Raw genomic sequence first — 144,179 nt, 5'->3', positions numbered from 1 at the left:
AAGCCCATGGTGATTTCTTCCAGATTTGCCATGGTTCAGTGATTCTCAACACTTTGAAGCAACAAATCTTAGTTTTAATTTTACTTTCTTGTAGGTGTCCCTGCAACCTCCTTGCCCATCTCTTAACCAGAAACCTCACAATGGCCCTCCTTCCTTCAGTCACTCCTTACTGCTCTGTGGGCCATGGCTCTGGGGACAGTGTCACAGGTCTCCAAGCCACCCCTCTTCAATTCCTCCTGAACAAGATTCAAACACAGAGGCTTGTCCTAACCCAGTGTCAGGTTTCAAAGGAAAATATGGGATTCAACAGCCAACAGAGCTGATAATAGCTAAGGGGCTTCAGGTGGAAGTCTGGCACTCCTCCCTGCCCACCATGATACCTCTTTGTGGGGATGATGGAACAGGTTGGAATCCCCAAAATCTAGCTGAAGAGTCCAAGCATTGCTTCCACCAGACAACAGCTGTCCAATGGGCTCTGCATCCCCTCTGTCTGCAGAAGAGGAGGGCGATAGCTTCCCATTCCACCACAACCTGCCGGATGCTGTGGGAGGTGTCCCTATTCCCACAGCTCTTTCTGGCCCTTCTCATTTTGCAAGTTGTCTTTCCAACCAGATTTGTCTACTGCCAAATGCTGCTCACCTCGCTGAGTCTGTAGCTCATGCAGCTGCTAGATTTTCACAGGGGTTCAGAGTTTTTACCAGGAGTAGCAAAAAGTTGACAAGACATTTGCAGTTTTGCCGTGGCTGACAGAGTGCTGAGCTGCAGCACAGGAAACAGGAAGGTTCTTGTTCAGCTCGCGCCCCTGATGCATGGAAAGCTAAGAATTAGCCATGCAGGTGGGGGAGCGATGGCTCTATATGGAGACTGGGGATGCTGAGGGTCAGCTCTGCGATTAAGAGATGTGGAAGATGGGGATTTTTAAGAGAAAAATGGCATTTTACAGAAACAGACGTAAGTAGTTTCCACACAAGCACCAGGAAAATACTTTCCATATGCCCATGCCAGCTGGGCAGAGCCTCACCTGGAAGATGTGCACACACAGAGCCCACCATGGCAGGCACCAGATCTGCAAGGCAGGAGCCACCACATGGGTGCTGGTGGCCTCCCCCAGCCCTAGGCTTCAGCACTTCCCACGAGAAAGAAGAAGCTGCTGTTCTGCAGGGCTGGGGAGGCCAGGTGTCAAGGCACCTTGAGGTTCCTGTTGCATCAAAGACTTCCTAACCAATGTTGCAGTCACTTTGTCTGCTTTCAGCATGCAAACAACTGCTGCCACCCATGCCTGGTGGCTGGCTTCCCTTTCCCTGGGGGGATGGCAGGCACTGCAGTATGGCAGCCAGACAAGTTGAGTAGAACCCCCTGCAGAAACACAAACCCTGCAGACAAGCCATCTGCCTCCTAGGGTTCTCCTGACTTTGGTTGCCTCAGGATTTGTTCCCTCGTACTCCCATCTCCTCTTGAAAAAGCAGAGATTAAAAAGGGAGACAAGCCTGCCACTTTGTTGCCCCTTATTGAGGGTGCAGGGAGTGGGAAAGGCTGTATTTAAAAATGTACCTGAAGGATTTTGGATATCCCACCCACATCCTCATTCAGCTGGTGGATCCAGACTTCTCTGTGTCATTTATCCTAATCCGTCCCCTTGCGCTGCGCAGCAATCACCCTTAAACATGAGATCACACAACTCCTACACCCACAGCAGCACACGGATCACCACTACCAACCGTGTCCCAAATAAATCACGGCTAATCTACTTATTGTAGAGGTACAGGCAACAAATCACCCACTGACCAAACAGAATCAGGGAAGTGCTTTATAGCAAGAGCGCTGCAAAACACACCCAACGTGGACACACGGACTCTGGCTACAGGGCAGCTCCCAGTGTTGGAGAGATGGTGCTGGCAGTTACACAAAGGTTTCACCATACGTTTGTGTGCACATCTTTATTGCCTGAATTCAGAAATAGCTCCCCTCCAGCTCAGCAAGGAACATTTCTACGCCGGATCTTCTAACCTCCATCACGTCAGCAGGGACCAGATCTGGGGATGCTGTTCTGGATCCTGCATCCCGCTCCACAGTGCCTTCAAACGAGATGGAGATGGAATTGTGTGATCCAAACCTGAATGAACTGCCTTGAAGGTTCAGAATGAGTTTTTGGTCCTAATTCATTACTAAATCTGGGAAGTTCAGAGTGTCTTACAAGCCTGCTAATGAAGCAAGTGCAATAAGGAGAGAAATACAAATCCCATTTTTATGCCAAAAGAGAATTCAGTTTTGCAAACTGCATATTCAACAACACCAGGCATCCTGTGATCACTCAGTTCCAGTCTGCTGTTTTCCTTCCCTAACAGGATTTTCCCAGCACTACTTACCTCGTCAGCCTTCCATTGCTGCTAAGCCAGGATTCCCAGACAATCTGTCCCACTGCCTCAAAACAACTTTGTCTATCACTAACAGGTCTGCAGCACCCATATGTCCTGCAGCCTCCCCTGCTAACAGTCTTAATCTACTTCCTTCCTACTGGTTATCAAAGTAACACTCTGAGGCAGGAATAGATGCTAAATTTCAGATCATTAGCAGAAAACAGAACCAATTATGAAAAAAAATAGCCAAGAGTAAGAGATCTCACACTGGATTAAAAATATATTGTTTTTATTCATTCTCATTACTTCAATTTGGCATGCAAACAGCAGCAGGCTTTGCAAGCTCAGAAGGGAAGCGTGTCTGTCTGGGAGGCCAGCAGAGATGGGCTATGTGGGGATGTACCCACCTGGCTCAGGGCTGCAGCGTGGATGAAGGTGTGCGCAGCACCATGGCTTGTTTCGTGGGCCTGGGATGCCTCCCAGGGGATACTTCGGTAAGTCTGGCTGGGGAGCGGGCAAGGGTAGCTTCTGCACTGGGTGGTCATCGCTGCCGGGCAACAAGCGAGGTCAGAGGCTCCTCTCGGACCTGAGAAGGCAGCTAAAGGGTGACAAAAGTTGCTCTTCTCGTGCAAATCTGTTCAATGCTTTGTACGCTGACATAGGTCACAGGCCTCCTCAGGGATCTGAAAGCACTGGAGGAGAAAGCCTGTCCATCAGGCACCTGCAGCTCCCCTCACTGGTCTTGCTGGAGGGATGCGATTTCCTTTGACAGCATCCTTTCCATAGACCTTGAAAAGCTTGGAGCTGAAAAACACCACCATCAAAGGAGAGACACAACTGCTGCCATGACTAGCATGAACTTTTGATGGTAACTGCATGGCAGGCACTAACAAAATAAAAAATCCATCCCTAAGCGGGGAGGAGGAGGGGAGGATGTCTGCAAAGCGAGTGTGGCTCTCAGGCAAGCACTAAGAAACAATCGAATCTCCAGGAGATGAAACACATCTTCCATCTCCCTGTCAAGAGGAAGTTTTGAGAAAGAGTAGTTCTCAGCTCTAAGGGAAAACCGAAGCCCAGCAGTGCTAAGGGACCGTTTCGGTTGCTGCCACCCCGCTGCTAACGACCCAGGCTCCAGCCCCAGCTTCACCATCAGCAACTGTCACCACCCTGGTGTGTGCAAGAGCCCAGTGCAGCGACCGCACTGGTAGCTTGGTGTCACTGGTGGGTGACAAGCTGGGGAGATTGTTCATATGGACTCAACAGCAAGTCAATAGCTTCCACGTTGAACATTACATTAAGGTGGATTGTTTAAATGCCTTGAGAGTTTATTTTGGCTGGGATGGGCACAGGGGCTCCGGGGAGGAAACAGGATAATTGGACACAAATTTCAGGAGGATTATTTGTTCTTCAGCATCCACAGAGAGTCCCAGAGCACTATCATCAGTAGGCTTAAATTCATTATGTGGGGTTCTATAACGCTGCTGGGAAATGCTTGATGGGGGGTGTCTACAAATAGACACTTCCCCAAATAAAAAGTTGAAAGCCAACGTGAAATAAAGAGGCAATAAGAACATGGAAAGTTTGTGTGAAGAAGAGTAGCCACAGCTTGGCTAAACAAAAGTTTCATCTACTCCAAGTATAGCGAATGGGAATAAAACTCTGAGTCAGATCTTATTTGTCCTATTAATTTGGCTGAGCATAAAGTCACAACAGAAGGCGGGGGGGGGAAAAAAGATACACAAAACAGCCTTAAATAGCTTAAACTAAAACCAATCATTTACTAGCACACAGTCACAATAAAAGCAATTAGCCTGCAAGATATTAAGAACCCATCCCAACTTTAAAAATGTCTATGGGCCAAAAAGAGAGGTACACAAAAGATAGATTAGGAAAAAATCTCAACCTCTTATGCCGTCAATTCTCAAGTTAATTCTCTGATAATCACCACAGCGTTCATTTACAGAATAAATATCCCATGTAAATTTAAATCTGCATGTAAATAGAAAAAGAGTTAATTAACAAAGCAATAAAGAACCCGGCAATGTAAACACTCTGCTGACTCCACTCCCCATTAGCAGGAAGAGTCTGGTGGAACTTTGTGCTGAACTCCCAGATTGAAGCACTGGGAGTTATGCACTGGGGTCTGTACTTTTAGCAGCAAAGCAACACGTGCTGTCATAAAAAAAATAAGTTGCAAGTTTGGCAGCAACGAGGAAGCACAAGAAAGCCTGGATCCCAATTCAGCACAGCTTATCCTTATTTCTCCCTCCATCAAATAAAGCACATAAGCCTCCATGGAAATCACATGCTTGCATCCTGTGCTGAATAGGGATAAGCAAAGAACATGCTTAAATATTTTGCAGAATTAGATCCACAATCTTCACTTCACACTGCAGTAATTCATTTTTTCAGAAAAACCTGTTTCTATGGAAACATTTTCGGTCCAGCCGAGAGATTTTTCCTTTGATTCTCACTTTTAGAGTCAGTCTTTCCTCCTGTCTCCTTCTCTAGAGATGTTCTAAAAAAGCAGATTTCTGATTTCTTTGCCTGTTTCACAGCAAACTGCTGTATCTAAGTTCCCTCATTTGTTAAGCAGAGAAAATGCTCAACTACGCTATTGCGATGGTGTAAAGTCCTTGAATGGAAGATACTGTAGAAAAAGAAAGGATAATCTAAAAACTTCACCTAGTGGCCTACAGATTAACTTTATTTACTTTACTGAAAGAGGATTCTAATGCTTTTAGAAGCATTAAAAAAAAAAAAAAAAAAGCTCTGTTAGGGGGTCTAAAAGGAAGAAGAAAATGTGAAAATTTGAGTGGTTATTTGCATTTTTTTTTGCATCATATACAGTTACACATACATCTACAAAGTAAATACGGAATAAGAACATTAAAAAGTCTGCATAATCAGACTATCTACTTCCCCACCTTGTCTGAGCAATGGCCAAAAGCACAGGCCTAAGCAGAAGACAAAAGCAGAGCAGTCACATGTGATACTTCCCCAAACCTCTACTAATCCATAGCTCAAGTATTTACCAGGATGGCTACTTCATGGTTAGCAATGCTCAGAAGGTTCTCCTCTTGATCATTTTCTCCTGGAAAATTATAGCACAACATCCCATAACAAGGAACTTTCCAACTTAACTTTTCCTTGCCAATTGAGACTTCTCTCACAGCCCAGGGTCATCTCCCCCAGGCTAACAGGCCTGGGTGGTTCAGCCATCCCCCACCAGAAAGCTGCACCATAGCTTTTGCCAGTCACTGCCACCCCTCCCCATGCTCTTGCCAGGTCTGCTGTCCTCTCTGCCGGTGGAGGAATGACCCTGCACGAAAGGTGTGGGTGCACCACAGGCGTACACAGAGGCAAAGTGATGTTGGCTATTTTGGTCTGTATTTCCTGATAACTCGCAACTTCTTGTTTGCTGTCTTGGCTGCTCTGAACATCATGTGGATGTTACATACACCCCAAGATCTCAATTCTGAATTATAACAGTCAGCTCAGAGCCCATCATCGCATACATAAAGCTGAGACTGTTTTTTTACCACCATGTCTCACTTTACAGTCACCTACAGAGAATGTCATCTGCTGTTTCATTAGCCAGTCAGTCAGTCTCATAACACCCCTGTGCATTTCATCAGAGCCAGCCCTTGTTCCTAATGCCTAGACTAACAATATTATCTTTCTTTGCTTAGTAGTCATTCTCTTTGCCAGATCATTTGTGTGTTCGTTGAGCAGCAGAGATCTTATCACTGGTGATCTCCTTTTTCTGTCAGAACTATTTACTTTCTTTTCTGCCTTGTATTTTTAACAAATAACTTATCTATGCAAGGACCTGCTAGTTTTATCCCATCATTACTCAGTTTCCATAAGATCCTTTGATGATGGAGATTGTGGAGACTCTTTCGGCTCTGCACAGACTACATACATGAGATATTTCTTACCCAGACTCCCACTGACTCCTCCAACGGACCTAATAAGATTTGTAAGCCAAACCTGCCTTTTCCAATAGCCAGACCACTTCTTCTTTGTTTGGTGCAGAGGCCAACCTTCCCAGCTGTCTGCAGGTCCCTCAGCCTTCCCGTGTCCAGCTGGTCTAGGGTAGCTGCTTGCAGAGCCATCCAAGCTTCCGAATACCCACGCGAGATACACAACCAACTCTGGCCTGATCCTAGGACCCAGGAGCCTTGTGTGACAGAAGAGTGTAATAAATACCCCTTTAGGCATTCATTCTTCAAAACAGGTCAAATCTTTGCCCAAAACATTCTCAAGAGGATGTGGTTGTCTCATGTGAGCTACCGAGCTCCCAGATCACTGCTTCTGGCTTGATGACCGCATTCTCAGGAACCTCTGAGTCTGCCCCAGAATGGCCTCATCAGTCAAGTTTCAACAAGTTTTGCCTTGCTCAAGTGCAATTAAATGCCCAAGTGACAGCACAAAATGAGCTATTTAGCCTGCCATACCTTGCATCACCTCAGGAACGCACCAAATTGATGTTCACACTTTGAGACCAAAGAACAGGATGACCTTGCATCGCCTGTACAGGGTATGTCCCTTAAAACAAAGACACGTAACAGTAAGAACAGCATGTTCATAGCTTGCTTTCTAGGCACAGAGGGGTTAGGGGCTTAGCCACAGGCATAGCTTCCCAAGGACAGAAAATAGGGACTTTGTGCCACACAAAAGTCCCAGGTGGTGAGAGTTACCCTGCGACATCCCCATCCTTCCTCTCCATCTCTTTAGACCTTCAGTAATTCCTCTCTGGATTGCCTGCCTCTCCTAACATTATCAGGCAGAAGCGTACGTCCCACTTCATTAAGCCTGTAAGCCACTGGCTGGCTGGATATCTGACTTGCATCCGTTTGCAATTTAAAACGGGCATTTGCTCCAGATCAAAGCGGCAGCGGCAGCAGGAACAGAAATTAGCATCTCACGGTCTCTCTCTCCCCGGTTTCATTGCCACAGTGTGTCTCTCTCATTACCAGGGAAATGAAACGTCTTTACAGTTCAGGCTGCCTCTGCCTTTTATCCCGCGGCCACCGCGTGAGGCATTACTGCCACGTTTAATAGCAATTGGTCATGGCCCTTCTCTTTCAAATGGGACAGTGGGGCTCTCCTCCCTATTAGCATCCCATGAGGGGGCTGCAAGGAGTCACAGCCCCTCCTGGTTTGCCATACTGCTCCCGCCACTCACCCATTCATTCCCTCACACTTAAAATAAGGATAAACCCCATGTTTTCACCCCCACTGGTGAATTTTCACATTTAAGTCAACAGTCCCAGAAACAAATGTCCCCCACACCCTTACAAGGAGCAGCTAACAGCAGGCATAAGGCCAGAGACCAGGTCACTCCCTGCTTCTCAGCCACCCTCACCATGCCTTCACGATGGTCCCCAAGGAGGGTTCTGAGGACAGAACCCCTCACGAGGGCAGGCTCTAGGGATGCTGGAGAAGCAGCCCCCTTCCCTCTCCCCTCGCTCTGCCCAGCAGCCGAGACACATGACCCGCAGGGGGAATGAGCACAGTGTCAATTCAAAGACAAAATACCCTCTGCTCAGGTTATTCTTTTAAAGTGAAGCTGCTGAAGGAGGCGAGCGGTTTGCAATGAGAGTAGCTTGCCCACCTGTCCCTGGAGGGCTCGGTGGCACTGGCTGTAGAGGAGGGCTCAGCTCCCTGCCAGCATCGCTTATACACCTATAACTCTTCCTAGAACCATACAGGAGAAAAAAAAAAAAAGAAAGAATGAAAGCAAGAAAGCCCAGACAAGCACGTGCTCAAATTCATTGCTTGTGGTATTCTGTTTCCTGTCCGGATTGCAGAAGCAACTAAGTAGTGTCTGGACCTCACTTTCCAGTTTGCATTTCTACATAGGAGCTGCTAGGGAAACATGCTTGTGTTTGGTTTAAATGATGGATTAAAGGATTTTTTTAAATTGCTTTAATTTTTTTTTAAGTGCCTAAGCAGGTGGGGTACTATTAATCTTGTCAGTCCCACGCCACTACAACCAGCCTCTGCTGGGGAGTGCAGCTGGCTGAAAGGACACTGAGCTGGTCCCTCCTGCCCGCTGCGGTAGCAAAGCGAGCCAAATACCACATCACCTCTCACACAGCCTTCCCACCTCGAGACTCACGGTTTGTACTGCTTCTGCCTTGGAAAGCATCGCCCTAGGGCAAGGGCTGCCTTTTCCTGCCCTGTGCAACAGGACTGTAATACCATATTATCTGCTGGAAGAAAAGATGAAGGAGGCAGAGGATTGGAGGAGAAGGACTACAAAACCTGCAGTAGGCAGATATGATGCAGCATTTTCTTAGTGGTTAAGCAAGGTTTGGATACCTAGGAGTGGTTCTGCTCTGTTTAGGTGCCAAAGATGAAGGCCAGAGGACATGCAGAAAAAAAAAAAAAGCAGGGGCTGAAGGAATCAGCTGCAATGCAAAATGGCATCAAGTGAGTCTGAAGCACATATCAAAACTGCATCTTTTATTTCCAGTTTTTAAATATTTTGTCACAGGAAGAAAATTGAATGTCAAATTTCAAAATCAACTCACAGTTAATAGGAAGAAATGCAGAGATGCTGCTTGAGAGGGAACATCCCAGGAGAACTCCAAGTCATTTGTTTGGAAGCATTTCTTGAAAGTTTGGCAGCCTTCCACAACAACCTTGCCCTGGCAGACAGGGAGCAGGGCAGGCCAGGAAACCCTGAGCCATCGGCTGCCAGAAGATGCAAAGTGTTTCCTTGCTTGCAAGTCACTTCCCACTGCTCCTGCACAGCAACTGACTCATCACCCACCCTCCCTCCTCACAGGATAGAGCAGCCTTGCAGCAAAAGGTCCTCAGTGCACCCATCTTCAGGTGAGGGTCACTGGTGCAGTCCTTTGTTCCACCGCATGCTGGGCGAGCTGCCCTGGCAGTCATGGAGCACTGGCCTTGCTCCTCACCAAAGACGGGTGCCACAAAAACATTCCAGGAAGGCAATGCAACACAGGGCTTATATTCCCACCCGTCCTGCCCTCACTTCATCCATCTTTTGAACAGCGAGGGTCTGCGAAGCTGCAGGTTGTGCTTGCTTGCCTGGGAGGCAGGGCTGCTCTCCCCTTGCCTTACGGTTTCCATACCTTCCTACGGAAACTTAAGAGCGCAACACAGCTCTTGTGTTTCTACAGCCCTGTGCAACTGCTTCCCAGTGGAATAATTCCTCTTGGACAAAGCTCTGCATTGCCCTGTAGCCCCTTCAAACTGCTTTAAAACCTATGAAAAGACCCTGGACATTCCCACCGCACACTGTCCTCACACAGGACGTTCCCTGGGCAAGGGCGCATCTGGGGGATGGGGTGCAACAGGGGCACTGCTGTGCTGCATGGTCTCTCCTCTTGCACTGTTTTCCCCCACAGGGCTATAATAACTAAATATATATTTTATCAGCTGTTCTAGTTTACATCAGAGGCTAGACTTGGAAAAAAAGGTAGTAATGGGGGTGGGTGAAGGCAGCCAAGAACCCCATCAGCAAAATCAACACCATCCCCTGACCCACAACACACACACATCTCTCTCCCTCTCATACATTTACCTCAGCCAAGTGAAATGTTCACTTTAAAAACAGGACTCTTTTGGAGCTTTTGCTGTGGTAAGTTACAACTCTTCCTAAGTTCACTCATGGAAAAAAATACAGCATAAAAAAAATACAGCCGAAAGGTTTGGCGGTGATCCAGCAAAGCCAGGAAAAGAAGAAAAAAAAAAAAAAACCTCACCGCTGCAAAAAACACACATTCTTCTTGCAGGCCCTTTCATCAAGGCCCTAGGCACACTTTACAAACTAAATTGAAAACTCTAAACCTGCATGAATAGAAAGCTGCTACTTACACGGACCCCTGGTTAACTGACCAAAAAAGGGACAGAAGAAGAAAGTGCCCCATTGATGGAGAAACCTCCCTCTCTCTGCCCACCTTCTTCCCTCAGTCCACCAGACACACACAAAAAAAATCTCATATTGCCGTAGAGTCTGCAGCTTTTTACATGAAGATCAGATGGCAGCAAAGACAGCTCCACAGACCTGCAATGGCAGGCTGAGGTTGCCAGCACAGTCTTGGGTGAAGCACCAAACCCAGCCAGGCCACAGGGCCAAGGAGATTGACCCACACACGCGATTGCCGCAGCAGGGTAGGGGTTCTCCCACACCACCACCCCAGCACTCTGGTAATGAGTAGCAATCTAAATAAGTTGGATTTTTGAGCAGAAGGATGGTCTTGATGAGGTTCATCCTAAGACACATGAAAATGGGTTGTCAAGCCATCTGTTAGTGGTTTGCTGTGAGGAGGTGTAAGACACCAAGTGACAAGAAAAAGGTAGAATTATTTTTAAAAAGAAGGGGAAACTGAACACCTGCATCTTCTTAACTGCAATCCTCAGGGAGATACAGGGACAAAGTACTTACAAGCACCTAGAAGAATGCAAGGAGAAAGAAAATGAACTTTTTTGTTTGTTTGTTTTAATAAAGAAGAGAGCATGTCAGATCTATTTAATCTCCCCTGCAAGAAGGCTGCCAGCCTTGTGGGAAGGGGTAAGCAGTAGGCATTATATACTCTTGACTTTACCAAGGCTTGTGAAGTATGCTCCCAAGGTACTCTTACGGGCAAGCTAAGGAAACAATCCAAATGAAAACACAGGGGGACAGCACAAAATTGGTAGATAAACTATGTGTTGGTAGATAAACTAAGTGCATAGATTAATTGTTAATAGTTCATAGACAAAAATGGTTCGTTCTTTCTTTTCCCACATCTTAACACACCTACACCCCCTTTCTGCGTCCCCTGATTTGAGCTGGGCACTATGTAGCCAGCGTACGTCTGGCTCAGGGGCAGCTGTAAGGCAACTCACACTACAGTCTTCCCTTGATGGGACAACTCGCCTGCCTCCTCTCCTTCATCCAGCTACCGCTTTTCTTGAAACTTTGCAGGAGTTTAGTGTCCTGGGAGCATCTGCTTCTCTGTCAAAACAGACTGAAACTGGTCCATGAGTTAAAGCGTTATCGAGACAAGACTAAGACAAACAGACAGCAGCATCTTTTGCAAACTGGTGCGGAAAGCTGTTCAACAGACCCGTGCAAACAGTGCTTCAATTAGATAGGAAAAGTCAACAGCCTGAACACACAGTGGAGAAACAACTTGCTAGACAGCAAGTCTGCACGGGAGAAGCCTGCCGATTGCGAGCCAAGCGCAAACAGTGCCATGCTGTCACACGCACACAGAAAATCAAACATCCTACTGGGATGTGTAAACGGGACATAACCCACCAGGCAGGGGGGAAACCTCTGCAGAGAGCCCCACGTGCAGCTCTGCGCACTCAAAGGCACGGGAGAGGCGGCGAGGGTCAGAGCAGGAAAGAGAGAAGCTGCACGAGGTCCAGAAAACACAACCTGCAGAGAAAGGCTGAGCAAACTGGAGCCAGCCAGTACAGAGAGAGGAGCCTGAATGGGGAAACAAGTGCAGTAGTCTTCAAACTTGGGCAAAAAAAGTGCTTTTTCTAGGAGAAAGGGACCAAAACAGCTCCCAGTTCCTCAGGCTGCAGGGCAGGCAGCTTTTGTAATCATAAGGAAAGTAAAGGACTTGAACAGATCATCTAGAGGGGCTGTGGTGTCTTCCACCATCACTCTGGTCAGAGGAGGCAGGTTCATAAACATCTGCCAAGATTTCCATACAGTTGCTTTTGTCTGAGGACGGTGCTTCGAGTGTTGCTCTTACAGCCGACCTTACAACTCGCTGAGACCACATTCCACTTTGTACAATTAGGGAATGAGTATTCCTTGACTTACAGCGACTGGACTGAAACCTCCTTTCCTCTAATGCATCAGTCAGTCAGCCTTCAGGTAGCAGAGCTCCTCAGCCTTGAAAAGGTGAGCCTGAGCTGGATCCCAGAGCATAGAGGAGCTGCCCTGCAAGCACACACATGGCCTTTTTTATTACACTGTACAGCCTGGAGGCATCTAACACTAGGTCCCAGCTGTGCAGCTTCCTGACCCACAGACAGCCCAAGCACAAGGGGCTGGATGCTGTCTTCTCCTACAGCAGTCCTAGCAAAGGAAGGACCTGGAAAGTCTTTGCACTCATCTCCAAGATGGCTTGGTGTCCACTCCTTCCTTCTGGGATCCAAGACTCCATCTGAGTCCCTTATTGGGTCAACAGGATTTGTTTTTTGTGGATGGCTGTGGAACATCTGCTATGGAATTTCTTCAGCCTCAGCCAGCCTTACTCAGTCCTCATTTTCCTGTGACAAGTTTTGTGATGAAGATCCATTTCCTTTCCGGGAAGATGCTCTTTGGGCACAGGCACTCTCAGAACAGGAGGACAGCAGCATCCAAGAGCTTCCTCAGCACAGAGTGGGCAAAGGCAAGTGCAATTCTTTAAATGGGACACCAATACTCCATTTCCAGCTCTACCATTGGTTTTTAGCCTGCACACCACATAGATTTTGTCAAGTCACCTACAATGAGTAGCAATTTGATACTTCTGTGTTGCAGTACAAAAAGAGCTGTTTTTTTCCCTTATACCTGTAGAGGAATAACACCATTTCCATCCACAGTAGGAGACGCACACTGCAAGGACCTCAAATATACCACAATGAACAGAGTGTGAAATGGGTGGGTACCTAACCTAAGAGACAGGAACACTTGTTATGAAAACCCTATTTGCTCAGTAATTCAAAGCCACACTGTTCCACCAAAAGTAAACATACGCTTCCAAGGATTCATTGCAAGAGCTACTACAAAACAATAAAAAGCCCCTCTGCAAGTACGCACTCCTCCTCAGCTGTCCAGCTTCGCTCCTTCAAGTTAAATCTGCCATTACAGACCAGCTAAGTTTTCTTGACCCCTCCAGTCCCTTCCAGTTCCATCAGCTGGTTTCCTGTGATGTTGCCCTTCTTCCTTTTTCCAAATGTGAAGTACCAGCAGAAGACAGTAAGGGCCAGGAGAAGGATCAGAACCAATGGTAAGTATAGGATGAAGTTCAGCAGTGAGGGGGATGAGCAGATCCTAGACAAAACAGTTGACTCTGGATGAAAAAAAGAAAGAAAAAAAGTGAGTGAGGTCTCAAGCTAGTTTGAGTTTCTCTCTCCTACTGTTTCTATAAGTTATCTTCTTATCAATTTTCCCTCAATCTTCAACAGCTACCAATTTTTAAGAATTCATGCAGGCTACCTGAAGAAAAGGTGGCAAGAAACCAGGTAATTTGCCTCAATTTCTTGTTTTGGGAGGTCAAATAGGGCCCTGGCTCGTTCAGCTGAAACAACCCAACAGAAATAGCATGGCTTTTCAGCTAACCCATTCCAGACTGGGCTCAGTAAGGAAAACCCACACACTCTTCACTCCCTGGGTCCTTGCCTGACACCAGTGACAGAGGGGTGAGGTAGAGGTCTGTTAGAGGCTGCACTACTGAACAAGGAGGGACAAGAGGAAAGCAAAGGAAACCAGATCAAGGAGGTTTCTGTCTTCCCCAGACTCCTGCCCCTCCTTGCTTCTGCTGCTCTATCCCATTTCAGCCATGCTAAGCTGCAGGCAGCTGTAAGCCCCATCCTCGTCCCCATCAGCTCCTGCAGAACAGCTCCCCAGTTGAGGTGGAGGCTGCCTGTACTGCTGGTGGACTCTCTAGGTATTTAAAAAAAAAACCCTATATTTGATCAGTCCCATACTAGCTGAAAAAGCTCTCATTTGCAGCCTCTCCATTTTTGTCGTCCTGGGCTCCTTACAGCCACCCATTAATGCTGGCCATCAAAATCTCCTTACTTGATGCACAGCTTCAACACCACAGACTGATCTCAGATGCACCTGGCCTACCATGAAGGGCTATGACAACTCCCTGGGGTTTGTTTCATCCGTCTCAAAGTATTGTTCCTCAGTTTTCCTCTTTACCCAAGAGCCATGTGCAGATATTTTACATTTGCTCTGCAGAACCATGCTGAGCATGCGAGTCTGCTGATTTGAAACTATCTGTGGGGGACCCACATAGCCTGGTGGGTTAAGTGTGACCCTAGGGATGAACCAACCCGGGGACTACTCCTGGCTGTGAAACTGGTTTGTACCTCTCTATCTCTGAAGCTCTGTGCCTCATCCATATTGATGGAAGCAGCACTTACTCTCCCTTAGGAAAACAGGGAGAAGTCTCCACTTACACAAATGCCTCTATAGTACTAGGGAGGTATCCTAAGGGACAGCGTCAGGTATTAGAGCCGAAGTTACTCTTGGTTATGGGTATACTTGCACGTGGCTGTGCCATTACCCATCAGAAAACTCTGAAACATTGAAATTTGTGAGCCAGAGGAACATTTCGAGATACTTGCATCACTGGAGAAACAGATGCACACATATACAAAAATTTTTTTATAAAAAGAGAGAAAGAACAAAACACCCAGCTAATCTCTTGGATTTTGTGAACACCATGAAAACTACTTGGCCAAAACACTTATACAAAAATTGAAGAAGAATTTTCCAGCAGTAACTGAGCAATTTTAGCAACGGTTACTCCACCAGTAATGGGTAACAAGAGATGGGGAGCTGATGGAGGAGAAATCTGAGTGCTAGAGGGAGCCATGATGGACAACAGAGGGAGCATAGCAGAAGGATGAAGGGCTGTCAGTCCCTCCCTGTGCAATTAAATCCGGATTAGCTCTGCTGTAGGTGCAGAGTCACGCGAACAAGCTTCGTGCCTGCCTATGCCAGTGGCAGGCACAAGGGAGGGCTCTACAGGGTCCCCTGAGCTCTCCCACGTTGGTCAGCATTGGTCACTGTTGCAGGAGCTATAACTGCACGTAGGCACCCAGGCTGCCTTTGGGCATGGCAACTCCAGAGTTGAAGGAAGGAGAAGAATTGCAGGATCCTCTCAGCTGGGTGCAACACGACTGATTTCATAGTTCATATTTTTTCCTCCATGTGGATCATGCGAGCCCCCTATTACCCCAAAGAGGCAATAAGAGAGTACCTTTTTCCTGCCTGTTACCTCCCTAAAAACACTGTGTGTGCCTGACTGAAACCTTTGCTTTTATTTATTTAAAATTCTGTATGCAGAATCCAGCTCTATCTTTGCACTCGGCATGCACCCCAACTCACTCCAAGAGCACAGAGGCTGTTTTTAGAGAACTCACTAGAGATGGACTTGCCAGAAAAATCACACTAATTTTTTCCTCAAAACAGTGTTCTGGCCCCAATGGCAAGACCAAGAGCAGGGGTTTATGCCCATGTTCCCACAGAGAGCCCACAAGCCACAAAGCACTGCAGACACCAGTGCACCCAATGGTACCCTTGGGACCACATGCCTCACAGCCTGGGAGCTCTTGGTATCTCGTCTGACCACCTCCAATGTTTACAATGCCAAGCCCCTGGGTTTCAGCCCTGGTAGATCAATTGAACTGGGAATGGGATCTCACTGCCTCCCTGACCAAGCCCATAGCACGTGTCCTTCAAAGGGCTCCCCTCCCTCCTCCGGCTCCCAACACAACTCTGGCAACCTCCCTAGTGCTGACTCCTTCTGCAGTCCTTTAGAAAGCCCTCCCAGCCCTGCTGCATCCTTGCCATTGCAGCCAGCAATGCCAGCAGAGAGCTGCCATTATCCTCCCCACACACCCCAGCATGGCTAAGGGGGAACTGGTGCAGGGTGAGCCGCCCTTCACACCTAGCAGCATTACCTGGCGGGATGGTGGTGAGCTGGGTGTACCCTGAGCGCGCCAAGGCTTGCAGAGTCCACTCCTTCCCCTCGCTCTGCTGCTGCCACTCCTGCACCTGACAGTGGTACACCCCAGCATCACCCTCCTCCACGCTGCACAGCGTCAGGCTGAAGTCACCAACGGTGGGGCGGCGGAGATGCAGCCTCCCTGCCAGGCTCTCCCAGGGGTACTCAATGGTGCCGTCTCGGTGGAGGGTGAGCAGGGGCCTGGCGCGGCCGCTCTCCTCCTGCCGAAACCAGGTGGTCGAGAGGTGGGTGGAAGGCAGGGGGGTACCCTGCAGCTGGCAGTGCAGCGTCGCCTCCTCACCTTCCCTCACTGAGATGCTGTGGTTGGTTTTCTCCAGCTGCAGTTCACGCTCTGATACAAGGATGCAAGCAGAAAGAAACATTGCTGTGTTGCACTGCCACAGAACTGCTCCTGCCTGCACTCACAGGCTGAAGGAAATCTTTTAGAGCAAAGCCTGGGAGATTGGGACGGCCTCCTGCAAGAGCCTCTGCGGGACACCCACAGGCCCCTCACTCCTGTGACTCATTCCCCCCAGGATGTTTCCCCCCTGCATCATCTCCTCCCCCTGTTCACAACCCTCTGCTGTAATATATCCCACCCCCTCCAAATAAGTGATAAGGCATCCTTTGGACCAAAAACTACTTAGGAAGCTGGAATTCTCTGATCCACTTTATATAGGGCTGCAACCCATAAGCTAAGGGAGGCTGAAAGAGGGAAGATTCACCATGCACCCCAGTGGTGCCATCCCCAATGTGGGAGCAGCTGAGCATTCAGCACTGTTCTCAGCAACAACGTGCTGCAAGATAATGAAAACTGAGTGTCCTGCTTCAGGATGCTCAGGAGTACCAGGAAAGGGCTTCTTCTCTGTTCATGGCACTGTACAACCAAACACGTGCATCATGTGTTGGAGGGAAAGGAAAATACCGCGATTCACTTTTTAATGAAGCATTAGACATCATCTGCCAGTGCCAAAAATACCAGCTTGGTTGGTTTGGGAGGATGTGGTAAATCCTTCCAATTCCCTGTTTGCCTTTGAGAGGCACTGACACCTCTTGCATCCCTAAGTCTCAGATCCAACACAGGAGCCACTGCTTCTCCTAAGCCCTGCCAGCTTAGGAGAGGCCTGACGGGGGGGCGCATCACATAAACAAGCCAAATCTCCTCCAGCGGCACACCTGCGTGAGAGATAACCGCCTGCTCACCTGGGAGCCTGAACTCCAGTGCGGTCTTTCCCGATGCTCCCTCTCCGAGTTTGTACCAGCCGTCTGCCAGCCACAACCATTCCTCTACCACACAGTAGTACCTGCCGTGGTCCCTGGGGTTCGCAGAGAGTATCCGCAGCCAGAAGATGTTGCTGGACACCCTTTGACTCAGGAATCGGGATTTTTGTACAGGAGAGCTGAACTCAGCCCCATACTCCAGTATGTTGCTGTAGTCAGCCCTTACGATTTGCAGGGGGGTTGCATCTGCCGGAGGAGGAGGTAGGACGTACCAGGTAACAGCAAACTGAGAATTGTTCTGGGCAAACACAATCCTGCACTCAATGGCTGTGTCAGCACCGCCAGCATTCTCCACAGAGCTCTCTTCCGTAGCTACTTGAAGCTTGCTTTCTAAAATGGAGAAACAAAATAATCATGCCGGCTGCAGCTGCCAATATAGGGATGCTGGCAAGAAGAAGAATAAGGCTGGCCTGAGAGACCTGCCGAAAGCAAAGGGAGGAAGAGGGTGCTCAGAGGAGAAAGACCTGTTAGGGGATGCTGGAGCAGAGGGGGTAGGGGAAGGAGGGAAAGAGCAAATCCACACACCCTCATTTGAACTGTGGTGGGGAATCACTGGGTGCTGCTGGGCAGGGGAGTAGCAGAGGAGGCACCTGGGAGACTGTGGGGCAGGAACAGGGGGATGGAGGCAGCCACCGTGTTGGAGCTTGGAGACAAAGCCTCTGTCTGAAGCAAGTGTGTCCATCTACCACTGCTTCTATCAGCAGGCTCACACGTAAGTGACAAAACCAACCCACGGCTTTGGAGACTGTGAAGAAGTTTCTTATCTCAGAGAGACTACAGAGCTTACGTGGGTATCACTTACAGTCGGCATCTCAGGTGTTTGCTGTGGTTATTAATCAGAAACCACATAACACAGTCCTGAACATCCGCTGTGATTATACCCAGCAATCGCTCAGTTCAGTGCTGAGCGGCTCAGGAGAAGACAGCCTCAGTGCTGCCTGCAGCTCTGCCTCCAAGCAGGTTAGGCCATCGCTCCCGATGTGTCTGTGTCGCTCCTGGTTCAAGGGACCCACTTTCCACCACACATCACCTGTCACTGGCACCTTTCCTTCTCCCCCAGCAGCAGAAAGGCTGTGAACTGGTCACTTTGAAGGGCCTCTGACTGCCTGCGTTTGCCCTTGGCCCTCCCCTCCATGCTGACACACCACCTCTGTCAGACGGGGCCAGCAGCCAGGTGAAGGAGTACACACTGATATCTGACCGTGAGTCGCCAGAAGTTACTCAGCACGAGATACCATCAGGGTTTTAAGGGACTGTAGGCTGAGCTTCCTTTCTTAGCATTTTCCTGGTGTATGAGCTGAGCAGTAGGACACCCTGTGCCACAGAGGCTGGAGGTAACCGAGCTTCCTTAAGCTCAGCCCCTAGGAGCTAGTTCGGGGACGAGTTGCAGAGGACATGCTGAGATGCCCCCACAGAGCATCTCAGCCCCTCCCCCTTGGCCATAGGCTCGGCAGGGCACTCTCCTCTGAGGCACGTCCCCAAGGGATGTGACAACAGGTTAGGGAGAGAGCCCGTGGACCAGGAGGGAGCTGCGGCTTCTCCTGCAGAGGCCAGTGGGGAAGATGGACACCACAGGAGAGAGCCCACGTATTTACCTCCTTCCTTCAAGCATTTATTTTCAAGCTTCAAGCAATCCTCTTCAGAGGCCATCACTGTCCCTCTTGTGACCAGTTAATGCAAAACAGCCCATCTGGTGGCCCTTGACACCCCTGCACATTGCCTCTGCCTCCATCTCAAATTTGCCAACAAAATCTCCCAGCTCACATCCACTTATGCTGCTTTTTTCTCTTTGCACCCTATTGCACTTACTCCCTCTTCTCTCCACAGTGTAAAGAGGCACATGTTCACCAAAAGGTAGACAGTTTCCCTCCACAGCAGCACTTGCACATCCGTAAGTCCCAATACCTGCTTTACTGCCTCACCTCAGTGGTGAGGATTTCGGCAGCGACCAAGCATACTTATGAACCAGACACAAGTTGATGTCTTCCAGTGCAGTCAGCCCATAGCCAGCTCTAAAGAAGCACAAATCTTCAGAGAGGGACAGTCGCCCGCCTTGGGAGGTGCTTGAGCAGAGGGTTGGACCTCCAGAGGTCCCTTCCAACCTCAACCATCCTGTGTTTCTGTGACAGGTGAACTGATCACATTGGAAAAAATAAAGACACTCATTTTTTAACTTCAGCTGCTCAATACAGAGGACTATCAGCTAGCCTGCTGAAGTCCCAACGGCCTGAATAAAGCTTCTGAAGTAAAGCCTGCCAAAGGGAAAGAAAAAATACTCCCAGGTATTTCAACTGGAGACTTCGTCCCCATTTCAAAATTCACAGGAGAGGAGCAGGCAGGACCAGGGAGGTGGTGGACATCGGGGACAGCCTTCCTATGTCAGACGCACAGATGTGCCCTCCCCAGCTGCAGCTGCCAGGCAGAGCGTGCCAGCAGAGCAGCCCCACCACTCATTGCAAGCAGCTTTGCTGCCTCTCCCAGCAAAAAGGAGCTCCAGAAAAGTCAGCTGTGGGACCATGCTGGACCAAAATCTGGACCTCCCTCCAAGCGAGCTTCTCCCAGCAGCTGCAGCCAGAGACATCAGGTAAAACCCAAGAGCTTTTGCCAAAGCCAGAGAGGCTGCTAGCACAGGAGAGAGCAAACTGCCCAGGGTGGACTCTCACTTTAGTATGGCCCAGCCTGATGCCCACTGGGGCAGAAAATGCTCCAGAGAAGCAAAAGCTACTACAGCTTAGAGAGGAGCCACACAAACCACTGCTGCGAGCACTCAGTTTTGATGAGAAAAATTACTGTTAAGCTCTCAGAGAAGATCACCTTAAGAGGAAGCAGAGCACTTGCTGCAAAGCCCAATTTCAGCTCGAGGTGTCCTCTCACTCTCGCTCAAGATCAATTACTGAAAAGGGCAGAGCAGCTGCCTGCCTTTTCCTTTGGCACAGAAAGACGTTGTGCTGTTTTCCCTTCAATTTCAGTTTAATTAACCAAGCCGAGCCTCTCGCTGCCAGTCTCACTGTGAACTGTGCCTGCTGATGCCGCACTTTCTGCCCAGCTCAGGAGCAGCAGGAGCATACAGAAGGGCATGGCCACTGCAGTGACCAGTGTGGGCCGGCTGGAGGGGCAGCTGGTGCAAAGCCCACCCATGGCTCACTCCGGAGCTGCAGGAAGCCACTGCGGACAGCTGTGCTGAGAGGCTGGTGATAACATCCCTGCTAGGGTTGGGCAAAGCGCATTATGACTGGATCTCCATCTGCCTGCCTAGGGCACTAATTATGTGACTGCACCAATGGTTGGATGCTGAACTACCTGAGAAGCTGGAAATGGAAAGGGCTTGTCCTCCTTCCCCTCCTGTTATGACCTTTCACACACGTCCCTCCTGTTGGAAGCTACAACCCAGATCCACAGCGGCATTTAAACTCCTACAGTGCTGACTGACACCGAGTGGTAAATAAAGTGCTGAAGCAAAAGTCAAGAACTCCAGTATCTCTGCAGGCTCCAACCCCCCCCCCCCCACTTTATAAATGAAGAAACAGGCTGGTGATTTTCATGATTTGCAGCTTCATTTTCTGCAGCTTCGCCTCATCCCGTTGCTGCTAGAGACGGCTTCCTTCCCAGACCTACTTCTCTACCTTTCCAAATATCCTTCGCTGGCTCACGCTGCCTTTCTGAGAGAGGCTGTACGAGAGCCAGCAGCCACCTCCCACTGCGCATCTCCCCCTCCCAGTTCCCATCGTCTTCACAGCACCACAGTACCCAGTAATGGCTGCAATACATTTGGAGCCAAACATCGTAGTATCTCGCCGCTCCACTGCCACCATCTCCTCTGTGTAGACGCTCTACAATGACACCTGATCTTCTCAATGCCATTTACACTACTAATGTACACTCAAAGACACTGTTTGTCACCACCCCCAGCCTCAGCACCACCTACAGATCCCCCCCCACCCTGGGCTGGCTGTAGCTCGGGTGTAACACAGAGCACCCCAGCACCCAGCTCCGCAGGGGTGAGGAAAGAGCAGTAGTGGAGCAGGAGGGAGAGCACCATGGAAACGAGCCCGAACGGGGAAGGAAACATATCTGCTTACGCTACTGCAAACCGATCAGCTAAAAAACACGGAAAATGCATAATTTCAGTTCACTGGATTGTGATCCTGAAAATCCGAGGACTATAGGAAGGAACACTTTATGCAAGAAAAAGAGCAAGAACTCTCCACTGCTGGCAGAAGAGACATGAGGAAAAACAAAACCATATTCTCATGCCTGCCTCCACAGGCTCCGAGGTTTTGGCCAGGACAACCCCTTCAATTCCTCCAGCAGCCCCAGCCGCGAGCAGGGTGAGCTGACACTGCGCTGCTGCCAGGGGTGGCAGGGAGCAGGCGCACAGCGGGCCAGCTGGGGGGCTACTGTGCATTTGCAACATCTCTCTTCCATAAGAGGACGAGGCTCCCCGTGCTGTGCTGGTAGGCGCGGCGGCAGCGCGGACCCTGCCTGCAGAGGTGGCCATAAAAGGGAACCCTGTGCAGGGGCCCCAGCTGCGCAGCCCAGCCGTACCCCAGGAGGAGATACCTCTGCCCAGAGCCACTAGCACCTTGCACGTCCGTGCTGGCTCCCAGCCCGGCAGAGAGCTTTCTCAGCATACCTCAGATACCAGGAGAAGCTCAGAGGGGTGTGGATATCTCCCAGCACCAGCTTTGGGGGACAGTCTGTCTCTACTGCCCTGCAGCCCCCTAGAAACCCATACCCTGGGAGGCACCTCACAGCCCCAGCATTCAGCTGGGCTCCTTGGGGGCACTATTTCATCCCAGAAACGAGGCTTAAAATCCTAGTGGCAAGGCTAATCCCTATATGCTTGGCATAACCTGCAAAAAAACCAGATATTGCCATTCCCCAACACCAAATTTGCCTCCAAGAGTGTCGTCAGGAGCTGTGGGTGCTGAGGAAGAAACAGGACAGACAGCACCATCTTGTGTGGCCCTGGAGGTGACCCAGCTGGGGACACTCCAGTCCTCAGTGGTCCTGGTTGCCCTTGGTCATGTTGATGGATTTAAATTTGCAGAAGGAGAGACCTGTGCTGAAGAAGAACCTGTGTCACTGCTTACCTGGCAGCACCACCTTTATTCCCACAGCATTGGATCTGGCAGTGGCCGCTGGCTGCCCCTGCGGCTGAGCATTCTTCCTCCAGACCTCCACTTCACACTGGTACGTCCCCTCATCGGCTGCCACGGCAGTCTGGATGCGCAGCCTGAAGGAGGTGGCAGCTTTTGTCAGCTGGGCTTTCCCCTGGAAGCGTGGCTGTGCTGCTCCCCAGGCCATGGCACCGCTGGGAAGAACCCGGACCAGCTCATGGTAGTGGCCAGTGGGTGGGCTGCGCTGGAAAAGCCACCTCACGGACGCCGGCACTTCTTCGAGGGTGTAGTTGGCGCTTACTCGGCAGTCAAGTTCAAAACTCTGCCCATATCTGACGGTGGCAATTCGGCTTCTCAGTGTAGCGTGCAGACCAAGACCTGCTTGAGAGGAGAGAGCCCTTGGTGCCAGGACAGAAACCCTGCCCCGTGCCACCTCACTGTTACCCTTCCCGCATAGCGCCGTCCCTGCTGCCCCAGCCACCGCACCCCGATGCCAGTCAGCAGCCCCAGCACCTCTACCAGTGCTGCTCTCCCCAGCCCCCACACAGTCCCTGGCCTTTTCATACCTTGCCACCAACTCTCCCACCCCCAGGGCAGCCCTGAGTACCCTCTCTTCCAAGCTCCCCAGTCTCACCCCATGGCACGTAGCTGAGGATCCTCTGCTGAGGCTGCTGCCCTGTTTGCTGCTGCTTTCCACCCCCCACATAAGCTGAACAGCTCCTGTGGCCTGACTGGTGCTCTAAGGCACCCCGCCCAGCAATAAGGCAAAACCACCCTAAATCAGCCAAAAGCTGCCTCTCCCTAAAGGCACCTATTCCAGCAATCAAAAGAAGAAACAGTGTGGGCATTGCACGCTGGGGAAGTTAGCAGCTCTGCGCTCAGACTGTAAGGATCGTTACCGTAAGTAATTATGCTGCTAGAACAGATATTTTATATTTCAAGGTAAGGAGACAGTCAGGAAGATCTGCTGAGCAAGCCACTGCCTTTCAGATCTCTAAGCATTTTAGCTGTTGTGTCCCACTTGTTCTGGGAAAGACATCTCATGGAGGACTCGAGCATCCTGGTAGAAACGGGGAAAATGAAACACTCCAGGACCAAGTGATCAGCCCCAGGTCACCTTGCACCAGCAGGGGAGCTCAGGGCACAGCAGACACCTGTCCTACCCACATGTGCCTATCCCGCTTCTCCAGCCTTACCTCCAGTATATCGAGCTTGAAAACCCAGAAACAGGGGTGGCCCAACTCACCCACAGAACTGACTGTCACTGCTGTCTCCTCCTCCTCTGTCCAGCTCCGGCCTCGGGACCACTCCGTAACTTCGCACTTGTACCGCCCACCGTCGCCCTCGTCCAACGTATTGGGGATCACCAAGGTGAAAGCACCGGAGCTCGTTTTCTCTACCCGCGGGCTTCCACGAGCCCCGCGGTCCCAGTAGGCGCTGCCCAGGCTCAGGGTGCCATCCCGCTCCATGGTGGCCACCAGCACCCAGGGACGGTGCTGTGGTGGCAGGTGCCACCACTGCACGGACACGGGGCTGGTTGCTCCTTGCACCTCGCAAAGGAGGATCAAGGCATCTCCTGCCATGACCTGCGGCGTGCTGGTTGACACAGACAGGCGCATACAGCTCTCTGCAAACAAAATTTACTCAAAGAAAGTCACAGATACTGTGGCATTAAATGGAGAGACTAGATAAATCTTGACATAGGAAAAGGAAAGGAATTGTCTGAAGTTTTCACTCAGTCTTTTCTTAAAACTTTGGAGAGAGCTTTGTGGGGCTTCCCCCCCACCCTCCCCCTTTAATGTCTTTTCTGGAACATGGATATATAAAGAAATACTTAAGACACAGTGTCTTAACAGGCAGCTCCTGCTACATCAGAATAGTCATCATCTAGCTATGACAAGGACACCAAAAGTCTCCTTACACATCTATCTTAGATTGGTTTGTCACAAGTCATCCCTCCAAAACAGAGAGAGCACACTGATAGAAACAGCAATGATCCTCCCTGTCCAGAAGTACCTGTTCTGCTGGGTCATCCTGTGATCCTCAGGAGCAGCAACAGGCACTGCTCACAATTTCCTGTACCAAAGACACAGGAGGACCCAGTCTCTGCACAACTCCACCTATTTGCCCCAAAGCTTACTACAAAGAGACTGAGCTAAAGGTTTACACTTTGTTGACAATGGCTGCATCTGTCATGCTAATGTTTGCCAGAGAAAGTGCTTTTTCCACTACCAAAGTCTATGGCACACTTATGCTCCTGCTGCAAACAGCAGGTGTGTTGCCCCTGCCAAGCTGAGGCCAGAACTGAAGTGTTCCCCAGTCAGGGATCACTGCAAATTTTACCTCAAAGAGCAACCATTAGGATTTACCTATTGGCTTCACATCGACTTGGATGCCTGATGACAGATTGGTTTGGATGCTGTGAAAATCTCCAGGAGTCTTCACCTCCAAAACAGAGCAGCGGTACGTACCATTGTCCTTCAGCCCCACCTCATAGATGGTGAAGACATAAACTGTGTTGCTTTGCTTGAATGCTCGGAGCTTCCCCAGCTTGGCTTTCTCCTCATATTCTTCCTTCAAAATCAACACCCCATGGGGGTCAACCCTGGCCACTTCCATGCCGTTGAGGAGCCAAAGCACTTGGAAGTGCCTGCTGCTGCTCTTCTGGGCTCCCACCATGCAATTCAACTGTAAGGTATCACCTTCAGAAATGGAGCTTTCCGCAGCAGCGATGTCCACAGAGAGGTCTTTGCCTGTGGGCAATCAAAAGCAAAGAGAGTGCTGGGTGGCCCTGTCCATACTTCCCTCCTGCCTGGCAGCGCCAACGGCCATGCAGAAGGAAATGGGAGGGAATTCTCTATTGGAACATTTTCTTTCATTAGAAAAGGGATCAGGATGGAAAATTTTGCCCATGGGGAGACAGTTGCCAGCTCCAGGCAGTAACCAGCAGGTGCAGGTGGAGGAAGCACCAGAGCCCGGAGGAGCAGCAAACCCCCCCAAAGCAGAGCACCCACTGGAACGGCCTTGGGCCACAGCCACTCCTGCTCAGCTCAGGTGGCTGAACCAGGTCTGCCCTAACCCAGCAGCACTGGCTTTTGTGGGGGGCTGCTCCATCTCACCTCCTGGAGCTGTTCTGCTTCAGGTAGCAAATATCTCTTAATCCAGAAAGTGGCACAAAGGGGCTTTATTGCTCAGTGCTCTTTTTAACTCAGCTGTCTGCTGTGGGAGAAGGCACACAGAGGGCTGGCAAGTTGCTTGTCTGAATCCCACGCTGCTGGTCCCACATGCTGCAGCCCTCACTGGCTGCTGCAAGATGTAGGCAAGAGACGCTCCCCCAAAGTTGGAGAGGTTTTGAGTTAGTCCCTACAGAAAGCAGAAACGTCAAGACTTGTCACCATGTGAGGAGGTCGGAGGGAAGCAAGAGGAGGTAGAGGTCATCTCGTAGCCCCTGTCCTGCCTCCCATACCAACCAGCTGCAGGTGCCAAGCAAAGAGATGGAGCACAAAGTTGTCATCTCCTTGGCAGATGCTCTTGGGCAGTCCGCTGTCCAATAAGGACCCTGTCTCTGGGTCCTGTGATACAATTCACCTTCTTTGCAAGGCATTTAAAGTCCTGGCTGATAACACCCCCGGGTTCCTGGCTTCAGCTCAGCTGGAGAGTGGCTGCAGGCAGAGACCCACAGCATGCCTCAAAAACCTGCACTGTGACCCCACACAGCAATGGCACAGCCAAAAAATAGGAGGAAGGGCTGAGCCTCAACTGACTTGTCAGGTGGCCTGGCTTACACCGCTCTGTCTCCTTGGGTCATTTTGATGTCCCCCTGTCTAACAACAAGGGGAAGGCTACGTGCTGTTGTTTGGAGGTAAAACAGAGCAGCTCTCAGACTGCCACTGGAAGGGCTCAAATAATTTATTGAAAGCAGAGTACTCTGTGAATTTAAACACTGGCTTATAAACAGTTTGTGAACAGGAATCCCAGCTGCTGCAGATATGTTTGGCATTCACAAATATTTGCTGGAGAGTTTATAGAAACCACTGGAGCAGTTGGCTACAGTCAGAGTGATCGCCGGCTCCCAGTGCGACGAGGTGCTCAGTCCCACAGCCCAAGCTCTCCCACGAAGGGAGCCCCCAGCCCCACAGATGTGATGGGAGGACTCGTAAGCCTGCCAACGTTTCCCTCTGGCAATATGAGTGGCTCTAATACAGTCACCATGTTGTCCTCTTACTCCCATCGCCTCCCTTCTACCCTTAATGGCTACCACAGGGCAAATATTAAACTCTGACAAGATTTCTCTATTTCTAAGCAATGGTGCGGCACTGGTACCCAAACCCACACACTACTTGTCACAATGAACCCTCAAACAAGCGGATGCAGGAAAGCACACTGCCTCACCAGGCAGCAGCAGACACAAAAAAAAAAAAAAATTGCTGCAAACACTGCATAACAAAGGGAATAAAGCTTTGCCAGTCAGCCAGGTTTCGGGAACTAGGCTCTGACAGTGGGAGACTGCACTTCCCTCCCCTCCTTGTGGTACTTTACCTCTCTGAGCTGCAACACTGGGTGCTTGGTCCTTACCCATCTGTTTCTTTGGCTTCCTGTTCTGACTCATCATCCTCCCGTGAGACATCAGTTCCCTTCACCACCTCAGCTCTGCAGCCTTCTCCATCCGCTCTGAGACGTGGGGACATGGCACGCTACCTTCTCAGGCATCTTTCCTGTGAGAGACTTGGTCCCATTTTATTGCATGCTACTGCCCATGTTAAATGGCATCAACTAGACACAGCCTTGCCTTGGCTCCTTTGAGATGAACCTTACTGGTGGGAAAGAGGGATTTTCCCCTTCCTCTGGGCACAGCTACAGCTGGAGGAAGAGCTGGGCGAGGGATCACAGCCAGCAACAGGCTTGTGGCAGGAGGGATGGTGGGCAGGGCACTCAGAGGAGTAGCAGCAAACACACAGCGCTGTAATCATCCCAGGGCAGTGGGGAGAGAGGGATTTTCCCACTGGCCTGGGCGAGGCGATACAGAGCCAGGAGCGACGCAAAGCAGCTGGGTAGAGGGAACAGGAGGTGCCTAGCAGGGACAGAGTGGAGTGAGGGAGGATGGGCAACACTGGCAAGGGGCTGGTTTTCATACTGTCCTGTTTTAATCTATTTCATACATGGTAGCAGGTCTAAGTCTCCTCTTTTAAAATACCTAATGTGACATTTTCCTAGAGCATAACCCAGGAGCTTGGTGCACGCATTGCAAAGCACAGCCTGACCCAAAGTCCCATTACCACCATACATGAACTACAAGGAGGAGACACAGGGGTGGTCTAATAAGCAGCAATACCAGTTGCTCTGGTGGCCAGCAGACTTGCGATAGGGGACAGACAAGCCACCTCCAGCAGACAGCAGAGCCATGCAGCTCACAGCACATCCCCGTATCCCTTGGTGCCTGTGGCCAAGGCACCGCAATGGGCAGCTGACCGTTACGTACACTAGTTTTTTTGAGTCCACAAGACCCTCGAGGCAGTCTAATAACATGGTTTTCCGCACACTGGAGCTTAACACTACCAAGGAGCCAGCTTGCTGCAGGCACATGCTGTTCTCTCTGCTAACACTTTACGTGGGTTTATGTGAGGTTGCACAATCCTGACGGTGCCGGAGACTCAGCTGTGTGAACCTCCAAAGCAAGAAGCACCAACAGCTCCCAAACCAGATGCTACCAGAGCCCCAAGCCCAGCCTGCCCCCCTCAGTGCCCAGCAGATGCATCCAGACCCACTGGTGGGTCCCTGGGCTGCAGTGGAGACAGGTGAAGGTTGATGCTCTAAAGCCTTAAATGTACAAAGGAGTTGGAGCCAATGTGCAAGTTTGCAAGGACCTTACCCTGGCTCAAGACTGCTAGTGATGTCCTCCCTGTTTGCTTGCGCGAGATGTCCTTCCACGTCTCATCAGGATCCTCAATCCACTCAGCCGCCTCGCAGTACAGCTGTCCCTGGTCGGACAGCTGTGCCCCTCCGATGGAGAGCTTGTACGTGGTGTTCCCAACCTTGTTGAGCCTCACATCTCCTGCCAGAAATCTCTGCACATAAGAGGGCCCTGGCCTCAAGATGAAGTCTTTGGATAGGGTGAGGACCTCCTCAGCACGGCTGTCTCTTGCTCCCTGAAGACGGTGCCAGCCAACAGAGAGATGAGTGTGCTGGATGGTGGACTTTGACACCTCGCAGCTGAGCTCCACCGAATCCCCTTCAGTGTGAGTGAGGACCTGGGGCACCATGGAAGCCGAGAGGGTGTCTGCGATCACTGAGCATGAGGAAGAAACACAGAGAGCAGCTGGTCACAGGAAAAATCATCTCTTGGCCTTGATGGGCAACTTGCTGGCCACTACAAAACCACGGCCAGGCCCTAAGGAATCTGACTGAGTGGGAGAAATATCTTTTGTAACTGATTGACAAGGCTTCCGTCAGCCTTAACCAAGGTGTGAAGTGGTTAAAACCTCATCAGGGAAGAAAACACAGTGAATCTCTCTGCAGTACCCTCTTCAGTCAAACTACGGGCACTATTAATCAGGTATTCTCAGGAAGGTTAACATCCAGCCCCTCACGATCCCAAGCGCAAGCTGGTACCAATACCAGGATAAAGGATGAAACAGGTGAATACCAAGTGGAAGTACCACACCACCATTTAGTCTTGGTGGGCTCACATTAGGGCCTTCGCCTCTCCATCCCATACCTTCCCTCCCCCAGTGCTCTGCAGGAGCTACTACCTCCCTCCATCTGTGGGTATCCTGCATGGGTCAAGTCCCACACTCTGACCTGAGAGGACACCAACAGCAAACGCACAGAGCCTGAAAACTCCTGCCCTCCTAAGTGCTTAGCTGTGAAATGCTGTGGCTGTGTCAGCAGCTGAAGTTAAATTCAGGCCTTGGGACAGCAGGGGCTTCCTCTCCCTTCCCTTGCCCTGGCTGCGATGCAATAGCCAGAGCAACCTGCAAGAGGACATCTGAGCATCCCTACCTTGGCCACCTGCAGGTAGGATAGCGATACACAGTCAGGAGAGAAGGAAAATTTGTGCCCACTAGTCCCATTAATCACCCCTTCCCCCAGCTGCCTCTCTGTCAGAGACCCAGAGACAAGCACTTCTCCCCAGTGCAAAGGCAGGGGTCGCAGAAACCTGCCTGCGCCCCTTCCTGTCAGGGAGATGGGCTCTTTTTCAGGACTCACCCGAGAGGTTCGTCTTGGCACTGTAACTCCCAAAGTACCTCTCGTCGGTGTTGGGCGTGTGGCACTCGTACTCCCCGGCATCCCGGTCCTGCAGCTCGGTGATGTGCAGCAGGACAGCGTCCCCCTGCACCCGCTCCACGTAGATCCCCCGGCTGCGCACGCGCTGGGTGTAGATGGCGTAGGGGAAGGAGGGGTCGACGGTGCTGATGATCTGCACCTCCCGCTCGGGTGCTGAGGGCAGGTAGATGGACCACTGGAAGTTCTGCTCCGCCGGGCCCTGGTAGCCGCTCACCTTGCACCACAGCGTGACATGGGATCCCCTCACACGGTAGAGGGGTCCCTTCTGAACAGTCACCACCCGTTGGCCAGTGCTCAAACCTGCCAGCAAACAGTCAGCGTGCACAGTGTTTGCAGGGTATTGCTCCTTGAGGGCTGCACACCTAAAATGGCAGTGGGTCTGTGTTTGCATGAGACCACAACATCCCACTGAAAAGAACTGCTGTGCAGTCTCATTCGTTGAAGCATGAAGTCCAAGAGACTTCACACCCCTTGCAATTGTAAGAACAAGTCCTGTAACAACAGACTTCCAAACTTTGTCTCCTAGCACACTGGTGTCACAAAACAGAGACAGGAGCATCACAGCCAGAGAGCTGTCAAGCCTGTTCATGGCTGGAGAGCATCCCTCAGCCAGCTGTTCAGCAGCAGCAGCGAGCAGGCTGAGATCATCAGAGGAAGCTTGCAGTGTGTTAAAATTATAAGGGCAAAGCACTCAGGTCCTGCACAAGCTGGGGGGAAAAGAGAGTTGATCGCTGCCAGAAAAGGAGAAGCAATGGAGAAGCTAAGGGACATGGGACAGGGGAAAGAACTAGCAGGCTGCATGCTGCAGAGGTGCTCCCTGGACAGAAACTGGGGAAGGCACCAGCAAGAGCTCCTCTGAAAGCAGGGGGCACTGGGACACATCAAGGGCTCCCTCTCTTTCTGCCTGCACAGGGTTTGTGAAGGTGATGGCCACCCGTGCACTCTCCCCTCCCCACAGAGCTCCCAGTGGTGAGCACCCAGCACGTACACCAAGCAAACTGCCCGCAGGATGTAGGCACTGAGTCAAAAACTGACCAAGGAGACTGGGCCAGGGAAGAAAGCTGGCAGCATCACAGCCTAAAAAACCTTCAGAAACTCCCTCCTAAGGGAAGAGAGGGTGAGGAAGCCCTCTCCAGAGTCCCAGTAACCACGCAACAGAGACATGCACATCCCCTCATTGAAGCCCTGCCAGGGTCCAGGCTATCACTTTGGAGTGAAACTACAGTGCAAAAAGGAGAACATGCTGCCGCACCTCTTCCCACGGCCACAGAACCAGAGCAGCGTTGGCCATGGCAGGGCCATCCTGGCCCCGCAGCCCCAGCAAGGCACCCACTGAGCCACCCACCTGCACTGATGGGGTGCTTTAACTTCCCCCTCACCTGCCCCAGGAAAGCCCCCACCACCGGACAGTGCACTCACCCAGGAGGAAGAGGAAGGTAGCCGCCAGGCACCGTGCCAGCCCCATGACAAACTGCTCTGCTTCAGTCCTCTCCCAGAGAGCGGCAGAAGGCTCTCGTGGGCGATGGCGACAGTCACCTTGCTATTTTGAAAGTGGTTGGGAGGAAGCTGCTCAGCAGTGGTGGTTTCCTCTGCTTAGAAACAGAGGGGAGAAGTTGAGGAAAGGGGTGCAGCAGCAAAGTAGCACGGCTCTGGGAGGTGACAGCCAGCACCCCAGCCCCATGCCATCATTACAGGTGATGCCCAAGGACTCGCCTGCTGCTGTGTGCGTGCCAGGTGCCCAGCGCTACCAGCTGTGGCTTTTGACAGCAACTTGCAGGCTAACACCCTCTGCCTTGTGACTCCTGCTTTGTTGCACAGAGTAGCTTGCTCCCTGCTAACAAGGAGGGCAAGGGACCAGACCCCAGGGAGGGACGAGGGTAGATTTCTAGAGCTGAAGCTCCCCCCAGCTATTTATTTTCTGTAGCTGCAGACAGTAGCGTGATGCCCCAGGTACAGGTCGGGTTGGCATGGTGCTCCCCGAGGACAGCTGACCAAGCTCTGCCTCGGGGGGCAGTGGGGCACCCCAAGAGCAGTGTCTCTCGCACAGCACCCCCACCAGCCCATTGGCTACACAGGCAGGAGACCCTCTGTCGTAACAGCCAGTCCAGGCAGCTTATTGGTTCTCAAAGGATCACCACACAGCCAGAAATCGGCCAGGAACAGTCTCCTGTAAGCACAACCCATGGGCAGGCACTTGGATGCAGAGGATCCTGGGCCAGCACTGCTCACAGGGGCAGTGAGACCACAGGGAGCTGCACTGGGAGGGCTGAGGCCAGGAGGCTGCTGGCTACAGCCCCAGAGGCAAGCGCTGTGGTTGTGGCATTGCGCTGTTGGGACAGGGCCACATCCCTGGCAGGGGAAACCCAGCCTCTTGGACATGCAGCCGAACACTAGTGACAGGCTCAAAGTAGATGCACTCTCTGAAAGGATTTTTTGGGGTCTTTTTGTGGGGGTTGGTTTGGTTGTGGTTTGTTCTTTTCCCCCAGAAAAGATGGTGGCACAAAGAATTTACCCCCAAGCCACGCTGCTTCCGCTGTGCTGCCGGGCTATCAACTGAATGACTAAATGAGCTCAGGGATTCACAAGCGAAAACCAACCATAAAACAAGTTCTTTCACTGGATCCCATGGGACTCCTAGAGGGAAGAAGATTCATGTAATGAACCGAAACAAACATGAGGTCCCTCCTCTCCCAGGTAGAGAGGTCCCTGTCGATCTCACCTGTCCCCTGCCACTCACTCTCATTGCAATGAAAAGGAGCAGAGGAGCAGTACCTGGTTTTGGGGAAGAGGGTGCAACGCAGAGCTGAAACCCATGTGCGCTGGCTCCTGAGAAGAGGTGAGCAGGTACAGCAGAGGCTGGCAAGCAGTGGAGTGCCCGCCCCAGCAGGCCTGTTGGTGAGGAGGGCCCGTGTCCCATGGCAGTAGGACACAGCCATGCACGTAGCCGTAACTGCGTGGTAGACTTCCATTCCCTGCTGCAGGACAAAACCCTCCCGTCTCAGAAGGAAAGGGATGAAGAAGTTTGCCTTCCAAGAGCAATCCACTGCCAGCAGTGCCCCAGGGATGATCCTGCCGACAGTACACCAACCCGCTTACCACTTTGGAGGAGGGAAAAGCATCTCTGCTATAGCAACAGAGTAAATGCAAAGGAAACTCGGAGTTCAACCTCAGTGAGCTTCCCAGAGTCAGTGTACAGATAAACACACACACAGGGACAGTTTAACTCCAAGCTTGCAACTCTAATGGTGCATGAGTGACTGTTTACAGTCGCAACAGAGAAACCGAGGGGGAACAGAATTGCCTGGCCCAGGCCTATCACTGGCAACGATGATGCTCTGTGGACAAAACCAACAGCTCCCTCTTCCTGGGACCACAGAGTGTAAAAGTTACTCTCTTCTTCCCTGGGAAATCAGTGCAACCAGACAAACAGCAGGGCTATTAACCACACAAGGCAGGGTAAAGGAAGAGGATCAGAGAATCCTTTACAAAGACAGCGTTGCCCTTAGAAACCACATCAGGGAAGCCAAATCCACGGGAAGAAAGATCCCCTTGCCCTATTTTCCTGGGGAAGACACAGGACGGGAAGCAAGGGGAAACACACTTTTTGGATAGCACAGAGGGTGCCTGCCAGTACCCACAAGGAGCAGAGGACTCGCCTCCTCAGAGACAGGCAGTGCCCAACCAACTCAGCTGGTGAGCTGAAGTGCTGCACCAGGGCAGTGAGGATTAAACCCTACTGAGCCCCAGCCCTCGGCACAGCCCGGCCACCACCAGCGTCTGAGCAGCAGGGGCACCTTTCAGCACACCCCAGCACGGTACCATCATCTCCCACTCCAGAGCACAAGGCTGGAGGTCAGGTTGCCCACAGCACTGGCTCTGGCTTTCATGCAAATGACAACCATCTTTAATTACATGCCTTCATACCCATTCTCCTTCCTCCTGATTCCCTGGATCCCTTTGCAGGCACCCTTTTTGGATGCCACTCAGCCACTTTGGGTCAAAGCTTTCCAGAAAAAGATCACCAAAAATATAGCACAGAAAGCATTACCAAGCCCTGTGCAGCCAAACTCTACCTAAAAGAGCACAGAAACAACCTGCAGCATCCACAGGGACTTCAAAACCTCCCAGACAAACAACTGCTGAGCAGATGCTCCCCTTGCACAAGGACCCTGGGGAAAGATGGGGGTTAAAGAAGGATTGCTCCCACAGCAGGGTAGAAATACTACGGAGGAAGCTGTTGAGGATGAAGGAGGTGACCCCACATTCAGTGTTGGTTTTTAAGGGGAACAGACTGCTGAGACCCAAAAGTGATGAGGCAAGCATAGGGGAGAGGCTGTAACCAAGATCCCCTGCCCAGCTATACAGTCCCCCTGAGCACCCTTGCCCCAGTCAGATGCCTAGGGTTAGGGCAGCAGCAAGGTGGCCGAGCGGCCATGATACCCATCTCCTCTACCTGAGGCCACCACTCTCTTTGCTGGCTTCCACCCATTGCAGCAGAGGAGACAACCTACTTTGCTTCCTAAAAAGCAGCAACAAACTCTAACTCCAAAGAAATCCAGACCTCAAATGATGTCTTGTGCAAATCCAGCTTTGCATAAGAAGGGTTTTCAGTCACTGCTGAGGCTGCATCCTCTGGGGAAGAAAAAAAAAAAAAAAAAAAAAAAAAAAAAGAGAGAAACCGTTCTTAAAAGGGTGGGCTCTTCCACAAGCTTTTGGCATCACTGTGCAACATCCCAAGTGAAAGCAAACTGCTAAGGGAGGAGTGTGAGCTCTGGGGTCTCTGCTCAGCCCCAAAGCTCTGCCGTCTCCTCACCCCCATCCCAGCCAGCCCTCAGCAGTGACCTGCCCTCCACGTCTCTGTTCACACAGACAAGCACCCTGGGGCTCCCCGGGCACTGAGGCGCAGGTGGCGAGGGACCTAGAGACTAATTTGATGCAACAAGGTCCCAGCAGAGGCCAAAAGGAGCAAAGGCAACACAGCCCTCTCCTCCTTCAGTGACCTTGCCTGGAGGAGCAAGGATGGGAGCCAGCCCTGCTCCACAAAGGCTTTTGGGGGGGAAAGGCACATGGTGCCTGCTTGGCTGTAAACACCTTGGTGCCTTGCAAAGGACAGTCGTAACGAGCTCCTTGCATTTCAGGTTGCTCTTGTGACCAAATGGGGATGAGAAATACAGACCAGGAGTGCAGGCTACAGGCAAGATCTCCAAAAATGCCTCCTCTGCCTTAGCTTCACAGATCTCAGGAGACATGTCCCCTTGCCCAAAAATGCCACATCCCCACAGTGACCAGGGAGCAGCAGGAGGGAGGAGGGATGGGATGGGATGGAAGTTGCATCCTTGAAAGCGAGGGGCTGGTGCCAGGCAGGATGGGGGATGCAGGGAAGAGCACAGCATTAGCCAGGATAATCTGTCAGTCCTGGGGGACGCGCCAGAAGCCTACAGATAATCAGAGAAGCTGGCACAACAGACTTTGAAGTCTGCTGTCAGGTTTTCTCAGCCCAGCTCAGACATCAAAGGCAGCTGGTTACTTCCCCCCAATTACAGAGCAGGAGCCAGCTGGTAGCCTGGCTTCCCCAAGGCCGGCAGGCTCAGCCGCGATCCCCCGGGCAAACTCTCATAGGCAGAAACCTCCTGATGAAGCACAAATGCCCAAGTCCTCCAGGTCCTGCCAGAGCCAGGCTCGCTTTGCTGGGAGCTTGCCTTGCAGCGAGACAGGCTTTCACCTTGGGCTGCTGGAGCCCAGGGAGATCTCTGTGGATAAAGGTCTCCCCACTGACGTGCTGCCAAACTAAGCCACCAGCCAGTCCCAGGGAAACCAGACAGCCATGAAAAAAGGAGTCTAGCAAAGGTGAAAAGAATGACAACCTTTTTCCATGGCAATGGGAAGAATTGCTTCTGTTACTCAAATCCTGCACGTTCTGGGCCCTCGTGGGACACGGCTCCTCCAATGCAGGGCAAGGACAGAGTCTTCATAAGCAAAACCCACAGCAGCACAGAAAGGCTGTTGCAATTGTTTTGAACAAAAAAAAAAAAAAAAACCAACCAAACAAACAAAAAACAAAACACCACAGTATCATTGGTAAAGGAACTGAAACAAACCATTAAAGAAAAACAAAGCAATTGAAATTTAAGAGCAGAACAGGCTGGAAGCAGAGAAACACTCATCCTGTGCAACTGCAGCTTTCTAGGACTCCGGCTGCTCTCAGTAGTGAGCCACTGGGGACCAGGAGGGATGCTGCATCAAGGGAGCTAATTCACATCCTCCATGCCAGCTCCTCACAGCACCCCAGGAAGGAGCCAGCAGTGCAGCACCTCAGCAAAGAGGCTTTGGTCAGCAGCTGCCCTTTCCTGTGCTGCATCAGGCCACTCGCCTCTGGCTGCAGGGCTTGGCTCCAAGGAGGCACAGCCCACCTTCCGTAAATCCTGGCAATCCTCCGCTCACAGCATGTGTGGGGTCTGATTACATGGTTGTGGAGCCCGCAAGGACAGCCTTCCCTGCCCAGCTCAGCTCCATGTGGCACCAGGAGCTGCCGCACGCCGCCCTCAGACCTCTCTGCCTTGGCGTTCGAAGCGGCATCAGTATCTGTTAAGCAAGCAGCATCACAAAAGGCTGCTTGAAGCAAAGCAGCAGGTAGCAGAGGGTTGCACCTGGTTGTTTCGGTTCCCGATGGACACAGCAAGGGCCTGTGGCTGGGAAAGAGAGGAGGGGGGTTAAGAGAGAGTAAGAGGGAAAGCAATCGCAGCAGGCTGTTTTTCAGTAGGAACTTCTGTTGGGGAATACAAAACAGTATTCCGTGTTGGGAGAGAAGCTAGGTTTTAATATTAAGCTGCTTATTTAGGTCTCTAAGATACGGAGATGCTGCATTTCAAAACTAATTAGATTGACAGAGCTTGGATTCGATTACAGGATTTCCAAAAGGAAGAGGGTTTAAAAAAATAAATTAAATAGCTGCCTGTAAATGTTAGCAAGGGAATTAAACAGCCATTGCTGCAGTCAATTGTTAAATACATCTAAGCTGGGAAAAATGACAACTCCAGCTGCCAAAACCCACTGCACCCGTGGATGCAGCAGGGAGGTGCTCTCCTAACAGCCCTGAGTGGAAGATGGACAAAATGTGTGTTTCTCAGTCCTACAGGTAAGCAGAGGGTCTCCAAAGTGCTTCATGAAGCACATGCCTCCCTCTGATGGCAGCGTGTGAATCTGAAAGCACATGGATTTTTCCTCACCCTAAGCCCACTGCAGCGAGCAGAGCATCCAGGAGCTGTAGGCAGGAAGCTGCAGGGCTGAGATTGAAGAGAGAGAGGCTGCAGGTCCCACAGAGCAGCACAACGGCTACCAGGGGAAGCCCCGTCACCTACGTAGGCAGAAAGTCCTATCCTTACCAGCCAGGATGCTAAAGTACCATTTGCACCAGAGGAGCGTGGCTAACCCAGCACTATGAACAACATGGGAGTGATACACAGCTATGCTCCTGAAGTGATAAAGCAAGGGAGCAATGGCAGAACTACACTTACAGCTCACCTAGCAAAGTCTTTGCTCATCTACCCGAAACAACTCCCTCTTTCCCACTCCTCTGACATCACACAAAAAGCAGCAGTTTTACATGGTCCAATAGCAGAGCCAGAGCAGCCCCTTTTAAAAATCCCAGGACTGCCAGTTCAGTTCCTTTTGAAGCTCCTAAATACCCAAATATGAAGTTTCTCTCCAAGTACACATACGCAAGTGTCAAATGAAACTCAGCCTGGAGGGTTGCCAGAGGGACCTGGACTCAAAATGTAGTATTAACATGCTGTTTAGTGGTCTGGATGTCTTTAGCTATCAGACAGCTGTATCTGGCCATGCAGTAGATCATAGAATCTAATGGGTTGGAAGGTACGTTTAAAGGTCACCTAGTCCAATCTCCTTGCAAGAAGCAGACACACCTTCAAACAGATCATGTTGCTCAGAGCCCTGTCGAGCTTGACCTTGAATGTCTCCAGGAATGGGGCATCCAGCACCTCTCTATACCACCTTTTCACCCTCCTCAGGTTTGGGTAGAGCACTCTGGAAAACACCACCCCATGTTGCCCTCGTTGCTGCACAAGCATCCCAAGAGCAGAACAGCAGAACGTGGTGTAGGCAATACTGATGCTATAGCTGCTAGTATCCTCCATTTGCACTAAAGGAGGATGTTTTGGCTATAATCACAGAAAGGCTAAATTATATTTACACTAAGCCAAACAAATTTCCTTCAAACAAAAGGCAGGAGCTGCAGTGAACTCCAGTGAAAGCCTCCAGGATATACAGCTTTGATTAAATGGAGATGTCAGGAAGAGTTGCAAATGTACACGCTAGATCTCACTTCTTTGCACTTGTATTGTCAGTCTCAGTGTGAAAACAACTCCTCCTTCAGTGTTGCCACTCAAGGGGTTGATAAAGTATGTGCCCAGTACTGAAACACAGCACCAGTTATTTTACTTTTGCCTGACTCCTTCTACCTAAGAGAGCCTGCAGCACCTCCCCTGCTACTCCCAGAGACTTGGAGAACATCTCTCACGGCTGAAACACAGGTCTCAGTCAAGTTGGGAAGAGGTGACACTCAGATGACATGCTGCTGCCACCACTGACAGAAGGTAAGGGAGGGCTTAAACACAGCAATGCCATGCCCAAGGGTCCTGAGAGCCATCTTGTTAATACTGTATACAGTCATGTCAAGGAAGGGGAATTTAAACAATAGCAACTTACAAAAGACCTTTCTGGATGAAGGTAGGGGACTGCAGGAGACAGAAGGAAGAGAGAAAGAAAAAGATAATGGCACCAGGCAAGGACACCTCACTATGCACCCAAAAGGGTACAGGAAAAGCCTATAGCTTCAGAAGGACCTTATAATCTTATCTGTAAAGAAAATGTACACTTCTCCCAGTCTGGGTACTCAGAGCTGGAGGAGCTTTCCCTGAGACATCAGAGATGGACATATCCGAGCTTGAGGAAGAGGCTATGCCTGTCAGCCCCTGGGGGGGTGGTGAGGGGAAGATAGTGGGTAGTGACAGAAAACAGCTGGTAAGGTCTGTCCCTGTGGAAGATGGCCAAACACCTGACAAAGCAGAAAGACATATCCTTTTTATCGCTGGAAGACTTATGACAATGATTCCACTCTAAATACTTCAAGAAGCCTGGTCACTCACAATTGGTACAGTTACTAGAAGAAACACCTTCAGAGGGACTGGATACTGTGGATAACACACCAGTATGAGACTTGGTTGTCTCCAGTAGTCACATGACAGAAAAGCTGCATGGCTGAAGACTAGTAGTCTGCGCAAGGATAAAAACTGCAATTAGAGTGGATTGGATCCATTCTGGTAACTGTCACACAAGGACTATTCTTATGCAAAGGCAGAGTTGTTATACAAGTAACAAAGTCGAGATTAAAATCCATCCCGGAACTGTTCTCACAAAAATATAAGTTATGTGAGCATGGTTGTTACAAAGATCTTGAGGACCCATCATCTGTCACTTGGTTGAATAATGACTACAACAATCTGCTGCAGCTTCCTCCCTCGTTCCCTACTAGCCCATCAGTAGAGAAAGTTGCCACTGCTTCATTTCTCTTAGCCCCGACCTGCCAATACTTTTATACATTTATCTTGCCTAATTCTCATATCTTAACTTTCCTTTACAGCTAATGGTGAGAAATAGGTACCTTCAGGTTCTTATTCTAAAATACATGTCTCAAGTAGGTCAGATAAATTGTGTTCTTTAGGTACCTGTCTCTCAAGTTCAGGGTGGCTAGCCTGGCTATTAAACACGAATTCCATCATTGTTATCTTGAGAAATGACTTTGCTTCATACTAGGTACAATGTTCAGCACAGCAGTCGCTTGTCTGGAACTCATAGACAGACACTGAGTAGCATTTGTGTTATGATAGCAAGCAGCCACTCAGGAGAAAGAAGGACAAAACCATCTTATTTAGAAAGCAAATCTGTCCCTTCTGCTTTGGCAAAGGGAATCTGAATATCTTTTTGGAATCACTTCCCCGTCAGAGATGCTTTGTTTCCTTGCACATTGTCTGGAGTCTTCATGAGGAAAGAGACTACAAAATATTTCTATGCACGCGTGTGTGGTGCCACCCTTGCAGATGATCTGCAGTGGGCACTGGGCCGCAATTCTGCAGCTTGAGCTCTCAGCAGATGATTCAAGGATACACAACAACATCATACCCCTGCTCTCCTCTAGAGAGATGAGTGCAAAAGAGCATCGTCTTTAGAGATGCTGAGATACAAAGGCAAGAAGAGAATCCTGAAGGGAAGAAGGGGAAACAAAAGAGGCGAGGCAGAGGGAACAAAACATGGAGGAAATGAGCAAACAAGGTTGAGGACAGGAAGAAGAGGATGCACTTGAACACCAAAGGGGAGGTGTACTTGCACTCAGGACCTGCATTTGGCTGTAGCCACATACAGCTTTCATATATCCAGGCAGATGCTAAGCAGCACGGATATTTTCCGTTTACCACAGCCCTAGCATCCCAGCCGCTGCACACCATGCCCAAGACCTTTGTAGAGCTGAAGTCAGCACAGAGGCAACAAGACCCACAAAGGCAACACCAGTCCTGTCCTCTCAGACATCTCCATAGATTCTCAGATGCCCAGTAACTGGTACATGTATATTGCCAGCTCTGCTGGAGGAGCTCTGGAAGCATCCTTCCTTCTCTCTAGCCCTATCCTTTAAGAAACTTTTGGGAACTTGGTATCTTTGAGACTCCTTGCTGTCTGTTGAATATGCCAAATCATTGGCAGGATCATACAAACAAGGAACCAGAAGGCATGAGGCAGGTTAAGTTGCCAACAAGAAACTGAACTTCATGTCCATCTATCTACAGCTTCATTATTCACTTCTAAAGCCAGCAGAGGTGCACTCAGACTAAGTCTGTGGTCTAGTCTAAGGCCCAGTACATGCTGGAGTTTATAAAATCCCACATGAACAGAGTATGATACAGTATTAACTTGCTTTCATAAAGTCTGCTTTGCAAAGTCCTGCCTTTCTACCCCCTTGGCAGAAGTGGAAGCAGACATGCACTTACACTTCTGGCACTTTGTGGAATGCAACTTAGCTGCCAGGGAGAGAAGAACAGCTTGTCTTTGCGGCAACTCTTCTGAGGGACCTGGAAATCTGCAGAACCTGGCTTCCTCGGTAACTCAGGCATTCCCCTGGAGCTCTCAGTATCAGTCATCTGTTGGCTACAGTCTAATGCTGTCTTCCTCAGTAATGAAAGAAAATCCCCTGCAAAGGGCTGTATTTAAGATGCATTTACCTTGTACAAGAATGAGCCGTGGCTTTTTCTTCAGTTAGCATGTCCCACAGGTCCAATCAGTTGCTAAAGGCTCTTTCTTGAAACGCCACCTGTCCTGATACTTGCTGTGCAGACCTCAGCCCTCTGCAATCATAGAAATGTAGGAAGTCTCACTGAAAAGGCAAAAGACATACATTTCCTTGGGAGATTTGCATGATCAGGCTTCACCTTCACATGACAAAGAGGAGACAGGTCTTCTCATGCACCCTACTCAACACCAATCAGCTTCAGCCCAGCAGAGGTTTAAGGACTGGCCCTGACCCGAGCAGGGCAGTCAGCCAGAGCCATCACAGCACAACTAGGCTCTGTCATAGAATAAGCACAGCCAAGCAACTCTAGTTGCAACTTCTATAGAAGCAACTAAACTCTCAGGCTCTAGCACAAATGTGCTTTTCAGACTGCCTCTGTGACAGTAGGCAGCTAGATACCCCTATAGGCAGGTAGCTGAGCTGAACCCACGGCAGATACCAAGTCTCCGGCATCACCTTGTAACTCCCATCATTCACCGCAACACTAAGGCAGTTATTTGCAAGTATCCCACTTCATCTCCAGACTTCAAGTTTCAGCTATTTTATTATAAAAATCCTAGCACACTTACAAGAACAGTATTAAGATCCAGGTCATCCCAGGGGCTGGGAGAGGCAAGAGGATTGCATAAAGCTAATCTAAATTTACCAGTAAGCTGTAACCTGCACAGCTGGAGGCCAACGACTACTGTTCTACAAGCATGCCACTCAACTCATGGACATGTATGTGTTAAACATCTGCAGCTGCCAAAAGCTCTGCTGAGGGATCAGAGACCATTTATGACATTTCTCCTTCTCAGCTGTCCCTGTCACCCCTTAAGAGCTTACACCTTGATGCCACCTCCCAGCTTCCTGTAAGCAGACAGAGGACATCTCTCCATGCCAGCTGTGACACTGCCATCAGGAAAGAAGCCAAAGGTACACACTTCGCTGTCAACAGGCCTGCACTGCAGCCATCTCAGACAGAGCATGCACCAGTTTGAATGCAAACCCACCTTGCCAAAGCCTGTCATGGCCTCCCAAAACCACTTCTGCCTCAAGCAACTTCTTGTTGGAAAGCAAGTCACCTCCTTGCTGTACTATCATGGTGTCCCTACATGGTTGCTTGGGGGGGGGGGGGAAGTCCTAAATTCACCCATTGGCAAGGTAAGCAGGAAGTTTACTTCCAACACTACTGATTTTCTTCCTGTAAAGGGTTCAAGGAAGATTCAACATTGAATGCTCAGGTTTTGCAGCAGATATTAAACACACACTCTTAACTGTGACTCCTGGCCCTAGGTAATCAAAATGAAACTCCCCCAACAAAAAGGCTGACTTCCAGTGGGGTAGAAACCAGATAGACTCAGAAAACAATTACATTCCCCAATTCATCACACAAATGTAGGCAAATATTTAAAATTTAGTGTAAAATAAGGTTCATGCTTATCTAACAAGGTAAACAGTGCTAGAAACAGGACTGTAAGGTTTACATTTGAAACCCTTGCCTCAACATACATGCAAGGTACAAGGGAAGAATTGCCCATAGCTCAAACATCCAGACCCACAGCACAGACATAATCAAAAAGGCTCGCTCTTTATTTTAAACATAAAAAGAAACATTTTACACAGCATTGTATACTATTCAGTATACAATTCATTGTATACTATTCAGTACCTGCATTCCAGAATTGTGCCGAACACTTTATTTTATAACTTTGAAATTAAAACAAAAGAAAGAAAATATCTTGCCCTTCTGCTGTATGATGTTCAAGCTTGTCCTGGATCAAAATTCCAAGTCCCTGGAGGAACTTACCAGCTTAACCAGGAGATGTGGCAATGCAAACAAAGGAAGATCAACGTGAGCCCTTAGGATACTTTGACAATACCATAGGTTGAAGCAGGGAGAACACAGATGTTTGCACTGCATCTCAGGCAGCTTACTCTCCTGATACTCTGCAGGTTTAATACACAACCAGATGCACACATCCCTTCACTCACACAAACCTCAGTCACATAGGAAATAATAATAATAAAAAACACAAAAAGTGATCTAGATTATTTTTTCATTAGAGATAAGATTCTCATTGTATTTTTAAAAAAGGGGATAATACAAAATTGGCACAAGTAGAAGGAAACCTGGTGGGAGGGAAGTCTAGCCCCTCAGCTTCTAGCCTTCCAACTACAGCAAATACAAGGTGGAAGGGGATGCAGCATTGCCTTCCGATGGGTTGGCAGCAGTATGAGCTAGTGGCAAACTTGCTTCACTTGGAATGACAAAGATGGTTCGTTATGGGCCATGAGGGAAGGTCAGCATTAGCTAAGGACATGGGGACCTTTCACTAGAGGAGCAGGGAGCCCTGACCAAAATAACCCTGAGTTTTTTTCCAGCAGGGAGAAATTGTGCTATGTCGTGTGCTTGGAAAGAGCTGGCAATTCCCTGCTCGTTCATTCCCTAATTATTGCATTACAGTCATGAACCTCTCTCCCTAAAACTTAACCAAGAGCACGTAAACAAGTAGTCGGTCTGCGAGGACAGAAAGTGACTGATGCTATGCTTTGGATTTCAATACCACTACCACCCCTCCCAAGATGCCCCAATGTCACAGGCCTTCCATGAAGAAAGGAGATGTTAATGCAGGAAAGATGCTGCTAGATCAGTGTAGGAAGGACAGTCAGCATCCCAAATGTCAGAATGGTGTTTCATAACATCCAGGGAAAAAGCAAGATTTCACTACAGCAGACAAACAGGAGAGGAAGAAAAGTTCTTGCTGTCAGAGTAATATCCGAGTGAATCCTTTCCTCAACTCCCTTACTTTGAAAAGCATGACTACAGTTTGCTGGGCTTTCACAGCAGAAGCTAGAGACTGCTTCTGCCCTGCTTCTCAGCAGAGGCAGCTATGCCTGCCTGCAACACAAGCCTTTTCAGAGCTCTTCCAGAAAAAAAAAACATCAGGTCAGAAATAGAAGTTATAAATGTTCAGGCCAAAGTCTTCCAGAGGTTTATAGGTTTTGGGTGTCTCAGTTTTGGAATACCACGTGAAACATCTTAAAGAGTCAAACAACAAGTTGCAAGCCCCAACTGTGCAAATCAAGTCTATTTTGAAGATGTCTCACATTCAGCTTTCAAAATAATCACTGGATATCTCTATGCATACATATGTGTACATACACGACTGCACGCATGTGGGAAATGGAACAGTCTTCTAGAAAAAAAACCCTCACATCAGCCTCAGAACAAAGGTCACAAAACAAGACAGGAAAAAAAACCCACACAAAGAAAACTTATGTCAAAAAAAAAAAATAAATTGGAATACCCACAGGGTTGAGTGCAAGGTTCCACAAACACTAATGCGAAATGAAGCCTTCATAGCACAGATACTTGACCTGCAGCTCCCCTGGAATGTGCAGTGGGATGAGCTATTAGTGAAGCAGATCATCTAGTACACAACTAATGTCTGGATCGGCAACATCACACCACAGCCACTACCTTCCATGCGTGCTCTCCTTTAGGATCCTTTATCTTAAAAAAAAATCCGGAAAGGATTGAGCCCTGGCCTCAACTCTACATTTCTCATCCTACTTGATGCGAGACAAACCTGCTGTGATGTCAGGCTGCGGAACAGTCCTACTTCCTTGTTTGTTTATACACAGTATCTTTATTCTGACTTTTATTGCTTAAAACACCAGCTGTGCTGGGAAGACAGAAGTGCCTGGAAAAGGAGCTGCTCCCACTCAGGAGCCCAGGTCAGTGTATGTGGAAGACCAAAGTAGGACTTCTACACTCTAGCACCTAGAAATAGGTCTCAAACCCATGTGGAAAGCCCTGCTGCAGGCCCATGCACAAGTTCAGGATCACTGGAACTTGAAGAATTCTTGCTGTCCTCTTGGGCTGGCTCCTATTCCTACCCTGAGCTGCACTTCAGCTACTGCAGATCTCAAACTGTGCACAGGTTCAAGGCTACCACTGAGTGACTGGCAGAAGCAGCAATGGAGTCTGGTCTGTGCATTTGGTAACACATGGTTTACAAGTCTTCTCTAAACATGATCAGTTAACCAACTGCAGACAAAGATTACTCATAATTTTGTTTTTTTTTCATAAGTCACACCATCACCAGTGGGGCAAGGTCTCCCACCTCTCTGCTGAGGCCAGCAGAAGGTTGGGCCTTGTCCCTAGACACCACATGCCCCCCTGTCACAAGTAGAACAGGGTCTCAGGCACATCGTGAGCAGCTGTAGTGGGGAGAAAAGAAGGTGGAAGGGTGAGGGAGAAAGAGGCCATAAGCAGACATCCAACAAATACTAGTTTGAGGACTGAACTCTTCAGGGTTGCTGAGTTAGCCCCTCTTCACCTCAGCTAAGAACTTCGAGCACCAAAAATAAAATTTAAAAAGTTTTTTTAAAAGTGTCTCAAAGATCTCCCTTCCAGGCAAATTATGTTTCAGGGTTAACTGCAAACCCTTTGAAAGCCAGGGAAGAGAAGGCATGCGACAACTATAAACCAATTCTTTACTGGAACAGCCTCATGAGGCACCAGCAGAGCAACTTTCTTCAGCCTTCAATCCAACACAGTCAAGTCTGTGAGATACCAAGTTGGACAGATAAAGGGAACTGGATGGTGCGATGGGAGTAGAGGGAAAAAGTAGATTGATTAATGCAATGAAAGTCTAATGCTTCTACCAGCCCATTTCCCACCCATCGCCTTGCCCATCATGCTTTCATACAGGGACATCTTTTCAAAATCAAGATGAGGGGGGGGCAACCCCACCAAACAAAAACCTTAGTGAATTTTGTCACAGGGCCCTGCTGAAAGAAGGCTCAACAGTTTGCACGTTAAAAGGACATGATCCCTATGCAGAAAGTGCTGCTGGAAGAGGAGAACTCCAAGTCGCTAAACATGGCCTGAACGCTCTCAGGACATGACATGTAACAAGGAGAAGCTTGAGGTCCAGGCTAAAATCAGAAAGGAAACACACTGTCTTGTTTGGGCCTGTGAGTCAGTGTCTCAGCACAGTCCAAGAGCCCTGTGAGTCTCTCCTGAAATGCAAGTACGTCTGGCTCCCACACTCAGTCCATCTCCATCGACATTAGCCGGCGGCGCTCTCGTCTTGTTTCCTGCACTTCCTTCTTGCAGCACCAACGGGAGCTGCAGTAGCCAATGAGGCAGGATAACAGTCCGATGACAGTGGCCAGACCGATGCCAATCAATAGGGGATACTTGAAAGCATTCAGAACTGAAAGAGGAAGACAAAGTCATTAGATATCACTGAGAAACTCAGAGATTCCCTTTACTTATTCTTGCCTAAAAAAGGGAGAAAATCCCACATTATTCAGTCATAGGCAGATTAATTATTTCAGAAGGAAATTACCAGTTTTCTTTCTTGATTTCTGTCTTTTGAGGTTTGGAAAATTGGTCTCTTACTGGACTTCCTTACTACTTTACCCTAATGTTTCCTCCACCATTTCAAAGACTCAGGGAGGCTGGAAGCACCCGAGGAACCTTGGCGTGAGACAGCAAAGCAGTGCTAGTTCCAAAAGGTATCCCATTACCTGTTCCTCCAAACCAAAGTCTTACAAAATTTCCCCAGAGGTAGACAGCACTTTGCAATATATTTCCAAAATGTAAGGAGTGGACTCCTTTACGCTTTGCTTGATTAGAACTATTCATACACTATATTCACTGCCACTCAGCAACCCTGTCTAATCAAACTCCAAATTTGGTACCTAAACAAGAAATTTTATTTGTAGGCACCAACTGTTCAGTTAAAATGCAAGGTCAAGAACTGTAAGGAGTTTGGAAAGTACAGTTACAATAGTTATCTGCACAATAAGAAGAACAAAAGCCTCTGATTCCTTTCAAGTTCATGGAACTTCCCAATATAACCTTTCCTGGAAATACTGAAAAGAAAGCAACTAGTTCAAAACTCCTCCTGCATTAATTTTCCTCCCCGGCTACGTGCTGAATGCAGCATCCAGTGTGTAGCTTGCTTCTCATGAAGTCTAGCAACTCTTGCAACTCAGGTTGGAAAGCAGACAAGGCATTAAGTGCAAGGAGCAGTACGTCTTGTGGTCAGGGGAGGGAGGAAGGAGTCAGAGCTGACTTTCTGTTCTCAGCTTTGATATTAACCACAATGCGATTCTACTTCAGCACGCCCTATGTGCTAACCAAGGCTTCCTCCTGCAGGCAGTAGAAGGGTTAACACTTTGAGAGAATACCATGCCTTGACTGAAAGACACCTCAGCTATGCAAAACATCACCAAGAGATGATCAGGAAAGAGAACATTCCAGTCTGACGAGTGTGATCTGTTCAAGGCTTACCGGGTCTACAGAATCTGGAATCTGGAATTGGAAGTTGCAAAACAATAGAAAAGGATAACAGTGTCTAATGAGATTATCACAAACACCTTTGGAAACAGCCATGAGGAATACTTGTCACAGAAAGACAAGGTGTTAAAAAACAACAACCAAAAAAGGTGTTACATAACACATGTTGCAATCTCTTACCATCCATTTTCACAGACAGAAAGATGGGTTTGGCTTTGATGTCAGGTTCCCGCTGCCATACACCAGTGGCAGACCGCACCCATGGGGTCACTACACAATAGTGGTTCCCAAAGTCGTGGTCCTCACAGCCATGCACACGGAGCCGGAATTCCAGTGGGCTGATTCTCTCCAGGCTGAGATCACTGCTCCCGTTTCTCCTGCTCTGTGTCACAATCCCTTTACGGTCCAGCGAGGCTAGCAAGACTGGTTCTCTGTCCAACGCAAAGGAGCGCACCGCAAACCAGGACACATCAAAGGACATATCATCTGCATTTGTGGACAAAGAAGAATTTGAACATGTTTGTGAGCTCTGAAGAGTGTTCATAGTGCCAGTTGTCAGCAGAAAGGCTGATCTGCAAACAGCATAGCCAACGCTGGTCTGACAACAGAAGAAGAAAAGAAAAGAAAGAAAAAAAACGAAGTGCTCTGAACATGTCCTTTCTAGGAGGATTCAAGCAGTGAACCGCAATGAAATGCACTGGCAGAAAAAAATGTAGCTGCACAGAAAGAGTGTCTTACCACAGGGATGACAAAGAGGAGATTTCTTGCTTTCCTGTCTGCTATCCTAAAATTTATATTTAATCTCTGATCCAAGAGATCAAGCAGGCCTAGTGTCATAAGAAGTTCTACAACTAGGCTGAACTTACAGTGAAAAGGGAGTGGAAGTGCTAGGTATTTGCGAGCAGAGAGTGATTTGCTAATATTATCTTCATGCAGGGCCTACAGAAACCTCTTTCCTGAAGGCCCCTTCCTTGCATTTAGCGTGCCTAAATGAACATAAAAATTCTACAGAGAGCACAAAAAGTTACCTACAGAAGTACAAAGCACCCAGGAGCAAAGCCTGACCACGATGCTTTTATAGATTTTTGTTTGACAGTAGGTTACTGTCACACATCGTGAGGCATCACGCATTGTAGAAGTCTTACCACCCAAGGAGATAGTCTATAAAATGCATTTGCAACACCTTCCACGTTTAACATAGCTGACAGGTAGTCAGAGTTCATTATCAGTTCTCCTTATGTTCATGCAAGATCCTATTGATCCCATTAGCAGATCTCAGTCTTAACCCCATTAGGCTGATGTAGCTGAGTATCTGCTTTACAAATCACCGCTATTCTTTGCTAACGTGAGCCCAGCAACACCTGTCAGAGTCTGAAACCTGGCATGATCTAGAGCATAGACAGGAAAACCTGCTCGCTTGTCCCCCTTCCTAGCACATTAGCAAACTGATGGGCCCAAACTGGAAACAGAGGTTACTATCTCCGTCCTGAGTTTGGGGTACTGGTAGAACGTGTGCACAGAGATTAACTTTTTCGTACTTAAGGCAGTCCCAGTGATTTTGGTGATACATCAAACCTCCATTTGCTAGTATTGAGATCTCTGAAGAATACAGTATTAGTAACCTGAAATTTAGAACTGATATTTCATCTAACTGAGTTTGCTCTTCTCTAAACTTTCACATTTGATCTCCAGGCTAATGGAAAAATTAAAGCCCTAAACCTGCTGCTATACTTTAAGTCTTTGCAGATATAAGTGAAGACAATTTTTAAGCCTCTATCAAGCAAGCTAACACTTCGGAAAAGAAGGGAACCTTAAATTAGCATTTGAAAGTAAAGTGAAGTAAAGGGAAACCCTCAGCTCTGTTACTTGAAGTACAGCATCAGCTGGCCAGGTAGAACATTTCCCCTTACTGCAGACAAAAAAAAAAAAAAAACCAAAAAACCCAACAAAACAAAACAATAAAAAAAAAAACCACCCACTGTTTGGGGTATAATTAACTTCCTTGTAACATGCACTGGTTTTACACACATCTTCAAAAACAAAACAAAAAGATTAGAAAGCAGATGTTACTACCAGAGACGCTGCCTGACCAAACTGTTTTAGGACACCAGCCAGTTTCCTGCCCTGCTGGCCATGGCCAGGTGCTTCGGGTGACAGCACAGAACCTCAGGAGAGCACCTGGCTTGTTCTGCAGCCCTACAGCAGGAGTAGGTCTCCCAGTTCTACATGGAGGTCAGCATAGGTCATACGGATCAGCAGCCCTCACAACAATCACTCCTGCCCATCATACTGCTATTAGTTACTTGGCACAGCACTCGGACTGCTTCTCCTGAAAGCAAAGTTAATAAAAATTACCATAAATGCACGTTCAGTTAACAGGACCAAACTTTGAGCTCTGCTTTGTGTGCTCATCCAACTGTCTGTGGAAAATAGGGCCTCTGCTGGAGAAAGCTCTGTTTCTATAAACTACTCTTGGTCTCTGCTGCTTGTTTATGCCAAATACGGCAATAGCACCGGTCCACAGGCAGTCAGGTTGGGAACGACCAACTCCTTCCAAAGATCATCCAGGCTGCCATTAGCGCTTATGTTTCCAGGTACTGTAAGAGCATATGGACACCTTCCAGGCTAAGCCAAACTACTCTGAACACACCATTGCACTTGCTAAAAAAGGTTTAAAGAATAAATTTAGAGAGACATATATGTAAAAATCATCCAGCCTTCAGATTGCCAGGCAACTTGCTACCTTTGAAGAATTCCTTCTTTTCAGTCTCAGTTAATTTGAGGTTCCCTCATACAAAGATGAGCACAGGCACTTGCTGTCATTTTGAAACAGCTGAATCTATCTTCTGTAATCACAACATGGGACAACAGTATTATGCCAACATGTTTTATTAGTCAGTATACACAGTGCGCAATTAGTGACTCACTACAGACAGCAAGAGGGAGAATTTGGCTCCGAGTACTCTTTGTCACTACCCTTCTTGAAATAGCTTCATACAGCAAAGCCATCTGATTCATTTCTATATATCTCTGGGTTTCATGCAATAACAACACGGGAAAATTTAGCACAACCAGGACATATATCAGGTGCTCTCTAAAGATCAGTCATGAACATGTCTAGCAGCTCCCAAGTGCTAATGAATACGTAGTTTTACTGACATAAAATGAGTCCCCAAAAGCATCTGTACTATTCCACATACATCTTGAATCAACATTGACAAGTAATTCTCACAATTTTTGTTCCCAGTCTACAAAAACAAACCCAACCACCAGAACCACACTCACACTTAACGCTACAAAGGTTTCTTTCACTGGTTCATTCCATGCTCCACCTGGACAAGGTGCCCCACGTTACAGGAAAGCGTAACATCCCACTGCCAAGCTCACAAGGCCATCAAGGACCTCAGCGTCCCCAGCTCATACAACTTGGCTGCTTTCATAAAGGAACACAAAGCACTGGGAGCTGGACAGTTCAGAGCTCGGCAAGCAGAGTAACGGTGGTGCTACACTTCCTTCCCTCCTCAGTTAGTGATGATCATCAACATGTAAAGCACATCTTTATGCACATTTCCATTTGACACACAGGACTAAGCTGTCTGGGTCTTAGCTGCTTCCCTGGCCAACCACTCCTCAAAACAGGGAATCCTATTTCTAGACCAGCTCTTAGGAACCATACACTTCCACTGCTTAGAATGGAGCTCTCTCAGCATCTTGTTACAGTGCTGAATCACAATTTTGAGACCCTTTTTGTTTACTACATTTAAATGAGGTTGAATAGGGCTTCCTAGAGAGCTGAGCAAACCACTTCAAGCCATATAAGAGGTAAACAAGCTGGTTTTGTTAAATTCTCGAGAGTGCCCACTGGGTCTGTCTGGGGCAGATAAAAAAAAAAATCATTTCCTTTCAAGCACAGTAAGTAATACTTTTAAATCCCTAAGCACGTAGCCCAAGAAAGGGTGATCTGGGAAGTCTGGAGAGATCGTTTGTGAAAATGTGTATTCAACAGAAATATCAGAAGCAGCTTTTATATCTTTAGGGCACAGAAGAACTACTATTTTCCCCTGACACACACATGCTCCCCTCATATCAATTCAAAACACCAACCACAGCTGCCAAGCCAAAGGAGCACTTTAGCTGGAGCAGTTGCTGCCATGTACTCAGCTTAGTAATACACACTCCGTTTCAGCAGGGTCTCAAAGAAGCAGAGGAAATTAAAGCACACAGTAGGCACGCCAAAGCCTTTTCCACCCTTTTGAAAATTTCCCACAGGGTGGGTACACACAAACACACAGAGTATTTTGAATTGCCTCTGCCAGACAAGGGTCCAACCCCTAAATAATGCTTCTAGAAACAAAGGGATCAAACTAGCTGTAACAAAGAAGGGCACTGACAAAGATCATTGGTCATTTAACTTCTCCCCAGCTCCTTGGAAGTACTTTATTTTTCTGAGGAGAGGTAGCACCTGACCTCAATTTATTACAGGAAGCATACATACTAACCCATACGCATGCTTGCAAAGTTGAGTGTCTATGTGCACAAGAGCAGAGCTGGCTGGCACACCAAGTGTGTTTAAAGTGTTTTCGACACACATTTAACAAGAGATCCTATGAAATTCCCTGATCCTTCTTTGCTCACAAGAGGGCCCGAAACACAGCCTTGCAAGCAGCTCTGACACCAGAAGAGTAGATGGCCTTTGAAAGCCATCATGCCCCTCAGGAGAAAGTCAAATGCAATTGCTCTGCTCTCCTTTCTCATCACATTCCCAAATGGAAACATCATGCCTGTACTGCTGTCTCTTGTTTTCTTCTAGGAGATGCTGGCAACTCTTGCTCTGTTTATCTGATTACCTGGTGTAAGCTTTCCCTAACAATGTGCTTTATTTCCCCACTGGGATGAGACAAGCCCTGTTATTTTCACAGTCTGTCTAACATTCTGGCACTCATTTAAAAAGCAAGTTCTCCATGCCAGTTGTGAATTAAATTGTGATACTGACTCAGCATAGAGATAGATCAGAGATGAGATACAGGGAAAACAGGTTACTACCAAGGAGCTACATGTTTGTTATCATACGAGCCCTTAAGGCTCCTCTTCTTCCCCTAACCTGCTCCATTATCCAACTGTTCTAGTCCCCTCCATCTCTCAAGGCCAAGAAGGCAGACTGACAAGGGAAGTCTGCATACCTTAACAGCTGTCACATAGATTCCAGCTGTACCCTGCAGCTCTTCTGCCGGTCTCATCCAGAGGACCAGCAACAACTGCAGAGGGGCCAGCTTCTCAGCCCATCTGAAAGGCCCAGATGGGGTTTCTCCACCTAGCATGGCTGGTTAGGGCCCAACATCCTGCTCATTGCACAAGTTAGAATAGAATAGAATCATTAAGTTGGAAAAGACCTCCAAGATCATCAAGTACAACCATCAACCTAACACCACCATGCTTACCAAACCATGTTCCAAGGTGCCACATCTACACGTTTTTTGAACACCTCCAGGGATGGTGACTCCACCACTTCCTTTGGCAGCCTGTTCCAATACTTGACAATCCTTTCAGTAAAGAATTTTTCCTAATATCCAACCTAAACTCCCTCTGATGCAACTTGAGGCCACTTCCTCTCATCCTATCATTGGTTACTTGGGAGAAGAGACCAACACTCAAGTCACTATAACCCCCTTTCAGGTAGTTGTAGAGAGCAATGAGGTCTCCCCTCAGCCTCCTCTTCTCCAGACTAAGCAATCCCAGTTTCCTCAGCCATTCCTCATAAGACTTGTGCTCCAGATCCCTCACCAGCTTCGCTGCTTTTCTCTGGATGCACTCCAGCACCTCACTGTCTTTCTTGTACTGAGAGGCCCAAAACTGAACACAGTATTTGAGGTGCGGCCTCACCAGTGCCAAGTACAGGGGCACAATCACTTCCCTACTCTTGTTGGCCCCACTATTCCTCATACAAGCCAGAATGCTGTTGGCCGCCTTGGCCACTGGGGCACACTGCTGGCTCACGTTCAGCCAGCTGTCAACCAGCACCTTCAGGTCCCTTTCCGCCACGCAGCTTTCCAGCCACTCTTGCCCAAGCCTGTAGCGTTGCATGGGGTTGTTGTGCTCAAAGTGCAGGACCCAGCACTTTGCCTTGTTGAACCTCGTACAACTGACCTCAGCCCATCGATCCAGCCTGTCCAGATCCCTCTGCAGAGCCTTCCTACCCTCAAGGAGGTTGACACTGCTGCTCAATTTGGTGTGATCTGCAAACTTATTAAGGGAGTATGCAATCCCCTCATCCAGATCATTAGTAAGATATTAAACAAGACTGGCCCCAAAACTGAGCCCTAGGGAACGCCACTTATGACCGGCCATCAACTGGATTTAACTCCGTTCACCACAACTCTGTGAGCTCGGCCATTCAGCCAGGTTTTTTTACACGTCAAAGAGTACACCTATCTAATCCATGAGCCGCCAGGAAGATGTCGTGGGAGACAGTGTCAAAGGCTTTGCTAAAGTCCAGACAGATAACACCCACAGCCTTTCCCTCATCCACTAGGCAGGTCACCTGGTCATAGAAGGAGTTCAGGCTGGTCAAGCAGGACGTGCCTTTCATGAACCCATGCTGGCTGGGCCTGATCCAGTTGAGGCTCAGAGCATGGTCTGAATTGTGCTGATGAGGAGCTCTTCAAAGAGGTCACCTTTTTACTTAGATCCATCTGATTACCCTTATCTTGTCAGTGCTTCTCCCAGTCTCAAGCTACCAAACACACACAAAACCATCATGAACCCATCTGCGGCAGAGCACTGACAGAAGAGCCCCACTGTTACTAAGTGGCCTCTTTTCAAGCTTTAAGCAGGTCAGGGATGCTGAGGCCTCTTTCACAAGGCAATCCCAAGCTTATTTTAGCTGCTGAACACCAGCAGAAGCAAGCAGCTGCTCCCTGCCAGCAATTATTGCTTTGCAAAGGAAGCCAGACGCTTTACGTACTGCCTCACAACAATACCTGTAAGAGCTTGGGCACACTTCAACTCAGAAGAGGCTTCCTGCTGAGCAGAAACCGCAGGACAGACTGAGGTGTACATACAGGCATACGTCACTGCTTACTGTGTCCAGTATCCAAGCTATGAACCTTTTGACAGCAATAAAATTTACTCAGCTTTTCCTCCCTACCAAGCATTTCAATAATACAATCTACAGACTTCTATCATTTTTTTCACAGGCAGCACAAAACTATAATCTAGCAAATTGCTTCCCTGCTACGCTCAGATGTAATGTAGAACAGACATCTCAGAATTTTGAAGTGATGGGCCTTTACTAAGCTTGGTACTTCACCTCATCAGCTACTAAATACAAGTAATATTTTCTGCACAGCACCTCTTTTGTAGCAGCTCATGCATAGATTACTAAATTTTGCATGAATCATGACATCTTTATATTTAAGTATATACACATATATATTTATATTTACATACACATATGTAGATTTATTTTAAATTTTTATATTCATGTATATAAATATATACGTACATACATATATATGTATATATAATGACTTTTTAAAAGCTAAACCTACTCCAAACTCAAATTTTGAGTATAATAACCAGTTATTCTCATGGCACTTTAATGAAAAGCAGCTCAGGCAATGCTTGGCAAGCAGCTAGGTTTTGAGCAATTCTCTGAACTTTCCAGACCTTTGGCTTTAAAATGTCTGCTATCCTTTTCACAGCAATTAGGTACTGTGTTTGTTTCTTCTTCCACACAAAAAAGGAGGCTCACCTCTGAAGACATCAGCAATAAACATTAGTTTTCAGCATTTAGGCTGCAGTAGGCAATTTTTATGATTTTTAGATTTACATAAAGCTTAAATTCACTCTGAAATGTCAAGCAGACTGGCTAAGTGACTAAGATTTGTTTAGAGGTGATCATTTTCTGCTAACAGGTTTTGCCAATGGACCTCCTTTCCAACGAAAGGAAACAGGAACAGTTTTCATGACCCATCTACTGGTTGTAGGCTGAGATAGTCAACAGTGGGGTTAGTTGGTACAGGCAGCACAAGGGGGTTTAGCAGTAAGCATACTTTTTCCCTCCCCTCAGAATGCAAAGCAAAAAAATCTTGTTTTAAATCAGTTCAGTGCCGGTTCTCAATTCTCCACCCTCACTCAAAGGACATAGGGTTGAGCTGCTGGTGTTATTCTGCCCGGTGAAGTCAAATGAGTTACAAGTAATTTTGACAAAATACCTGGCTCAAATGCCATTCCTTCTGTTGTGACGATACACAGCAAATCTGCCAGTTCGCCCTGGTAAATTGTCGGGTTGTCAGAATGCACCGAGACATTAAACACAGGACCTAGAAAAGAGAAACCGCAATTATTCATGACAGTCTTTTCATCAGTGTCCAAAACCTTTCTTGTATGTTCTTGAAGTATTCTCTGCTAGTTTTTAGAGACAGAACTCTGAAGCAGGGATAAGCAATCATGTAAGTTTTCACAAAACAGTTATTCATTTTTAGCCATTAACTCCTGCACTAAGACGAAGTACTCAAACTGCCAGACCTGTCACCCAACACAGAGGCTACTGCAGAAGTCTGCCTTCTGCTGTCCTGCAGAAAATGAGCCAGTCTTCCACTGGTGACTCTAAAAGCCTGACAGTTCAGTCTTCAGGCTAATCCAGCATAGATCTTTTTAGCTGAGGCTGTCAATACAAACTCAAGATAGAGCAAACCAGTATTTGAACAATACAGATGGTTTTGCTACAGAACTGAAACCCAGGCAATACAAGAAGCGCATCTGATAACACTTTTCTGTGGGTTTTCCTTCAGGCTCTGCCACAGATAGCTTCTTCTGTAGAAGATGTTTCTAAGACCAAGGGTACAGTAACTCCTTCAGTTGCAAAGTGGTGATGATATTGATGAAAACTATTAGGCTGTTATGAAATGCTCAGACACCATGACAACATGTAGCGTTTGACTTCTGAGGTACATCAGTTAAAAAAAAAAATTTCCCCAAATTTTCACAACTACATCTCATGCAAAACTAACAAAATCACAACTTCTCAGATATGCCAACATTGCTAGTACTCTGTTTCACAGGGCAGAAACTGAAGCACACATCTAAATATCCTTAGTGATTTCTCTACTAAACAAGGGGAGGGAAACAAGTAGGAGGAGAGCTGATACTAATAGTGGCCTCCATGATGGTTCTGGGGGAAAGAGGCCAGGGAACCCAAGAAGAAACTTGAGACTTAGATTAAAAATTAACACTTTTTACCTTCCCTGGACTCCATGAGCTGCTATTATTACCTGGCTCAGGTACCTCTGGGACAGCAGCAGCAACAACAAGCATAGAAAGGTGGCTTGGGCATGAAAGAAAAGCTGTTGAAAGATTTGCTCTCCTTCACTCTTACATGCTACTGTTTCAGTACAGGAACTGTAAATTTCAAACCCACTGAGTATCTGTGGCCAACAAGGCTTTTGATGTAGAACATTTAAGAAAACTATCCAAGCAACCCATTTGTCCCTTGCCCTCCCGACAGATTTATGTGGAAAGCCATGCGGATAACTCACCATACTGCACATACTTATCACATCACTTCCAAACTGAGTTTCTGGAAAGAAACTTGAATGTGCTGTGAAGACAGAGTTGTTATTTTTGGTGAAGCTATTCTAGACTACACAGGCTGGCTTGTTTCGGTCAGCAGAGATTACACAGCACACTAAGAAATTAATTCCAATTACAATGCAACAATTACTTCTGTGGCATTCAAAATTCCACCCCCCTCCTCTGTACCAGAAGCAGTTGCACTTTGTAGATAAGGGCAGTATGTAGACATACATCCCAGAGGTTTGTGCCCACCTTGACACTAGAAGTCCTCTCTAACAAAAAAATAAGATTGCAAGTTAACCTACCAAGCAAGGATAAAAGGGTGGCAGAGATGCAGTAGAAGTTACACGCAGACTACTAGCTGAGATTACTGCATGCTTAGGCTAGAATATATTTAAGGAAATAAGAGACCTAGAACACTCTAAAGCTGTTAAGGTTGTGACTTCACAAGCACTTAATCTCAGTATGATGGGATCCTTTTCTGGGGAAATGGAGAGAGACTAATCTGATTGCTTCCTCATTCTCTGTCCAAACTTTCTTTGTGAATTCAATTTATTTCCTGACATTCACAGACACACACTCCTCAACCATATTTCCTTTGCAGCCTATTGGATTATTTGTCTTCAGAAAAAAAACAAGATATTTTCCACTCATTTAGAGCTGTGCAGACAGAAGTTCAAGGTCCTAGGGGACTAAAGGCAGCACGGACCAGGGCACTCCAGCCAACTGTAACCAGAAAAGTCTCAAGCTGTATGTGAACTGTCACAGCAACAGAAACAAAGAGACTGTCAAATCTGCCAGGAACATCCCTGCATTCCCAGCACCTATCCTCTGCTGCGCTGATCAAAGGCAAAACAGCATCATAATAATCCTCCTAACCCCCTATAGCTTGGGGTCTATGCTAAGTTCCAGCAGCAAGGTGACATCGTCAGGAATACGGGACATGCTTTACTCCAGGAAACAGGCTCTGTCCTGGCTAGACGCTGGCAGGGATCGAGCAAGGGAGATGAACTGAGTGATCCCAACTTTGTCAGGCTAAGGATGGGCTGCCTTACTCCTGCCCTGACAGGGTAAACAGGGAAAGACAGCGTACGTTCAGAGTGGACTTTTCAGGCCTTATTTCTAGGTTGAAAGTCCAAGCATTTACTGCATTCAGTAGACACTGGCTTCAAACCCTGGCACGCCAACAAACCACTAAAGCAGAGTGGAGTCTGAGCAATCCTGGCCATTGCATGTCACAAGGGTAAAAGCTAAGCTTGTTTGGTCACCCAGCCAGGAAAGGCCATGTATCATGATAATGCAACACTCCCTACATACTCTTCTTCAGTTCTGGGTCACCAAGCACCTCTCTACTCTGCCTCCCACATGAAAAGTCAAAGCTTCCTAAGCAGGAAGAAGGCTGCTAGGCAGCAGCTGCTCTGTCATTTCATGATCATACTTCCCCTTGGTAAGCCACAAACAGTGATTTCCCTTTGCTTATTTCCCTGCTAGGGTATGTCTCCTACAAACTACCATCTGTACCTCCAGGGAGAAATCACTCTCCTGCGTTAGAAGAACTGGATTTCGACAGAGAGCCTGGAGATGTGTCAAAGGCTGTACTCTTCCCTCTCCAGCTGAAGAGGGAAAACAACTTTTTTTTTTTTTTAAACCTAAGCAAGCTTCTTTACAGTGAAAGCTTCTTAGTTCAGCCTTGAAAACTGTGTGGCTGCAACTTCCTAGAAGGAGTATCTTTCTTTGGAAGTATCTCAGGCCTTCTGCCCACATGCCCCATAACCTGGGCCTTAAGTTGCCCTCAGGCATTAAAGGGCAGAATAAAGCATCTTCATACATGGTTTTTCCACCACTACAAAACCTAAAAAGGCAGGAGGATGTTTGCAACAGAGACCCATTAGCCCTGAGCTGGACCACAAAGATCATTTAATCCTTTACCCTCCACCGTTAGGTACACTTGAGTCAGAGTTTTAGTCACTACACAGCCTGGGAAAGATTCACAGAAGCTGATAACATGGCTCTAATCCCTAATTAAAAGTTATCTGCAGGCTGCCCTTTTCTATAGAAGGGTTCTGGTCTTGATTTTGCTCAGTTTTATTCTAAAAAACCCAACTGACTAGTGTTTTTAACCCAATTACAACTTGCCTGATTTATGACCCCTGCTTAAACAATTTACTCTGGCTTCAGCTGAATACGTCTAGCAACAGGATCAGAGAAGCAGGCATGAGGTGCATGCCAACCTCAAATAAAAGAATCAGCAAATCAATGTTTGTTAGTGGGTTACAGCAAAACCATCACCTTCTCTAACTGGATATCTGCTTTACTGCCAGCTCAAGAAAAGCACCTGGGCAAAAAACAGCACCATAGCAAACATGGGATGCTTCCAGACACATTTTCAAGGCTCCTGAGGACCTTCCAAGAGGTCACAAATGCACCACAAAAGTCTTCTGCAAGGTACAGATCCAGTTGTTTGGGGTTTTTTTTCCCCTGTTAAATTACCATCACACCACAGTATTCAAGAGGCTCTGGATATAGACTCCACCAAGCAGGGCTTGGCACACAAAACTCAAGCGCTTTTCTTAAGTTTTTGCCCTCCAAGACAAAAAAACCCCTCAACTCCAGTCTTACAGATGCAGGCATGTGGTAACAGGCAACTCCTAGTAGACACCGATGACATTGACTATCACAGTCTCAGCATCGCCACGTTCAAGCACCTGTAGTGTCACAGGAAGGGTTGGGGAGGTGACATCAACTCTCCTTCAATGACATCTGAGTTCATGTTACATTAACACTGAGAAAAACAGAACACTACAGATAACAGATGACGTGGCTTTGCTCACCTTGCCACCTGTTTTTAACAGTTTGAAATACTGCTATTGGCACCTACCAGTCACTCAGGAGAATAAACAAACCAGAATTTAGTTTCTATTGCAGGCCTGACAGATCAAGCATGACTTGTAAAGCTCATCAAGAACAAAGCAAAGTTAAGTGTTCGGAAAGCTGCTCAGGGTTTGAAAGCTGAGAAATAATTGGATTTGAATAACTTCAGGTTTGAAGATAAGCGTCATGCCCTCAACTAATTCAGAAACTAAAGAGCACAGATTTATAACACAACCCAGCATTTCCAATTCTACCATCTAAGCATCAACCTTCCCCTAAATTGCCATCTTCTGCTGAGACCTTTGATTTAAACTAAGTCAAAATCTCAGTTCCTCACTATAGTAAGGCTATATGTAAGCCTAGATGTAACTCCTAAAATAAATTTTCTTCTTTATTAAAGTAATAACAATTTTACATTAAAAAGCATCTGCAGCCAAGATAGGAATAAAAAGAGTTTTCAGAGCATTTCTTGACATCTGAATGCTTGAAAAACACTATATAATTTTAAATAGAAAGGGAAGAAACTGAGGTTAGAACTTTACTAGTACAAATCTAGAAGTGCTTAAAGAGAAACCAAGTTCCAGGCTCAGGACTTGTTTGTGTAATTTCTTCTGAATGTTTCCTTTTACAGTAGATCTCATTACTCAAAACACTGATTTCATGAAACCCAGGAAGGAAACTCCAGGATCCAAATCCTACAGTGATATAGTTTTCAGCTAAAAAGTGTATTGCAAATTCTTCCACATATGTAAATGAAAGGAAAAAGGGTTTATAAGCTCCACCAAATTTGGTTTATTACTTTCTTTTTAATCAGATTCACACTGAACAGGCTGCAGGGTGGAAAGGAGGAGTTCAAGGTTATTAAATTAATTTACTCAGCTTAAGGATTTACATATTGGAGAAAAATAAAAAACCCTGAGCCCTATTTACCTGATGTCACCCCATTCTCCCTGCTCTCCTTCACTGCTCAGTAATCCAAACACCTTAAATCTGCAAGAAAAAGAATGGGAAAAAGAGAGAGAATAACCAAAAGCCAGTTAACATCTAGATTTACAACAGAAGAGATCCTAGTTACCTAGGTCCTACAGGTGACATTTTGGCCTTTTTAATATCATTTTAGCAGATACCTTATCTGCAAAAATAAGGTATAGTCTCCCCACAGAGATGAGTTACCTTTACTTTCCAGACAAGTAAAGCAGAGCAGAGAAAGGTCAAGTAATGTGACCGACAATTGAGATCTAGAGCAGGCCATTCTACCCAAGAAGCCCGCGCCCAGTCCGTCACCCAGCAGGGAGGCCATCATCACTGTGTACAGCTTCCCTACTTGTAATCAGCCAGCACCACGGAACACAATGGGAAAAAAAAACCTGATGCAACCCACAAGTTTTCTGTCTTCCAAAACATTACTCATATCTGCCCTGGCACCAAATCATCCACTCTTGAACTGAGGATCCCATGACCTGCTTCTCTTGAGATAACGAGCTCCTTAACCCACAGTATTCCAGCCCCTTGCCCTCTCCCTGCTCCTTCACAGAGATGTTCCCTAACAAGTTTTACCCCAAACTTTGTAACAGCTGTTACTGGAAGAAGCCCCCAGTAATTTAGTCTGTGGTTTCTACTTCCAGCTACAAATTAATGCACACAGGCACAAAGGCACACAATGACAAAGCATGTTCAGGCCCATTAACAGTGGCTGGAAAATACCAGCCTTTCTTGCCAAAGAGTTTCTGCTGTGTTGCTCTTAATTCATTTCCATGATTAAGTTTTCTTTCCTTTAAGAATCTTTCTATTCTCCTGTCTTGAAACTGAGTATCTCTCGGGGTCACTGCAGGGCATCATTTCATTTTAATTGCAAGTTCAGCATCAGTACTAAGCTCATATTTCAGCAGCTCTCCATTTATCTCAGCTTCTTCCAAACTGAAGATAATACATTGCTGTGCAATGAGCTCACACGCAGATGTAATCCAGAGTTGAAGATTTCATCGAGATGCTTCCCTTAAAGTTCTCTTTTATTTTTGTCTCTCCAGAGCTTTCTGCCCTCTGCTGAATGGCACAGGGCGAAGCCAGCTCACAACCCAGCCAAGCTCCAAATGGTTCTCTCTCATAACATACTTCTCTATATAAGCTTAAAAGCTTCCTTCTCCCTGCTTTCCTAAAGGGGAAGGAAAATAAGTCACTTCTGTGTAAATCTCTGTCAGGGTATAGTGGGCAAAGACACTCTAAACATTAATCTGGGTTGCTGGGTACCGGGTAAAAGGGTTAGAAAATTAAACGATGAATGCCAAAAGAATTTCTGACACCAGGATAAACCAGGTGGATTTCAAAGAGGACAGGTGCCTCAGCATTAAAACAACAGCTGCAGACCAGCTGGAGCCATTTGAACCACATACCTGTACACAGATCTGCATCAGATAAGCACTCTGACCTCAAGCAAGTTCCCAGCTATTTGACTTCCACCTTTGCTGGCCAGCTTGGCTAAGGCTGAAGTCAAATGCGAGCACAAAAAAAAAGACAGCTTCTGACATCTCTGCTCAGCTCTTGCAGTGCAAAGGCACTGCCAGGGGAGCAACACCTCCAGGTTACGAGAAGACAAGTGAAAGATTTCAGGTTGGGTTGGTAGGATCACACGTCTTACAAGAAGATGTATTGATACACTGGCTTCAGAAGAAGAACAGCAAGGAACAGAAGACAGGTGTGTTCCAGGCTGAAAGAAAGGCTATGTACACATACATTACATCACACAATAGCTCAGGAAGAGAGAGGATGCATTTGAGTTTCAGCAGAAACAATGCAATTAAATTGAGAGGAAATTTTAAGACAAGCACTGTCAGCTGCTCTTGTCCCTCACGTTGCTGGGCAACCTTTGAAAACGATATGGCAGAACTTCTGTTCTACACTGAGAAATTTAAAAAAAAAAAAAAAAAAAAAAGCAGCACTGAAGAATATTAAAGTCTTCACATGGGACAGCTTCTCCCTATGCCCCAAATAAGCTTAGTTTGCTTACAGCTACTAGACATATAGCAGCCATTAATTTTATTAAATTAGTCTAGTGATTTTTGTTAACCATAAGACCAGACCAGAGGATTCACAAGACCCTCTCTGGTCTTAAAAATATATCCAGCAGAGAACAATCTGCCATTGATTGAATATTTGAAAACTAATGACCTACTAGTATCCTCCTCACCACCATCACCTCCCTCGATTTCCAGTTTATATAATTCAGTGGACAACATCCAAATTTCATTTTTTAGTTCGAGAAGTTTCAGACAAATGCCTTTATATTAACATTTCAGATTGTTAACCAAATGGAATAAATACATCCCTCTGCAACAGCAAGTGGAGAAAGAAGAGCGGAGGTCTCCGCTTGCAGCCAGCAAGTTCTGCCTTGAATGGAAAGAATCTGAGCAAGACATTTTCCACAGATGTTCATGGAAAAACATTTCAGAGGACTGCCACATTTCAAGCCCATTGTGGCAGAAAACACTGGAAGTTTCATGTACGCAGTCCCCAGCTCATATTTAAAAAGCTTGCAGGCCTCCTGTCATTCAAATATATGACATTGCACAAGGCATACACACACTAAAAACCCCTCCTTGAAACATGACTCAACTCAGAAATCTGTGAGGAAGTCAAACTGGAGGAAAGGATTTCCAATCCTAGCAAGTCTCCTTACTCCCTATCAAATACGGATCAATAAAAACAACTGAGAAAGAAATTCTTCATATGACTAAAAGCTTCATGTAAAACCCTTTAAGGGCTTCCTCCTGCTCAAAATGTTGCTTCTGTATTGATTACCTCCCCACTTCATCCCCCATGGTAGAAGCTGAAAATGCCGGCAAAGTCCAAGCCTTAAAAGTAGGGAGGATACTGGAATATCTTCTGTTTTTCTAACAGAAAAATAACAGTTATACTGCCTTATTGTATCCCCTCCAGCAGTCACAGTTAGGATGTCTTTCTGTTACACTTTGAGAACCCTAGAAGTCAGGAAAACTGTTAACGAGTCAATTGCACTATCAGAGACAAACACACTCGTGAGCTATTCATCACTCATTTAATTCATGATTTAGCAAAGCAGTGCTCCCCAGCTCTTACAGTTACCTGGACAGCTGCATGCCCCTCTGCTTTTTCTGACCTTTTCCTGTTAGTATCTTCCCTCCAATTTTGGAGGGCCTCTCATTCTCCCTAGAAACCACCAGGTACGTCAGCAGTTCTACCTTTCACCACTCCCATTCAGGAAAATCTGGCACCAGTTTCTTTTCCTGAAGAAAAAGTTTGACAGTTGCATGTATAACAGGATGCAAGGCAAGGCATGATATCTGAGCTGTGCTTTTACAGCCGCTCCACAACTTTGCCATTTACCTCTGGCTCCCTGACTCAGTCACAGTTTGCATTAAAGACAGTACACCTCGGCAAACAAAACCAAAGTAACACAATCACAAAACATCTTCTATCTTGTATATCCAATTCCAAATAATTTTCCAAATCATAATTCCACAGTTAGTTGATTGTAACTGTGTTCATCACATGTCCTCATCATGTCCAGAGATGAATGTCCAGCAATAACATCCAGGTAACAACTGAAGGACACAAAGTCAATCTATCACTTGAAGAAAGGAAGGTATTTCAAGCCAGATTTCAGTACATGCCAGGATTATTTTGGAAACTAGCTCTTGTAGTCAATTGTGGCTGGGATCTCATTTCTCTCTTCGTTCTTTTGAAGAGAATGAAAGGCTGACAGCGCTTCAGGACCATCCCTCCCTCTGCTCCAGCCCTGTTACTGGAATTCACACATTCCTAGGGCAGCGCTTCGGGCTGCCTCCCTTTCTTCACTCCACACTCCAGAAATCCTATCTGGGTGCAGAGGCTAGGAGTAGAGAGTGACAGCAAAACAGTCAAGACTGCAACATGCACACTTCCCTCCCTTGCATAGCTCACAGGTTTCCCTCTGAACCATGGATATTAATAGCATCCCACCAAACTTTTTGCATGGGCGTTCAAAGTGACATAACACCAACAATGTTGGGAGAGTCACCAGCCACCACTGCTGTGCAGCAAAGCCTCCATGTAAGAGCTTAGAGGGGAGGGGTTTGGGACAGATGTCATTCTTGCTGGTTTCTTGTGTCACTCTTTTGCAAGTGCTGCTTTCTCACTGTGTCCGACTCATATATCAAGAGTAATAAGGCTAAGATTATAGCTCATTAAGCCATTCTGAAAAGACAACAAATCTACAGTAATATTAACAGTGACAGTACTGCTCTAAGAGGCACTTGGAATATAGGCAACAGATTATTTTCAGAACAGTAACTTACCATAAAACTAAACAAAAAGCCTACCAGAAATAACCTAGAACTGAAAGAAGCATTGAGCTGAGTCAACGTCCTCTCTCTGGTCAGCTTAGGTCAGGCTGCACCTTCACTAAGGTTTGTATTGCGATGCTACTTTTCAAAGCTTCTTACAAAGCGATGTCCTCTTTGCAAGGGTGTCCCTCTACACCCAGCACTTGTCCTTTTCCCAGGGTGCCTAGTATAAGGAACTTCAGGTTTTAGAAATCACCTCATAGAAAACAATTACCTTAGTTATGGATGCAACCAGAAGTCAGGCTGCTCTTGCCCAGTCACAGACATATCTTCTAAAAACCCTTCAGTACCACTACTATATGCAGAATAACTCACACGAAGAACAAGTAATGTAAGGAGAGACCTTCTCCCAAGCTGCTAGGCTAATCAGGTCTGCTTTGGAACAGAAATCCAGTTTATATTAATGTTCTTCCAGAGCAGCTGCTACCTAATAGCAATCTAGTGATAAAGCTAGCAAAGGTGGCAGCAGTTATGCCATACTGAAAACCAGCTCTGAGCCTGCAGGATCATGAAAGCTGCGTTAGTAAAGAAAAACCCAGGGGCTATGATTATAGCCAATTCATTAAACATCTTTCTGTAAACAATCAATAGCACAAAGGACACAAGTACCACCAGAGAAGACAAGCAAAACCCCCTGCCATCACACCATTTGGAGATCCCTTCCACGTTCCAAAGAGTAGGTATTTCCCAGAGACAGAGAAACCACTGGGAGAGCATCACAGAACTCTCTCCCTTTCTGGCTTAGACACACAGCTGCCAGATTCTATACCAACCTGATGTCTGGAAGTCTATCTGGATAGGGTTGGATAAACCATTCACTGCTTCACGCCACATGCCACCACCACCTGGAGACCAGGCAGTCACTACACAGCGATACAGCCCAGCATCAGAAATCTGGGTCTGATACATCCTGTAGCGGAACTCATTCTCCTGAACCTTCTCCAGAACCACGCCATCCACACGAGTCTGGTCCGTCCAGTCTTCCAGTCGCACTACTGAATCCTGATTCAAGGAGATTATGCGAGTGGTTCCATTGGGATTCGATTGATCTGTTAGCGGCTTCTCAGCTGTAATGAGGACAGAATAGCGCGGCGTCTTGATGTTTTTCGAAGACACTTTGCATGTCATTTCAAAGGTATGGCCTGCTACAAAGAATGGCTTCAACTTCACCGCCTCCACTGTAAGTGTGTAATCTGAAGAGGGAAGGAAATAAGCAGCAGGAGAGGTTAATAAATAAGTGCAGATATTTCTGCAGCACCTTTCAATCTAGAAGATTACAAATAAGCAAAGTACTTTTTTCTGGCGAGACAAATCCCAGCACATTTATCTAAACACATACAGAAATCCCAGAATGCTACTCAACAGCACACAGACAGCAGTACGCAACAGCTTGGGTCAAGATGCGAGGAAGACTGGAGGATTGCCAACGTGACTCCCATTTACAAGAAAGGTTGTAAGGAGGATCCGGGGAACTACAGGCCTGTTAGCCTGACCTCGGTTACAGGGAAGGTTATGGAACAGATAGTCTTGAGGGAGATCATGCGGCATGTGCGGGATGGCCGGGGGATCAGGCCTAGCCAGCATGGGTTCATGAAGGGCAGGTCCTGTTTGACCAGCCTGATCTCCTTTTATGATCAAGTGACCCATCTGCTGGATGAGGGAAAGGCTGTTGATGTGGTCTACCTAGACTTCAGCAAAGCCTTTGACACTGTCTCCCACGGTATTCTCCTGCAGAAGCTGGCAGCCCATGGCTTGGATGGGTACACTCTTGGCTGGGTAAGGAGCTGGCTGGAGGGCCGGGCTCAGAGAGTGGTGGTGAATGGAGTTAAATCCAGCTGGCTACCGGTCACAAGTGGTGTTCCCCAGGGGTTGGTGCTGGGGCCTGTCCTCTTCAATATCTTTATTGATGATCTGGATGAGGGCATTGAGTGCACCCTCAGTAAGTTTGCAGATGACACCAAATTGGCTGGGAGTGTGGATCTGCCTGGGGGTAGCGAGGCCCTACAGAGGGATCTGGACAGGCTGGAGAGCTGGGCTGAAGCCAATGGGATGAGGTTCAACAAGACCAAATGCCGAGTCCTGCACTTCGGCCACAACAACCCCAGGCAGCGCTATAGGCTTGGGGCGGAGTGGCTGGAGGACTGTGTGGAGGAAACGGACCTGGGGGAACTGATTGATGCTCGGCTGAGCATGAGCCGACAGTGTGCCCGGGTGGCCAAGAAGGCCAACGGCATCCTGGCTTGCATCAAAAACAGTGTTACTAGCAGGAACAGGGAGGTAATTGTCCCCCTGTACTCGGCACTGGTGAGGCCGCACCTCGAGTACTGTGTTCAGTTTTGGGCCCCTCACTGCAAGAAAGACATTGAGGCCCTGGAACGCGTTCAGAGGAGGGCTACGAAGCTGGTGAGGGGTCTGGAGCACAGGCCTTATGAGGAGCGGCTGAGGGAGCTGGGATTGTTCAGTCTGGAGAAGAGGAGGCTCAGGGGAGACCTTATAGCTCTCTATAACTTCCTGAAGGGAGGTTGTAGTGAGCTAGGGGTCGGCCTTTTCTCTCGTGTAGACAGTGATAGAACTAGAGGCAATGGTTTCAAGCTGCGCCAGGGGAGATTCAGGCTGGACATTAGGAAATATTACTTCTTGGAAAGGGTAGTCAGGCACTGGAATGCACTGCCCAGGGAGGTGGTGGAGTCACCGACCATGGGGGTGTTCAAGAAACGTTTGGATGTTGTGTTGAGGGATATGATTTAGCTGAGAAGTATTGGTGATGGTTGGACTGGATGATCTTTTAGGTCTTTTCCAATCTTGATAATTCTGTGATTCTGTGATTCTGAATTACATGCTTTTCTAGGTGAGAGTGATGGAGTGCTAATTATATTTTGTCTGCTGCTACTGAAGGAGAACAATTTTAGCACAATACTGTACTGTTAAGAATGATGATTCAGGCTTTTCTAATTGATAGGATATAGGGCTTTTTTTTTGTTTACTACGTCCACAGATCTCTAATATTATTATAAATTCAGAAATGTTCCTTTGATCTTTTTTACTTTCTTACAAGAAGAAACATTCAGCACCTGCACATGCTGGGGTTTGTGTCCCTTTCTCTGTTCTGGTCTACATTTCTTATGGTCTTACATAAGAGGAGGCTCCTCTGCCTTCTTTATTCATCCAACCTAAGGAGCTTTGGGTTTTAAAAGGCAGAAGAATCCTTTGAAAGGACTTTAATAAGAATATATCTCCCTGTTCTCTGTTCAGCCTCCTAATTTCTTACCCTTTTGAATTCTGCCACTGTTCTTCAGCGTCATCTCTGGAGCTCAGATGTTCTCTTCCACAAACGACATTTCAGCTACCACCACTCCTTTCTCCTTTTTCTTTAGCAAAAGTAATGGTTAAAAGCAGCATTTTCCATTGCCCTCAAATGGAAAGTCAGGAAAGGGTGTCTAGGGTCAAAGTTTGTTCTGTCGTTGCAGGGGACAAGACACTCCCCTGTGTACTGCTGCTTGACCTGTGGCTCAGGGAATAGCTGAAGTAAGGCATTTGGAGCCCAGATAGTAGGGAGAATTCCCTTCTCAGCTACATCTGCGCTGCTCTGATCATGTGAAGGTATTTGTCTTAAGCACATGACACGCAAGACTTCTTTTTTGGTGTCTAGGACCCAGTACTGTGATGTGAGGCATAAAGAACGTTTGCATCGGGAGGGATTTTTGCCCGCAGCTGCCTCACAAGGTCTAGAAAGCAGCAATATGTGGCAGAGAAGTACGGCTAGCTGTTTGTGCTTCTGCTTTTGGGGCAAAATATAATTGGCTACTATATTCCTAAAATATGCAGCAAGTTGATCTGTGCTAGGCTCCTGAATGCTGCAGTCTTATGAACAGGGTTATATCAAAATCTCATGCACACAAAATGAAGAAAAAATGGGCTTGAAGTCTAGAATCAGATGCATGATGAGTTTGCACAAAGAGGGAGCAGAGAAGGATGCTGTGTGTGCAACTTATATTGTGATTGTACCCTGAGTACCTAAATGGGCAACTCTTGTATTCCCGTTTGCTTGGTGGGTGGAAGTGTGAGGAGGGTTTGGTGTGGAGTATCGAGTAATTCCATGCTCAGCTAGACCACTAGAAGCAGCTCGGCCTTCCCTTCTCCTGCTGTTTCTTTATATAGCTTTGTACTGTGATCTGCTTTGTACAGTACTGATTTAAAGTTGTCATACCGGGTTTCTTGTCTTGTGGGCTGTGTTTACTCATTGTGAAAACTGCTGCTTGAAGGCAAAACACTGCAAAAGGTAATCTTGACAAGTATCTTGTTGCTCTTGTAGGGAGGGCATAAATATTACTGCATTTTTGTTCCGTTTTGGGGAATGAGTAACAATCTCACCATTGCTTATTTCCCTTTTCCTGAGGAGTTTCACCTTGCATAAAGGTGATGTGTGTAGTGGTTTCTGTGGTTTTGGGGGTATGTGTGTTTGTTTTTAAGGCCTCTACACCTGTTTGTGTTTTTTGGTTTTTTGGGTGGTTTTTTTTTTTAAGTGGGGGAAGAGAGCCCCAGAAAGTTGGACTAGCTGAATTCTTGCAGTACTGCTACTTTGGGAAGTAGCTGGAAGGTGTATGTTCTGCTGCAGCAACCTTTTCTTAGGAAGAACCTGAGTGCGTGGGATGGCTCTTCATCACAGTGCCAGGAAACTAGCCACTCCCTTTCCTTTTATCTGGTTCGAATTTCAGGCAGTTCTCATTTTCTCAATTTCTTATTGTGGACTTGTATTTTTTTGTCTTGAGGCCGTGCTCCTAGACATATAATTTTCCCAAACCCTGTAATTAAGGGATTGGGGCTGAGGAACCGGCAGACTTGGAAAACACTGAGGAAAGGACAGGAAACTGAACAGTAAGTGTTGCTGGCATTCTTGGTGCCAAATGGGCTGTTGGGAAATGTCAAGGCTTCTGCTAAGCTTGTACTCCAGTGAATGCATGAGAAGCAAGTGGAAAGAACACACGTGGAGGTAGAGGTGTACCATACTCTTCCAGCACGAAGGTTTATGTATGGGGGTGCTGGGGATGAAGACTTCTCCTGTTACCACTGACTTTTTTTGTCATGCAATTTCAACTGATCTTGGGAGTTCAGATGAAGGTGAATGGATTGCTGTTAGGGTGTATTTTCAAATGAAATAAAAGAAGGTACCCTAAATGCTGCATTCAGTTAATGGCAGCTGTTGTCCCTAGTCATGAGTACTTCAACAGTGTCCTTGTACCCTGTTGCTGAGGGTGCTCTTCCAGTGTAAAACTGGGATTCTGAGTCTTTTCTGACTAATATCTTCACTCCTGAATAAAACAGTCCTGGAGGTCCTGGCGTGCTATGACCCATATATTGACCCGTTCAGTATTTTGTGTTCGTTTGAATTATTATTATCAAGATTGGAAAAGACCTAAAAGATCACCCAGTCCAACCATCACCAATACTTCTCAGCTAAATCATATCCCTCAACACAACATCCAAACGTTTCTTGAACACCCCCATGGTCGGTGACTCCACCACCTCCCTGGGCAGTGCATTCCAGTGCCTGACTACCCGTTCCGAGAAGTAATATTTCCTAATGTCCAGCCTGAATCTCCCCTGGCGCAGCTTGAAACCATTGCCTCTAGTTCTATCACTGTCTACACGAGAGAAAAGGCCGACCCCTAGCTCGCTACAACCTCCCTTCAGGAAGTTATAGAGAGCTATAAGGTCTCCCCTGAGCCTCCTCTTCTCCAGACTGAACAATCCCAGCTCCCTCAGCCGCTCCTCATAAGGCCTGTGCTCCAGACCCCTCATCAGCTTCGTAGCCTTCCTCTGAACGCGTTCCAGGGCCTCAATGTCTTTCTTGCAGTGAGGGGCCCAAAACTGAACACAGTACTCGAGGTGCGGCCTCACCAGTGCCGAGTACAGGGGGACAATTACCTCCCTGTTCCTGCTAGTAACACTGTTTTTGATGCAAGCCAGGATGCCGTTGGCCTTCTTGGCCACCCGGGCACACTGTCGGCTCATGCTCAGCCGAGCATCAATCAGTACCCCCAGGTCCGTTTCCTCCACACAGTCCTCCAGCCACTCCGCCCCAAGCCTATAGCGCTGCCTGGGGTTGTTGTGGCCGAAGTGCAGGACTCGGCATTTGGTCTTGTTGAACCTCATCCCATTGGCTTCAGCCCAGCTCTCCAGCCTGTCCAGATCCCTCTGTAGGGCCTCGCTACCCCCAGGCAGATCCACACTCCCAGCCAATTTGGTGTCATCTGCAAACTTACTGAGGGTGCACTCAATGCCCTCATCCAGATCATCAATAAAGATATTGAAGAGGACAGGCCCCAGCACCGACCCCTGGGGAACACCACTTGTGACCGGTAGCCAGCTGGATTTAACTCCATTCACCACCACTCTCTGAGCCCGGCCCTCCAGCCAGCTCCTTACCCAGCCAAGAGTGTACCCATCCAATTGTCTCTGTGTGTAAGAGTGCACGTTATGGGAAAGAGGAGAAACCAAAGATTTGGCACTTACGTTAGAAATAACAGTAATCTGCAAGGAAAGTTAAGTGGGACAGGGAGGTTTCTTCATGTTTCCTATGTTAACAGAAACTAATCATCACATCTTATAGCATAAGGTGGGCCAGAGAGGTCAAAGAACATTTTCTTTCAACAACTACAGGCTAAGATCTCATTTCTAATCTTCTGAGAATTGCCAAGGAAGCAATGTCTGTGTCTTGACCACTATCTGCAAGCTTGTCCCTCCACGCGTCTGCAATCCCATGCAGAGTCTCAATCTCCTTCTGTAAAGCTCCGTGAATGAAAAGCAGAACAAAACACACCCCAGTCGGTCATATACAGGAGGCTGCAATCTGTAGAGTTTATGTTGGAAAGTGGTAGGGGAAGAGATCCTAAGTAAACCACACCCAAAGCTTATAACCGCTTTGGGCGCTACTCCAGGACAGAGGGCTAGCAGCAGAAGAAATCCTAGACAAATTATTCGGATAAAGCTTGAGTAATAAACTGTACTTTGGAGCATGGCAGTACATGCTTCTGCCTTCTACCACTGACCAGTCCAAGTGGTTAAGCCACACTATAATTCTCCTGTTGCTCTCTACCACAAAGTGCATGCTCAGCTTCAAGAGTACTTCCTGGGTAGTGACCAAAAAGAGGTTTCACCTAGTTTAAGCCTGTCAAATTCCTAGAGAAGCCTAACAGCTACAAGGACAAGAAGACTTTAGGAAACAGCAGCCATCTTCCCTGCACTCCACTGACTGCGGTCAGAAAAGCAGCATGATGGCCACATGTGGCCTCAGAGTCCAACGTCTTGTCAGCAGCTTCAAGTAACGCCATCTCAATATGCATAAAGGCTTCTCCATCCCCCAGTGCGCTAGCTGAATTGTGAGTACAGGGAAGGCAACAGACATTAAGGTAATGACAATTTTGCCTTCGTAGGAGGAGGCGGCTGTACAACACCCTGAGGTACAATTGTAGCCCCCAGCAGCTCTGATACCAAGAGCTGTGAAAATACAGCAGGCACATTAAGGCCTGCACCACAGCCTGTTACGTGCATATACAACACTACGGCTCTCCCCGTTGCTGCACACACACAACTAGACCATCCTCACTGGCCTGCTCCCCTGCCAAGCAAAGAGCATCAACACTTCACTCTCACGCAACTGGGGGCACAAGGAGCCCAGCCACCCCTGACTGGGGCTTGTACACCTAACTTAATGCACTTTCCTGCTCCTACACCCAAACTGGCACATACACCTGCCAGCTTGGTGCTATGGGGATGGGAATTTCTTTGCTCAAGAGGAACTACATGTCTGTACTATGCAGTATATAATGCCTACTATACACCAGCAATGGTAAAGACAAGAAAGTGGCAGAAACACCCCGTTTTCTATTCACAGGACTTTCGGAAAGATTAAGATGCCCTTGCTCCCAATTAAATGTGACAGGAGGGCCTGGGCAAACATTTAGGACAAGTATCATTACATTTAATTTACAAAATAATCGTATTTAAGACAGAAGTATTAACAAAACCTCAAATAATAGTACCTTTGAGATTTGAAATGCCGATTAAAAGATAATGTTCTCTTTTGCAAAGACTGCCATGCAGATCCAAAGTTGACAAAAATGGTTTAGGAAACAAACACCAATTCTGCATTCCACTGCAAACAGCAACTATGTTTTAAATCTAGGTAGTACTCGCACTCAAATTAATAAATAAAATTACCTTTTAAACTACCAAACTTTTTTCTGGGTAGAAAATCATCTACAGAGCCAGTCAAAAAAGGTTTCCTCCCGTCCTTTACTCCTCCTTACTGATCAGATTTTGTACTTTAAGTAAGCAAAAAAATAACAATCTAATTGATGCTTTTCATTTTTGAGGTGAGATAAAGATACTTTCTTTGTCACCTTGGCAGGGGAGAGGGTAGAAGAAAGAGGGGAAGAAACAAATCAGGCAGATCATGTCAAAAACAAGTATGATCTATGATAGCAATTGGCTGCATTTGCAAAGCTGAGTAAGCAGAAAGACATGTGAGCGTTATTGGTCCCAATAGAACAAAACAGAAAAAGAAGATAAAAAAGCCTCAATTTAAAATTGGCAAACTTACATCTTACGATACAACACACACAAAAAGGACTTTGAGATCTTCACATGATGATTACATTTCAAGCAAAAGCTTCCTTATCCTGAACACCCCTCTGTGCTGACTGACCCACAGACACAACAAAAAAAAAACCAAACCAAACAAACAAAAAAACAAACCAAAAAAAAAAAACAACAACAAAAAACCAAACCAAACCAAAACATTTCTCCGTTCTCAAAAACTCAGAACAACCTTTTCCAAAGCAGGATTTCTCTTAAGTCTTTGCCCCCTGAGCACTGCTCTGAAGTTAACACAGGCAATGCAAGTAATGAAATAGCTGGAAGAAAAGCCTGTATGTAGGCTCAAGCTATGCAAGGAAGAGGCAAATTTCTGTTCTCTCCTTAGGCAAACATGTGGAAGCCTGGCTCCTCGCTTTTATAAGCACTAGGAGCAGTTAGGGACTCAAATCAGCAGAGATACTTGTCAAAACAACAGTCAGAAAGCAGATGCATCAGCAGATTAACTCGTTCATAGTTGCTGGCTATAGCACTGAGTTCACAGCCGAGTCTGGAGCTCACAAAAATAGAATATGGTATCTGGGGCTAGACTGCTGAAAGGTGGGGAGGGGAAGCATGCGAAGGGTGGAAGGGAAGAAGGGGAACTCAAACATATATATTGCCCCCCACTCCTTGGATACATAATATATACTTTTTCAGAAGGAGAAGGTGTTGTAGGAGAGCTCGCTTTCATATCATAAAAACCCCAACTCCAAGTTTTGCCAACAAAATGTACTTTTCAGCATGGGGACTAAAACATTTACATTTGTGCTGCAAAATTAGCCTAGTTTTTGGAATAAAACCAGAAACAAGGGAATGTTCACACCTGTCATGGTTTGTTTTCCCTCAGAAATGTCAACACAGGCTGAGACTTTTCAACTCCAGCTGGTCTCTGTAGCTGCGCTGGGAAGGCAATGATCCATTACGCGTGCATGCACATAAACACACACACACACTCCGTGTTGCAGCATAACAACTGAACTAATTGTGACCAGCATTCAGCATTAACGAGAGATCTCATTCCTGCTGGAATGGGGGGGGGAACAAAAAAAAAAAAAAAAAAAAAAAAAAAACCAAACCAAAAAAAAGGCATTTTCATGGACCACACTTGGTCTAGGGATGAAGGGAGTACTGAGCAAGCAGCCCACCATTTCTCTCTCCAGTGAGGCAGAAGCACAGCAGAAACTCTCCAATTCGCTGTTTAGGGATTATCACTGAACAACTTTAAACTGATTTCAAACTACTTGTCTCTGAAATACTGTTCTCTGCCTGTGGTTGCCTGAGCTATTCTGTTAAATCAATCTATTGGGATAAATGCAGCTTAGCTAAGCACAGATTTTTGCCAAAGACGTTACATCCTTCTGTCCCTATCCAACACAGCCTCCTACATGACCTCACACCGAAGCCAAAACAGTGTCACTCTACAGGACATCCAGGATACATGCACCCATTTTAAATCAGCATTAAGCAATTCAACTAACTCTATCTAGCTTCTAAGAAATACTCCCAGAGTCAGTTTAAATACTGACCAGAGCTAGTTCACGTCTGCCTAAAAAAGGCCCAGATTGAGGCAAATCACTGAATGACTTTGCTGTGCCACCCACTTATTTTTTAACACTCTCCTACTACTACGTCCATTAACTTCCTCAGAAGTGCCTTCTTAACACAGGCTTGTAGGAGAGAGAAAAGAACCTCTCAAACTGGCAGACAGAGAAGACTTAAAGTGAGTGACATTCTTCTTTCCACCTCAAGACAAGCCTGTTGCTAGCAGCAAGATGCACCCTCGAGAGACCAAAATATTCCCAGTCATGAAAAGAGTCAGTGACACCAGCATCACTGCTGGATGCCACCACTGCCACAATGACAGCCCAGCTCCTGGAAGTCTCAGCACAGTTTGATTGATGTATCTCTACTTTGCACTACCACTCCAAACTGTTGCGTAGAACTGATGAGTGCTGTTAAGTAGTTACTTCCCTTGACAAATAAGAGGCCTTCACACAAGGTTCCTCTCCATAACACAGAACCCATTTCCAAAGCCCATTAGGAGGCCTTCTGGCTGACAGGCCTACTCAAGAGACAACTGTCTCAGGCCTTTCAGCAAATAGGTGCAAAGTTCCTACCTTGTGTAGCCCAGAAAATGTTGACAGATGCAGAAGTCACATCTTTGCTCTTTACCCAGCTGTTGTTGCGGTGCCTACTCCACGCAGAGATGACACAGAAATAATCCCCTCTATCGCTTTCTGAAGTCCACTGGATTCGTAAACTGAAGGTGTCAGCAGCCTTTTTAAAGAAAATTATTTCCCCATTCTGAGTCCGCGCTCTGCTCCTGTCCCCAAGCATCAGAGTCCAGTCTGCATCCATCATGGCCAGGAGTTCCCCTGTCACCACATCATCACTGCGCAGACGCTGCCTGTAGTACCAGGAAACGGTGAAGCGGATGTTTGCTTCGGTGTCCTGTAAGTTTGTGATCCTGCAATTGAGCTCTGTGGGGTCATCCGAAAACTTGGGTGTTTTAGAGGCATTCAGAAACACCTCATAGTCTGGCTCTATGGGAGAAGAAACCCAGAACAAAGAGGTTAGAAGCTATAAGCAGAAGGGAGAAAGTGCCAGATCTTATTAAGAGGTACTGCTAACTTCTAACATCCAGTCTGTGAAAGCACCTGAGCTAGAAGCCAAGTGCCAGAACATGCCTTTTTCTTAGAAGACATGGGGACTGGGAACTTCGACTCCAGCTCTCAGACTTGCACCAGTCTGACACAAGTACCCCTAGTCTGCATTTCCAAACAAGACCTTTTGTTTTGTAGGTCTAGTCAGACCGTTTCAGAAAAATCAGGACTAAGAAATTTTGTTGAGCAAAATCATTCCCTTTGGGTCTGGCCCCGAGAACCCACCATGTACGTTCAGTTTCAGCCTAGCCAGTCACCTTTTGAATCTGTTCAAATGCCTGGGGCAGCCTGCAGTGAGACTGGTTATTCTCTTTCTCTGGTCTGACCAGAGACATCCCATTTCCCCAATTTCTCTGCAGGAGAAATCCTGAAATGCCTTCTTATACACACTTAACCTTTAATAATCTTAAAAAAACAATCCAAAAATCAAATACCTTACCCACCCATGCAGACAGCAAAACCAGGGACCCTGGGTACCACCACTGGCATGAGCCACAGGCAGCACCAATAGCAGTTCACAGCAAATTTCAGTGGGTAGCCTAGTAAATATTAAGTTAGGGGTCAAAGATGCATAGATCACAAGACCCTCACAGTCTGAACAGAGAAGTAAGTGCTGTACAGCTATGAGGCTGGAATACCTCAAGCTTGAAAAGGAGCGCCTGAAATTCATGGGTTAAGAATGGGGCTGTTGTATTTAAATCTGAAATAGCTGGCTGTCCAGAGCCTAAAAGCGATAAGGCAGCCATGTGACTATTTTCTCTCAAACTACAGAGATAGTAAAGGAAAAAGATTACAGCAAGAACCTCACACCACAAAGGAAATACATATTTATTTTCTAGTGTTAGAATATTCTTATGTCTTGCTTTCTACTATAATTCAGAAAAAAAGACTAGCTTTCCAACTGTTAGGCCAATACTCATCACATGGCTTTTACAGCATGAGTGTATTCAGTGCTCTGTATTTATGTCTTGCTTTCTGTTTTATTTGGCATTTTGCCCTCTAGAAACAATTAACCGAAGCTATAATTGGGACAGAGAAGGCAATCCAAGGCTAAAACTTAGGCTTAGCTCACCACTGAGCCAAGATAATAAAGCATCTTAATAGAACTGCTGTGCAAACTGTGTGTGCACACGCACTTTTGGACTTCAGATGCAAAGGATAAAAACAATACCAAGCAAGCTGGCTGCTGCTATGTCAGCGTGCAGAAAAGATCTCTCACCATTAAGCGCTACGCATGCAGTGTCCTTGCATCTAGCAAGAACAAGGGCATTAATACACACCAGACACTAGAGTATCTAGTGATACTGATGGTGAGTTTCTGCAGTGTTAGGTAACACATAAGCATAAAAACACTGTTTACGTAAGTCCGTAGTAACTACTACCAGTGAATATAAGTGCCGATCTCTGTGCATTTTCAGTACAAGTAAGGCAAAATAAAGAGAAAATGCACAGAATTCCTCTGCTGTAACTAAGGCATAGATTATTAATGGTGGCCAAAACTCACATTCGGTTTAAGTCCCTCATTGATCCTACAGCTACACTACTATTCCTGTCTCATTCACAAAAGACTGGTCTTGTCCATGGCCTCATGATATACTGCTCACACTCTGCAATTTTCTTATCACTCCCCCTCGCCTCCCCTTCCCTCTCCAAAAGAGAACGCATTCAAGACCAATTAATATTTTCACATCAACAAAGACTATGAAAGCAGAAACTCTTCTCTGGACAGGAACACAAGAAGGCAAAAGCTGCAAGAAATTCAAGTTCTTTGAAAATCACTTCAGATTTGTTTTATTTGCAGGCAGGGGAAGGACCGCTAAGAAGAGAGTTCTGGCTTTGACAGCACCACTCCAGATAGGCGCTTCACCCTGACAGACACTCAAACAGAGGATTTAGAAAGAATTAAAGGCTGGCTGGATAAACCTCATTCCTCCACTCTGTCAGCTGTCAAAGAACAGCCTCACTGACAGTTCAATGACTTAATACTCCAGCAGCTCTTAACTTCCACTAAGGAGGAGTCGGTGAATTCTGGATGCAGCTGAAAACCGCAAATGGTGAAAATTTATTCTTTCCTTTGCCCTAGCAACCCAGCATCTGCTGAAGAGCAGATTTTATTCTCTTCTGTTCCCAAATAATGCCAAATTGGCACGGAAAGAGTAAGGAGCAGTCCTACAGGTACGGGCACTATGAAAGAGTACATGAGCATGCAGTGCAGCTGCGCACGCTTGAACATGTGTGCATGCGTGCACATACACTCAAGCAGGGGAAGGAGGGAACACTCACAAGTTGAATGTGCAATTTGAATGGCTGAATGAGGACAGGAAATGAAGACATTCATCACTTGTGCACTTCTAGCACACATTACAAGTGTACTTGGAAACGGCCACGGCTCAATTGCTCTGCACAATACTAAAATGCAAAATTTAAAGTCATTGTTGCTAGGATTTAACCTTGTGACACAGCTATTTATTTCAGAAAACTAGGCTTCAGAGTGGGCTCTCTATATGCTGGCCTCATTCATTCAGTACTTATACGTTGGAGGAGCTCTGCCTTTGTAACTGGACAGTACCACCAGTTTCTGATGACAAGAGGCTCTGAACAGGTACATTGAGAGGGTTTAGGCCTGGATACTTGCATCCAGTCAAAGCTGGAAACAAACACCAAGTACTACAGCTCTGCCAGTTCTCCCTCAGCTCATATCTAGGTTCATTCATACTTCCAACACAACCAGTACTTTGTGAATTTTAGCAGGTGAAGATACCTTAACAGCAGCATCCTGCAACACCATCCTGAGCTTCATTGCTTCTAAATTGAAGCTGTTCTCTCTCCAAGATTAACCTAGGAGACAGGATGGGTAGGCTGACATATCTAGACCTATCCCTAAAACGACATGCTTTAGAAGTTTTGCTGGAGTTTCAGTTTTAATATTTCTCCCAAATAACTTTACTTCTAAGGATATTTGCATAAAGAGAGATCTCCAGACCTTAAGACTTCAGCTGGGATAATGCAAAGCAAAAGCTTTACAATCTGCAGCAGGCATATGAGACAGTGGATCTCCAAAACAGATTAGTCTCGGGAAAGGGGTGTATGGAAAATACTGTCAGCCTGCTCTTGTAGGCCAGGTAGATCAGATCAGCCTGTTCAACCTGCTACCTACAGCTTCTGCTCCTCATTCAGTCAACAAGTCGTAAATGAAAAAGTATTAAATACAGCTGCTTCTAACCAGCCCCTTGCAAAAAAAATGTGGACATTGACAGTATTAAAGCTGTAAGAAGGGAAAACTACCAAGAACAACTCGGGGATAAATGAAGGAGAGAAAAAAAATTTAAAAAAAAATTTAAAAAAGAGATCAAGTTTCTTTTTAAGCAGATTTTTTTTTTCCCCACTGGTGAATTAAAAAAACTTGCTGTAGAAATGCTGAAGTAACTTACAGAAGCCATAACTTCCAAGTGCACAAATAATCCTTTCCTTGTCCAAACGGCTAAAAATCTACTCATCTCCAGGACTGAATAATGAAAAATGCACCACACTGAGTGGGATGTTAAATACTTCAGGAAAATCTGTTTTAGTGGCCACTATGCTAATCAACACTGCTAGCATTAAGTTAGCCACAAGCCAAGTCTCGCACTCAGTCACACTACTCATGTGGCGTGGTCTCATAAAATGGACTTGTGTGTTGAGGAAGGAGAATAAGGCAGTATAAAGTCATGTTCCATTCTAAATCCATCAGTAGGATGTGGTGTCTCTCTAGTGATTAAAACAACAAAAGAAAAATCCAACAACTCTGAAAGTTAGAGGTCATTATGAAGTTTCCATTATAAATAATTTTTATGATACATGACTCAAAAATCAGGGGCAGTATCCAATATCACCGTGTTCAGAGCTCAGAACGTCTGTTGCTGGATTAGAGCCCTGCTAACAGTATGAGGGAGGTGAAAGGGGACAACATGGGCAGCTTCAGCTCCTGGAAAACAAGGCAGGACTATTTCCCAATTGCAAACTGTTTAGTGACAACAGAAAGTGGAGTGCATGGGTGGGACATGCAGTAAGAGATCCTAAAACCCTATAATGTACAAATCCAAAAGCCCATAGGATAAATCAGTATTATTATATGTGAGAGAAAGATACCATACATACGGATGATAGATGCAAACAAGAAATTTGTGCAGAAAAGATTCTGCAAGATCCTCTCCCTTTTCTGATGGGACCAAGGAATGAGTGGTACATTACCCATTAAGTCTGAAAGCAGAATCACTCACCTAATGCTGTTACCACCACACTGACTGGTGCAGATGTCCTCTCCACCACCCTATGCCAGCTCCCATTGTGCAGTGGTACCCAGACAGCTGCTTGGCAGAAGTAGTAGCCGGAGTCTTCCACATCCACGTCACGTACCAACAGGCGATAGGAATTCTTATCTACATGGCTCAGGCTGATGAGAGTTGAATCACTGACAACAGAGTCATGGTCCATGCTTAGCAAAACCTGAGCATCTGACAAGGTATCATCAGGTGACATAGAAAAATACCATGTCACCTCAGCTTGGAAAATACCACTCCTGTCTGTTGTGATGTTGCATGTAAGATCCAGGGAATCTCTCTCGGTCACAGACACATTGCTTGTTGAGATGACCACATCTAGAGCTTAGAAATAAAGAGACAAAAATTCAAAACAACAACAAAAAAATTTTTTAAAGAGTCCACTGTAAATTATCCAGGACTTCATATTCTATTACAGAAGCTTCTGAAGTAGCTCAGTAACCCTGCCTTCAAATGCCTTTTGGATATTGAGCTGCATGATCTATTACAAAGGAAGTTCACATTATCAGTCAAGCAAGGGGTGAGTGATGAGGGCAGAGGGAGGAAGGGAGGGAGAACAGGGCTTTTAGAACTCAACAGCAACTGGTCCGTGAAGGCTTTGTTGCAATCACAGACTGCACGTCACCTTTGCACAGCAGGAAAACATGTACTGAATTTTCCATTCTCACAGGAGAGTCAAGGTGTTTTGGGACTTTCTCTTCTCTCAGAAGAGAAAGCATCCACTGAATCACCAGGAACTACATTAGAACTCAACTTGGTCTCTGCTGAAATGTTCTTCAGCTCCTCTAATGGAACAGATTTAGATGAGAAGCAGCCATGGTCACATGTTGGGAGTCCTGACTGACTTCAGGTGTGTTGCAGAAACATGAAATGGAAGCAGATAGAAGGCAGCAATAACTCCTTATACTGCTGACTCCACTTACTGCTCTGACCAACACATACTAGGGACTTTAAAGGAATGCCAATAGCCACTTAAAACACGTTTAACAAACTCCTCCACTGGCCAGTGAGTATTTTTAATACATGTAGCAAGTATGGTCTTAGCCAGCATACAAACAGGACCTTCTGCATTCTGTAGGTTACCAGGTTGGCCATAACTTTGTTAAAAGAAAGCCATGGGATGAAAGCATCGAGACCAGGAATAGAAAGTTGGCCTTAGTTACTGGTGAGAGGTAAGCTTAAGGTGCTCTGTGTGTTGTTTGTAAACCTCAGTGCAAGTCATTCACCAAGTTACCTGGCCACCACATGTCTTCACTTGCTCATTCCCTCATTCTGCATTGCCTAAAGATTAGATTTGGATCTCAGTGCTGCACTGTTCCCACAGTGTGTAACACAGCTGCTACTGAGGCCAGGGGACAGGGCTGCTACAGCAGTGGCTCTTCTTAGCAGATCTACAATCAAGAACACAGATTCCTGCCTTACCCAGACAACTATGTCTCTAGTGCAGATTAGTGACTTCTATGTAAAACCATGTTCGACTACAAGAGATAGGTACCCATCTGTAAAAGCTTTCTAGGATTATCATCAGGTATGAGACACAACATACAAAGGCCAGAGTCAAATTGAGCAGCCGTAACTATTGTCAATAAAACCAAGCAATACTCATCTCACCACTTTATCACCTGATAGCACAGAGCAGTCAAACTGAACAGAGGGTAGCAAGCCCCACCAGAGTGGTAAAGTCCACTGTCTGATGAGTATCTCATTGGGACCTCCCTCACTGTCTTATCCTGGGATTGGAATCAGTAGGAAAGCCTAGTTAATTTAACAGGCTACTACTAGAACAGAAAATAAGACTCATCCACAAGGTTAACAGCAGCATATCTGCAAGGGACACTTCTGTCTTCATGCAATAGTGGTGGGCATTCAGAATCTGGCAGTACATACATATGGAGGGACAGTAGGAGTTTACCCATATGTATATTCTCAGTGCTCCTTGTTTGGTTACAGATCTGTCTGAAGGCCTCACTTGCAAGGCACTATTAAAAAGTTAGATAGAAGAGCAACAACAGAAACCACCCCCACCCCCCTGTTACGTAAGTAACCCGTGCATGACTTTTTCATTAGATATGTTAATTATGATAGAATCATAGAATAGTTTGGGCTGGAAGGGACCTTTTAAAGGTCATCTAGTCCAACCCCCCTCCAAGGAGCAGGGACATCTTCCACTAGATCAGGCCGCTCAGAGTCCCCTCCAACCTGGCCTTGAACGTTTCCAGGGATGGGGCATCCACCACCTCTCTGGGCAACCTGTGCCAGTGTTCCACTAGCCTCATTGTAAAAAATGTTTTCCTTATGTCTAATCTGAATCTACCTCCTTCAATTCTATAAGACATTCATCATTTTGTTGTTGTTTGGTTTTTTTTTAATTTTGTTTCTACAAATTCAACCCCACAGTTTACAGCAGGCAAGAATGAGGGAAGACCAGCAACCAGCCATACCATTTAAAACTCATTCATGCAAGTGCAAAGGTTTCGGGTGTTAGCACAAGATAAAAGTCCTACTACAGGATGTGTGAGTAAAGATTTCCATAACACTTTTCTGGAGGATAACCTATCTCATTTAGCATAACTTTAAAAAGCCCTTCATGCTCCTGACAAAGTGCCAGTGCTGCCAATGACTGAGCTAAAAATGAAGGAAAAAAAAACCTCAAGAAATTAAAAACAAAAAAAACCCCAACCAAACAAAAAAATCCGGAAACAAAATTGCACATCCAAACCACATTAGGAAACTGTGCTAAAACTGGTCCTGGCCATTCTCATCCTGTTCTCAGACACTGATTAAACTCTGACTACTTAAACCAAACTCTCCAAAAGTGCAACAAAATAGAGAATTACAGCTCTTTATTAAGCAAGCTCTGCCTCAGCAGAGAGCACCTGCAAGCTTTACTGTGTAACAGATACCCTGAAAAAGATGTGCAGATTGATCGTGTCAAATTTCAGAGGCTAAGTACCACCAGGATATTAAAACTACATCCAAATGAGCTAGCCAAAAAAAACCCAGCAGTTATTGGTTCTCCCTGTAGTGATTAAAGGATTGTTACTGTCCGAACACTTTTAAAATATTGTCATAATCTCACATTCCTGAGGGACCATCATTGTCTGGTTTTTCCACCTGTTGAGTGACAAGATGCGTCACGCCCTGCTTTCCTCCTCCAACTAGCAGTGGTAATGCTAATGCAATTAAGTGCTTAGTGCATCTACTCCTGAAATCTATATGGGCATGGATATCTGTGTGTCCACAGCACTGTATGTATTTTTGTCTCCTTAGTCAAGCATGAAATAATGTGTTTAACAGAACCATTACTGTCCTAGATCCCTGCCAATACAGTGGAGCAATCAGACCAGTGATAAAAATCACTGGATAATTTGTCTGTTAAATTATTACTGCCTTTTTTCCTTTCTCTTGATCTTTCTATGCTATTTTAATAAACAACATACTGAAAAGTTTCACATCTGTCACTGAATCACAAGCCACTTTTACAGGTGAAGTGCAGCTGTTTAGTGCTATGGGACAACCCTGCATTAATGAGAGAGCAGAGGGAAGGTCTGAGGTGCTGAGGGGCTAAATACAATGTTTATTTAAGAAATATAAAAAACAGAAGCAATGTGAAGTGAACTAAGGATGAGAAAAATATAGGTCTAGGTATCTAAGATGTTCCAGTCAATCCTTCCATGCCATCATCCCCCTTGTCCTCAAAATAAAAGCCAGAAAAATTATGCGAAGTATTTTCTATCCACTGAGATGTAAACAGGCTAGCTATCCAAACAGCACTGTCATAAAATGTATCTTCATTCAGTTCAGTTTGCTCAATTTCTGTTCTCAAAGTATTACAGTCTGGACACAGCACTGCTGTAGCTACGAGCTGTGACCCCAGCCCATCAGTAACACTCACCAGTCTGCTGAATTGCCACACTTGCTATGTCCACGCTCTTCTCCTGAATCTTCTGCCATGAGCTATCTGCCCCTCTCACCCACTCGCTCACAAGACACCTGTAGACACCCCCATCCATCGACGAGGCCTGGGATACAGATAACCGATACGTGTCATTTGCTCCTGTGTCCAGGCGGATATCTCCATTACGGTAGCGTTCTTCATAGCCAGAACCCGGCTGGAATTTGCCCTCATGAGTCAAAGATAGGATGTCCTGCCAAGTCGATCCACTTTTGATCTGCCAAGTCACATGCAGGTGAGTGTGCTCTGGTGAGGTGGTAATTGCTGAGCAGCGCAACTTGAAGGAGTCACCCTCAGACAGCCTGAGGGACATTGATGAACGTGCTTTTGAACCACTCACTGATAAGCCATCAGAAATCACTATTTAGAATTAAAAAAAAAAAAAAAAAAGAGACCGAAAGACATAAGCATCATAAAACAGAAGCAAGAAGAGAACACTCACACTGACTTGTTCAGATATGAGGCAGTAAAACTACCACAGAGCAACATCTGGCCAATCATTCCTTCTCCCACACACAAATGTATTCTAGGAACAAGGAAATTCAGCTGGAAATACATTAAATGAAGTGCTCCATTTTAAACAAGCCACGACAAGCATTCAGATTAATTTATCATTCCCCTCACTTTAGTTTCTCATCCAAACATCATTCTGACTACTCTGATCCAGAATAATCTTGATTTTCATGGGAGTAAAAGATAAGACACTCGAAAAAAATAGTCTCCCCAGTTATTACTGAAGAACTCTAAGAGCAAAGGTAGGCCATGACTGCAGTATCAACATGCTGAAGGGGAAAAGGAAGATTACCTCCTTCATATAGAAGGATCCCTAAATTACACTAAAAATACAAGAGAGAAGATAGGCTGTGTTTTTTTTACCTGAAGTTAGCCTCTCTACCTAGAGGCTCATGGGTATTAAATATTTGCAGACATCTTCAGAAAACCCACTGCTTAGTTTTCCCATTTTTATTTACATATTTACTAAACAGAAAAAAGGAAAGTGGTGTTTATAGTAAACAGTCTCTCTTCACCTCCCTTGCCTTTGCTATCATACTTCCCAATTTTGGCTTTAGGAGAATTAAACGGGAACAGGAAGAAGAAAAAGAAAAAAGAAAAATCATAATGCTCGTTAAGTAACAGAAATTCAACATTCTTAAGGGTGCATCTATAATCAGTATCAAAAACAAATTTAGAGCACACCTCACTCTTCAGAAATACCTTTCACTTGGACCTCTGCATCATAATTTCCCTGAACGGTGGCATCAGTGCTGGGCGTGGAGCATTTGTATCTCCCTTGGTCAGTTGGCTGGATGTTTCTAATCACAAGTTCCACAGCATCGTTGCTGCTCCGTCTCAGTTTGATATCCCCTTGGCGCACACGTTTTTGGTACTCCTCAGAGGTGAATGTAGAATCCCAGGTACTCACTATCCGCACGAAGTCAGTCTCCCGGGAGAACTCCCAGTCAAAGTTCTGTTCACTGGGTCCATCATAGTCAGTAACGTTGCAAGGGATCACAACCTCCGTGCCCATGACTCGAATAAGAGGGCCTTTGGGCACCCTCACAACACGTCCTCTGCAGAAAGCTAGGCAGGAGAGTAAAGAGAGACAACACACAGTTAACAAAGGAATTACCAGGATAGATTTCAACCAAAAAAAAATATGAAATAGAATGTTGGACACCTCATTCTGCAGAAAGCTAGAACTAGTAAGAGCAGTATTTCCCATGAATGTATAACGTCACTGTAGCAGGAGCCCCTAAACACACCATTTTTAGTGTGGGCAATCTTTGTTTTGTTACCTAATGTGTTACTGAGGGTGAAAAAACTGTAAGGAGGAGGGGGGAAAAAAAAAAAAAAAAAAAAGAGAACTAGCAGTAGATACAATGGGTAGCAGTTTCTCTACTACAAGCCAAGTGCTATGCAAGACACTTAAACAACATTAATAAGTGGTTTTCACAACTACAGTGAGGGCACAATCTAATCAGGCATTTTTGTAACTCTTCTGCTGACATCAGTAGATGGTTCGAAGTAGGAAACTAACTCTCCTCTAGCTTGACGGCACTAAGAATGGTAAGTATGCATTCTCGAAAAATGAGCATAGTCACTTCTGCCCTGAAGGGTTGTGGCTTCTTTAACACAGGTGAGCTTCCCTATCTTCCTAACTGATGTAAAAGGAAGAACTGATTTCAACAGACATAGTTTGCCTGAACAGATTTCTGAAACCATACCTGTTTCTAACACACATTTCCTCTTTCGTGTAAGTCCCAGAACATGGGAGCACGAGCAGAACAGACTCCCTTCAGAGTAGAGGAACACACAGGGATCAGACTGTGTTTTCTGGGACTGTCTAGCTGGAAGGACAGATGACAACAGCAGTTCTCAGCAGAAGGCTGGCAAAGTAGTACGTTATCCTCCAGGCAAAAGTGTGAACCACTTAAACTAGCCAGAGGACCTGGCAAAGACGCAGCAGGAGACTTTTCTGGTTGATTGGGCTCTGTAGCCCAAAGAATAACCCCAGCAGCTGCATGTGAATTTTGGCAGGTTCTTTCTTCCCAAAAGAGCAAACTACTTTCATTCATACTTCCAGCCAGATAAATCTTTTCAGAAAAAGAGGGGTACTACCTAAACTCAGTCTCCAAACACAAACATCCTACTGCATCCCACCAGCTCCATATCCATAGCAAAGTATTTTAGCAGCCAGGTAGAAGAGGAAAAATCAGAACACCAAAGTACAAATCTTGCTAAAACCAAGCAGGTGGCCATAACCACATCAAAAGCAGCTGGACCAAAAAGTTGGTCTGTGATACCACAGAGGCAAAGCCAAATTTAAGCAAACAACCTCCCAATATACAAAGTCCAGCAACCCATAACTGCTCTAATTCACTAGCTACATTGGGAAAGCCACAAACAAGTTATATTAACACCAATATACTTGTTGATCCTTCCCCTTCTATCACTCTGTATGTCTTCTTGCTGTAGATCAAGACTCCGCTCACTGGCTCAGAAACATGCCAATAGGTATCCAGGTGCGTGCAAATAACTTTGTTTCATGGAGAAAACCACCCACTGGAGAACCTGTTATAAAGTGCAGCTTGTTCCCTCCAGAGAAGCATGGAGAAGGATGTGTTAGAGCCAAGATTTCTGTGGGCATTTAAAAACTACACAAGCAGCTGTAAAGACTGAGCACTACTACAATAGAAAAAGCATACTTTTTTATCCCCAGTTACAGTTCAGCAAGCAGTTGAACCAATGACGGACAATGACTTTACCTCCCCGGTTCATAACTCCCAGCACGCTTTTTGCTTTGTAGGCTGTCCATGTGTACAGGCTCAGTCATAACAGTCAGATTTCCTCATTGCCATGACCTTCTGTATTCCACATTAGTACTTCATTAAACTTATTTGTAATGCAGGCTGGGGTTAATCTCTTACCCCTTAGATCCCTCCAGAAGACAGTTATTATGTACCTGATCAAGTGATTGCCTAATCCTACTAAGGAAGCTGGACTTCTCTGCACCATTCGCATGTGAATTGGAGAGAAAAACCTCCACTGCCAACGTATTGTTCCACAACCGGATGTCTTTAAGGACATCTCTCGAAACACAAGCATCATATAGTAAAATTATTGATACAGAAAAATAACCAATAGAAAATAAAACAAGCTGCAGGGCTCCAATTTATTTCCTCACTAGGTCTTAAGTCACAGCCCCATTCAATCCTTCAACTTATCCTCTTACAGAAAGCAGTACCAGCAGCAGGTAAGCTGCACTGCCTGACACCCAAACCAGCTTCCAGCAGACCACCATGAGAAGTCAGCTCAGGATCCTGACTGAGGGCACTCCTCAAATGCTGACATCTCTGTAGAAAATATTCTCCTCTGACACTAAAACAAGCAGACAAGACTGTTCTGCATGTGTACGCAATTGTAGACCCACATATCCTGCACTGCACTAATCCAGTCTAGTGGTGATAAAGGCATGACTAATGCAGCAAGGCCTGCACCTTTGTGTTTGTGATTAGCACCCACTGACTAGTTTCTCTTCTTCCAAGGTCACTAAAGCACCTTTGACACTAAATGAAGGTAGGGGGTGATCAGCACCTTCATAAGAGAAAGCAGGCCAAAGGGAAAGACAGGGACACAGGACTCCTCAGCCACTCTGTTTGGGGTCGGTACCCTATTGCTATAAAGCAATATCACCCCTCCTCACAGCACAGTCCCACAAGCAATTCCACTTTAACACAAAGTTGGAAGGAAGGCAGCGGTACAAGCTGCAGGGAAGAAGAGCCTCTAACAGTTACCATTTTATACGTTACAAACAATAATATTTGTTACTGTTAAGATAAATTAGGATTCCCCTAAGGCGGGTGTACACAGAGACAGGAATGAGAACTTACTGTGGAGCATCTCCTGTGCCCTGCCTAGGTGTAAGGAGGAGCGCACAGAAGGCAGACACCCCAAGAGTGAGCTGCATTTCTAGGTGACTCCAGAGGCTCAGTATCTAGCAAGCTGTGAATTCAGGGTTCTGCCTTTTGTCCTGCAGCAATCAAGAACAAGAGTATCCACAGCTACTACACAAGTGTTACGCTCTTTGCTGTGCAGGAGGGATTAACATTTCACATAGCTGTAAGCAGAAGGCACAGAGCTACAGACACCGATCTTGGCAAGAGGTGAGCTCCATTTTACTCTGATAGATATATGAGGAGCTTTTACAAATATTTCATTCTTGCAGTGCCCTACGTTACTTGCATACACCCCCTCCATCTTCCCAGAGCAATCAAAGTTCAACTTTCATGATATGAGAGCTTTAAACTCTCTAAATTTGTTGGAAACCTTTATTTTCCATGACACCTAATATACTTCACGGTTAATACAAGGTGACATGTTCCTAATGAATTCACTTGAATCCCATTTAACTGCAGAAACAGATGGAGCAGGACAGAACAGTGTATACACTAGGGACAGAAAACAACAGAACTTTGACAATTCAGGATTTTTCAGTATCACTGAGACCACCAAAGATGTGTTTTTACTAGAAACTCAGTAACTGGCTCTGTATCATAAACTGCAATGCTGGATATCCAACCTGCCTGAGCACAAGATTAATTGCCTAAATACAAAACTTTATTTTTATAGAGTTAGCAGACCACCAGATGAAATTGCAAGGAACTACTTTTCCAAAACAAAAGGTAATGGAGCCCCTGTAAGGAGACCAGTACACAAACACAAGGGATAGGACTTGTTCCTTGGGCTCATTAGACAGGTGACAAGACTACGAGACAACACTAGTGCTTTTGCAGGGCTGGGCCAGAAACACACAAAAAACAGGGCAACCACAGGACCTACATGGATATCCGTCAAGCATTTCATTAGTGAATTCTCCCAAAGGAATGCATGAAACACTCCACCAGGAACATGAGCAAAGCGTGGCTTAAGTTAGAATAATAAACTGAGGCCTGCCATATTAATAACACAGAGGCAAGATAGCCCAGGCATAGCCTAGGCAGCCTTGAGCTAGTGTTTGCTTCCTAGCAATAGTCTATGAAGTATTTAAATTCATTTGTCCCATCACCCAGATGCACCATCTCATTGCTGTCATTAAATGAAATCCTTTCAAAGGGGAGAGCAAGGAAAGCAGATGACTGAATAGATAGGTTGTGAAGTCAATCCGAGCACATTAAATAGCAACCTGTCATTTTTAGGATAACCAAGAAAACAAGGCAACAAAATTGTGCAGGATCTACAGAACAGGTGGTCTGTTTAAACTCTCAACAAGGTACACAGCTCCTCAAGGAAAGAGCTGGTGAGGATTTCCTCTTGCATTAAGGATGTTGCTTCTTCTAAGAGCTTCATCTTCACACAGGTTTTGCATCTACATATCATTTATGAAAGAACAAGATAAGTAGTAACTTGTGGAGTCACCTACAAGGCTGAGAAAGCATTATCATTCCAAAGGACACACCTCTGCTTCAGCACTCTCTTACACAAGGTGCTTTCTCCAGCCTGTGTTAGACAGCTCTATCTAATAACAAAACATGTTCTCTTAGCAGCCCAGAGAAGGAGGTTGACTCTCTACATCCACCAGCCAAAGGAAAATACAATGTGACATGCAGTAGGAAGCCAATTAAAGCCAAAAAAGTAAGAGCTGAAGACTGAGTAAATTGGCTCAGACGAAGCACTCAAGCCTCTGCATCAGAAAGACTTAGAACACACAGTCCAGCTCCTCAACCAAGGCAGTCACGGGAGACACAGTGACAAGTCTGCTGATGCCTTTCATCTCTAAAGAGCTTTCCGAACAAAAGGTTGTTTCATTTGCCAACTAAACATTACCATGTCTGGGAAGGAAATACAGCAGCCCTTTCAAATTCACAACAGTTTATGACAGGGGAAAAAATACTGCAGCCAACTTTGGAAACGGTGGTAACGATTTTCGCTCCCTGAACTCTTCTGTTTATTTTCAACTTAAGCACTATTTTGCTGTAGCACTGTGTAAATGAGGGGGTTGAGCAGGGACAACCCTTCTTGTGCCACACTGGAGAATAAGCAACGGATTCCCCACCATTAAAGCTGTGAACTCGGCCTCCTATCTCCAGCAAAATCCCAAACCTCCCACTTCTGTACTGCACTGCTTAACTACAGTGTTTGTGATGCATTAAGCCATTTTACAAAAAGGGGGGTGGGAATTGATTTTGCATCTTCTTTTTTCCCCACCAAAGAGGCACAACCACACAAATCCTCTTCCTCTACTTTGAAAGAGAACTGATCAGGCTTCCGCTGGGAGGCACTCAGCAACTCTCCCTAGCAAGCAGGCAGGTGAAGGGACAGACAGCATGCCACACATTCACTGGCTCTTCTATGGGGAAGGAGAACCAAAGCACATCAGCACGTGAGATTATAATCCTTATCTCCCATCTTCTTCTTTTCCCCTTGCCTCCCCTCCCAGCTCCAATTATCATCAGGCAGCTGCACATCAAGAATGTCATCTATGACTACCCAGGAGAGAAAGAACAAGTTATAACAAACATGCCTACAATGTCTGAAAACCTTTCAATGCTGTTAATGCACTTTTTATAAAAAAAAAAATATATAACATGATTTTCCTAGAAGTGGTACATTTACACAAACAGCATGTTGCTTTGGGATTGCCCTCCCCTTTTTAAATGCAATCAATTAAATTTTCTATATATGTATGAGAGGAAAAGCCAGAGAGATTAAGCTGAATAAAAGGAATTTCTTTACGTACCAGAAATGCAGCTATTTATTGAAATTTCTTTACTGGTCTCAAAATGAAAAGAAAAATTCTAAGTGAGATCTCTTACCATTCCTGCTTAAGACACAACATCATACTCTTCTTTCCAGTGCAAACACACAGGAGGGGTTGGGATCTACGCTAAATAAAGTGGTAGGTTCTTGCAACTCTTTCCAAATTACAAAATTTAGATCACCTGAATTAGCAGAATCAACCCTGCACCTTAAAACCTGCACAGGGAGGGAACAAGGGACTCCTTTAAAAGATACTAAATTTGATTCCTTATATTGAAGCTGTAATCACCACAGTAGCCTGGAATCCTCTGAAGCACACAGGGCTCCATCCATATCTTACAAGCCAACAGCACTGTTACACCTCCCTGATCACGGTACTCCCTACCTAAAAAAAAAAAAAAAAAACAACAAAAAACCAGCAGATTTTTATGGCTTCAAAGATCTGTGGCATATCACCTGAAGATATCAGAGCAGAGCGAATAAAAGAATCCATGAAAGAGACATTTACATTGTTCTTTCCCAGGCGGCTAGGGTTCTTTTTTTAGATAATGTAGAGCTCTTATCAAAAGGAATTAGCCCGGGTGTAATTGCTTAAAACCCATTATCTCTATCAGGATGAAGAAATGCATACTGCATCTTAAGTGAAGCCTCAGAAATGCTATCAAACTGCAAGGCTGCTGGATTGCTCTAATCTCCATGCCATCCGAGATATCTCAGAAAAGCCACGCCTCCAGTACTGGATGAAAAAGCAAGTACCTTCCCAGCTGGACTCCATCTATACCATGTGGATTAAGATTCACATGAAAGGATTAAACCAACGACCACAGTAACGACCTGCTGTTTTCCCCATTCACCCCCCTCATCCACCACCCTTGAGAAAAGGGATTTCAAATTCACCTAAGCACACCACAAGGCTTTCACTAGGACGCAGTTCTTAGTTACCATAGAACCACAGAATGATTTGAGTTGGAAGAGACCGTTAAAGGTCATCTAGTCTCAACACCCTGCCATAAGCAGGGACATCTCCCAATAGATCAGATTGTTCAAAACTCCAGCCAATCTGACCTTGGAACACTCCCAGGGATGGGGTATCCACAACTTCTCTAGGCAACTTCTTCCAGTGCCTCACCATCCTCATCATAAAGAGGTTCTTCCTTACATCCAATCTAAACCCCTCTTTCAGTTTAAAACTGTTGCCTCTTATCCTGTCACTACAGGCCTTGGTAGAAAGTCTCTCTCCATCTTTCTTATAAGCCCCCTTTAAATACTGAAAGGCCACAATATGGTCTCCCTGGAGCCTTCTCTTCTCGAGGCTGAACAACCCCAACTCTCTCAAGCCTCTCACCATAAGAGAGGTGTTCCAGCCCTCCTCTAGACCTGTTCTAACAGGTCCATGTCTTTCTTATGTTGAGGGCTCCAGAGCTGAACACAGTACTCCAGGTGGGGTCTCACCAGAGTAGAGGGGGAGAATCACCTCCCTCAACCTGCTGGCCATACTGCTTTGGATGCAGCCCAGGGTACAGTTGGCTTTCTGGGCTGCGAGTGCACAATGCCAGCTCATGTCCACTTTCTCATCCACCAGTATCCCCAGTCCTTCTCTGCAGGGCTCCTCTCAATCCATTCATCCCCCAGCCTGTACTGATATTGGGGAATTGCCTCAACCCAGGTATAGGACCTTGCACTTGGCCTTGTTGAACCCCATGAGGTTCACATAGACCAACCTCTCATGCCCAGCAGGGTCCCTCTGGATGGCATCCCTTCCCTCCAGCGAATCAGCTGCACCACTCAGCTTTGTGTCACCCACAAATTTGCTGAAGGTGCACTCAGTCCCACTGTCCATGTCATTAATGAAGATATTCAACAGTACCAATCTTAAGACAGATCCTTGTGGGACACCACTTTTACTCATCTCCATTTGAACACTGAGCCACTGACTGCAACTCTTCAGATGCAGACATCCAACCAATGCTTTATCCATCGAACAGTCCATCCATCAGACGCATATCTCTCAGATTTAGTGACAAGGATGTTGTGTAGGACTGTGTCAAAAACTTTACTGAAGTCAAGGCAGATGACACCAGTTGCTCTCTCCTTATTCACCAATGCAGTCACTCCATCACAGAAGGCCACCAGACTAGTCAAGCAGTTAAGTTATGCTACAGTGCATCTTTCCTTTTCCAGCAGCCCTGCATAGCTGCCTCATATGGCTAGTTACCTAAGCTCTATCTGTCACTAATGGAGGGAAGCTCTCTGAAAAACTTCTCTCTCAGTGCTGTTTATAGTTAGAGCCTAGGGAGACAACCACTTGAGCTCAGCAGAAAAACTATATAGGTTTTCCATGCTTCTTCACCATCCCTCAAAAAAAAAAAAAAATTAAAAACCAAACAAAAAAAAAACCCCACAACTCTAAATACACAAAACACAGCAGCACAGTGGGCCAGATGAACATCCAGTGAGTCAGATCTGATCTGTTCTGCCCAACACAAGTGTCTGGATGATGTTATTTTGGATAGATAAATACATGGTAAATGTAAAGTTCAGCTCTGGAAACAGCAGTCAGAAGGCCTTGTTATCTAAAAAAAAGACAAGGACAGTAAGAGAACAATACTTCACCATATAAAAGATGCTATATCACTGTAGATAGTCAGCAGATAGTCTGATCACTGCCCCAAAAGCCCTATTTTGGAAAAACTTCACTGAACTGTCTCTCAAGAAGGAAAGCCTCGTTCCTCTGCCACGTCTCTCTGCTAAGGCAACTGCAACAGGCAGAATTGCCTCTCTTGGGTTCTCAAGAATAAAGCACTGTTCACCTCTTCAGCTCCACCCTTTTGAAGACGAGCTGACTGGCACCTCTCACTCAAGCACACAACCCATTTCAATTCTCCACCAAAATGAGCCACAGGAATTTGCCATATTCCTGCTACAATAAAAGGAGAAGAGACCAGTAAACTACAGTGGAAGCTTGTAAGGCAGAAACTAGGTTGCCTATGCAGTATACTAATTAGAGTTTAAAACACTACTGCCAGCTGCTGACAGATCCCACTGTGTACCACCGCTTCCCAGTCATGGGAAGAAGTATGCCACTGGAAGGTACAGCAAGGCATATGGCAGGTAGAGGGGAAAGGAGAAGTCATATAAACCTTTCCCAGCTGTGCAAAGGCAGCAGCTACTTTTTCAAACAGAGTAGCCCTTGGCAGGCAGAGGGCTGTGGCACCGCTCATCCAAACAGAGCAAACATCTAACAGGCAGAGATAATACTAAAGATCATGTTTTAGATTCCTCTGGATGTCAAACAACTCCATCACATATGATCTCTATTTCCTTTCCCTACCACTGACTAACAGTTGAAGATAAAAGGCTGTATCTCAAGAACCACTTTTGATAAGTTCACAAAATGCAGCGAAGAGTAAAAGGGGAAGGAGAGAAAAAAAGAAAAAAAAAAACAGTGAAATGCAAGAGTCAACATGCTGCTTCTTCCCAGGTCTTACCTGAAATACCTGTCCCTGCTAACAACTTTCATTTACTTTTCTCCAAATAGTCTCACAGAACTCCATTTTCACCCTACACTGCCAGAGCAGCCCGTTTAGGTTACCTGGTTTCACCTGGCCCAAAAAGTCCAGGAACTCTGGAAGTGGTATTTAGACTGCCATGCAAGACAGGTGATTTTCTGTTGTTCTGCCTCAGAAGCAACTTGTGTTGCTAGAGAAGTTAAAAATGCTACATTCTAAGGAAAACAGTCAACAACGCGGCAAAGCCCACAACTCAAAGGTGAAGAGCTAGCACAGCTGGAAACAGGGCTACAAATATTTGCAGAAATGCTGTATCTAAAGTGATCTTCACATTTTCTTTACTGAGGAGGAAGGTCACAGGTTAAAAACTGTAACACTAATTCTAACTCGAGTGCATACATTTACCAATATTTTTTAAAAGTCCTCAAACTGGAATATACAGAATTAAAATCAGTACTATTCTGCAACATCATTAACTTGCAGCAATCTTATCTTAAACCTTTCCCAGAGCAGCTGGAACTGAGCAGAGCAGTCCAAATCCATTCGCTCTATATTGAGGTCTCCTCTGGGCAGAGACCAACTATTTTCTTTGCCCTATGTGGAATTCAGCATATCACTAGGATTAAAGTGAACTTTATTTGGATTTAACTGGAGAAAACAAACTAGAATAGATCATTTCTAAATCTGCATTTAGATTAACTAAAATCATACACTGAGTGTGAAAAATCTAAGACAAGACAAAAATACAAATCCCAGAAAAGATCACGTTAAACTTTATAGTTTAGCTAAAACATTTTTCAGCCAGTATGATTTTAAACAGGACACGACATCTACTAGAGGTGAGAAAGCTGGAAAGCTAGGAAGAAGTATTTTTGTCAAAATACTTTTTGAAAGATGCACATATAGCAATAAATATCTGTGTTTTGCAAATCTGTAATTTCACAAGCTACACATGTAAAAAAGGAAATCCTAGAACACTCCTTCCTCCAATCTCCCAAAAAAATAATTTCCATTATTATAAACCCCCCTTCCTCCCAGAGCAGAAAGTGTTGATTTTTATTGGTGCAAAGTAATAATTTGTTTTATAAGTTATCTTTAATGTTAGGTAATATCCAAAAAACACTCAAAACGCTTTCAAATGTAAGAAGGGCTGAATTCAATAAAGTCTTTTACTTTTCATTACAATTATACTAAAAAACAAACAAACAAACAAAACGCACATCAAAGCTGTTTGGGGGTTTTTGTGCAGTCTTGGGTTTTTTTGGGTGGTAGTTTTGCTTTGGTTTTTAGTGGTTTTTTTGGTTGGGCTTTTCTTTTTAGTGTTTGGATTTGCAGGGGTTTTGCAGTGGATTGTGGAGTTTTTTGTTGCTGTTGGTTTTTGGGGGTTTTTTACCTGCTTGACTTTGGTAGCACTCATCCACCACAATTTAAACCAACACCCCATCCATACCAGACAAAGTCCTGTCTAAAGCCAAGTTAATTCTAAAGGGGATCCAAAGATGTGATTAAAAAGCCACATGCTTTCATAATCCAAGTATTATTAATCTTAACTGCCACTTCCTCAAAAATTGGTTTTGGGGATCATTTCATATCGCAGTACACAGAGACAAGTTGCCCAGCAAGTATTCCTCTGAATGAGCGAAGGCATCACGTAGACTTCAGCAAAGACAGCAACAGAGCAAAGCCCGATTACCAAAGTCAGCAGCCACAACGCCGAACAACCCAGCACACACATTCGGCTCTCAGACTCTGTTTGGGATCCTGAAAGGCAGCTTTGCTGTGCTTGCATCTGCTGCTGTGAAACATTATGGAAGGAAGTGGCTGGGCAGCGAGGCTGCTGGAACTGCTGAACAAGGCAGCAAATGGCACTGGCCCACCTTGGCTCCATGCTTGACAACTGATTTGCAGCCATAGGAGCCAGTGGCGGGACAGACCTTGGTATTTACAGAGTAATCCCTTTTGTCTGTAATTTAATTATCTAACAGTCCCATCTTCAGCATAAATAATCTCCAAGCAAGCGGCCACATTAAAAATGCCAATAACAGATGCAGACAGAACCGGTGTTACAGCATGGAAAGGAATGCCTGTGCCTCGTCAGCACATGCACGGGGGTGCAGTAGCACAGCTATTAGGAGCTCTTTTGCAGCAGAAGACATACCGACAGATTAACCGACTAGACCAAGCTCATGCAGTAGAACAGGAGCAGTTAGGAATAGATCACAGCCATTCCTGGTTTCAGGCTTAGTGCTCATTTCACTGTATCACACTGTTTCTTTACATAAAGATGAAAATGAAGATACATACAGCTAGGCAAAGAAGACATCAGCAAATGCAAAGCAGATAGCTTCTGCTCTGTCAACTGGTGCCCCCATAGCTCAGGAGCCTCCTTCAAGGACTTCATTTGGGCACCTACACCACCACCATATCCATATTGCTACCTGCAACCTGGAAAACCAGAGACCAACGTTTTCCAACCCCTTCTCTCAAAGCCCATAGATCCAATTAGCACTCAAAAGCCAGTTTCAGGTCATGCAGAGCAATACTGTTTAGTATGCTAATCTCCATGGAGCCTGCATGTTAGAAGCACAGATATTTTTCTCCTAGACAAGAAAGAACTGTACGCATGCGTGCATACACAGAGTATGATTTAAGAGACATCAGGGCTCTTCCTCCTTTAACACAAGATTTACATAACTAATTCTGTAATCAATAACAGTACTGCAAGGTATTTACAGTACTTGTTGCTGCTGAGCTTTTATTATTTGCTATGGCACTGATGATGAGAAACTCCCTTGCCCTAGAAAAGGCAACTAGTCTGGTCTCTGGCATTAAAAAAAGTGGACACACGAAATTACTCGTTTCAGGAAGAGACATTTTTCATTACAGTATTGTTGCCCTCTTGCAAAGGAAATGGTCAGCAGTTCAGAGGGGGCAAAAGGAGGAAAGAAGTCCTGATACAAAAATGATGAGAGGTCAGGGACATAAAACAACATCTAGAAGGCACACATGGACTCCAGTCAATGTCTTTAAGAGGGTCTGTGTAACCTCCACACAGGCCGTTAAATAAAATTACCCCCAGATGGGTCTGCAAAACAGCTGGCTTTAAAAACAAGCAAGCCACAGCACTCTTCATTATTTGAAAGAGACAAGTACCAATATGGACAAGTACCAATATGGAGACACAGGAAAAAGCTTCACAAACAACATTCAAATCAACCTGGTTGGCTGCATTAAGACTCTGGAAAATTGAAAATAAGGTATTAGATCAGTAGATGGAACTCAAGACACCCTGCTTATTTATTTCACTAATATTTAAAAAGCAAAAAGGCTTATCTCCCATCACATAGAAATCTGAGACTAGCCCAACTGTCTACTTTAGCATCTGCCACGGTCCAAAAGGAGAAAAGGCTGTAGAGGGCAGTTGGTGATTCCTGGGGCAGAGGCCCCAAGGATCACACTATGCACATACTGGGGGTTTTCACTGGACCTGGTTCAGTGACATAGGCCAAAGACCCAAAGGCTGAAACACAGCAGATACGCTCCTAGAGTGAAACTTCTGGTTCAATTATATCCAAAGGAATCCTAATTGCACACTCAGATTGCTTCCCCGTAAAAAGCAATGTGCACAAAGTGGGACAGTGAGGAGATTCACCTCAGAAATTCAATCCTCACCCCAACTGAAATGGTAATGAAGACGCAGCCTGCATGCTCCTAAAGGATGATTAGAGGGCTCTTCACATTTAAGTTGAACTTCAGTTTGGAAATGGGAACTCTTCCCCAAATTATAAATGTAAGCTAAGCCACAAACAAATGTATGGCTGAGATATGAAATCCATGCACACTTTGCAGTGTTTCTTATCCCTGCTGAACAAATTCAACAGCCAGTATTATCAAAAAATGCATGCAAGAGTCAAAAATTTGCTGGCATTCATTCACTGCCTCTGAGAGCTTAAAGGCAAATTAGCTGTGTAATTAGCTGTCTTTGCCCCTGAAGTATACCTCTAAAAAGCTGTTCTTACACGTGAAAGGAAATGGTATTGTATGTGGCTGCTGTTTAATGTACTAGAAGATTAATTTTACTGGACAAAAAGAAGAGACTTTCTGGAATAAGTGGGCAGGTATGTGCATGTGGGCAACATGCAAGGGATTCAGAAACCTGCAGAGCTGAACTACCACAGGCCAGAAACACACCAGGTACAACTCCACTCCCAATTAGCCCAGTCCTGGAGAGAAAAACTCCTTTGTACTTGTGCCTTCTACAGCAAGCAGAAGAAAAGAAACACCCCACTCTTGTAACCAAAGTTAGCTAGTTCAAGAAATAAAGACGTTCAGTTTTTGAAAAAAACCTGAGCATTAACCTTCTGGGGAACCAAGTCTCTTTGTAAAGTTTCAGGCTTGCAGCCTCAAGCCTTCCATCACCTCTTGAAAAACCTTGCCCTGTATTCAATGTGGGTATTCTGTTATCTCCAGCAGCAGAATAGCAAGGCTCGTCAATTCAGTACCTAGCTGAAGAAGTCCAGCAGTCTTCTCATGTTCCCTATCACAAATTGAAAGTCTTTTCTCACTTTACACTATGTATCAGCAAGTTTTCACTGTTACCTGTTTGATTAACTTGTAGCACTTGCAGTAGTATGTACTCTTACCTCTACAACCAACACTGAATAGCCTCCCTGGTGTGCATAGTAAGACATACCACTACAGATGTCACACACATTTAAGCGCTTAGGGACAATTTTATGCCGTTAGACATTTGAGAAAATCCAAATGTAGCCATATAACAAAAGACTGCATCACAACATATTACTGCTTGGAGTCTTAGTAAAGTTTGGCATTCAGCCATTAGCTACTAATTTTCAGATAAGCATGCCCTTATACATATCTTAAAATTGGGAGTAACAGGAAACATTTTAAGAAAGGTATCTCAAAAGTATTTACTTTGGTGCTGTCATTGGCATGCTGTGTACAGGAAGGTCAACACCACAGGTGATAAAAGAGAAAGGGAAAGTTAACACAGTCAAAGTTCAGTTAATACGCACCATCACCCAGAACATTTCAGAAAACCAAACCTCAGAGGTAGTCAAATGCAACACCCATGAGCCAGCAAGCTCTTGGAGGAAATATTCAAGGTTAAACATAAGGATATCACCTCTAACTTAGGACGTCTCCAAACTACAGGTGATCATGAGATGATACACTAGGATAGTAACAGGATGCGCTCACTCTTCCCTAGGCATCCACTCTGGGCCACTTCATTTCTTACACAAGCCTAAATGGATCTCTGGTGTCAACCTTCTCTCTACAGCTTTAGGAGGCAGGAGCTTGGATGAAGTACCCTTTTACCACTGCTGCTCCTCAGCAGCACCCAGGCTGGTGACTAGGCTGTGCCCAGGAGCAAGAAGAGAGACCAAAAAAAAAAAAAAAAAAAAAAAAATGAACACAGAATTTTCAAGTAACTCTTAAAAACCAGAAGAGAGGGAATCTTTTTGAGCATGAAACAAGAGAGAAAGGAGAGTAGAGAAGCAACTTGACATTAAAATATCAGGAGGAGAAGAATACAGTTTTACAGTTTTTGAAAGACGCCCAGAGGGAAAATGCTTAATTTTTTCTTTTCTGCTCCAGTCTCCTTGCAGAGCTGTTCTAGGTTACACTATTTAATAAGACAACCTAAGTACAAAATAAGTAGCTGTTAATATTTGGGTGGAACTTGGATATCCTGAAATTATTCAGTAACCAACACTTACAATCAGCTTACATTGAAACAGACATCAGATTGCATTCACTCAAGGCATCCTCACATTTGCTATGTTGGGAAGAACAGTTATGCCCCATAGTACATTGTTCAACAAAACAAAAGACTCCACAGCCAAACTTCATCCCAACAGAGAGCATGCCAGCCATTTTCTGGATCCTGAACTGGTACACTTATATAGCATAAAAATTAAAGACAACATTGCAAGTTCCAAATACCCACTGCAAAAGCAATCGTGCACTGCAGACCAAGTCTCAGAAGTCTCTACCAGCAACTGTATTAACACAAAGGAACAATTTTAACATCAACTTAAAATAAATGCCTGGTGCAAATGCAGCAGCTAACAGCATACAATATAGAGCAGCACAAGAACAGAAGTGGAAAGTACACCACCAATTTGGAAAGTCAAGGGTGTAGAATTCACCTGGAAAGCTGTAGATGGACTTGGCCACAGACACTAGAATTAGCAGTCCACACTTTTGAACTGTGAGAGAAGGTTCTTAGTAGTACCTTTCAAGCACCCTTGAGATTTCTAGCTAACAGATGTCTCCCTGAACTACCCCCTTTCTTCGAGGGCAAACAGCCCTTGAGTAACCAAGGGCTCACCCAGGGAGAGCTAATATTCCCCAGAAGTACTTCTGATTAGGTCCAGAAAGCCAGCACATTGCTGCCCAATGTGCAGAGCATTGCTGCCCAATGTGCAGAGTAAACCCTGATCCCTTCATTGGAACATATCCTGGAAGCCATGTCAAGTCAAAGATATCTGTTCACCCAGCCCTAGCACCAGAGACAATATGAACTGCCACATCCTTCAGAATGCAAACACAAAACACGGACTCATACATAAGAAAACAGAAGTGTGAAATACATTTGTAGCACACCAGTGTGTACCCAAGAGATGTTCATTTGTAACTTAAGAAACTGAACTGAAAGTCTGACCTCACAAGCATTAGCAAAAAAAAAAAAAAAAAAAAAAAAAAAAAAGGATAAGCAAGAAAGGCACTGAATGCTGTGCAGTATCAGGAAATTCCCCTTGCTCTCATGCTTCATGATAGTGTCTGAAAAAATAGCATTGCTTGAAAAAGTCAGTGTTATATCTAAGCCCCAGTGGGCAAAAGAAAAGGAGTTATGCCTTCATTAACACTCAGAAAGAGATACAGAATACATGTAGTCAGACTTCTCAATGGATGGTTTTAAAATAAAGGATCCTCCTCTCTTAATTTTTCATTGTTTGTAAATTTGTACATTAAAGCTTCAAAGTACTATTTATACTCCCTGCTCAGCTGACTTTCTATTTCACTGCATCACAAAATCAACTGGGTTTAGCTCTCTTGTTGGTATGGCAGTCATAAATCATGTTAACAGCACTACCCTATAACAAAGTTTGTTTCTTATTAGAGAGCAATCAGAATTACTACAGTTACATGAGAGTAACAAAGTACCTAGAAGGCACTCCTGCTGCTAGTGAAGACCTAAATAGAAGAAGGTACAGCATTTACAGAGCTCCAGTTAACTACACAACTTTCCTTTCACCTCACCCCTTGTCTCCCACTCAATTTTTCAGAAATAAGAACAGGTTTTTACAGAGTAATGATCTAAAGACCATTTCCCAGGAGCTTAAACCAGTTAAAACCCACAACATCAATTTAAGATATTTCAAATAATTCAAGCAGAAGAGCACTAGCAATAATGCAATGCAAGAGCAGCCTACAAATGCCTCCACTGTTTGTAGTTCCATAGCCTAAGCCTACCAAGAGTCAAAATGCAGGGTAGAAAGCACACAACTAGATCAAGTTTTGCCTTTCCCCAGACAAAACACAGATTATATCAAGATATTTGTCCTTTTCACAAGGAATAAATAAGCCTTGAACAAGAGATTGCTAGGAAGTCTTAAAGAAGTCCAGTCTGTCCCTAAACTGGAAAAAAAAAAAAAGAAAAAAAAAAGCACTCTTCACCTTTATCATAAAAGGACATCTTCTTTGCCAAAGAGAAACGGTATAATAAAATAACTGAAAAAAAAAATCAGTTTAACATTTGAGTAATTAACTTCCCTGGACAGTTTTGTTTAAGGTATTTGTATTTTTCCCTGCCCAGTTCATACTACTGTACTTCTATCAATGCACAAAATCCAATAAGTGTCCATCAACTACAGTTGCTCAGCACAGTCAGTGAGGTCTCCCAGAATTCTCTGAGATTCTATCGAAAAAAGTGTCTCTACTGATGAGAAGAATCATCTTCATTAATGCATCTAACAGATGTATTCTTCCCTTCTAATCATTATGGGAGTTTACAATTCTAATAAAGCTGTACTCATATCACATTATACAGATTATAAAACCTCTGGGAAAAGAAAGCTCTCGGGCATGGTGCCGTAAGTCATCAAAACCACTTCTTATCCTTAGCTGATAAGCGCTTTAAGAAAGGGTATGTACATAGAGAACTACTAGGGAAGAGCCACTGGCATGGTCAGTCAACTGGTTATCACCAAAATGATCATCTGTTAAGCAGCAGAGCTCAACTGAGATTATAATCAGAACCCTATTTTCTACAGGAAGGATACATATTTATACCCTCTTCAGCCCAAACTTTGACTGAAACCCACCTAAACAGATGTATTGTAAGCCAAGGCTGTAAGTTATCTGCAGAGAGTCTGTAACAACAGAAGAGGTAAAAGCTGTTGACGTCCTTGAACATCAACACTGGAAGCTAGCAATAAATTTAGCATCACTATTGTGGACTGTTCCAGCATTTATATATTTTTGTGGAAATGCTGAATGTGGAATTTTGTGGAATGATGAATTGCAGACATCAAAGTCAGAGTAAGAACATGAGACAGTACTGGAGTTACAAGAAACATCCTGCAGGAAAAGTTTAAAATGAGGCTTCTTAATTTCTGTCTGTGAAAGGGAAGAAAAAGGGACAGACTTCCTGAGCCTAACTTCATAAACTGCTGCTAAGTCTGGATGTCACTCAGTTAAATGTTTGTCCCTATTTCCTCCTTAAATGCCAGAAATGTCAAAGGACAGGGAAAGAAAACACTAACTCATTCCAATTAGTTTCTATCTTAACGTAAAAAACAGCTTGTACAACTATCTGAGTTAGATAATGCTAAGGGAGGGGAGGATCCAGAAATGGACAGTGGAATGTCTATATTACTATCACCATAAATTCAAAGAATGTTCTGCCAACTATTTTATTTTTAGAGTTGTATTGGGCTTGCATGGCAAGGTTTTGGTAGCGGGGGGGCTACAGGGGTGGCTTCTGTGAGAAGCTGCTAGAAGCTTTCCCCATGTCCAACAGAGCCAATGCCAGCTGGCTCCAAGACGGACCTGCTGCTGGCCAAGGCTGAGCCCATCAGCAACAGTGGTGGCACCTCTGTGATAATGTATTTAAGAAGGGGAAAAATACTGCTGTGCAACAGTAGCCAGAGAGAGGAGTGAAAATACATGAGAGAAACAGCAGAAACAGTAATGCAGCTCAATCTCTGGCCAAGATTCCCCTGCAGCCTGTGGTGATGACCATGGTGGAGCAGGTTGTCCCCCTGCAGCCTGTGGAGGCCCACAGAGGAGCAGAGATCCACCTGCAGCCCGTGGAGGACCCCACACCAGGTCAGGTGGATGGGCCCAAAGCCGACTGAGACCCCATGGGAAGGCCACACTGGAGCAGGCTTCTGGCGGAACCTGTGGACCCGTGGAGTGAGGAACCCACGCTGGAGCAGGTTTGCTGGCAGGGCTTGCGACCTCATGGGGCATTCATGCCAGAGCAGTCTGTTCCTGAGGGACTGCAGCCTGTGGAAAGGACCCACGCTGGAGCAATGGAAGAGTGTGAGGAGTCCTCCCCCTGAGGGGGAAAGATAAGCAAAAACAATATGTGATGAACTGACCACAACCCCCATTCTCCGTCTCCCTGCGCTGCTTGAAGGGGGAGATAGAGAAATTGGGAGTAAAGTTAAGCCTGGGAAGAAAGGAGGGGTGAGGGGAAGGTGTTTTAAGACTTGATTTTATTTATCATTATCCTACTCTGATTTGATTGGTAGGAAACTAAACTAATTTCCCCAAGTAGAGTCTGTTTTGCCCATGACAGTAATTGGTGAGTGATCTCTCCCTGTCCTTATCATGACCCACAAGCCTTTCACTCTACTTTCTGTCCCCTGTCCAGCCGAGGAGGGGGAGTGATAAAGAAGCTTTGGTGGGCACCTGGCATCCAGTCAGGGTCAACCCACCACAAGAGCTTACTTGGTTTTAAACTCCAGTTTGATTATTACTTGGGATTTGTAACAGGAGCTTCCACACAACAAAGAATTCAGCACACATTTGGCAAAAATAATCAGAATTACAACTTCAAGTCACAGAATAACTATATAATCTAGTAGCAGTATTTACATAACTACAGTAGTCTAAGGCAATATTCTTTAAAGATCTTTCGTTAGACCAGCTGATACAGTCAAAATAGACGGCATACAGGTCCTTCTTGGACAGATGCAGTGAGGAACCTCTAAAATGTCACATGCACTGTTACACCTTTGCTATCATCCTGCATCAACGAGCTTGAACTCAGCTCAAGTCCCCCAGCCTCTCACAGCTCTGCCCTAAGAGAAGTATACGCTTCAGTACTTCTACTCATAGTGACTTGCCCGCAGAACAAAACACTCAAGATGACCTGACAAAATCCTTGCTGGCATTCGTACTTCTAATGCTGCAGATAAGACTGTTTAGGCAGAAAAGGATTCAAATGGAGGAAAAAAAGGCAGGCAAAAGATGACTTCATGCACAGAAACAGATGTTCTGAAAGAGAGTAAGAGAGATTCCACTATTCTAAAAATGCCAACAATACATACCAGCAGATAAGCAGAATTCTGTCTAAATGAGTGCTATTCAACTTTCCCAGCAGGGATTCACTGCCCTTTATCTATTTCGATACAAAGCATGCATGCCATCTTTCTCAAGAAAGGAGAACCACCTCAGTACAGGCAGACTAGCTAGGACAGTCTCAGGCTCCTGCAGTGGAGGATACTGAAGCAGAGCCACAGATCCCTGCGAGCTTCCACCAACCATCCAAGCTACACTCTATGTCCGAACCTGCCATCTCCAAAGAATGTCACAACAGAACAAGAACATAGGTAGCCATACTTGCTCCATTTTTCACATCTTTAGAGAGTAAGTGTCCAAACCCAGCATGACTTACCCATACACGCTACTGCCTCTGAGGAAGGAATAGAGATCTGTTTTAAACAGGGTAAATGTAACATTCAGGGGCAAGTTTTCTATCAAATGACAGGACAGTGGGTACATGCAATTGCCTGTGAGGAACTTATGGGTCTTGCTAAAAAGATAGGAACAATCAGCAAGATATTTCCTGTCATAATCTGGTGGCATACATCCAGGACTACATGGAGGTCTTAAAGATAGGGCACTAATTACCACAAGTTAAAAATCTCCTTGGCTCTATGTACTGAAAGCAATCATCATTCATGAGCCTTTCAAATTTATGTGTGTAAAAACAATTGATGGGAAGGTGCAGAAGGAAGCAGTAATGTTAAGTAGTACTGAGAAGCACTCAAATAACTTTGAAGGCCAAAGTTCTTCGCTCACTCATGCAAACAAAATTGGCAAGAACAGGGCAAAGAGTGCTGCCCCCTGGACAGCCTCCATGTGCATGTGTCAGCCACAGCCAACACGCATCTGGCTGTTTTGTATCAGGAACTGGGTAGCGAGCTCTCTCAGCCTTGTTCAGGGAGCAACCCTGTTGACTAGAACGCCACCCTGTACCTATTGCTATTTTGCTCAGGCCAGCAGATGTATGTTCACTCAACTGAAGCAAACCCAGTAATTCATTTTACACAGGCCCAGCAAAAGGTAGCCACAAGGCTGGATTCATACCCACACACTCCAAAGCAGAAAGCTCTAGCTTCACATTACCAAACTCCCTGAGATTAGCTGTCCTTCACCACCAATTCACAATGTGGGCCCTTATATCAGGTGTCTTTGTCCTCCGATGATCAGCACAAGGCTTCAGGCTCAAAGTTGTCTATCGCATTAACCCTGCCAACTTGAGAGTTTTGACATCTGAGCACAGAGGTATGGGGAAAGAATACCTAACCTACAATCAGTCTTCTCAACAGGCCTTCAACATGTTTAATGCACACAGGTCCTAAGGAAAGGGTCCTAAGGAGGTCTAGCTAGATTTTCTATGAGCTCATAGCCCCCTCTCCTCACATCAAGGTACCCCAGGTGCCTTTTTTTTTTTCTTTTTACCCACCCCCTCTGCTTGTGAACCTGAGGTCAAAAAAGACCTTATGCCCCCAGGCCAAGATGAAAAAATCATCAGCATGAAGTGTTCTTCATCACCATGCCATTTGCAGAATCTGCAGCTTGTGCTCATCTCCTTCCTGCCAAAACCCCCAAACATCCTCACACCTCCATGCACAACCTGCCCATCTTCAAGGCTCACCCTGTAGCTCTGTGACTGACCACCTCCTCAGCAAACAGCCTCTCTGAGCACATTGTGTCAGCACAAGTGGCAGTCACAGGATGTTTCATGTTAGCAGCTTCCTCCAAGGTGGAAACCTCAGTTGCAGGGCTTTAATTCCAAGAAACATCTGTGTACTTATCAGTCACTTGACCAAAGTCCCACTTTGGACTGTAAGCAACATCCTACAGCAACAAGGCAACCCTGACACTGGAGGATTACTGCTGACTCCAGACTGTCACTCATCTGAGAACAGTACTCACACTGGACTTTGGCCAAACCCACATATGCAAAGCAAGTTCTCACTCAATACCAAAAGTGCAACCAAAGAAGAAAATACAGAAGAAAGAGAAGCCAGCACATTACTTTGATGGCATATGCATGTTCCATTAAAGCACTGTAAGGGAACTAGTTTCTCATTCTGGGCAGGAATTGTTAAAGCAAGGAAAGGACCCACCTTACAAGTCTGGGTACAGAAGTGCCCAGTGCATCTGCCCTGCATCCATCTGTAGGTTACTAGTCTTTGCCCAGACACACAAAGGGCTAAGTGTCTCTCTACAGCTTTTCTCTCTATATACACACAAACCAAAAGCAGATTGCTCACACCAAAAGGAGGGTCAGTGAGAAATACTTTAAATCACCTTTAACAGCTTCTTCCTAAGTAGCCTATCTCCATCGATCCTTACAGGTTTATGAGGCAAAATCTGGAACAGGTAGACCTCCCGCACCCTCTGGTCATCAGCAGGAACAAGGGTGCCATCTGAAGTCCCATTTGTTCTCCAGCTATTTTGGAAGGACATCCCCACCCAGTAACTCTATTCACAGTACTGCGGCCTTCTCCTCAGCCCTCCTTTTCAGACTCAAAAAGGAGACACCAGCATCAATTCAGGGGCCACAGCACACTGTGCAGCCACATGCATCACACTTTAGTCCTTGTTTTAAACTCTGCAGGAGTCTACAATTAGATAGTCCATTTACCTGCCAGTGGTGAGTAGAAAACTTTGATTAGAAAACTAGAGTATTTCAAGAGAAAAACAAGAGAAACTTGTGGTTTTTAATCAAGGTTAGTTTTTGGTGATAACTGCACAAACACCACCATCTCATGCAGACACACCTTTAACTCATTCTTCCATTTTAAACAAGCTGTTCCCTCACTTCCCTTTCTCTCTGGGAAGTGCGTCCTGCTCCAGTATTCTCTCCTCACCGTCCTTCCCTCGCCTCTAATTTTTAGCAACAGCCACGCTTCTGTGCCCATTGACTCCTGGCTATATATGCTATTTTCTCAACTTTTTTTTTTTTAATAAATAAATCCACAAACCTAGGGGCATCAGCGGCTTTGCAGCTATTGACAGGTGTCTATCAATACAGTTGCCAGCAACCAGGGCTTAGTCAATAGCTTTAGTGTCCATTCAACCCTGCTTTGTGACAGACATGAGATGCAGGCTTACCTTGCTACCTCCCACCTCCAGACAATGACAGACTGATTTTACCTCTGATAAGCTGTCAAGCTCTTTATTTTCTCACTGATGAAGCCTGCTCCAAGCACTTAAGCTCTCTAAGCCAAAAGGTACAGCACACCTTGTCTAGAACCAAACCCTGAGATCAAAGGGAAACAAGGTTGATGCAATAGACTTATTACTCTGCATTAATTTAAATCTCCATATGAATTGAGTATGAACAAGCACACTACATACATAGACAAAAATTCCATCCACTGACACCACCTCCCAACACACAGTATGTCACTGGGCCTCTAAAGAACATAATGCTTCTTTTGGGAGATGGTGGAGGTTGTAACATCTGGGTAAATATTATGGGTCGTGCTCTGCAAGCACAAAATGGTTTGTGGCAATGGCAAAAGAAGATGCATCACCTCTCCCACTCTCTAGTACTCAGAAGAGTATTAGAGCACAGACAGACTAACATCTCACTGCTCATTCTAGCTGTTTCTATTAACAAATAATTGCCTATTTTCACCTCAGTGTTCCTTGCTGTATTCAAGCACAAATGAACACATGTACTGATTAAACACACATTTCTGGACAAAAGGGTATTGAACTTAAATGGTTATTCACAAGTTATGTGAATCCTGAATTTTTCTCAAAATTATTATGTTTGGTACCCTGAAAATTTAGGAAGCATTCTCTATTGGTTCAGCATCTGTTTGGTATTTAGAAGCTATTCTTTGCAAACGCAGGGGTCACGCTGCTTTTAAAGCAGCTCCTGCCAACTCTCTTTTGCAGGGCAGATTTAATAGCAAATTCCACTGCCACAGGATTCACTGTGTAATAATGAAGGGTAGTGTGTCAATAGATGAAACTGAACACATCAATAAGAAGCTGGCAGAGGTCCCTGTGGATGCCTCTCCTGCAACTATCATTTTAATGCATGTAGGAGAACAATGCCATTACAGCCTGCTCAAAGATTCCCCACAGCCACATTGCATCAAAGACTGACTGAAACATGATGCTACAGCTCTGCAGTTGGAGGTAACAGCGGAACACGCACGCAAACAAAGTCCTTTACACTGGCAATTATTCTTTTTGAGACTGACAAACCTAAGCAGCGCTAGCTTTTGTCAAAACTGCACTCTTGCTAGCCAACATGATCCCCAGTGGTGGTTCCACCAAACTCTTTAATGGCCACTGATACAGCAAGAAAAAAGTGTGACTCAAAAAACATGAAAGCATGTAAATCGCAGTCATGAAGCAAGTACTAAGCAGCATAGCTAAACCACATCTTTAAGAAAGTCGGCAGAAAGGCAAGCCCAGACTAATCAAGCCTTAAAACAGAGAGTGGCATAAGTTCTTTACTTTTTTTTTTTTTTTTGAGAGCAACTATAGCAGCCAGAGCTGTTTTACAGCCAGCATGAAGTAAAGGACAATGAGGATACCTGGGAAAAAGCCTGAGAAAACTGATGCCAAAGAACAAAAGTTAAAAACTGCACATAAAGTTTACATTGATTTTTTTTTTTAAAGCCACAGATAAAAAAGATGATATATATACTTTGTGTGCTACAAACAGTAGACTCTCACAGTAGATATGATCAGCAATCCACAGACCAGCATGTTGCTCCAGCACTGGCTAATTTGGCAGATAGAGCAGAGAGAAAGAAAGAAAGAAAGAAAGAGAAAAAAAAAAAAAAAAAAAGTATTTCACAACACATTTATGGAAGTCTGAAACAGGAATAAAAAGTAGGCTTCCACTTCTCCACTCCCAATTCCAGCTGTAATACTTTGACACCTTAAAAGCAATGACAGAGTGCTTTCTCTAGAGACTGGAGACTAATTCCCTACAAACTGATGCTTTTCCAAGTCTTACAATGTGGCCAAATTTGGACATTTTTCATAAGAACAGCAAAAACCACATTCTTGATGCAAAGTTAACTCTCCAGCCAAACTCCCAGCTCTTCCTCTAAGGCACAGAGGTGCTAGAACTTCTCAGTTGCTAAACTGAGATTATTATTTGTTCAAGAGTGGGGAGCTAGAATTGACCAGAAAATATGCAAGAATTTTAAAATAAATAAACTTAAATAAACTTGGAATTAATTAAATAAATAAAAGGCTTATTCTCCCTTTCTTCTCCTCACTCCTTTCCCCAAATGTAACAGTTGGAAACACTGGAGGGTTTTTTTTTTTTTTTGCAAAGTTTGAAAGGTGTATCTCCTAGGAAAAAAAAAAAAGTCAACTTATGGTAGACATACACCCCAGAAAATTTCAACATAAATGTCTAAAGTCTTGCAGAATAATAAAACGATTTAAGAGATGACCCTTATAACACAAAGTATCAAGCAGATACACTGCAGGCATTGCTGGCAGCCCTGCCTACCAGCAGCTGTGACAGCTTGCCTGGGAGCTCCAGTCTTTAATTAGATCTCATTCCTGAAGTTCACAAGTCAATTAATTCCAAAAATCATCCTCGTATCCTTTTTTAGAGGAAATTCTGTCCAGGACTTGGTGTCTTACTTGCCTATTCTTCCCATAGCTCAGCTAACAGTTCAGATTCTTTAGAGCATCCGTGCAAATTCCATCTGGCCACAGAGATTATCACTAGTGAAATACTTCAGCTTGCTTCAGCAATTCTTCATATTTCTGCAGCAGTATTTTGCCATCTCTGCATACAAAAGACATTGTTCTCCAGGCTGCTTCTTCAGACCCTGTCATATAAGGCTTTCCCTGCAACTTGCCTCATCTAGTGTAATGAAAAGGAGCACTAACTACAACACTACCACAAGTGTCAAGCAGTCCCCACAGCAATTACACTGACTCAAATCAGCATTACCATACTGCTTTAAAACTTTACAAGATCCAAAGGCATTTAGAAACAATGGTTCTACCTTCTAGCTAGCTCACTTTAAAATTAGTCAGAATGTCATGGTTAAAGTTAAGAATGGTTTCCACTGGAAAACCAGATTTGAAACCTCTTCCAACTCCAGAGGAAAAGAAAGGAAAAAAAAAAAAGAATTACCATATTTTTCTCTGTCTCAGACTTCAGTTAGAAGAAATCAGTTATGCTTCACAATTATGAAAGCTTACACGTAAATGAATAAGCCAGTTTCTGATATGAAACTCCAAAGACTAAGAAACTTTTTAAAGTTCCATAATTTCTGTCTTGCTTCTTACCTTATTTTAGATATGCTGATGATCTGAAACATCATTATCCAAGGCTTTTGGTATCTGAGCAGCTATTTTTTTAGATCATCCGATCCCAAAATGAGTTTGGTCTGAAACTGACTATATACCTTTGTCCTTTGCAAAACCTAATGCATAAGGTGTATTAAAAGTTTATATCATTATTTTTAAAGCACTTCTCAGCAGGCATTCAAGCCTTGGAAGAAAGCTACAATTTGAGGTTTTCTAAAGAATCAACTGACAGAAAAAAAAAAAAAAAAAAACCACACTTGGAGAGCTAAGTATCTTATTCCTTCTTTGGGGCAGGAGATATTAACAATCCAGACAAAAATTGCTTGTGTTACAGTGTCTCCCTCTCTTGTACGATCCAGTTTGGAGGTATCTTGTTCAGGTTAGAAACTAGAGTCATGCAGGAAACTGCTTATTATTCTTGGACACAAATTGAAATATTGGTATCCCCTAGACAATTTTATCTTACAGGTCTCCAGAAAACAGACTTTATCACTTACTACTGCAGATTGTCTAAGAAAGCAGGACATCTAGAAGGGGCCTGGGAGGAAACTGCAACATCTCCAGTTAAAGGTAAAAATTAAAGTAATAAAAATATTTTTTTATTTGCATTCTGATACAGATTCCTACTTTACACTCCAATATATTTCTTTCTAAAATACTAGAGACCTTGACAGACACTGACACAACATCTACTTAGACCCAGGTCATATTAGTAATGTTTTCCTCAAGTTCTTTCCAACTTTAAGTGATTGACTCCTATACATAATCGGAAAGAATTCACACTTTCAGGTAGCATGTTCATTTCCCTTCCTTCTAAAACACAGAACTTCACACACAAATATCAGTGAAAAGCATCTAAAACCAGACAATTGACATATTCACTTTTCAGAAATATCTTATTGAGATATGTAACCATTTCCCTACTAAGAAAATATACGGGTCTGTTTTGCAGGTAAGCGTTTTACAAGGATTATGGAGACTGGGTTAAAAAACAAAAACAAAACAAAACAAAAAAAACTGAAAAAACAATCACATAAAACCAAATCAGCCCATAAATTTATTAGATGTGAAAGCTGAAGTCTCAAATGTCCCTGAATGTTTGTTTATATAGCAAGATAGGTGGATATATATTATTTCTTAAGTACATCCCCCTCTAATCAAGCATGTGGTTGCATTTTTAAATGACCCCTACTGCTTGCTTCAAATCTTGTTCAAGCAGGTTCATACCTCAGTTCAGGGATTGGAGCCAAACACAACAGAGGCTACCTAAAGAGAGCAAGCTGTTGCTGTGTTGAAACGTAGCAATCGAGAAACCCGGAGAACAAGGTCGAAGAATTTCAGAAAAAGCACCTGGACTCCCTAAAAAAACAGCCCTGGACAGGAACATACGAAAACACAAGGTAACCAGAACAGGTGACTAAGCGATCATTTGCCAACCCATACAATGTAAAGGAAAAAACACTCGCTACACTGCTTCCCCTTTGGTTCCCACATCTTCCCAGAGTCTACACACTAAGAAAAGACATCAGCATGGCAAAACCACAGGGAAAGCACTTCCGCCTCAGCAACACCACCTGCCCTCCAGTGCCTCACCAACTCCGTTCCAACACTCACTACGTGCTCCTACTGCCTTCGCACCCTGCAGCTGCTAAGACCAGGACAGGCTTGTTGGTATTTCCCCTCTAGGAGCCTTTATAACCACCTCTAAAGCTACAACAGATAGGCAGGCCTAGCTGCCGGCTCCTTCTCCAAGTACCAGTGAGGATCGGATCCTGCCTTCTTCCAGCAGCAGCCCTGAGCTCACCAGCCGGTGAGCAAGCACCAGCAAGGGAAAAGGAAGCAGATTCCTCTCTAACACACCTTGAATGCTCTGTGGGCAATCATCCTGACATTGTCTCCCTGCCCTAAACCTTGAGGCACTCTCATTTTCTAATGCCTTCACTTGAGCTACACACGCAGGGAAAGATTAAGGCATGCTTTTCCTTGAAGCTCATGATCACAATAACTCACACTAATTACCAAAAGCTTTCTGTTGCAGAGCTTGAATTAAAACCTTGATTCAAATGACTAATCGTTGTAGCTTCTCAGGGGAAAAAAAAAAAAAAAAAACAAAAAACCCCACACACAACAAAAAAAAAAAAACAACAAAGAATTTCAGATACAAGTTGTAGGAAACAACTCTATTCACGTATACACAAGGCTCCCGGGGATCTGGCATGCTGGAACTGACTTTCATCATAGCGGACAGTGAGTGTCATACAGGTCTAAATGGTAGTAAGAAAAAGGCCATCTCTGGGAAACTCATCATCAATAGTTTTCCCTCAAGATCTACTGAGTGCCTTCTCTCTTCAAGCCTCAGAGCACTTAAACAAAAAAAACCAGCTTTTTTCAGATACAGTGAAATTCTTACCTTGAATCTCAAACAAGAATCGGGGAGATTCCCCGGGGGCTGGGAGATATCCAGGAGCTGCTAGGCTTACTATTTACATTACAGTCTGAGCCCTGGGAACCATGAGATACCTGTTTTGTTTTTTGGATGCCTTGTCCTAGGAGGGATGTTTTGGTTTCCAGAGCATTTCACAGGTTGATTAGGCAGATTGACTGCAGAATGAAATCACACATAAAGCAGGCAAAGGCAGTTCAAAATGCCCTAATGCTGCCCTCTCTTCTCATGATCTAACCACACCAAACAAGGGAAGAAAAGAGAGACACCAGATCAGGCCTTAATCTCAGGATCCATGATCTCCTTACCAACACTGGCAAGTAATTACAACTGTACTGGATCCAGAAGAAAGGATGAGAAAACATTATTTGTTACAGACAAATACTTCAGCCATTTACATCCTTTGCTCGGTTATTTCATAAAGATCTGAACAAAACAATCAAGTCTAAGTACACACAAGGGATGAACTCTTCTATGCTTCAGCTCCTTCCCTCTACCTGGCTTATACGAGAATTCCTCAACACTTGCAGCACATTAGTTAACCAAAAAGCCCAACCTGCTTGTCTAGTAAAGAGCTGCTAGAAAACACGTGTTCACAGGAGCATACTTTTCCCATCCAGAGCAAGAGAAAGAGCACCTTCACAACCTTTTAACATTTGGAGTATCTCATAGAAGCTACCAAGTAATGGTATTAGAAGATAGCCACACCGCAGCACACACCACAAGTAATACTGAAAAGATCAGGGTTTGTTTTTTTTTTTCCCTGCACACAAAAGCACTTTCAATTTCAACAGCATCATTCCAATTAAAAAAAAAAAAAGAAAAAAAATCCCCAAAAGGTAACTCAAACTCAGCACATTCATGCACAGTGACCCCATATCTGCGCATGTACATTTTAAGTTATTATAATTATTTCATCTGGAATTAAGAAGGAAACAATTTTGCTGTTGCATGTCATCCTTAATAGTTTTTACTTTTTGCTTCATGACCTTTAGTACTTTATCTGGGAGCTCTCATTTTCCGCTTGTCTTACTAAACCATTCTCAAAAAAAAATTATTCCCTTTCTGTTTCTAAACAAAACTACTAAAGGTGTTCTCTCCAGTCCTTCATTGTTTTCTCAGCTGGAAAAAAAAATGCCTATATTGTAAAGGCAAACAAGATTACGAACTTCAGCTGCAAGTAAGAGAAAACAGAGTGGAGAACACCTTTGAGTGGTAGGGTCTTGACTTGCAGACAGACACCCCTCTGCCCCAGTTGCCTCAGTGCCTGCAAGCAGCCTCAGGAAAGAGACCAGGATGAGACCAGGTTTAAGAAGGTGACCTTTCAACTGCAACTACCTGCTTACAGACCTGGCCATGAAAGATTCAACAGCCAAACCATGAGGAAAGTGCTCTGGCAGACTTAAAAATAAAAAAAAATAAAAAAAAAATAAAAGAACTAGTCACAGCAATGTCAAAAGCACAAGCACAAACTAAGTCAGCAAATAGTTTTGTTTAAAGAAGTGGGGCTGGGGCACTGTTTAGTTACTCACTCCTTCCACCCCAAATCTGGGAAACGCTCCCACTTACTACCAGCAATTAGTCAAGCGCTCTGAATCAAGAACTGCACGTAGTAATGCGCAGGGCACGCTCGTCCACCAGCACCTGAAGTACTTGGGACTGCACAGAGCTGACACAGAACCGCTTAAGTACTACACATAACTGCCTTACAGGAAGAATCTTCTTGTTTTCCAGTTAAACTCACCAACTACTTCAGTAACACTGTTAGCAACAATGCTACAAGTCCAGTACTGCTTTGCAAAAACAGCAAAACCAAAACACAACACAGAAACAACCCCACCAGCCACCGTTTTTTGCCTGGAGAGTGAACAGTCTTTATTTCTGCACGCTGCCTGCCTGGCAGCGACACCGGTAAGGGACAATGGCACACGTTAAGCTAACAACAGCTACGCAATTATGTGAACAAGGCATAAAACACCAGCTGCACAATTACCCGTTATCTGTCGGCAGGAGAACTCCAGGGCAGAGCCTGCAAACCCCGAGAGCCGGGCGGGGAGGGCGCTTCCCCTACCCCACCTGCGTTCCCGGGAAGCCCGGGTTTCTGCTGCCGGCACGCAGGGTTTGGGAGGGGGGAGCCCTCCTGCAGTTTCCCGCGTGGAACAGGGCTGGGGAAGATCACCCCCCTCGGCCCTAAAGAGGGAGTCACTTCGCCCCTCCGAGAGGTGAATTTCCACCCCCGAGCAGCCACAGCCCACGCACAGGGCGACTACCCCCACGCCCTCACCTTACCCCCGGCTGCCTGTGGAAACCCCACGCAGCGGGGAACCCCGCCAAGCAACATTCCCACCCACCCCATTGCCGCTCTGAGGCGGCCCCTTAAAGTTTTGGGGAGAAACCCGGCAGCAACCCGCACCCCGGCCCTCGGAGCAGCGGGGGGCGAGGGGGAGCTGCGGCGCCGTCAGGGCTGCGCCGGCCGTTAACGCCCGCGGGTGGGCCGGGAGAGGGCGAAGGCAGCGACGGCCGCCCGGGGAAAGGCGCGGGCAGGCGGCGCGGCCCGACGCCCGCCGCCCCGCGGGGCCGGGTTCCGCCGCGCCTCAGGCGGGCACGGCAGGGCGGGCGGGGGGCTCCTCCCCGCCGAAGGGCCCGCGCCCACGGGCCCGGCCCTCTCTCCCTACCTGCGGCCGAGCTCAGCCCGACCTCCCCCCACGCTGACCCCGGTCGCGCACCCCCCGGGCTCACCGAGCAGCAGCAGCAGCAGGAAGAGGAGGAGAGGCAGGCGGGACGCCCTCTCCCCGCGGTGCCCCATGCTGGCAGGGCGATACGCCGGTGCCTCTCTCCCGACGCACGCACACGCCCGCCTCACCCCGGGGACCGGCGGCAGGGCGCTCCCTCGGCCGACCGCTCGCCTCCCGCTGCCCTGCCAGCGCACGGAGCCGCCCGCCCGCCCCGACCGGCCGCGCCGCGCGGCGCAGCCAACCACAGAGACAAACTTTCCCCAGCGCCCGCCCCCGCGCGCGCCCCCGCCCGCAGGTAACGGGGGCGGCGCGGGGGTCCGGCCTGGCCCGGCCCGCACCTCCATTAAAGGAGAGGAGGGCAAAGCGCCCTCGGCCTGTCCGCTGCGGGGCAGGCAGCCCCTCGCCGAACAGGCTTGCGAGGGCGAGCGGTGCTGCTCCCGCCGCTCCCGGCAACCCTGAGGCCGCTTCGCACACGTGGCCCGGGAAAGCTCCGGTGCCCCGGCGGAGGGAGAGCCGCCCTCCCGGGGTGGGGGGCGGTGGGAATGTCCCGGCAGCTGCTGGCCCCTGGGGAACGACCGTTGGGCCCTGCGGGCGCTCGGGGCCGCCGCGGCGCCGCCCCTCCCCCGTCTGTGGGGCTTCTTCGGCCCCGGAGCTGGGGAGTGGAGTCCGCTCGTGTCCGCTCCTTTCGCACACGCGTGTACCTCCAGCGTGGGGGTTGGCTCGCGGCCGCTTACTTCGCAGGCTCGCCCCCAGGGTGGGGTCCCCTCCCGCCTCTGCCTCAACACGGACGGGGATGGGAGAGTCATTCCTGCCCCTGTCCCCTCACACAAACCCCGCGGGTCTGCGCACACCCCCACCCAAGCACGGAGCCTCCCTTACACCCTAACTGCAGGGTCCACTCGTGTCCCCATCCATGCACGTACAGTCTCAAAACCTGCAGGCGGGTGGGCACACTCGTGTGCTCTGGCCCCCCTCCCCACGGCCACGCACGCCGGCGGTGGGCCTGCCTGTGCTCCTGCCCGCTTCCCGGAGCCGTCCCACGGGCCTCACGGCCTGGCAGTGCCCGGCTAGGGGAGCAGGGACACCCTCTGTCCCGAGTGGGCCGCTCCTCCCAACCAACGCCAGGCAGCCACCCCACAGGCAGCAGCCCTGCCGTGTTTCGGGGCTGGGTTTGTTTTCCCCTGCCCCCATTCCCGCTTGATTCAGTGAGGGGCTGCTGCCGCACGGCATTCATGCCACCGCTCGCCCTCTTTCTCCCCGGCCCGCTCACAGAGATTTTTGTTTGCCTGGGGATTTAATTTCCTGTTTGTTTGTAAAAGCAAAGAACTGAGGCGCTGGCCTGCTGTCTAGTAACTTGGACAGTTATCTGCTCTCTCAATCCCCTTGCCGCGTTAACTGCAAAATTGGTGCTCTCCTTGTGTGCATTTGGCTGTTTTCTGCCCAGGCTCCCTTCAGGCTACCTGATTTTTGGCTGTTCGGTGAAGCCAGAGCCGTGTTATGCGTTTCTCTGTGTGGGGAATCTCTGGAGCCTACGCACAGGTTTGGGCTGTTTCTCTCCCACAAAATGGCTGGTTTAGGCTTTATTCTGCTGTCTCCAGCTCACCTCCGTCTTGAGCATGCCTTGGCTTGGGCGAGGTTGTTTGCTCCCGCTAGCAGGAAGTGTGCGCTGTGTTCATAGCCAAGCACGGTTATCAGACTGGATTTTAGGTTGGACTTTGTTATTCGTTCTGTACTGCTTTACAGGAGAGAGGGTGTTGCCTGCTAGGAATGCAACAAGGCCCTCCTAAAATGGATCAGAACTTTTACCTTCCAAGCACGTTTACCTGAGCTCCTGCACGCAGTAAGATCTCTTTGCAGAGCTGCACCTGAGAGGGGCTTGGGGGACACCTAGTCCTGTCCACTCGGAAGGTCTCTGGAGCTGCCAAAAGGCAAATGAGGATGAATCCACAAGCATGACTGAGCATTCTCTGAGCTGCCCAAACAAAACAAGACTGTCTTCATCTATGTTTACAATACCCTCGTGTGCCTGTTTGTTCTTGCTGCCTGTTTCCGATCATTCTGCTCTACCTCTTCCTTCATAATTTCTTTAAACCAAGGCATGTCTCTTACGTCAGATTCAGAAAACAGGTGACAAAATCTCACCCTTACTGGTCAGCTTCCGTCATGCTGGTTAAACTGCTGATCCTTCATCAAACTCTAGTCCTGAAATATATCCCCTTGTGTCTCTTAAACCTTGCAGCAGCGATCCTGGTAAGTATGGAAGGATGCAAAGTTCACTGTATGCACAAGGCCACTGATTTCACAGGAGCCCCAGTCCCCATTTGCTTTGGGCTTCCTATTTCCTGTCCTAGTTGAGGATCACCGATTCGGGACCCGAATTACAGTGCTGAGAAGTTACGGCAGTGACTTGATCATTTTCATTATGTCCTTGGAAATATTTTCCTTGTGACTGTCCAGTTTGGAGCTCCCTATTGCCCTTACTGTAACACCCAAATCCAGCATCTACTTCACCACTGCCACGCACTGTTAGTTACACTGGTGAAAAGAAGAGGTAAACCCCTGCTATCCTGAGCTGGGGTATGTGGTATTCTCAACAAGTGTCATCTCACTTTTGCTTCATAGTTAGTAAGAACCACTTTCCCTCCCATATAGTCAAACTTCTAGACAGAAGGAGCCACTGTAACCCATTAATCTGACCCATACACACAAGGCAAAAGGGTTGTTTTTTTTCCCAGCAGCTGGATCAAAGTGAGTTTGAAAGACAACACATCTTGTCTTAAAGACTCCCAAGTAATGGCAAGTGCCTTACTTCACCTACTAATTTATTCCAATGTTTAATTATCCTTGCTGCCAGGAAATCGCTTCTTTCAAGGTTGAATTTGTCTAACTTCAACTTTGAGACATCAGAACTTGTTATGCCTTTGTCTACAAAACTGCACACCCATCCCATTTTCACGGATAAGCAACTATACATGGTGCTCCTATCACATCTTACTAAGATGAATAGATTGTTTTCTTTAAAGCCTCACATTGTAAGATTCCGTTTCAGCCACTGCAGCATTTTTCAGACTTTCCAATGTTTCTAAGTGCTTTTTGACTTGCAGGCACCCACCCTGGATATAATGTCCTTGTGGTCTATAGACACATGCTGTGCACAGAGTAAAAATAATTTCTCAGTCATTGTTTCATTTTCCCCTTCCCGCATATCTAAAAATGGAATTAGACCATTAACTGCCTACACTGCACAAAAAGCTTGTGGAGTCCATTAATCAAGCGGAATCCCCAAGTCTCTTTTTGCATCTGTATTTTCCAGGAGAGCATCTTTATCCTGCCATTCATCACTGATGTTCTTCCTTCCTCACTACATGGCCTTGCACCATGTTGTGAGAATCTAAGCAGGTGTTTGAGATCCTTCATTCAACTTGAGAACCATTTCTCTGAGGCTGATAAATCGCCAGCACAGATGACAGAAAGAGCAGGCCTGAAGCTGACCGCTGTGTTAATCTACCTGCTCCTTCAAAGCCTGTTTTCTTCTCTTTTTTTTTGTGTGTCCTACTTTCAATGGATTGTTACATGTATGTGATTATGTCATTTTTTCCCCTTGCCAATTCCATTTTGTATAGTTCAGCTCTGAGAGCCAGACTGAGTCAAAAGCTTTCTCCGAGTATAAAGTCAAGACAAATATCTTCCTCTGTTTTTGTGCTTTCTCCATGTTTATTTATGAGATGCAGAGCAAATATGTGGTCAGTTGTTTGTTTCTCAGGAAGGCATCCCATTTGACTTTCTGTGTTTAACATGTTGTTGTTGTTGGGTAGATACCACATATAATTCATTTATTGATGACACTGCAGAAATGTTTGCCTACATTTCTTCATACCTGGATTTTTGCTTAATGCGTAGGCTGAAGGCATCTCATTTTGGGGTAACTAGATTAACCAGCAGAATCTCAGAGAAGGATCGAGATTGAAGGGTTATATTAAACAATATGCATGCACATATGTGCATGAACAATGTGCTGATCCTAAAGAAACCCACATGCAACCACTCCCTACTTGTGCCACCTCTCCAACATATACCTGCTAGCTTTTGCAGAGTTTCCCTCATGGAACTCTTATTCTCCCCACCTTGTTTCCTGAGCAGCAGAGGACAAAGGCGAGTCAACTGCGTAGCAGGCCCACATACAGCATGGAGCACAGCGGTCAACAGCATTCAGAAGCCCCAAACATCTCTGACCAACAGCAGAAGGACCCACTCTGGTGAGGACCCAGCAAGCACTCTGTTTAGTGTCAGGGGCTGCTAAAGTGCTGCTCACATGCAGTGCAGATTGCTGGCTGCAAATCTTATGCAGGGGAGAAATCTTTTGGTCCCATTGCCTTGACTTCGTGAGGCCCCTTGCTGCTGGTATGTGGCAGCCATAAGCTCTCCACAACGAAACAGAGGGATAGGCAGACAGGCAGATAAGGCCATGCTCAACCGCTCCATCAGCAATACAACAGCCACTAAGGGCAGGAAAGGGACTGTCAGCAGCTTCCAAACTGCTTGCATGAGAACCCCAGGGAAAGAGAACCACAGCATGAATGTTGTCCTGGAAGAATCTGTATGGGGATGTGTCGCCTTGTGTCTTGGCTGCTCGTTAAAGACACTCTTCTCAAGAGCTAGGGATGTTATCCCCCGCGTGCTGGCCAAATTCCACATTGCTTCGTTTCTTTCTGCCTCTAGGTTCCCTTTGTATTTTGGAGTGGTCACAATACTTGTCTTCATTTCCTCTCCTCAACTCCTGTTAAATTTTGCCTTGCTCTATTAAACAGCTTGCATGTTCTAGCCAAGGGGCTGCCCCATCACGGTTGTGGCTGACACAAGCTCTACGCCCTCGAAGCTGTACGGTCGGTTTTGTGAAATGCTTATGGGCATACCTGGATGGAAAATATATGCCCCCTGTCATTCCTCTTTCCGTAGTTGAACAGAAATATGGGCAATAGCAGAGAGCTCACAAAGAACTGTGAAAAACTCGGCTTGCCCATTATGTATTATGCATTAAAACCTGTCTCTATTGAGCTGTCCAAGATAAAGTCCTGCTGGCATTTGATCAAAAGACTAGGAAATTACCTTGATTTGTCCTGGCTAGACCTGGCTGCCTCATGTAAAAAGTATTTGTGAATAAATTATTTGCAGATTGATGGGGAAAAAGTGAGTAATTTATTTGATGAATATTGTTCAGCTGGCTATTGAGCTAACCAAATCATGAGGAAAAAATATTGGTGCATGATTTATTTGAAATTCTAGTTGAAATTTGACAGGAGAAAATGGTCAAACAAACTATTCGCCACTATTATTCAAGTGCCAGTAGGCCTGGATAGTGTTCATGCACTAGTGAAGCGCACCCTGATGCTTCAAGCTGTGGCCCTAAGGAAGGTATTGAAATATGAATTCAGATCTTCAAATCTACACTGATCTTCTCCTTTGACCACAAGCCAAAAGATACCCATTAATGAGCACAGAACAGATTCTACATTTGCAGTTATTTATTCTTATTTATTATGAAGATACCCTGGAAACTATCTTGCCTGATATAATGGCGATGAAAATTCAGTACCTTTTACTCCTCTACTGCTTCCCTTCAGTGGATCTCTAAGCACTTTACAAATTTCAATGGGTTTAATGTTACAGATGTTCTGTGAGGCAGGAAGGCATAATGAAATCCAGGAAAAGTAGGAAGCGCACACCGCATGCTACAGGTTTCTTTACATCATAAACTCTCAGACTTCATCAGCGTTTTTAGACTAGACTCCTTTCAATAGAGCACATCATTTGAAGACCGACTACATTTTTCAAATCCGGCTGCCTGAAGCTTGGTTCCTAACTACTTAAGCACTCATAAACAGCTGCTTTATATTACATGATTACATGCTGAGCTCTTGTTGAATTTGATGGAATTTTTGAGCACTAAACACATGAGGAGAAAACCCCATGTATTGTGATATTTCCGTGCATAGGTATAGAAATCTCTGTATCTCCAGATACTTGCTTGCATGATGCTCTACAGGCTAGAGCTGTAATAACGAGGAAGCAGGCAAGTTGCAGAGACCTGTCCATGACTGTGGGTTACGCGTCCATGTCACTGACACCACATGAGCAAACCGCTAGCAAAAAAAGTTATCCAACCTGTTATGCAATAAATGAGACATCCTCCTACTTCATGCCTCTCTTTTGCACTTCCAGTAGCAGGGCTGTAGTCCCTCCCTTGCTTTTTGGTTGAAATTGTGGATGCTTGCTATCCAATATGAGAGGCTGCACTTCAAAGCACTAGAAAGGTATTAAAGATTCGGCGTTAGATGTTATGGCAGCTCCCACTATAGCATGAACAGTAAGGATAAAATCAACGCCCTATTCAAACTATAAGGCATTTTCTTGTCAACTTCAGTGCAAACAGGATTTGATCTCTAGTACCAAACTGACCATCAGCAACCAAAGAATTAGTGAACAGAAAGTACATGCTAAGGCAGTATATGACAAAATTATCCCCCAACAACTTACTGTCTGAACTCCTACAGAAGTGAATAATTAAAGAACTGATCTAAAAGATACATATTTTTATGTAAGGAAGGACTGAATATCAAATTAAAGATCTGCTGTCAGCTTAAACATGAATAAACTATAAACTATATCAGAAATAAATATTTGTGTGATTGCTGTTGATCATTAGAGACAGTTTAAAATCCAGATTTACTCAGCATGATTTTTGTTCTCTTTCCCACTGGCATGTCTCCTCTCTTGAACTAGGAAATTTTTTTTTAAAAAGTCAATTTTGCTTTCAGGTTTTCTCTCTTTCTGCGTTGTGACTGCAAAAATCATAGGGGAGGATATTGCTCTGTTTTAAAGGAACAGTTTTCATTAGAAACAGAGAAGGAAAACAATAGAAACATTTCTGTTGGCATTTGTTTGTTTTTATATGGATTCTCGTAGGCAAAATTGAAGTCACGAGGGAGGGAAGAGTCTCTGCTTATAACGTGAGCAGGTACAATTCTCGCCCTGCTCCAAATTCACTCTCTTGATACAGCTCAGTTACACTGCATTTTGGGAGCTTGCTTTTTTTCAGTAAGGTCAATCTGAGCTTAGCTTTTCTTTGTGGTTTTTTACCTGTGGGACTGCTGTCTTCCCACATCAGAAACAGGCTCAAATCCTTTTCTGACCTTGATTGCAATGAGTAGGACATCCATGCGATGAGGATAAATCAGATTAAATCAGAAGCAGTAACAACACGTTTCTCTGGCAGGTCCCAGAACCTCTCCTATTGTTTCCTTCTGCTACAAAAGGTGCATAACCCAACCTTGACTTTAGGCACAGAAGTTACAGAAAAAAGGAGCCAGGAGGTCTATACCTATGCAAGACTGAAATGCTACACCTAATATACACTGAGCTGTCACCTATTATCCTGAGTTGATTTTAAATAATCCAGGGATAAGAAGTGAGCACCATAGGATGCAGCAAATCCTTCTCATACAGCAAGACAGTGTTGTCACTATACCGAACCATGAAAGAAGAAACACGCTGTCTCTTCAAGAGAGGACTTCTAATTTCTTGAACTCTGCAGCTAAAAGAATTATTTCGAGTGCATTTACATTAACAGGAGTTAATTAAGAGATTAGGCTGGGGCTGGTGATCATGACCCTGTCTGACAATCTGGGCACACTCTTTATTAACGAGAGCCTAGAAACAGAGAAGAGACACGATATAAGCTAGCGTGGTCACTGCATCCCAGGGAGCAGAGATCTCAGTTCAAATGACAATCCAGAAGTCAGACTCCTGTGGGTCTTTCCTCCCCCCGATGGGACTGGAGGAGATAATATGAAGAGAGCTTTATCTTCTTGGACAAAAATCAGGGAAAGTCAGTGAAGTCTCAGTGTGTGTTTTTCAGGTTCATTTCTAACTTGGAGAGCCAAGCAAAGAGATTAGAGATGCAAAATACATGTAAAATAAAACTGGCAAACTGAAACCTCATCTTTTAACAGAGTTCCAGAAACAAACTCCGAGAGCTTTATGCACAAATAATAAAGGAGAGCAAAGCAACCTGTGTATTTATTTTAGTTCCAGTCCTTTTGGCATCCTAATAAACCAGCATCTCCTGCCTATTGCAATTTGCTGTCTTCTTCCCTCTGTTTTGTTTTCACATCAGATGACCAGCTAACTAGCTATTGAGCCAGCAGAGGAAAAAAAAACCACAACGGGTCAAAAACTGCAGATGTCTCAGTGTTTGTGCCCAGGGGACATCAGATAACAAGCTGATACAGTCTGCCTGCAGATCCACTGGTTGGCTTGTTATTCTTGAGTGTCTATATAAGGCCTCATTGATTCTAGTTTGGCACTTTGCTCTTGACCCTGCAGCGTTTCGGGGGTATCTGCAGTACAAAAGGCTCATCAGCTCATCCAGCACTTCTCTGAGTCTTGGATAATGGTCAGGGAAGCAACTCCGATGCTGACTTCTCCGAGAAGCTGTATCTCACCCCAGACCTTCAGATGAACCATAGCTGGGGTCTCCTGCAGTCTGCTAGGACTCTGTTCCATACCTCTGTGCCTTTGGAAATCTTGCATCCTTGAGGTGCACCTGTATTTGCAACACAGGGAATGTGCCTGCTAATCATGTGGTTTGCCAGGACAGCCCAAAAAAAAACATCACAAGGTAAACTACAGCACAAAGTCTCCTTGCCTGCACTGTGACCGCAGCGACTGCAAGCAAGGAAACACATTCAGATTCAAATCACGATATCTAAAAGTCTCACTAATTTAGACCCAAGAGATTTCAGAAGAGGGCAGATTTTGGCTCTCTGTGAGAAAGCAGTGTCTGCATATAAAGTCACTGGAAAATGTCCAATAAGGCTATATATACTATGTTCCTCAAAATGCGCTTCTGTGGCTGGGGAGTAGTTGCTATTATTAATGACTTGCATGTCTTAGAGCAGAATAAGAAGGTTTGGTAAAAACAGTACGAATAAATACTATTAGCATTGTTTTAGAGACCTCCAATCCAGCCTTTGCACAGATGAGTGAGGAAAACTGGGCAGGGCAGGTCTGCATGGGAGGCTCTGGCTATTTTCTTGTATCCTCAAGGAAATCAGCTTTTCTCTGTTGGTGGAAGGGATGAGAGCCTGTGCATTGCCCGCCACTCAGACTTTCCATGGGCTTTCAGATCAGCTTTTCACCTACCACCATGGCAGCAGTGCTGTGGAGTGGTGTCTCCTGTGAGCAGGACAACCCAAGAGCGAGGAGGCTTGAAGAGCGGAGAAGGACTGGTGCAAAAGGAAGTATCATGGCATTTCCAGAGCCTGTCACGGAGGATCAGGGCAGCCGGGTAGCCTTGGAGATAGAAATTGAAGGTGTGTTACGGGGATTTACATGCTGTTTTTGGAAGCACTGTTTCAATGTAAGATGATTAGCAATATCTGTGAAAGCCCTCAGGAAACTGACTCCTTTTCGTTTTTATAAAGGCATCAGACAAAGCATAGCCCCCGTCTTTTAGCAGGAATTCCCTGGCCAGTGGCTGGAGAACTGTGTTGCTTTTCTCCTTGCTGAGACTAGGCAGCTGCTGTGCTCGCTAGATTATAACCCAGGCTGCATAGGAAGATTTGATTTACAGCAAGCCTGGCTGATGACTCTCTGCATGTAAAACTTCCAAACAAGGAGGAGGGAGCAGCTGCAATTAGTGTTTTCAATTGGGAAGTGAGAAAATAGAGATAATTTCCATTTCTACAGCAATGTGAATAATTATTGAAAAGAAAATGGTTGACTGGCAGCCTTGCTCCTACTACCTAGAGCAACGGGCTAGTAACAGCAGCACAGATGAAATGCCTAGATGGAGGGGTCCACTTCTAAATGTTCAATCTCCTTTCCTCATTCTCATGTTTGTTTGGTTTTAACTCTCAGTTACTTGGAATTTACATTTTTCCCCCAGAAAGCACTGTTTTACAAGGTTTGCACATGGATTTCTCTTCTGTGCTTCCATGTTGCCTCCGCTTACATCTCAACAGCTGACCGAACAAGATGGCAAGCCATTCAGGCCCTAAGCCTCTATAAGACCCTGCATCCGTTTCTTGATTAAAAGCAACAACATTCATTCTCAAGAGCATTTGAAATATTTAGCAGGTGATGGGCACTCCCCATGAAGCCGTTTTCATACAGAGCTAGTTTTCTGGTGTTGTCTCAGACAGGAACTCCTAACAAATTTCACATATCTGGAGACTGACAAATGCATGGCAAGAGCCTGCTGATGTGTTAAGAAGATGCCAAGCCAATTCTGGAATCATCTTCTGGCACAGGAATTTGGACTTATTTATCGGAACGTTGCCAAGGCTTCTGCTGCCACCTAAAAGAAGCCAGTGCCCCATGTGATGAATACCAGCTCAGCTGAGCTACCTGAACACTGCAGAATGAGAAGTCCAGTGGTGCTCAGCTGGTCTAACTGAAAATCCACCGAAATACACTTTGCTACCAACACTGGAAATCCACAGGATATGAATTAGAATGATCAAGCAGTCAACTTTAATCTGCTACTGAGCCCACGGGCTCTCAGAAATTATGAGCATTAAAGGAAAAAAACACTCTTCAGAAAGGAAAGTCTGACCGATTTCCTACATAGCAGGTAATGCCTTTTGCATTTCTTGTTGAGCTTCTGTAGCCGGTCTTCTCGAACTGCTCCAGTCAGCACATGTTGGAGCACATCTCATGCCTATTCAAATAAACAAAAGAAGATGTCTCGTCTTTCACTTTCTCCTTCCTCCGTACTGCAGGGAATTACTGCTCTTCTCTTCTCCATTCTGCTTCTCATGTGGAGAGAGTAATTTTTAATTTTTTATTGCAGTCAAAATAATACAAAGCTTCATGAATGAAGCTGGCAAAGTACAGAATAGGGCTTTACTCTTCATGCACAAAGAAAAAATGGTAACATAATATTTAATCAGGGAGTGAAAGAAAGAGAAGTGAGTTCATTAACTTTTCCCTTGAGTGAAAACTCCTGTTTTCATTCTTCTTTTATTTTTATTCAAATAATTTGCAAAAGAACACCATCCGTATGCAAATGCATATGTGTTCTCAGAATACAGCTTTCTTTTTTTATGGACGATCATGAACTCACTCCAATAAAGGGAAAGAGTCAGGATTTTTCATAGAAATAATTGGCCAGGCAGCCAGCAGTAAAAGCTCTATTAACCTCCAATTATATCTTCCACATTCCTTGTATACTTCAGCATTTTACAGTGCTGGACATCACAGATCCAAATTGCTTTTACTCAGGTTTAATTTTTATTTCCCCTACCCACTAGTGACAGCAGAAGAGGACGAAGCAGCTTTTGCATTCATTTCTCCATGCAGCAAGATTCTTGGTCTTGAGAGCTTTAGAGGCTCCACATTGCCTCTGTGGAGACCCATGTCTTCACTTCTGGATGCCAACACGAGCTTTGGATTTTGCCTGGAGTGTGCTCAGAGGCAGGGCTGCCTGTGACACAGAAGGACAGGGGAAGGGCAAACAGGCTTTGATTTTGAATGATGGGCAAACATCATTCAAAAGATGACATGTGAATTGTGCCCTCGTGCACCAGAGACCTGAAAATGGGAATGTGATTTGTTTTACAACCAGGAGCCAACGGCAGGGGAAAGGCTCAGGGTGACAGCTTGAAGCCGTGGTTTAGGGGAACTCTGAGCCTTGACACAATTGCTCACCTCTACCTCCCGACCTATTTAACAACCCCTGGTTCCCAGCTTCCCGACTCAGATCAGGCATCAGCTCTGACTCTCCTTGGGCATTATGAGGAGAAATGGTCTTGTTGAGCAGTCATCCCAGTTAAAAGAAGGCACATAAGAAAGAATGGCAAAGTTTAGCAATAGGAGTGTCAGTTCAGAGGCACTGATCTGAACTGTCCGTCCCGCTGAGCTCCACCCCGACAGCTTCCCCAGCCAGACTCTGATGGCAGCGTGCTCCAGCCCTGAAGGACAGAGCACAACGACAGCACTGAAATAACTCCAGAGTTAATATGTCCTGAAGATATGCTCCTTTTAGAGGAGACTGTGTTGTGTCTTTTTCAAATGATCCCTCTTATGGGTGTTGCCTCCAGATACACCCACTTGGAAAGCAGTTTGGTTGAGTAAAAGTTTTTAAAGAGATGCAAAACCAATCATTAAAATAACCTAAGCAATTCCCACACCTCCTTTGTGAAATAAAAAACGTACTTGTCTCACATCACCTGGGCCTGTTATTTCTGGATTCTTCGTGCTGTTGTTTCCTTTTAGATAACCACGTTATCAGAAGCCACTAATTTATGAGGAGCAGACGAAAAACAGGAGAGCCAGTCCCTTCCTTGAAGACGTTACTTCTGTCAGATTAGTATGAGAAAAACAACCAGGGACTTCTCAATGAATCTTTCTGGAATTTTTCCTAAGCAGCTGCTGATTCTTCCTGAGTAATAACAGAAAAGAAATCTGAGAGGAGAAACTGCAGCTGCTGCCACAACAGAGAGAGCTTATTATGAGACATGGCGCTCTTTCATTTTTTCACTTCATTTGTTTGGGTTTTGTTGGGGTTTTTATTTTTGCCAGAGTGAGAAATTGCTATGGAAAGTCCGCACCAGGAAATTGATATATACCCCCACTGACAGGCAGGTTCTCATACGACTGCAGATGATGTCAGCTATTTTGGTCAGTAACGATTTTGTCCCCTGTGGTGTTTCCATTCCCTTGCTACAGGACTCAGATTTTGCGCTGGAGGCACCGAACTGGGATTTGAGCGATTTTCCACCAGCGCCTGCCTCTTCCCAGTGCACGCTGGCTCATGTTACCTCCATTTACAGTACCACAGTGCACCATAATCGTAGGTATCTTCTTATCTGCCTTCATGGTTAATGTGTTTCGATACTAAACCTTTCCGAGAAAGTATCATATGTGCATTGGATTTTTAGGCCCTATTATAATACAATAACTGATAACAGGGAACAGTGTCTGCAGTAAAATAACGATTCCCAAGGCTGCACTTAAGGCAACCTTTCAGTCCTTAATTACCTGACACAGAATCAGAGAGGAAAGAAAGAAAATCCAGGGAAAATGGAGCTGCAGGCATCTGCTCCCACAGTCCCTGAGGAGGAAATCCGAGCTGCCAGCTGGGAGCCCACCACCATGCAGCGCTCCTCCTGCTTAGAAAGCGTGAGGGTCTTCTGGTTGTCTTATACCCAGGGCCAGTAGGAACCAAGAGATTATGAGATGCGATATTCTTGGGGCAGACCTAGCCCAGTGCTACCAAGAAAGGAAATTCAGAAAAGCTCTCCCAGGAATACCTCATATTTTAATATAGGTAAACTTCAGGTGGCCACGGGCATGCTACATGAAAGTGAAGAAGCTTCTAGTCACCAGCAAGCTTTGCTGAAGCACCTCTGACATACTCCAACCTCCTCCTTCACTGCCAAGCACCTAAATAAAATAAAATAAACATTACCATCGAGCAAGTAGGTTTTTTACTCCCTTAGGTATCCCATGGCCTCCTCTGGAGGCTGCACACTCTTTTCTCCACCACGGTTCACTTGCTGTGCAAGTTCAGTTAGGCATTTGTCAAATCCTTTCCAAATCTGGAAACACTGATGTGTCACGGTAATATTTCTTTATTCAGGGGTTACCGGGTGGATTAATGGCAGTAGCTCCTCAAAGGACAACTTAATGTGCATTAGCAACTCACCTGCTTCTCAGTGCAGCTACCATGCACGTGTTGGGAAGGATGCATGGGAAATTAGGAGGTTGAAATAATTATTACTCTTCATGTTTCTTGACATATCTTAAGCAACTTGCCTAAATGGCTGGCAAGCATTTGCCACAGTGTAGTTGCAAACGAGTATTATGAAAGTGAGTCAACAGAGAACCTCAGGCTGTTGCGGGGATTTTTTTAAACTTTCTCAGGCAATCAGCTAGACCATATCCTCCTAAGCAGCTGAGTCCCTAAATTATTTGTCAATTTAAAAAAACGTAGCTTTAACCAGCAACGTGACTTTGCAAACAGTCCATTGTGTGCCGTGGAATCAAAACTGCTCTGTGATACAGACATGTTTCATTATTGATTCAACAAGTTTCAGTTCCGTATGGCTTCAGTTACAGAAAAACTAACTGGAGCCTTTCCTTTCTTGCACAAAAGCATCGTCAGCTACACTCCAATAACAGAGGCTTTATTTCAGGCATGTGCAAGGGGTGGAAAGAGCCTAATTGAACCTGATTTGATAGCTTTGCCAGTTTTAAAAATTAGTGTGGATTGCCATTTCTTCTAGATGAAGGGGAAAAAAAAGAAAACCGGCCAGATTCTGAGCTGGTGCCTGCATTGATGACCTGGTCCCATTTTACAACTGGGAAAACAGTAGTCCTAGAAGGGTCACTTCCTAAGAATGCAACAGGATGGTACATGGGTAAGTGGTGAGAGTTATGGACCAGCATGCAGCTCCTCTACAGATCAGAAGTGAAAGGGAATCCACAGCATGGGGGTTTTGATAAATCCATGCTCCTGATTTTGACAGCCATGGGCTCTCAGTTCTTCTGGCTCTGACACCAATGATCTTCTCATGGAGGCAAAGCCATCCCTTAATGGAGTTCTGTACGGGATCAGTGTTCCTCCTGCAGCTTGTGGTTCTCAGCCAATGCCCACTCAAGTTAACAGGAATCTTTTTGTTGACTTAAAAGCTCACTGACTGGGCCCTAATTTGTCGTTAGATCCCTTGAGTGTAATTAAAGCCATATTGTGTAGAAATGGAGGGTGGACACTATTCCTAGGATGATGCATTTTGCTGTCATTGCTTGGTTAGTAGGACTGATGATGATAATAGTATCAGTAACAGAAACATCCGTTTTGCCTGTGCTGTGAGCCTGCCAGTGGCTTCCAGGTGTTGGGTGATTTAAGGAATTACAGCCCTGCCTCAGTCTCAGCTTTATAAAGATTCACAAGGAGAGACGTCTAAGCCTTCCCTGCCTTTGGCATCCCTTCACTTGATTGCACTGTCCCCTTCTTTCCACTAGATTGTCTCACTGTTGCTTGAGCTCTGGCTGTAAAGTAGATTTCTAAAAACTTGGTGCTAGAAGCCACTCTTTTGCTGAGATGTCACATCATTTGTCAGGGAGGCAGTGGGGTCCTGAGGAAGGGAACTGGGACCCAGATCACTCTGAGAGTCAAACAAAATCTTTTTTGTGGGGGGAAACGAGGTCTGAGGAGCTCCCTGCCTAGAAGCCCAGTGTCTGCAAGGCTTCACTCCAGCTCTTTCCCTGATGACTCTCACTGCTTTTGACAAGTCACCAGGCGATGCAGATCAACATCACAAACATAGCCCCAACTCCAGCTGGCAGTGCCTTAACTGAGACTGGCAGCAGCTGATTTTTAAACCAGTGAAAAGGTGTAAGAACTTCACCAACATATTGCTAGGAGGGATGGGGCTGTGCCTGCGGCTCTGGCCAGCCATGAAGCATCGCAGCTGTATTGCATGTAGAGCCAAGTGTGGAGAGACTCATTGCTGAGTCCTGCTTTCAGGTCCTCCTGCAGTACAGAGGAAGCACTGTGGCAATTCCTGTCTTCTGACCAAGGGGAAGTGTCATCGCCCTGCTTCTCTCCATCAGCCTGCGGGATAGGGTGACAGTAAATCTATGCATCCTGCCTCTTGCTGTCTCATGGCAGGGGCTGCAAGATGCTATTCCCACCCCTGGGAACACAGCAGGGCAACCATTCCCATGGAAGGACTCCTGACGGCTCCTGTGCTGCACTATGTTCAGTGCAGGGAATAAATGGTTAGTTATCTCAGAGTGTGTGTACATTCAAAGATGAGCTAAAAATCGACTGGATGTGTTTGCTGCATCTTTTTTAGCTGGAACGGCCTGGGTACAGTAAAACGTGATGGGCTGTTCCAGTTGCTCAAACTTGTATCTGTGTTTAATCAGCCCAGGTGTCCAGATGTCTGCTAAAGGAAATCCTTCTGGAAGCCACCAAGATGGGCTTTTCTTTGTGAAATCTCATTACTGTGATAGGTGGTAGCAGTGTCTATTATGCAGGTTGGCATTATATTCAGTTTCTTCTAACGGTGCCTGACATTAACCGGCTGGGCTGACATCTTCTGCAAGAGGTCTTGCCTCGGGCTGATGGATTCCTCAGCCTTTTGTACTACATGCTATTCAAATCCAGTTACTCTGGCCCTATTAATTTCCTCTTAGGTTCTTCTGTAACACCACTATAATGCTGAAGTGCTTACAGCATTTACTATCACCAGCTCACCACCTGATGGGAAGCAGCAGTAATTTCTGATACCCTCTTTGAGCTGCATAGGGTCTGCCTACCCAGGGACCAGCACATTAGTGTAGCATTCAAGGTTCAGAGCAGGGCTCTCGCTGATCTCCATCACTGTGGAGATCAGCATCCCTAGGATTTCAGGATAGGCACTGGAAAACAAGAGCACACAGAGGCAGTGAACACCCACAAAAACATGGTTGAAGTGATGTCCATGATATCTATCAGGCACATGGCAGCGGAGGCAGGGAGACAGTTCAGCTCTCTGGGACAGCACTCCAGTGTCTTGCTAATGAGACAGTCTCTTCCTTCAGCCTCCACCTCAACGACTACATGCCTTCCAGCTTCACCAGTGAAAGGAGTATAGGTCAACTGGCAATAGCCTCCTCCATCCTCATGTTTTGCTGTTCAGCCCCTCCGCAGCTGCAGGCTGTGCCCTAAGAGAGGCAGGGCTCCAGGGGCTAAAATAGCAGGCAAGTTAAATGCTCATAGAGCCCAAAATAAAATTGCACAAGGCAACCATTATTCTGGCTCTCCTCCATTGCCTTCTTGCTTGTGGAAGTCTTGCTTTCGCAATCTGTAGCATTGTTCTTTTCGCATCGTTGTGCCGGGGGGTGTGTGCAAAAGATGTCAACAGAAGCTGGCCATCTTTTGTAAAGACTTCTCAATGGTAGCTCTGGGCTAGATGCCAGGGTAAAGCCCAGGAGACACGTACCAGCACCCTTAGGAGGCCTGTCCCTTCTTGGGAAACCAGGGTGACAGAAATCTCAGCTCTGCTTCCTGTGAAACTCCAGCTGAGATCAGGCTGCCAGACTCCAGCCCCCACGAGAGGTGCTTATATTTGAGAACTGCCTGGAGAGTGCCTTTGATGTATACCATGGCTCTCCTCATGGTTCTGGCCATGCAGATGAGCACCCACTCAAAGCAACCTGGAGCCAGCGTGTTCTCCTGAATGGAAATCAGGTGTAAGGAGGTGGGGACCATTAATCTCTTCCTACTGAAAAGCCGAGAAATGGCCAGGATAGGCACCTAAATTCAGGTGCCAAAAAGACCTTAGGCTGAGATAATACAGATGTAGCTTCTGGTACCAGAGATCACATGTCCAAGAGCACTACTATTTATCTATCCTGGCATCAGGTCGCACTTGTTTTAGCATTTAAAACAATATTTCAAGCCTGAATTCCTCCTGTAGCCATGAAATAACATATATGGAGACTTGTGGTTGACATGTAATCTCTTCCTTCCGCTTGTGTCATGCCTGGTTCTACTTTATCAAGCCTAGCACCTTCACCTTCCACTTAGAAATGCAAGTCGTGATTTTATACTTATAAAAAGGCATCAAAGTGGATCTCAGTCTATCAGAGCATGTGGTGCTCTTTATCCTATAAGCCCATCTTCACTGCTGCGCTGAACAAAATGGGCAATTCTCCTTCTGCAAGACAGCTATTCAGATCTCATGCAGGTTTGTTGTTTTTGGGTTTTTTTTCCTGAGCTGCAGTTATTACAAGCTCTTTTACAGATGCATTGTATGCTGGATCACAAATAACGATACATGGCCACTGAAGGCTGGGCCCTGTGTTCTGCTAACACTTTCGAAGATGATGCCATCTGCAACATGATTCAGATCAGTGGTTTAGTGAAATTCTGTTGGCAGGGAGTTATTCACCAGATTAATGTTTCAGAAGTTCTCATGCTTCCAAAACGATGCTTCGCCTTCCCTCTCCCTCTGCTATTTTCTTTCACATCTCCATAGGTAGGTCCTGTCAGATGTCACAGGTGCCTCATTAGCATGTCTGGACAAGGCAGGAAATATAGTCTTTGCTGTCAAAGAAAACATGATGCACAGCTTGAAAAGGTGCACAGAGATCCTGCCCTTCTGATGCTCTGAGCAGGGCATTGAGGTGCCACCAACACCTGTATCACAGGCACACAGCGAGTGTCCTCCCCTCAGACACCCCATCTCCACACCATCCCAACACAGCAGGGATCCTCAGAGCATATGCAGAACATAGTGTGGAAAGAAAATTTGGTTCTCTCATGAGAATCAAATTTTGTCCATCTGCAGACCACCATGGCAAACTGTCGTGTGCCTCAGGGATGTGGCCTATTTGCATAAGTGAGAAGAAATTGAAACCACCTTTGATTTTAATACCATGTCGGTACTAGAGCTCCCTACATGCATCGGCCTTTCCTGGTTTACAAGCAGCCAAAGTAACCTCAATACTCATTTGCAGAGATGGACTTTGCAGAGGTCCCCTCAGGGCAGGAAGTCTCATTGCTTTAGGTGCTGCTCAAACACCTACAAAGCCAGTAAAAAGCTCACAGCCCTATAAAACACCTCAGAAACATATACTAGACAATTTAGACATGGGAAATAAAATTCTGCAGTATTGTTGTGTGCACCTCTCCCCAGCTGTTTCCTGAGATACGTTTTTCCATAAAATAGCTCTTGCGGTGGCAATTTTCCTCAGCACGCAAAGCTGTCTCCTTATAAAGCACCAGCAGTGTCAGACACTCTTCAGAGCTGCCACAGCATCTTAAGGACATGGGGGTTGTTTTGAATTACATCAGACCTTCTCTAGGTAAAAGCACCTCCAAATAGCATTGTTTGTAATTGAGAGAGGTTCAAATAAATGAATTCTCATCACCATCTCAGATCTTCATAAGCTGCCCACTGCCACAGTAATTGAGCACAACAATTAAGCGATAAAGACAGTTGTTTCTGAAGTGCTTTGAACACCATAAAAATAGTTTTAATGGTTAAACACCAAAGAGCTGGGAGCCATCAGTGTGACAGCTCTGCAGATGAGAGCTGCGTCCTAGCAGCAAAACGCAGTAAATTCACTCACAGCAATGGTGGATCGCTTTGGAAAAAATAGTTAAGCAAAAGAGTATTTTCATACCTATACGTTTCTGGTTTGCTGTTGATTGGACAGTGCGCCTGATCATTTCGTGCAGCAGAGTGACAAATAACTCGAACATTTTTTTTCCTTGAAACAGTTTGGAAATATACCCGTTGCCATATATTTCGTCTGGGAGGAAATTTTCCCCTGCCCTTCTCCACATCAGCCTGGAGTTTCTGTTTAAAAGATGTGGTAATACAGAGAGACATCAGCATCATTCACTGAATGAAAATACTGAAACAGCAAACAGTTTCTAAAAATAAAAGTATAGTGAATATGTCTTCAGGTCTCTAAGGCATTATACGGTGACTAATCAGAGCAGTTTTCCTACGAAAAAGGGACAGAAGCAATAGAGATGGAATCAAATTTAATAGTACAAAATGCGAGGTCGTGCCCTGAGGGAGTAATAACGAGAATTTCTGCTACCAGCTGGGAGCTCATCAGTTGGAAGTGACAGAGGAGGAGAAAGACCTGAGCGCCCTCGCCGATCAAATGACTATAAGCTGGCAATAGCATGCAGATGTGAGAAAGACAAATGTGAACCTAAGGCATGCCAGATGAGGGATTTCTAATAGGACTAGCAAGATTTTAATGCCATCGCGGAAGTACAGAATAGTGTATGTTCATATAAAAGATGAATTAATTTAAAATTGCCTTTTCTCCGCCTTTCTCTCTTAGGATGACCAGGGGAGGAGAGAGCTTTCTTCTACAAGAAGAGACTAAATGAGCTTGGTTTCTTGAGTCTAGCACAATGCAGGCTGGGAAGAGATATATTTGTTTCTTACAAATACCCCGGAGGGAAGTACCAGGAAGAGAGAAGAGCTATTTGAGTGAAAGGGCAGCGCTGGCACAAGAACTAGTGCCTATAAATTTGCCAGGAATACATTGCAGCTGGAAATTAGAAGAAGGTCCTGACTGTCCAAAAATTCCATTTCTGGGATTGCCTTCCAGGAGGTTTTATCAGGACAAAAATCGCAACTTGTTTTAACGCAGAGGTAAGGCAGACCTTCACAGATACCATAGCTACCCCAAACAGCAGAGGACTGGGCAATATCCTACAGAAGGTCCCTTTCAGTCCTATTTTCCACTGTCATCAGGTGTCTATCTCACTCAACAACCTAAGATTTTGCACTGATGGTATTCAGTTACCTTTGAGCTGTCAAAGCTATCTGGTTTTCCTTGTTTTGATGATTAGAAGAACTCACAGCCAAGGGCTGGTACTGTCCCGACTACCTTCTGGCCTGTTTTCTTGAGGAGGACAATCCCAAGCCTGTTTCTAGTGGACGCATGCCACATGAGTCAGACTATCCACCACATCTAGGGGGGAGCAGACCAAAGGCTCCAAGCTGCCTGCTGCACTGAGATCATCTCTGCTCCTGCCCAGGGTGAAGGGAGACTCCTGATTATCCAACCGCTATGGCTGTTGCACATAGAGACCTCACTCCTGCAGTGTGAGGTGCTACATGAGCACATTGTAAATTACTCTCAGTGCTGAAGAGCTAGAGATGAAGCTTGGGACAAAGGTGGGAAGAAGAGTGGAAAACTGACTTGCAAGTGCTAGGTAGATGATGAGGAGCAGCTCAGGGCAGCTTGCTTTCCAACTGCCCAGCACTCCATGCAGCGCTCACTCTTGTAAAGTTGTCTGAAGTCCCAAAGAAGCCCATCCCAGAAGCAAAAATTAAAGTGAACAGGTATGGTAGAGGGTCAGGTAGTAGGGGCTGGGTTAGGTTAGGTACATGGCATCGGAGTCCTCACTTGAGACAATTTAAATCATGCCATTGGTCTAACTGAAAGCTGGGAACCTCAGCCTCAGCCCTATGGAGATTTAGAATCACAGAATCACTAGGGTTGGAAGGGACCTTTCAAGGTTACCTAGTCCACCTCCCCTGCAAGGAGCAGGGATATTTGCTAGATGGCTCTTAAGATCGGTACACTCTGACCACCCTTGAGGTGCAAGGAAGTTTATCCTTCCTCTGCCTATAACAGGAGACTCTGGGAATCAACACATGATCTCAGAAAGTGCCTAGATTCAAAGCATTAGAAAAGGAAACCTTTTAAGTATGTTTCTTTGCTTTCAGACCTTAATATATCACCACTGACCTTTGTTTTCTTTAACCTTCTTCTCCCTGGCATATCACGACCATCAGGTTGCAGTACCGTTAGGGTGGTTGTTCTTTTCATGTAGCACTGTAACTTTATGCAGCAATTTGTCACTGCAGATAAAACATCTTTGCTGTCCCAGGCGGCATGCAAGCTGGAACAGGCATGGCATGCAAATTCAAGTGAAAGTTAAGAGTTCAAGTGTGGAGGAGTCTGGAGGAAAGGAAGGAAGGGGGGAGTGCTTCAGGAGGACGGTTTTGCAGAGGACTGCCAAGGAAGAGGACTAGTGCATGCACCAGCGAGAGTGGGGAGGGCTGTCCAGGCACGAGAAACACATCACAGAAGGGCGAAAGTGGGAGCAATGGATGCAAGGAGGGATATGGAGAAGCCTGCAGAAATGCAGGGGAAGGAGGCTGGAGGAGGAAGTTGAGGTAACAACACTGCGTGTGCGCTGCAGGGCTCTGAAAGGAGGAGAAGGTGCCCAAAGGCACTGTAGATAAACACAGACTGGCTGCTGCATCCCACCCCAGAGCCTCCTCTTCGTTGCTGGGCAAATGATCACATATACACACAGATCTACAAAGCATTTGGAGACGCTTCAAGGTGAACAGCACCTATAAAATGACTTATTACTGTTGACATTAAGAAGCTGTGGAAGTCTTCACTTGGAAATGCACCTGGGTTTTGTCTCTTCCCAGCACAGATGTTACTCAACTGCAGATCTGCACAGGAGTTTCTTAAGTGCATATCTTTGTATTTAACTTGGCCAGTTGGTGTGGGTTCACAGCAGCAGAGTCCTTCCAGTGTGTTTGGACAGTACACACATAAAGCCCTTACTCTTAGCACAGCAACTGAATGTATATGTTTAGTTCAGTTTTATACTCCAAGCACTGAGCAAACTCTCAACAAACGCTGTCTTCAAAAATTGGCCGCGCACCCACGCCAGTCAAACTTTCCATGGAGTCACAACCTCAGAAATCCCTCACCAAGAAGGAAACATTGGCCTGGTCTGAATTCATTTAAGGAGAGGAGGGAAGAAAGAAAACACATTCATCAAGTTTTGTCTAGTCTAATGATACTGGCCTGAAATTCAACCTTCTACTTTTGTTAGATTTTATATCCTTGCTGACCAGCTGTATCTTACTCCAAAGCCCTACATGGAAGCAAACTTGGAAGTAAGACTAAAATAAACGATACTCTTATTCTATCCTTACGGGTCCAAATGCATCCTCCTGCAGTGAGCTCCCTGTGCTCAGTGCCCCTGAGGAACTGGGGTCTCCAGGGCATCTGGTTTGTGAAACAAACAGGGATGGGGCAGCCCTTCTTCTCAGCAGGGCCGTGGGTAGCGCAAAGCAGCTCTCTCCCTCCCTCTCCTCCCATGAGAAGGGAATTCATCAGAGAACATGTGCTGCCCTGCAGCAGAGTGGGCGATGAAGAGAGAGAGGCAGGCAGAGTGTGTTGAGCAAGGCACATCCAGGACATGGGTGCAGGAGCAGGGAGGGAGCCACGGGGCAGAAGTGCAAGCAGATTACTGGCCGTGCATGGCTCCTTGCACCCAATGAGCCTCAAAAATCCCCTTAACTGAGTATCCAGGGACAGCCCAATGAGCGGGAGCTTGCGTTGCTCCGTCCCTCATTTAAGTTACCTTTAGGCTGGGGATAGGAGAGGACTGTACCAATGCCTTGTTGTTGATGCTGTCCACTGGGGAGCCCACCGTGCCCTTGGGGAAGCCTCAGCTCTCCAGGGAAGGCAGGTTTTTGCTGTAAAGGGCCTGTGTCGGGACAGAGCAGGGCTCCGTTTGCAGGCAGGCTACATTTGAATGATGCAGCACAGAGCAGATGTCCAAGAAAGCCAAGAGGTGGGACGGAGGCAAGGCGTGGAGAATGAGTCACCCACAGCTGAAGCCAAGCAAGGGCTGAACATTGAAACAAATCGTATAAGGCGAGAACAGGGCCAGAGCGGAGTGGGAAAGAGAAGTCATCCTAGCAGGGAAACAACTGGAGAGAAAGAAGGAGGGCGAACAAAATCAGAAAACTGCAGGAAAGCAGGACATAAAAATGACCACGCTTTACCAGACTAGTGGGCATCCGGCTTGGTACACTGTCTGCAGCTGTGGCCAGGGGCAGACGTTTAAGGAAAAAGTGCAGAAAGGTCAGGACAGGCGTAGAGCGTGACTTTCCCCAGAGGACCCTCCCAGCCTCTGGCAGTCCATGGCGTAGCAACTCCGCCAGCCACGGCCTGCGCCTGGGACTTTAAGAGCCTTTGGGGACCTTTTCTCCTCTGAACATAATTGCTTTGCAAACCTCTCTGTGCTTTTTGTCCTCTATCCTAACTGGCAGCCTGAGAGCGCGCAGGGGGAAAGCACAGGGGAGGGAGGGATGGAGAAGTGCTGAGAAGTGAGGGAAGATGGAGGGGATCGTTCTGGGGAAGGACCCATTGCATCAGCTGGTCCAGCCGTTTGCACAGCATTCCTAAAATGGCAAATTGAGGTCACGTCACCATGGTGCACTCCCAAGCTCTCATGCCAGCCCCTTGGAGGGTCCAAGACATCAGCAGTGCATTCGACTGGACTGCCCCAAGCGTAACTGTCAAAAGGGAAACTATTTCTGAGGAAGAAAATGCCAAAACCAATGACTTTCAATACCAAGAAGTTTCTTTCTCCTCCAGAGGCCCGAGGAGCCTGCAGTCTCCACAAGGCCAGTCCCTCTCCGAGAGAAGAGCTCCAGGCACTTGAGCAGCCTGCACTGGAGCTCCTTTCTGGTCACCTCCGCACTAATTAGTGCTGGAGAGGCACAGACCTGCCCTGGGAGCAGCAAGAGGAGAGGAGAAGGGCTTTTTTTTTTCCTCAAATGGTAGAGCATTTCTTTTTTCCTCCAGGAAAGGGGCAGCAAACAAAGGTATTCTGCCCATTAAAAGAGATAGGGAGAGAGGAGGGGGCAGGATTTGAGTTACAAAAGAAACCGGCACATTACAGCAAGGGAGGCTGCAAGGTACAAGGCCACAGTGTAAAAGAAAGAAAAAAAAAAAAAAGGCATTCAAAGACTTTACAGCGTCCATCAAAGCGATAACATCATTGCATGGTACGTTTATAGCTCCCTTGCAGCCACGGCAGCAGCTTTTCGGTGGGGCTGGGCTTGAAACGAGACCAGCGCCAGTTCTCTGCTGCTCCGGCACCAGCAGACAGGCCTTTTCCTCCCCTCCGTGCACGGACATTTCCTGGCCCGTAGCAGTGACTCCGAAATTCATTTCACCCTTTAATTGGATTTCATGGAGGAGAGTGAGGCACAGAGCGGGGATGGCCGGAGCTGTAAGGGGTCCCTGGCACCCATCCGGGCTGCTGTGGCGCTGCAGATGAGGAGGGCTGGGACGGGGGTGCTGTGGCAGAGTGCACCCACCAACCCACCCGCATGGGATCGGTGGCTCCGCTGGCTGGGAGAGCAGCGAGTGCCCTATTTCTGGTGTCAAATTTCAGCAAGCGCAAGTCGCTTCCATTTCATCGCACTCAAAACCAGCTGGGCTTAACTAGGTCACATTTCCTAGCCGTATCTGAAGCGAAGGCTTGTCTTGCTTGAGTGATTTAACCACCCTAGAAGACTTTTATGAAGCGGTGCAGCGAGCGCTTGTGATGAGCAATGGCTCCCCTTGCCTAGCTCTGGAGGAGTGACAAAGACCTGCACAAGGGACTAAATGCTGTTTACAGCTCCACTGTTTTAAGATCTTAGGTGAGAAGCTGCTCCTTTTCAGTGTTATGAAAATATTCATCTCCGAGACGAGGTATTTCCACCTCACGTTTTTTCTCCATTAGCTGCCCAGGCCCAACCTTTGCATGCTGTGTTTATCCTGCAACCGTCTGCACCAGGCAGCGAAAGCCCCACGCAAAGGGATGGTGCTACCCTGTGCAGCGAGAAGGCTGAACATGAGTCCTGGTTGCCGATAGATAAGTGGAGAGGCAAGGATTAGCAGGCATTTCGACGTAAACCTCAATCTTCTCTGCCTCCTTCCCCCAGCTACATTTGTGTCACAGCCCACCACCTCAGTCCTCTTTTATGAAGAAGTCAGTGGCGGTGATGGCTGCTACATGCTGGGTGGTGGCCTTGCACCGCTGCGAGGGACACTGACCTGCCCTCCCGGCTCAGCATCATCTTCACACTGCGGCTGCTAGCGTGCCTCAGGGAGAAGCTGCAGGAAGCCTTGAGGGCAACTCTTAGGAGCTGCACCCTGCCATGCCAGCTCCTAATCCTGACACGAAACATGAATGTCTTTGTGATTCACCTGCACGTCTAGTCCTACCCTGAATCAAGCTGGGCTCTTGGCATGCACGATGCATCTTGCGCCATCTCATGCCCCGAGCTGATGATGCACTGCTTGAAAGCGTCCATCTCTTTGCCCACATTTGACATTTTCTCCATCAGTGTCAACGGATGTCTCTTTGATTGTAGCTTATTTAGGAGGATAAACTGATGTGTCTTTATTTTTCAAACACCTCACCACAATCCTCCCCATACAAGTGGGAACAAGACAGTTGCTATTTTCCGTTTCTCTGCATCCATCATTTTCTTTGCCCATTTTTGCTCCCTGTTCTTCATCTACGTGACTCGTGCAACAAGAGGATGACTCCAGCCCATAATTCACCTGCTCTGCTTAGACAGCAGAAAGGTGGTATTTTCAGCATTTTTTTTTCATCTTGTTCTTTATATAGCCAGCCATTTTGTTCTCTTTTGAGACGGCTGCTGCAGACTGAGCAGATGTTCCCACTGAACTGTGTGTAGTGACACCCAGCCTCCCCCCACCATCACCCAGGCGGCTGCGGTCGATTGAGAACCCAGCGAGGCAGCAGCGGCAGCGGCATGGAGGCAGCCTTCTCTGGCGTGTTTGTCAACAGCGAGGTTTGCCTGACCCTTTGCCTACCTTGCGTAAGTCCCACTGGGTGCCTGCACAGTCTTCTCTAACCTAAATAATTTCATGCCATCTGCAAAACTTGCTGCTTCACTGCTTCCCCCACTTTTCCAAGTAATTAATAAATATTAAGCACCAGCAGCAAGCTCACAGCTCACTGCCCAGCCTGCTTTCCCCAGCCCCAGAGGGACATCCCCAGAGGCTCATCCCCACCTCCCTTGCTCCCACCTCCGGGCCTGCCACCGAGATCCCTGTCATCTACTTCTGTCGGCCCCCACATCCCCAGTTTGCTGCGGGGGGCTCCAGCCTGTGCACCGCAGCTTTGCTGGGCTGGGGAGTGTTTTGGCCCCCAGTCGGTGTTTCAAAAGTGGAGCGCAAGTTGCCCGACTTCAGCTGGCTCGCTCAGCTTCTCTGCAT

The 144,179-nt window shown here is 46.0% G+C and overlaps 2 protein-coding genes across 2 annotated transcripts; both read right to left on the bottom strand.

Moving 5' to 3' along the window:
* Positions 1-13,199: 13,199 nt before the first annotated feature.
* CD101 (CD101 molecule) lies at positions 13,200-31,256 on the bottom strand. Its single transcript, XM_086763495.1, has 9 exons — positions 31,171-31,256; positions 29,674-30,051; positions 28,337-28,753; positions 24,837-25,220; positions 23,714-24,094; positions 22,441-22,845; positions 17,270-17,677; positions 16,023-16,418; positions 13,200-13,396 (listed from the first exon to the last, which is right to left on the bottom strand). Exons 1-9 carry the CDS (start codon positions 31,214-31,216, stop codon positions 13,200-13,202), a joined length of 3,012 nt encoding a protein of 1,003 aa, XP_086619621.1. The 5' UTR covers positions 31,217-31,256.
* A 14,199-nt stretch (positions 31,257-45,455) lies between these two features.
* On the bottom strand, positions 45,456-117,655 carry PTGFRN (prostaglandin F2 receptor inhibitor). Its single transcript, XM_086752963.1, has 9 exons — positions 117,589-117,655; positions 85,996-86,361; positions 84,721-85,140; positions 80,766-81,149; positions 75,961-76,386; positions 65,980-66,399; positions 55,619-55,726; positions 47,586-47,891; positions 45,456-46,314 (listed from the first exon to the last, which is right to left on the bottom strand). Exons 1-9 carry the CDS (start codon positions 117,653-117,655, stop codon positions 46,148-46,150), a joined length of 2,664 nt encoding a protein of 887 aa, XP_086609089.1. The 3' UTR covers positions 45,456-46,147.
* Between the last annotated feature and the right edge of the window lie 26,524 nt (positions 117,656-144,179).

This window comes from Chlamydotis macqueenii, chromosome 1 (assembly GCF_036417535.1).
Source record: "Chlamydotis macqueenii isolate bChlMac1 chromosome 1, bChlMac1.mat, whole genome shotgun sequence".
NCBI lineage: Eukaryota > Metazoa > Chordata > Aves > Otidiformes > Otididae > Chlamydotis > Chlamydotis macqueenii.
The sequence above is the reverse complement of the archived record's forward strand: the minus strand, read 5'-3'. Positions and strand labels throughout refer to the sequence as shown.

Coding starts and splice junctions, on each gene's coding strand:
- PTGFRN (XM_086752963.1), bottom strand. CDS start 117,655: ATGGGGCACCGCGGGGAGAGGGCGTCCCGCCTGCCTCTCCTCCTCTTC. Junction 76,387..80,765: donor TGTGGTGGTAACAGCATTAG/GTGAGTGATTCT, acceptor CTTCTCCCATAG/AGCCAGACTATGAGGTGTTT. Junction 46,315..47,585: donor TCTGTCTGTGAAAATGGATG/GTAAGAGATTGC, acceptor TTCCTCTTTCAG/TTCTGAATGCTTTCAAGTAT.
- CD101 (XM_086763495.1), bottom strand. CDS start 31,216: ATGGGGCTGGCACGGTGCCTGGCGGCTACCTTCCTCTTCCTCCTGG. Junction 24,095..24,836: donor AGTCGATGTGAAGCCAATAG/GTAAATCCTAAT, acceptor TTTTGTTTGCAG/AGAGCTGTATGCGCCTGTCT. Junction 16,419..17,269: donor ACTGGAGTTCAGGCTCCCAG/GTGAGCAGGCGG, acceptor TCCTTGTATCAG/AGCGTGAACTGCAGCTGGAG.